The 131,810-nt window shown below is 40.7% G+C and overlaps 4 protein-coding genes across 6 annotated transcripts in view; 2 read left to right on the top strand and 2 right to left on the bottom strand.

Annotated features, from left to right (window-relative positions):
* The window catches only part of LOC127652369 (adenylate cyclase type 9), a 57,941-nt gene extending 45,882 nt beyond the window's left edge, over nt 1–12,059 (top strand). Inside the window, 7 exon segments of the mRNA XM_052138476.1 lie at nt 1,309–1,419; nt 1,422–1,543; nt 3,508–3,610; nt 5,810–6,018; nt 6,232–6,391; nt 8,330–8,472; nt 9,802–12,059. Of these exon segments, the coding sequence (XP_051994436.1) occupies nt 1,309–1,419; nt 1,422–1,543; nt 3,508–3,610; nt 5,810–6,018; nt 6,232–6,391; nt 8,330–8,472; nt 9,802–11,023 (2,070 nt within the window). The 3' untranslated portion in view covers nt 11,024–12,059.
* A 6,593-nt stretch (nt 12,060–18,652) lies between these two features.
* Nucleotides 18,653–92,341, top strand: LOC127652793 (CREB-binding protein-like). Of its 3 annotated transcripts, XM_052139176.1 has the most exons (32): nt 18,653–19,447; nt 43,411–44,054; nt 52,929–53,090; nt 53,355–53,598; nt 53,914–54,027; nt 62,027–62,254; nt 62,666–62,756; nt 63,639–63,776; nt 63,873–63,990; nt 64,362–64,530; nt 64,637–64,699; nt 67,056–67,180; nt 67,930–68,112; nt 68,414–68,737; nt 71,963–72,136; nt 72,677–72,854; nt 72,946–73,064; nt 77,295–77,534; nt 80,342–80,430; nt 81,076–81,156; nt 81,259–81,315; nt 85,201–85,278; nt 85,371–85,438; nt 85,521–85,671; nt 85,954–86,100; nt 86,188–86,301; nt 86,454–86,619; nt 86,742–86,909; nt 86,992–87,153; nt 87,264–87,545; nt 88,807–91,009; nt 91,460–92,341. In XM_052139176.1, the coding sequence occupies exons 1-32, from the start codon at nt 19,360–19,362 to the stop codon at nt 91,471–91,473; spliced, it is 7,182 nt and encodes a 2,393-aa protein (XP_051995136.1). In that variant the 5' UTR covers nt 18,653–19,359; the 3' UTR covers nt 91,474–92,341. The 3 variants fall into 3 exon arrangements, with proteins under 3 accessions (XP_051995136.1, XP_051995135.1, XP_051995134.1); XM_052139175.1 differs by having other exon boundaries at nt 68,417–68,737; nt 88,807–92,340; XM_052139174.1 differs by having other exon boundaries at nt 88,807–92,340.
* Nucleotides 92,342–95,100: 2,759 nt separating this feature from the next.
* Nucleotides 95,101–107,406, bottom strand: trap1 (TNF receptor-associated protein 1). Its single transcript, XM_052139178.1, has 18 exons — nt 107,231–107,406; nt 105,381–105,548; nt 105,212–105,294; nt 104,943–105,083; nt 104,762–104,833; nt 104,513–104,673; nt 103,588–103,697; nt 103,432–103,505; nt 103,129–103,284; nt 102,878–102,998; nt 102,697–102,766; nt 102,468–102,615; nt 101,577–101,762; nt 99,900–100,038; nt 98,536–98,621; nt 98,278–98,423; nt 96,895–96,967; nt 95,101–96,774 (listed from the first exon to the last, which is right to left on the bottom strand). The coding sequence occupies exons 1-18, from the start codon at nt 107,349–107,351 to the stop codon at nt 96,673–96,675; spliced, it is 2,157 nt and encodes a 718-aa protein (XP_051995138.1). The 5' UTR covers nt 107,352–107,406; the 3' UTR covers nt 95,101–96,672.
* Nucleotides 107,407–110,998: 3,592 nt separating this feature from the next.
* On the bottom strand, nt 110,999–115,254 carry LOC127652798 (tetraspanin-10). Its single transcript, XM_052139193.1, has 3 exons — nt 115,005–115,254; nt 112,889–113,508; nt 110,999–111,881 (listed from the first exon to the last, which is right to left on the bottom strand). The coding sequence occupies exons 1-3, from the start codon at nt 115,095–115,097 to the stop codon at nt 111,563–111,565; spliced, it is 1,032 nt and encodes a 343-aa protein (XP_051995153.1). The 5' UTR covers nt 115,098–115,254; the 3' UTR covers nt 110,999–111,562.
* Between the last annotated feature and the right edge of the window lie 16,556 nt (nt 115,255–131,810).

The following is a 131,810-nucleotide window of genomic DNA, read 5'->3' as shown; positions in this document are numbered from 1 at the left end:
ACTACAGGCCAACGGGAACCCCCACTCCAAGAATGGCCCACATTCGCCCTTTGGGGGCGCTACAGGCCACGCCTGTATTCTCAAAAATTCTCATTCTCTCTATTCTATATTTTCTATATTCTCAAAAATTCTCATTTTCTGTTCAAAAATATTCTAATTTGTTACATTGATACTACAGGCCAACGGGTACCCCCACACCAAGAATGGCCCACATTCGCCCTTAGGGGGCGCTACAGGCCATGCCAAACGTTCTCATTTTCTGTTCAAAAATATTCTAATTTGTTACATTGATACAACAAGCCAATGGGAACCCCCACACCAAGAATGGCCCACATTCGCCCTTAGGGGGCGCTACAGGCCACACCCAAATGTCCCATATTTAAAGTGATGGCAATTCCACACCATTTGTCCAATTCTTCTGAAAATTGGTGTATATGCCTCATTTCTCATGGGGAACAAAAAAGTCTCAAGGATCCATAAGGTCCGGCATGATGGATTTTCCTGTACAATGAAAATTTTTCATTCAGGATTCAGACAGAAAGGCATGTTTTTTTAGGCTTCCTCCATTGGGAGGGTTTAACCCCATCCCTCTGCAGATCAATTTTTAAATTATTTTTCTTATTATTATAAAAAATATATATATTATGGGCAGCGATAAGCTAAAACGAGCTGCTGCATTATGCAGATGGACAATAAAACGGTAAAACAATAAAACCCCTCCCCGCTCAACAAGTTTTGGGCCAGTTGCCATGTAAAATCCCGGGCCGATTTAGTAAATATTATATCGCCCTCTTGTGGTCTCCCAACGCTACTATGCCAGACTGTTCAACAGAGGCGAACTGAGTGAATTGGAAAGCATGCAAATTAGGCTTCTAATTTAAATGTCAGCTCATTTTAATACATCGATGCATCAAAAATATATAGATATTTTACGACATCCCTAATGATGATGTATAGTAAAGATAACAAAGAATCATAAAAACTATTTACTTATAAGCTGGAACATAAATTTTTAATGTATGAATTTTTGAATGTAGAATTTACTTAATATTTTCAAGTGTATGCTTTAACTAATGTATTCAATGTAATACATGTCACTGTATATTTCTAATTTCTTTCTTTTAAATTTTGAATTTTGGTTCAAATGTGACGGAACATTTATGTCGTATTGTGGCTTATGTACCTATAAATTAACAAATGAACTCACATAATGGCTCCTGTTGACTTTTTTTTTTTAATTCCCTCACATTAGCAATGCTGTGCTGCAATTCTTATGTCCTTTGTATCTTCCGTCTGAATCTTCCTCAGGGGCCCCCATGCCGGAGTCCCAAGGCCCTTAATGGCTTGTTAAGCCCCCACCTGGAGCAGCCGTTGACCCACAGTCAGACGTCACTGTGCGAGATGCTCCAGGAGAAGAAATGGGGCGGAGGGGCGGAGTCAGTGGAGGGGGAACTATGGACCATTCTGCCCTCATCCCGCTGCGTTCCAAAAACTTCCGTGAGAGGAGCGATGCTCACTTCGTGGACGTAATAAAGGAGGACAGGTAAGACAGGGCAGCAGTTTTGAGGTCATCTAAGGAGAGCGTCTGCTGGGACGGAAATGTCATATAAGATTGAACGTTGTTGTTTAACGGAGATTGTCCTTGTCCCTCTGGGATACTCGATGCACTGTGATGTCTCCCCTCCTGGACAGTCCATTTCTCTCGTCTTACTTCCTTAACTCAAAGGAGCGAATTCACAAAATAATTGCACCACTTTTTATACACACTGGGCCATCAAATTGATTTCAACTAGTAAATAATTACTGATAGATGTAACTGCATTCTCACTGGTAAAATTTACAATTATCCGTAGTTAATTCCTGTTCAAAACGCAATTAGAGATAACTATAATATTTCAGTAACACTTTACAATAAGGTTCCATTGTTAGCATTAATTAACAACAGTAGTTAAAATGACCCAGGGGGTCTGGGTATCTCAGCGAGTATTGACGCTGACTACCACACCTGGAGTCGCAAGTTGACTCCAGCCAGGTCTCCTAAGCAACCAAATTGGCCCGGTTGCTAGGGAGGGTAAAGTCACATGGGGTAACCTTCTCGTGGTGGTGATTAGTGGTTCTCTCAATGGGGCGTGTGGTGAGGTGTGTGTGGATCGTGTAGAGTAGCATGAGCCTCCACATGCTGCGAGACTCCGCGGTGTCATACACAACAAGTCACGTGATAAGATGCGCGGATTGACTTTTCCTGCACCATCCGGATTGAGGTGAGTAACCGCGCCACCACGAGGACTTGCTAAGTAGAGAGAATTGGGCATGCCGAATTGGGAGAAAAAGGGGATAAAATTATTATAATTTTTTTTACTCATTTTATAGCATTTATTGATCTTGGTTAATGTTAATTTAGACATGTAAATGTTATAATCAAAAGTTGTATATGTTAAAATCTGACTGTCCCAGAGAATTTGCGATTTCTCTCCAACTCTTCTCTTTCTCCATCCGGATGTGGGACAGTTCAGAGGAAACATCAAATATGCACTGGTGCTCGTGCCAATGTTCCACTAATTTATCTGCAAAAACCTGCATCTTATTCGCTAACCACTTGCCGTTTTGTGGTCCGTTCTGCATAACACGGCGGCTCGTTTTAGCGTATCGCGGCCTAATCGGCCTGTTTCGCAGCCGACCCACTGGTGCGTTCACATACAATGTGAATCGAGCGTTTCGCACTGCGCGATTACACGCAATGTCAATGCAAAGACGCGAATAGAAGGCGGCGCGAATGTAGCAAATGGCACGAAGCGAAAACACGAAATCGCTCCATTCGCGTGTTCGCTCGAGTTTAAATTTTTCAACTATATACGCATGACGCATTATCGTGAAAGCCTGTCAGCATTAAGATTGTCCGAATGTCACTAACGTAGTAGCAGAACAAATCTGGATAATTGGATAATATCGTGCACCCAAACATGACGGCGTTTGTTTTTCCGACGTATCTGGGACTTCCACAACCGATACAGAGCTGCTGTCGGTGTGAAATCGGCCGTGGTTGATGGTGGAAAGAGAAGATGTCGTATAAGCCCCTCCTCCTGTCTCGCTCGAGCTGTATGTGATCACCTCCAGCGGTCAAATTGTATTTGCGTTGTATTATAATGGGCCGCGATACGCTAAAATGAGCTGGCGCATTATGCAGAACGGGCCACAAAACGGCGCCGCGATACGCACTTCCCAGTCCAGCCCTGTAGCTTATCTAGCCGTTACCTGCGTTATGCTTCCCTAAGCATATCTGATGGCGAAATGTGTCGCCCGCCACAAACCGACGCCATTGGTCGAGCCAGTGTTGCTGTGTCAAGCTGATCTGGATCCTCAAACAAACAGTTTTCAGGGAAATCAATCGTTAAATCGATTACGTCCAGCTGTCTCTGCATATTAAGCTGGGACAAAGTCACTGTATTTAAATGTGTTCTTAGTGAATCCCCCTCATTGTAATAGTGTGTTTGTGCTTTGATTTTGCAGTCTGATGAAAGATTACTTTTTCAAACCACCCATCAACAAGCTGAGCCACACGTTCATAGACAAATCTCTCGAGTCGGCTTACAAGACCAGCTACCAGGAGGAGGTAAGTCACTCTTTCCATTTATCTGTCGCTTTTCATTTCTCGTCACACCCTTGCCAGCTGTTACGATGATTATAACTGGGTATAACTAAGCCAGTGTCCACAATTGAGCAGTTTCATGTGCAAAAGCTTTACTCGCTGGTCAGTGGAAGACTGCGGCAAAGGAATTGCAATGCAGGGCAAGATGAGGACACATTTGTTATGCTGTCTGTGCTGCCCTCTTCTGGACTCTCTTTAAAATGCAGAAATACATGCATCGCATCAGAATCCAAAATTAACGATTTGCCACAGCTGCCAATGGTGGGTGAATTGGGAAAACTTACCAACCAGGAATATTCCTTACTGGCAATGAAACTGTATTTTGCACAATGTTTAGTAAAGATATACAGTTTGTCCATATAATAATGGAATTACTCATCCATTTTCCCCCCCTTGCTTAGTTGTGAATAACAGTGATTAGGCAATCGTTGTTTTTTCAGTTTAGACATTTAGATTTTGTTCCTCATATATTCATTTTGGTTGCTCGATGTGAGGAATATCCCAAATATGCCACCACATGGAGATCTAGCGCCTCTAAGGATGTATTTTTAGATGCATTTAGGCATCCTAGATAGTAACGTAAAACTGTTTGTCTTTGTATGTCTTTAATGCGAATGGCTTTGTTGCTTTCATCTGCGATGTTCAGATTATCACCCTTACAATTCAATTCAACCATTTTTACAGTTCATTCTAATCAAGTTACCGGCCAGTTTTTACACCGCCCAAAAAATACGTTAAAAATGTTAATTCTTACACAATATTTTTGTCTTGTTTTCCAGTAAAAATACCTCCAGTAAGCAGGGCTGGACTTGGAAGAGAAACCGGCCTGGGATTTTACATAGCAACTGGCCCAAAAGTTGAGCTGGGGGGTGTTCGCTGTCATTTTCTGCTTCGTTTTGTGGTCTGTTCTGCATATCGCGGCAGCTCATTTTAGCTTATCGTGGCCCATTCGGTCTGTTTCGCGGCCGACCCACCGGCCCGCTCGGTTCTCCCGATGGCTAATCCGCCCCTGATCGGCCCCAAAGTGCGTCGGCCCACCGGGAAAATTCCCGGTATGCCAGACTACCAGTCCAGCCCTGGCAGTAAGACACGATACATTTACTTGAGAATCAAAACATCATATAATACCTGATCCAAGTTACATTTTTCTTGCCCCATTACCAAATAGTTTATTTTTTAACTTGTTTTAAGCATGAATATCACTCAATTTTGTTTGGTTTCTCTGAAACAATACTTAATATTTTATTGCATTTGGCTTTTCAAATAAATGTATCTTGTTTTAAAGCTGTTTCGATATTTATACCTAAAAACAAGACAAAAATGTTAAGAAAGAAAATTATTTTTTGTAGCGGACATGGATTTGGTGCTTGGCGAGTGTTAAAGGGACAGTTCACCCAAAAATGAAATTCTCTCATCATTTACTCGCCCTCATGCCATCCCAGATGTGTGACTTTCTTTCATCTGCTGAACACAAATTAAGATTTTTAGAAGAATATTTCAGCTCTGTAGGTCCATAAAATGCATGTGAATGGTGACCAGAACTTTGAAGGTACAAAAAGCACATAAATGCAGCATAAAAGTAATCCATACGACTCCAGTGGTTTAATCCATGTCTTCAGAAGTGATATGATAGATGTGGGTGAGAAACAGATCAATATTTAAGTTCTTTTTTTTACTATAAATTCTCCTCCCTTCCCAGTAGGGGGCGATATGCACAAAGAATGTGAATTGCCAAAAACAAAAGTAGAAGCATGTGAAAGTGAAAGTGGAGATTTATATTTTAAAAAAGGACTTAAATATTGATCTATTTCTCATCCACACTTATCATATCGCTTCAGAAGACATGGATTAAACTACTGGAGTCGTAAGGCTTACCTTTAGGCTGTCTTTATGTGCTTTTTGGAGCTTCAAAGTTCTAATCACCATTAATTTGCAAACTTGAAATAATCCTGTGAAAATCTTCATACAAGTCATACACATCTGGGATGGGATGTGGGTGAGTGAATTATGAGATAATTAGCATTTTTGTGTGAACTACCCCTTTCATTTAGTACCCTCCATAGCTTGCCTTACATGGCATTTTCTTAGCAACATTCGTTCAATTAGAGGTCTAATTTAATTTCAGTACAAATCCCTCTCTTTTTTCTTTCTGTCCATTCTCAGGTGGAGACACAGGCTCCTGTCCAGACCTTTGCCAGTCCCACATTCAGCTCTTTTCTGGACATGCTGCTGTGTTGTTGTGTGCTTCTGGCTCTCTCTTTGGCTTGCTTCCTGCGACCGCTGGTTACCCATCAGCCGCTGCCCACACCGGCCCTCATAGTGGCGGCAGTGGCGGCCGTGCTTGAGTGTTTGGCCCTATTGCTGGCTATCCGGTGAGTGTAAAGTTTAAAGGAATAGTTTTACACAGCCTCATGCTGTTCCAAGCTCATACAGTTTATTTTCTGCTAACCATTCTCTACTTAAAGTGTCAGGACAGTAGCACCATAATATATTGCAGAAAATACAATTAACATTTAACATAATTTTTTGTATATTTTGCATTGTTTTTCAAATGCACTTACTGTAGCTATTGTTGTACTATGCAGAAGAGCATTTTACTTAGGCGCGGTTCTGAACTGCACCAGAACTCTCCTTTGGGCGATCTCCGGCTGGATTCCCCGTCACATGATTGGAGCCGTGCTGGTGTCTTTACCTGCTGTGGCGGTGTTCTCACATATCACCTGTAATATGCATCAATCCATACAGGTATCAAGAAAGACCAAAATTAACATGTCAGGAGAACTATGAACAGCTGTTACCTTACAATAAATCTCTGTAGTGATACAGAGGTTTGGTATTTTAATTAGAGGACTGCAAGGGCATTAAGTTGAAGCTCGAAGCTCATGTGACCCAACCCGACCGGTACCATCCGTGGTCTAAGGGGAAGCTAAGGGGGCATTACCCCCAAGTTGGGTGGCAAAATGTCCCTGGGGGATCCTGCCAGTCATAGGAAAAGAGAACCTACTGCCCACCATAAAGGTTAAAATGACCGCATTTATGACTGGCGCGATCCCCCTGCAATATTTGTTATATATATACATACTGGCAGCCAAAAGTTTGGAATAATGTTCAGATTTTGCTCTTATGGAAATAAATTGGTACTTATATTCACCAAAGTGGCATTCAACTGATCACAATGTATATTCAGAACATTAATAACATGAAAAAATACTGTTTATCAAAAAATCCTCCACGTGCAGCGATGACATCTTTGCAATGACAGCTTGTCCAGATACTCAGGTGACCTTTCACCCCACACTTCCTGTAGCACTTGACCTTTCACCCCACACTTCCTGTAGCACTTGCCATAGATGTGTCTGTCTTGTCGGGCACTTCTCATGCACCTTACAGTCTAGCTGATCCCACAAAAGCTCAATGGGGTTCAGATCCGTAACACTCTTTTCCAATTATCTGTTGTCCAATGTCTGTGTTTCTTTGCCCACTCGAACCTTTTCTTTTTGTTTTTCTGTTTCAAAAGTGTCTTTCTTTACAATTCTCCCCATAAGTCCTCCTGAGTCTTCTCTTTATGGTGTTGAGCGGGTAGAATTCAATGAAGCTGTCAGCGGAGGACATGTGAGGCGTCTATTTCTCAAACTAGAGACTCTGATGTACTTATCCTCTTGTTTAGTTGCACATCTGGTCTTGTGATATGGTCAAAAATGACTTTTTTCCAAATAGTGATGCTGTTTTTTACATCAGTAATGTCCCGACTATACTGTGTGATCAGTTGAATGCCAATTTGGTGAATTAAAGTACCAATTTCCTTCCATCCATCCATCCATCCATCGTCAACCGCTTATCCTGTGTACAGGGTCGCGGGGCCAATTTCCTTCCGAAACAGCAAAATCTGTACGTTATTCCAAACTTTTGGCCACCAGTGTGTATAAATGATTATAAAAATATTTATTTTGCTGTGGGACTTGTCAGGCAGCACACCTCTTATTTTGATACATACCATGGTACCAAATGAATGTACCAAAGTATGTATGTGTTACTCAAATGTACTTAAAAGTATACCAAGGTACAACCATAGTATTAGTCCAGAAATCAAGGTATTACAGTGGTGCATGTATGGAATAAAAATATGTTCATAATCAATAGCGATAACATGGTATTTTTGCAGAGTAAGATTAGATACAGTACAGTGCCTATTAAATCGACTTACCCCTTTCCCTCTCGATTATTCTTGCCAGTCATTTTTGTGTTACGTGCATCACAAAGGGAGATCTTAAGCAGAATGAAAGCCTCAGTCACCATTCACTTTCACTGCATTGAAAGAGTCAATGAAATTGAATGGTGACTGAGACTTTCACTCAGCCTATCATCACCTTTTGTGTTACTTGGAAGAAAGTAAGTCATACAGACTTGAAACAACAAGAGGGCGACTAAGTGATGACAAAAATGTAAATGTATGCATGAAATCCCTGTAATAGTCTCTAGGTGTGCACAGAAGTCAGCAAGATTCACATCCATTAGGCCTATCAACAGCAGTTATAAATGTGACTATTGGACTACAAATATGCCTTGATAGATGCAATTGGATGCTACCCTCAGGATGCTAATAGTTGCAAGCATTCGCATATTTCTGCAAACTACAATCCTACACGTACTCTTCTGCTAACATGAGCATGTTTAATTCCCCAGTTCACCATGTTCACCTGCTGTGCTGTCATAATCACCATCATCCAGTACTGCAATTTCTGTCAGCTCAGTTTCTGGATGCGTTCAAGCTTGGCGACGCTAGCAGGACTCACTTTCCTTAGCGTGCTGTGGAGCCCCCCCTGCAGGTTCAAACATTCACACATTTCACACTGTACTTTATAATCTGTTAATAATGGTGTCATTTCTTGCCTAATGCTTGCCTCTCGTTTTTTACGTAGCACTTGGGAACGTTTGTTTTTGAGGTACGTTTAAGACTTTTAAGGTGCTTTCTTCTGTACCTTTTTTATTGTTTTGATTTTGGATCACATTTTGGATTGATTGGTCATTAGCTGGTCCAAGACGGTAGACCATTTTGGACCGGTACTTCTCAGGCATGCTTGAGCGCTTTAGCCTTTCAAAGTATACTCTTTTGACCCTGAGCACATGCACACTATGACCACTTTGTGATGACGACCCTTACAAAAAACCAAGAGTTCTGGCAAACTAGCTGCAACTTGCCTCAAATGTGCCATTCCTGATTTTATGAGCTTGTGATTTGCCATAAATGTTTGACTGCTGGGGCAGTGGTGGCACAGTGGTTGAGGCTCAGGGTTACTGACCAGAAGGTCGGGGGTTCAAGCCCCAGCACCACCAAGATGCCACTGTTGGGCCCTTGAGCAAGGCACTTAACTCCAGGTTGCTCCGGGGGGATTGTCCCTGTAATAAGTGCACTGTAAGTCGCTTGGATAAAAGCGTCTGCCAAATGCATAAATGTAAATGTAAGTTTGTAGCTCTTCACCGCTAGTGGGGAACCTGCAGCAAACCTTTGGCAACAAGGGACAATTTGCCGCAAGTTTCCATGTGAAAAGGATCAGTTGCGAATTTGAGGCAAATTTGGCGAACTCTCGTTTTTTTTAAGGGAAAATTTTCGCCACAGTAGCGGGACACAGAGTACCATTGTATACTTTGGTCTTTAATTTGCTTAAGCTGCTTTTTGGGACTAGTGGCCAATCAACCAGCTAATGACCAGCTTGGACCAGTTTAGACAAGCTATAAACCAGCTACCATGTTCTACAACACAGATTATCTTAAAGCTGAAGTGTATAATTTCTGCGCCACTAATACCGCCGAAAAATGTACATTGTTCTCAAACAGTTTTCTGAATTCACCCCCATCTTCTGTCAATCAAACAATCAGACTCACCCCAACTCCCAGCAATGGCAATGTCCGGCTAGACGGGCCACAGTTTTTCATTGCGCCACAGAGACACAGTGTTTACAGTTTTTGAAAAGGTTAATCTACAAATGGCGTGCTTATAGTTGTCTCTGCCTATTAAGCTGGGATAGGAGAAAGAAGTTTTACCAATGAAAAAGTTACACACTTCAGGTTTAAGCTAGATTTTCCAACAGTTTTAAAAAGCATTGCCATTCTCACTTAGCACTGCTAGCTTTGTCAAATCTCTTCCTCTCAACCAGATCCAGTGACGTCAACAGCAGTGATATTGACATCCAAACCTCTGGTAAAGATGTGGCCCGACCCCAGGACCTGCTCGGCCCAGAGGCGTTGGTGGCCTTTTTCCTGTTGATTCTACTCGTCTGGTTCCTCAACCGCGAGTTTGAGGTCAGCTACCGGCTACACTACCATGGAAACAAGGAAGCAGACCAACACCGCATTAAGATCCAAAATATGCGCGACCAGGCAGACTGGCTCTTGCGAAATATTATTCCCATCCACGTGGCCGAGCAGCTAAAGGTGACCCAGAGCTACTCGAAGAACCACGACAATGTGGGAGTCATCTTTGCTAGCATCGTCAACTTCGGCGAGTTCTATGAAGAGAGCTACGAAGGCGGCAAAGAGTGCTACCGCGTCCTAAATGAACTTATCGGGGACTTCGACGAACTCTTGCGCAAATCGGACTTCTCCAACATTGAGAAGATCAAGACGATTGGCGCCACTTACATGGCGGCATCAGGCCTCAATACGCAACAGTGCAGCGACCAAGCGCACCCTCACGCCCACCTGCGAGCGCTGTTCGAATTTTCCTTGGAAATGATGCGCGTGGTTGACGACTTCAATAAAAACATGTTGGGCTTCAAGTTCAAGTTACGGATCGGGTTCAACAATGGGCCTCTTACTGCCGGAGTTATCGGCACCACCAAGCTACTCTATGACATATGGGGCGACACGGTCAACATTGCAAGTCGGATGGACACTACAGGCGTTGAGTGTCGCGTTCAAGTTAGCGAGGAAAGCCATTGCATTCTCAGCGGAATGGACTACGAGTTCAACTACCGTGGTACCGTCAACGTGAAGGGTAAAGGGCAAATGAAGACCTACCTTTACCCGAAGAGCGCAGACAGCGGTCCCGTGCCGCAGTACCAGCTATCGGTCTCCCCAGAAATACGAGCGCAGGTGGACGGTAGCATCGGCCGCTCTCCCACCGATGAGATCGCCAATATGGTGCCTACCACCAATGCCAGTAGAGTTGGTCCATCGTTTTCTGTGAGCTCAGGTCTTACTGGACAAGGATACGTTGGGAGAGACTTCACTGAGAAGGTATCTAGCAGTGACCGTACATCCAAGACCCAGCGATCCGCATCTGCCGTTGGTCTGACTTGTATACCAGAGACCAGCTTGAGTGGAAGTCCAGCTGCATTTGGTAGACCACAAGACCCAAGTATGACCAGAAAACCATGAATCAAAGGCCATGACAGAGGATGAAGACGTGGAGTATATTGGTGAACTGACAAAACTTTGACTCTAAACAAACCAACAATGTTGTACTTGTTGGTCGTCCCTGCTTAGAAAAACAGCTTAAACAAGCCTAAGCAGGTTTTCTGGTTTTCACTGGTTTAAGATGGTTTCCCAGCCTGGGAAAGCTGGTCTTCAACTAGTTTAGCCGGTCGGCCAGCTGGTCTCCAAACCTGACCAGCTGAAAAATGCCCAAACGCCCTTTAAAACCAGCAAATAGACAAACCTGGGAAACCAGCTAAGACCAGCAAGCCACCTTGGGCTAGTTTAAGATGTTTTTTTATCAGTGTTAACCCTTTACAAGGGGTTTGCAACCCTTACCTTTGAGTTTTTAAGGATAGGCATGTTTAGGGATGCACATATGTTAGCATAGATTTGCATCTGTGTATGTCAAGTAGAGAAGTTTCCCGAGTTTAAGCATTTAAGCACATAATCTTACAAGCGTATTGCAGCACAAACAGACCTATAGTACCGTTCTTAAAGGGACAGATCACACAAAAATGAATCTTCTTTCATCATTGAATCACCGATGTGTTGTTTCAAACATGAATGAATTTCTTTCACATGGAACACAAAAAGAGATGAATGCCTCAGTCACCATTCACTTGTATGGAAAAAAGAAGGAAATCATACAGATTTTGGAACAGCATGATGATGATGAGTAAATGACGACAGAATTTTCTTTTTTTTTTTTGGGTGAACTGTCTCTTTAAACAGGCCACAATTATTTCCACTAATTTCATTTGAAATATTATTTCGCCTCTAGCTCTTACTCTTTGTGAATTACTTTCTTTGTAATGAAGTGCCTTTAGGACGATAACAATATATTAGGCATTTTCAATCAATCAAATCTTGAATAGATTCAAGCATGTAAATTGGGCGTTAGAAAAAAAGCTTTAGTTTTTGTGGAATTGTTTGATATACAGTGAGGAAAATAAGTATTTGAACACCCTGCTATTTTGCAAGTTCTCCCACTTGGAAATCATGGAGGGGTCTGAAATTGTCATCGTAGGTGCATGTCCACTGTGAGAGACATAATCTAAAAAAAAAAATCCAGAAATCACAATATATGATTTTTTAACTATTTATTTGTATGATACAGCTGCAAATAAGTATTTGAACACCTGAGAAAATCAATGTTAATATTTGGTACAGTAGCCTTTGTTTGCAATTACAGAGGTCAAACGTTTCCTGTAGTTTTTCACCAGGTTTGCACACACTGCAGGAGGGATTTTGGCCCACTCCTCCACACAGATCTTCTCTAGATCAGTCAGGTTTCTGGGCTGTCGCTGAGAAACACAGAGTTTGTGCTCCCTCCAAAGATTCTCTATTGGGTTTAGGTCTGGAGACTGGCTAGGCCACGCCAGAACCTTGATATGCTTCTTACAGAGCCACTCCTTGGTTATCCTGGCTGTGTGCTTCGGGTCATTGTCATGTTGGAAGACCCAGCCTCGACCCATCTTCAATGCTCTAACTGAGGGAAGGAGGTTGTTCCCCAAAATCTCGCAATACATGGCCCCGGTCATCCTCTCCTTAATACAGTGCAGTCAGCCCTGTCCCATGTGCAGAAAAACACCCCCAAAGCATGATGCTACCACCCCCATGCTTCACAGTAGGGATGGTGTTCTTGGGATGGTACTCATCATTCTTCTTCCTCCAAACACGGTTAGTGGAATTATGACCAAAAAGTTCTATTTTGGTCTCATCTGACCACATGACTTTCTCCCATGACTCCTCTGGATCATCCAAATGGTCATTGGCAAACTTAAGACGGGCCTTGACATGTGCTGGTTTAAGCAGGGGAACCTTCCGTGCCATGCATGATTTCAAACCATGACGTCTTAGTGTATTACCAACAGTAACCTTGGAAACGGTGGTCCCAGCTCTTTTCAGGTCATTGACCAGCTCCTCCCGTGTAGTTCTGGGCTGATTTCTCACCTTTCTTAGGATCATTGAGACCCCACGAGGTGAGATCTTGCATGGAGCCCCAGTCCGAGGGAGATTGACAGTCATGTTTAGCTTCTTCCATTTTCTAATGATTGCTCCAACAGTGGACCTTTTTTCACCAAGCTGCTTGGCAATTTCCCGTAGCCCTTTCCAGCCTTGTGGAGGTGTACAATTTTGTCTCTAGTGTCTTTGGACAGCTCTTTGGTCTTGGTCATGTTAGTAGTTGGATTCTTACTGATTGTATGGGGTGGACAGGTGTCTTTATGCAGCTATCGACCTCAAACAGGTGCATCTAATTTAGGATAATAAATGGAGTGGAGGTGGACATTTTAAAGGCAGACTAACAGGTCTTTGAGGGTCAGAATTCTAGCTGATAGACAGGTGTTCAAATACTTATTTGCAGCTGTATCATACAAATAAATAGATAAAAAATCATACATTGTGATTTCTGGATTTTTTTTTTTAGATTATGTCTCTCACAGTGGACATGCACCTACGATGACATTTTCAGACCCCTCCATGATTTCTAAGTGGGAGAACTTGCAAAATAGCAGGGTGTTCAAATACTTATTTTCCTCACTGTATTTTCGAATATTTGTAGATATTTTTTGAGTTCTCAGTTTCGATCAGTATTCTGAGGCTGCTTTGAACATTTGACAAAGCAAATCTCTGTGTTGCAATGAGTATATATTGCAATTTTTAAAAGAGCGGTGCATGGCGAAAAGTAACTGTGAAGTAGTATTAGCTAAATGGAATAAATGTAGCGCAAGCTATGGGCTAAATTCACTTACAATTCAGAATATAAAAAAAAAAAGTGTCCTCCTAATGTGTGATTTTTTTGGCTATTCGTTGTGCAATAGATTGTTTAGAGGGCTGACAAAACCTAAATGACCAACATTGCAGATTTTGCAGAATTGCAAACAAAAATTAGGTTGTACATAACGTGTGAACGTTGCCTTAATCATACCGTAAGATCATACCGATGCTTCACACTTAGTCTCTATGTTTGAACGTCACAGTAGCGAATGCACGGATGCATTTTAGTCCTTTAAGACTGTTTAAAGATATGTTTAAAGGGAGTCAACATTAACGCAAGCAGGTTGAAGTCAACATTCACTGTTAGATGTTCCTCTTATTGGGCACAATTTATCGCTCCAGGCTATTCTCAAAAAAGTCTTTGTAATCTTTGCAATATAAATGAAAGCAACTTTCTTGTCTGCCGTCTGTAAAATGGTTTGGGAACACACGGTTTCACGTTGACTTAACTTTGATCATCGTTGCCTTTCATGGCTGCTCTGACATCATGGCGGGAAAAAAAGTGCATTGCATTTGTTATATTGTGAAGAAAGAAACTTTATGGGAAAAGATTGGGCATTTTTGTGAAATCATTTAGCCAATTAAGTCACCACAGTTGCAGAACAGTGGCATGATGACTGGCATGAACACCGGCAAAAACGTGACATGAATTTGCTGTGCCAGTTAAATGTTAACAAAACTTAGCGTGAATATTAGAATAGATTAGACAATAGCTGTGACTCTGCCTGCTTGTCTGTATAATAGTAAAGGGTAAATAATCGTATGGGATATTAGAAAAAGGTTTCATAAAATTAGATTTGAATATTTTTAACGTTGAGTCGTCGCTGTGTAAGTAACTTTGCACTGATATTGCATCCATTATTACATGACTGTCACTCCTATAGAATTTTGCCTTTCGATAACAAGTTTCGATATCTTGTTCCCCTTAACCTTTGGCTGTATAATAGGCAACATGTCTTAATTTAAAAGGGTTGTGTGCTTAAAGGGATAGTGCCCCCCAAAAGGAAAATTCTCTCCTCATTTACTCACCCTCATCCCGATGTGTGACTTACTTTCTTCTGCTGAACACAAATTAAGATTTTTAGAAGCATATATCAGCTCTGTAGGTCCATACAATGCAAGTCAATGGTGGCAGAACTTTGAAGCTCAAAAAAGCACATAAAGGCAGCATAAAAGTAATCCATACGACTCCAGTGGGTTAATCCGTGTCTTCAGAAGTGATATGATAGGTGTAGGTGAGAAAGAGATCAATATTTAAGTCCTTTTTATTAGACATTCTCATCCCCGCGTTCTTCTTTTGATTCGCATTATTCATGCATATCACCACCTACTGGTGGGAAGGAGAATTTATAGTCACCCACAACTATCATACCACTTCTGAAGACATGGATTTAACCGCTGGAGTCGTATGGATTGCTTTTATGCTGCCTCTATGTGCTTTTTGGAGCTTCAAATTTGTATGGACCTACAGAGCTGTGGTACTACTCCAAAAATATAAGAAGAATTTGTTTTTATACACATCTGGGATGGCATGAGGGTGAATAATGATGAGAGCATTTTTTATTTTTTGGTGAACTGTCCCTTTAAGGTTTTCTGTTGTTGTGTTTCATATGTTCGTTCAGACAGAAGTGGACAGACTAGTGTGATCGTGTGAAACATATACATTTTTTGACATGTTTGTGTGGATTTGCAATCTGCCAAGAACACATACAATAAGGGAATTGTTTTAAAAATGTGATTGATTTGTCAGTATTTCTCATTGTATGTATTAGTGCCTTTTATTCGTTTAAAATGCATCTTAATGGTTAAATGACATTATACAGTATATTCACTAAATACTTATGTAAGATAAAGTCATCAGATTTTTCAGCGCTGTGCCTTTGCTTAATAGGAATTTGCTTGACATGTCCATTCCCACTTTATATTCATTTTGAATGTGAAATAATGCAGTTTTCATCGAAAAATACAGGATGAAAATGGTCATTTTACTCCCAAGATGCCCTTCTTCTGTGCCGATTTTGATACTTGATGTGTTTTTTTGATACCAGGTATAATATTCCATTTATTTAAATATGATTTATATATTATAGGGGATAACTTTTGGACAATAATAAAAGTGCCCTTGTTGCCTAGAGAGAATATGAGCACACAACCCTTAGGGGCTCCTCTGTTTTAGAGAAGTAGAGCAATATGAAACGTAATAAAATGAAATACGCATTATTATTCAGCCTCTGAATTGCTGCTTTAGAGCTTAAACTTTGGATTTTTGCTTGAGAAAGAACATTTATGTTTAATTTAGTAATTTATACAAACTATACTCCACATGAACTTTCCGTTCCATTTCTGCTGCTTGAGACTTTGACGGGACAGTTCACCCAAAAATGAAAATTCTCTCATCATTTATTCGCCCTCATGCCATCCCAGATGTGTGTGACTTTCTGTCTTCAGCAGAACACAAATGAAGATTTTTAGAAGAATATTTCAGCTCTGTAAGTCCATACAATGCAAGTGAATGGTGACCAGAACTTTGAAGCTCCAAAAAGCACATAAATGCAGCATAAAAGTAATTAATACAACTCCAGTGGTTACATCCAAGTCTTCAGAAGTGATATGATAAGTGAGATCAAGTATGAGTGAGAAAAAGTTCAATATTTGTCTTTTTGTTTTTACTATAAATCTCCACTTTCAAACAGCCCTCCTAAGAGTTCTTCTACTTTTGTTTTTGGCGATTCATATTCTTCTTGCATATCACCAGCTAATGGGCATGGAAGAGGATTTACAGTAAAAAAAAATAACTTAAATATTGACCTGTTTCTCACCCACACTTATCATGAGACAACATGGATGTAACCACTGGAGTCGTATGGATTGCTTTTATGCTGCATTTATGTGCTTTTTGGAGCTTCAAAGTTCTACAAATCACTTGCATTGTGAGGACCTACAGAGCTGAAATATTCTTCTCAAAATCTTAATTTGTGTTCAGCAGAAGAAAGAAAGTCATAAACATCTAGGATGGCATGAGGGCGAGTAAATGATGAGAGTATTTCAATTTTTGGGTGAACTGTCCCTTTAAGTACAGAAATGGTATTTAGGGCAAATGAAAGGGCTGAGCTAATGCATGACAACAGAAGAGCCACATTTGAAAGTTGTTTTGTTTGTTTTATTGCTTTGTCCCATGATTCAGATCAATTTGATTTTACATATATGTGCACGCTAACTTGTGTCTTTAATTGAAGTGACACTGGGACTTCTTGCCAAAGAGTGTATTTATTCAAGAATGTATGATTTCGACTTGGTTTCTTTGGAGACACCTTAATTGGTCATTTATAAACCATGTCCATTTGTATAAAGGTACCTCTTAAGTTTGTACATATGCATTGCCCTGTGTCAGCATATAATGTTTTGTATTATTTATACCGATGCATGTGCCATACTGTTACATCAAAGCCAATGGAAGAAAAGGGAAAGCTTATAATACAGTGTTGAAGTCTACCGTCTCTGTCTGTTGATTTGTAATGAATCCGAATGTCTTTTTCCACGAACATTACCGTGCATGCACACTACATTTGAAACGAATAACTTGAATGTGTTTTCATGCTATATTCATCACATGGTGTACTTTTGTTACACTTCTGGACACACACAGTCAATTTGCTTAAATTACCATTACAAAAAGTATCATGTGACCACTAAAATACTAAAGTTATTACTATCATTACTATAGTAATGGGCCAGTTGACATGTAATTTCAATCAGTGCCAATCATGTCATGCATTGTCTATTTTAAACAGATATTTTTGATCATTCATATAGAATTATCATGCATGCAGTTTATATGACCTCATAATAATGAGAGATGTGGAATATTTGTGTTTTTAATCATTAATTTGCCACACCCTTGGACTATGCACTGCAAGCGAACTTCTAAAAGCGAATTAAAAATGGAGAAAATAAATTGTGATTTGTATAGACACCTTCCTTTATACATTTATAATTCATATGCATATTATTTATCTTATATCCACAGTGTTGTGTGTAAAGCATTACTAAGTAATTAATTACTATAATGAAATTACTTGTTCATTGAAAAAAGTCAAGATAGGGATTACTCATTTAATTACAGTTACTTCTGATGTAATTGCGGTAAATACTCTATTGACTTTCTAGTCGATTATAAATAAAACAATAGTGAATTTAAAATCGGAATTTAACTTCTAATGTTAAAATGTATGTTTTCTAATTTAACGCTGTCCCCTTAAATTCTTTGGCCAGCTCATGAATAATTAATTTGAATTTAAATGATTTATTTGAAGGAATTAAAAGAACAGTTTCATGTCTATCCTTGTATTTTCCATCTGGAAATAATAAGTAATGCAATTACTTTTCAGACAGAGAAATGAGTACAGTAATATATTTACACAGTAGACGATGCAATTAGTAGTTAGTAATTAATTACTTTTTAGAGTAACTTACCCAACACTGAATATTAAAATCAAAAGTCTTCTACAAACAGTGAATTCAGAATATATCATTCTACTTTCTTTTTATGACAGAGGTGCCTAATGCTAATTAATTACGGTTTTATTATAGTAATAATATTTGGGGTAACTTATTTTTCAATTGTGGTTATTGTATATTTTGTAAAGGTATTCTCAAAATTAAACACATTTTCTCCCATGTAAGCCGCGCCCCCTAGCGGCTGTTGTGGGTACAAACGTGTGACGTACGCGTTTGCGTAAGGGGCGTGGCTGCGCGGCCCCTCCCCCTTCACAGTCTGGCTGGAAAAGAAAAAAACTTTTTGTATCGAAGGAATCAACAGCCGCCATCTTGTCGCGGACCAGCGTCAGGGTTTCAGGAGAGCATTATTTTATTTTTTACGCTCCCGGATCCGTCGGAACCGGCCCAAATATCTTCCCTGCGACGAAATCGATCAGCTTCGGGGAAAATCGAGGATCCTTGAGGCGATTATTGGCGGAATGGAGCCATTTTTGTGGTCGGCTGGAAAACCCCAGTATATCTGATTTCCCCCTTCAGCGCGAGCGGCGCTCCTGTGCCACTCGCAAATATTAAAATAGAATTATTTCCTCACGTTTTCAATTTGTATTTACGGACTTCGTTTGTTAATCGATTCGGGCTAGGCATGGAGCTTGGAGGTATTTATTTTTATTCGCAGAAAAAAGCCTCTTTGAAGAGACACACGCGAGCCACTTGAAGGAATCGGAGGCATCGATGTTTTTTCCTCGTCGTTTTTCCTCGGTTTTAACGATGATATAATTTATTTTCGGGGGGTTTGGGGCGATCATTAAGGTTAATTATGCGGGTTTTGGGTGTTGGATTATCATGTGGTGGAGCGGGGCGCTGTCGAGTCGCGTTTGAGCCCCATCTGTTAATTAGTGGCCCCTGATCGCTGAATAATAATAATAGAAAACCCGATTTATTTCGCTTTGTACCCCTCTCCTGGGCTCTGGGAAGACGCATATTTTGCTTTTATTTAATTTTTTGTGAAGTAAGGCAACAGGATGGCGGATAATCTACTGGAAATGGGCCCCCCGAACCCCAAGCGGCCCAAACTGAACTCACCTGCTCTGTCCTCCTCCGACACTCCAGGTAAGATGCTCACCTGTCCCATATGAAACCGTTCAGATCGGGTCCTTATAAACCTTACCATCAGAAATCAATAAGACCAGGTCTCTCGGTCTCATCTGCCCTATAAGACATGTGTAGGTCTCCCCTTTCCCATCAAAAAAACCTTCCAGATCCAGATAAGACCTTCACCTGTCAGATCAAAACCCGGGCCACGTGAGAGACTCACCTGTCTTTCAAAAACCTGGCAGACCAGGTACAGATTAGAGGTATACTGATATATCGGTTTTAACAATTATTTGGTGCCGATACTTGCTTTTTGTAACTATCGATTATCAGGGAAATCTATGCATATAGTTGCCAATATTTTATTTATTTATTTTTATCCCTTATCAATAAATCTGATCTGGTGGCGGATATACATGCAAAACATCTTGTGAAAACAGAAGCTTTAAAATCTATATTTGGTAAATACTTGCATATTGAGCATTATAACTGATCCAAGTCTGTATAATTTCAAAATAAGAGTCCTTGGTGTGTTTCCAGCTTGTTTATAGGTAAAGGTTTGGTTGCTTAATAAACTGCTTTTGGGATTTTATTCATTTGTCTAGAACCCGATTTTAAAAATATATCGGTCGATTAATCGGTATCGGCCACCTTAGTTATCTGTTTTACAAAATTCCACTATCGGTCGACCTCCTTTATAATGGCAAATGAGCTTATATTTCAATATGTGCACATTGAATAATGAATCATTTAATTTAACTCCTTTAAACGCAGCTCTTAGTCGTACAGTGGTTTTATAATAATAATTAAACGCTGTGTGCGATGTCTCCCATTCCTTTGAGAACTTCTAGTCACTTTAGATCGAGATTACTCTGGTTTTGTTTTGGTAGGTCATGATACTGACAAGTAATCTGTGATGTTTATTTTAATGAGATCCTCTTATTGTCACTTAGTTATTCCTAAAATGCTCTATTTAGGGTGTATACATATGCTAGGACTGCCAATGATCAATACAGTCGTTCTTGAAGAAAATACGTTTTCTTTCATTCCCCAGTATTGCGTGCAAGTTTTCGTGCACCATCTGTTGAGGTTTTTAATCATCTGAATTTCAGTTCGAATGCACTTGCCTATCTGTATTCTGTACTGTAATGCTTATGAGGATTGATTAATTGCATATGTTCTCATGATGAGGATACAGACATGTATAACGTCTCTGTCACCCTTATGTTGTTCCAAACCTGTATGACTTTCTTCTGTGGAAAAACTAAGGAAAGTTTGGCAGAATGTTTACCTCAGTTGCCATTCACATTTATTGTATGGGGAAAAAAGATGCATTGAAAGTAAATGGTGACTGAGACTGCCACCCTAAATAACCCTTGTGCATAGTAACACCCTGTCTACCACGCAAAACACGCATGGTAGACAGGGTCATGACTATCGGTAGACCGAGATATCGGTTTTGACAGATTAATTGGTGCTGATAGTTGCTTTTTGGAACTATCGGTTATCTACAAAAAATCTGCTGTTAGTTTTATTCTTCATCAATGAACCTCATCTTGTGAAATATATATATATATATATATATATATATATACACACTGATCAGCCACAACATTAAAACCACTGATTGGTGAAGTGAATAACATTGATTATCTCATTACAATGGCACCTGTCAAGGGGTGGGATATATTAGGCAGCAACAGACATTTCTTGAAATTCATGTGTTGAAAGCAGGAAAAATGGGCAAGCGTAAGGATCCGAGTGACTTTGACAAGGGCCAATTTGTGATGTCTAGACAACTGGGTCAGAGCATTTCCAAAACAGCAGGTCTTGTGGGGTGTTCCTGGTATGCATTGGTTAGTACCTACCAAAAGTGGTCCAAGGAAGGACAACCGGTGAACCGGCGACAGAGTTATGGGCGCACATTGATGCGTGTGGGGAGCGACGGCTAGCCCGTCTGGTCCGATCCCAGAGAGGAGCTACTGTAGCACAAACTGCTGAAAAATGTCATGCTGTGCATGACCCCTGTCCACTGCCGAAAGCACCTACAATGGGTACATGAGCGTCAGAACTGGACTATGGAGCAATGGAAGAAGGTGTCGTGGTCTGATGAATCATGTTTTCTTGTAGATCATGTGGTGGCCGGGTGCGTGTGTGTCGTTTAACAGGGGAAGAGATGGCAGCAGGATGCACCAAGGGAAGAATGCAGGCCGGCAGGAGGCAGTGTGATGCTCTGGGCAATGTTCTGCTGCGAAACCTTGGGTCCTGGCAATCATGTGGATGTTAATTTGACACGCAACATACCAAAAGATTGTTGCAGACCACTTACACCCCTTCATGGCAGTGGTATTCCCTGATGGCAGTGGGCTGTTTCAGCAGGATAATGTGCCCTGCCACACTGCAAAAATTGTTCAGGAATGGTTTGAGGAACATGACAAAGATCTCAATCAAATTGAGCATTTATGGGATGTGCTGGACCAACAAGTCCGATCCATGGCGGCTCCACCTTGCAACTTACAGGACTTAAAGGATCTGCTGCAGATGTCTTGGTGCCAGATACTACAGGACACCTTCAGAGGTCTTGTGGAGTCCATGCCTCGATGGGTCAGAGCTGTTTTGGTGGCACGATATTAGGCAGGTGGTTTTAATGTTGTGGCTGATCGGTGTGTGTGTCTATGTGTGTAGTGTGTGTGTGTATATATACATCTACTCGTACTGTATTTACAAACTCTTAATCTGGTAAATAATTTCAAATAGAGCATTGTAAATAGGGCTGGGCAATATGGCAAAAAATATCACAATATTCTTTTTCATATCATTCGATATCGATATTTATTACGATATTCAATCACATTTACAATTTTTTTGGAATTTCCATAAAAAGAGAAACAAAATCCTAAATGGTCTTTACAAAACTGCATTGAGGGCCCAGACACAGCCAATGCAGTGGTGTCTGAGGGATAGGGTTGGGCGATGTCCCCTAAATTGGCAGTTGACGATGTTGACAGTAAAACATCGCGATGGACGATGATATCGTTGGGGGGTGTATTATATAAAAAATTATAATTTCGTTATTTTACTAACCCAACTAAATGACTCGTCGGCGCTTTATCAGTAGGTTGCACGACACGTGAACCATTTTTTTTTTTTTAGCTTTCACTTAAGAAGAGTTGTGCACTTTTTATTTTAATATATCTCTTTACATAAATACTATTTTCCACTTAAAAACTATAATTTCGTTATTTTACTCGCTGATGAGCAAAAGGTCGAGGCAGAAATGACCATGTACCTGCAGGAAATGGCCATTGATGGGGAAGAGGACCCGCCGACTTGGTGAAAATGAACGACAAAAGGTTTCCGTTCATGGCAAAATTAGCACGGAAATATCTGCGCATATGTGCTACCAGTACTCCATCAGAGCGGGTCTTCAGCACAGCGGGTAGTGTAGTTACTCCAATCCGCAGCTTATTAAAACCAGATAAAGTGAATATGTTGGTATTTCTGACCAGAAACATCGAAATTTAAACATGGTCTATGGTGAAAGATATTAGACTTCTTTACGCATTTTTCGCCATCCGTTGCAGAGCTATTCGATTTTGCATATTATTTTAAACGTTCGTTTGTGTAGTTCATATGACCACTTTACAATATTTCAATAACATAATTTATTTTGTAGCCTGTGCTGAAGTTAGTTGTGCTGCTAATTATAAGTGAAATGTTAATGCCGAGTTTCGGTCTTGAGTGTTGTTCCTGTTTTCTTGTTCTTCTATGTTTTAATAAATGTGTGTTATTCATATTCACCTTGTTTCTTTCATTTGATTTGACATTATGGATTTATGGCCAAGGACATTTTTCTTTAAAAGTATTAACCAGACAAAAGTTATTTGGCGTTCGCTGGTCTGGGTTTATCTTAAACTGCCGCTTCAGTGTATACAAGAGCTATGTGACAATGAGCAAGATTTTCTGAGACACTACAACTACTAATAATTCATTAATAAAGGCTATTTTCTTGTAGCCTACAACATAAAATATTTTAATCTAAATGTACAGTGTAAGACATGTAAAAAAAGACAAGAAGCTAACAATGTCAAGATCAATATTTGTGTAGCCTGCCTGACACGGTATTTTCACAGACTAACACGTCACGTCTCTGGCATATACTACAGTATTTAAAATAGCATATATGCATTAGTTATATTCTCAATTTAATTTACAGAGCAATCCCTGCAAAGTTTTTAGGTTAACTATAGAAGAGACTAGGATTAGTGAGTCACACTAGCAAGACTCGCAAAAGGGGGCGTGGCATCACGATGGTGGCTCTACATCGTGATGTTGGTCAGCCATCACGATGGACTATGATATCGTCCATCGGCACAACCCTACTGAGGGATCTTCTATGAAAATACTACAATATTTTATAGAGTTTATCAATTGAGTGCAGTTGGATATGAATGTTCTAAGATGATGTGTTCATTCTGAATTATAATGAAGGTGTGTTTGTGTGTATGTATGTGTATATATATATATATATATATATATATATATATATATATATATATATATATATACACACCACAGTTATTTCCGGTCCTCGAATCTGATTGGACGAGAGACGTTCCATGAGCACTGATGGTCTGACACCATCAGCACTCGGACGCTTCACTGTATGTATCACTCCGCTTGTGTTCGTGCTTTTCTAAACTAAAGTATAAGCATTGTGCAGATGTGTTAGGAGCTACTGTCTTTATTTTTGAAATTGCATATGTTAGCCTGCAGGTGCTGGCAAAGGATCATTTTTGTGTGTAATATGAGCCAGTTTGGTGACGTAAAGTGAACCCGTTAGTCATTGTTTACATAGAACAGCGCTATGTGAGTTTCCACATTGATACATACTGTTTAAAATGGTGGAGGACATCGTTGTTTCTATAGTGAATGACATTTGCGCACCGGCTACCCCGAAATAGAGAGGAATAACCTGCTTGGACGTCTATATTCCACTCTGATTGCATCTCTGATTGGGTGTGGCAACAAGTGATCGCACACGCTCTCTCTCACACACACACACATCCATCTGTCTTGTTTATCCAATGACTTGTTAGAAACTGCACAAGCAGTGATAATATTTCTGAAGTGAACATTTTGAATTACTAACAGAGGTTTGGACGGATCATTTGTTTTGAACCAGCAACGGCAGATTCTGATCGGTCGCATAATAAAGTAAATGTATATATATATTTTTTCCCGTTAAAATTATTTTCATATTATTTTACATACAGATATCCAAGTATGGGGGCATAGAAGCCCTTGAGACTGAGGAATGATACTGTATGGGGGTTTATGGGTATCTCCAGAGAGAAACTTTTGAAAATGTAAAAGTCTGAATGGACCATTTTTCTATTTTCATTAAAGTGAGAGAGACTAGGCTACAAACTAGTAATTGTTTTGTCTTTCATCCTTGTCAGAGATAATGAAATCTGAATAATTTCACAAAATTACAACTGAAATCTTATTTGTTTATAATTAAAGTCTTGATATATGCTGATTAATAAAACTACATTTAGAAAGAAAAAAATGTTATGGTCTAAAGGCGCTCTGGAAACACACACCTCATGTTTACGCACATGTGGGGGGAAAGAGGAAGCGGTGCGGACCGGGACAGGGCATCATTGAAGCATGTTTCGGTGCTAGAGAAAAATGTTCAAGAATACAGCGCAGAAAGATCAGATATGATGTAACCGGCGCTGTTGTTTTGTCGTGCTGCTCACTAGAGACGATGAGAGGGTGTAACCGTAGTCATGATGTCTTGCAGTCAAGATGGAATCAATCTGTGGTTCGCGGTGGTGGGATCTGGAATGCGGTGACCTGCGTAACGGGGGCAATAGCAACTTCATACAGTCTGAGGCTGCGTTTCCACTGACGCGGAAGAAATCCGCACAAAGCCAATCGCAACGCTAGGGAACCGCTTGCCCCACGCGGCTGTCAATTTTACAATCCACCTCACGCGCTCTGCTTCCATTGGAAGGAATTGAAAGCGCTCGCTCACATTCGCTCAGCACGCGCCAGTGAAACATACGATAAGAAAGCCAAACTAGCGTTTTTAGCAACACGCATGTCTAGATGTAGAACACTTTTAAATAAAGTCAAAAGTAAAATGAGGGGGTAAAATGCTTCAATAGACAGTTCACATGGTGTTACACTTGCACTGATTCCTACTACTCCAGATTCAAGCTTCGTAATAACAGCGAAATACAACATTGTTTTTTTATTCAGTACAGATGTGTGTACAGTTGCAATATTCACAGATAGCTGCGGTATTCGGCTGAACGCGATGGTGCTTATAAGAGAGCAATATGCAATGGCCGTAGACATCAACCAACTTTAAGGGGCTGTTCACACCGAACTCATTTGCAACCATCCATTTGCTTTTCTATTTAAACACAGGCTAGACGTCTGTTTACCTTTGTTTTTGTTTATAATTTGCGACATGAAGATATTAATTTGCTTTCTCACATCCCTAGCTTTATATATGCAACTTAGCTGGCTAACAAATGTGTAAACGTGACCATCTGGATATAAACTAATGCAAATAGATGGTAATAGATGATAACAATCGTGACATTTAAACATTTGGGTAGGACTTGCATGTAGGGCCGCAACGACGCGTCGACGTCATCGATTACGTCGACTATGAAAATACGTCGACACGAATGAAATGCGTCGACGCGTCACATTCATTATTTACGTTTAAATATCGAGTAATGGCGGCTTCTGCTCCAGCTCATGGTGAAAATGACAACCACGATCATCCAAAGTATGGGAATACTTTAAACTACAGCCGAACAGAAAGGTGCTTTGTTCACTATGCAAAGCGGAAATGTCATACCATGGCAGCACAACTGCTATGAACGAGCATCTTAAAAGGAAACATCCTGTGACTCTGCGAACTCAAAGCGACGAGCCAGCTGGGTAAGTAGTAGGCTTTATTACAGTGAGTTTTTGGAGTTGTTGTTGCGGTCATACCTACTTTTTTCAGCTATTACAGCTTGTGTGCTAGTTAATAGTGTTAATTGCTAACGGTGCAGATGTAATTTATTGGCCCATTCGGCGACAATAAAATGGACTTTCATTTATAACTTCAACTTAAATCTGTCAACGAAGCCTTCAGTGCATTTAAATTGCCCGTTTTTAAAAGTTGTGTATGCACATGTAGACTAGAGACATGCACTCCGCGGGACCCAACGCAACAGAGTGCGGCGCGGGATCTGATGGCCGAGTGCGGCGTGGCGGTAATGCACTCGTGTGTGTGCTGGTTCTGGGAGAATAAAACGATTCGCGGGACTCCCACAAAATAGAAATCTATAAATTGAACATCTCAAAACAAATAATTTGTCATTCATCTGTTGCACAAAAGCAACAAGAACAACTAAAACAAAATAGATAGACCCCGGCCTGTAAATCGTTCTATGTATACATGTTTGCAGCGTTTAAAAATGTAGCCAATCACAGACATATGTGTTCATTTTCTGAACGCTAATGGCCAATCAGAAGCATTTAAGATGGAATCTCCTCACCGCTCAAAATGGACTTTTTGTTCAGTGCTGAATTCTGCATACTGGCAAATCGATATAATGAAAGATTCATTGTGCAGTCAGTTTCATTGATAATAACAGAGATGTCCGCTTTTTAGGAATTATTAAGGGAGAAATCCGTCCCGCGCATGTCTCTAATGTAGACTTTAAAAACAAACAATAACGTTATATTTACATATTAACAGTAGCCTGTAGTGTATTTATTTATTTATTTATTTATTGTTTATTTGAATAGGGACAGATACAAAAAAAATGTCAGAAAATGAATTAATAAAAGTTTGAAATACTAATGTAGAAGTTGTACTTATTATTTATTGGAAAGTTTGCCAATGGATAAATCGGCTAATCCCAAAAATATGCATTAGATTAATCGGAAAAATAATCGTTAGATTAGTCGACTAATCGAAGAAATAATCGATAGATTAATCAACATCAAAAATAATCGTTAGATGCAGCCCTACTTGCATGTATTTTTGCTTCACACTGCAAACCTTCAATGTTCAAGCCAAATCTATGCCCTTGATGATGGATGAAGCTGGGAATATTACCGCTGTTGTTAACCTGTCACGTTCATTTGGAGCGTGCCAAACACGTGCAGCTGATCAGATCGGGAGCGGTATTAAGACAAGCACTAGAATTTCTTTTTCTCTTCCTTATTCAACTTTTGGTGTTTTTAACAATGTATCTAACCGTAGCGTTTGCAATATTTTGATAAAAAAAAAATCTTGTTAAATGCAAACTCCCGATTAATTGGAAAAATCTGAAAAACCGCCCAGCCCTAATACCAGTATGTTATATTGTGATAACGATATTATTTTAATTAATTGTTCAGCCCTAAAATGTTTTCCCCTTTGAGCTGCAGCAGTTGTGGGCATTGTTCCGCTTATACTACATTCTGCCTAGAGCTGAGTCTCTGTTCAGTAAATAATATTCTCAGTTAGTGCCGCCACCCACTGAGCTGGAGCGTGGAGCGTCACAAAGTCTTTCAGCATAAACTGGATTGCCAACTGACAATAAACATCTCAAGGACACTTTCTTGCATGTGAAAGCGCTATAGATTGAATAAACGTTTAACTATATAGTTCAAAATTAAACTGCAATGGTGTTGATGTCGGAGTTGTTGTTGTTCAGTTGATAACTGTTTGGCATTGTCAGTGCTGGCTTGTTCAGTACGCAACAATATTAAATTAGCCGAATGGCTAGCTGCTAGATAGCAGCTACCAAGCCTCATCTGACTCCATTACCGGTTTCCACAACAGCAGGGCTGCCTGCTAACAGGTGTTGAACATCCTAACAGACAGATTTCATGACTGTGATTCAATTAGTTGTTTTGTGTATAACTTTGCCGAGCTGCTTGCGTCTTTAACGGCACAAGCCTGATCCAATCGTCTACATGTATAACATAGAAAATTACTACAGTTTATCATCGATAAAAAGTATTTATCGCCCAGCCCTAACATTAACCTGTTGATACGCAATCCCCCGCACGCGGTAGTGACATCACTCTGCTTACCTTTAATATAGAATTGACCATCTATAAATGTAATTAATGTTAACAAATTCTACATCTTTTCAAAGGTCTAAGGGTTCAACATTGATATCCGATCTCTGTTTCACGATAGCAATCCTCCAGAAACAGCAATTTAGTTATTTGTGTCAGGAGTACAAATGAAAACATGCAATATCAAAACGGGACTTCATACCTTTATTATGAAAACACGATCGTCAGATGAATCCAGTTCATCACACTTGGGTCAGTCGTCCATGACAAGCGTTCATTGAAAAACATCCAATAGCACTTTTTGTCCATAAAAGTGATAAATCTGAGAAATATTGATATATTCTCCATTGTTTACATGAGCTCTCGCCTGAAAGAATTACCCTTCGTCATCGTTCTTCAACAAACTGCAATCTGAACAGCATTCATGTTGTAAAACTGTATAAGATCTTATATATTAGAGTCTCATAAACAAAACCAGCCTGTCTCCAAAGTCTATTTTTAAAAATGGGGCGTAGTTTTATTCATAATAGCCGAGCAGTGCCGTCAGATTTAGTGTCGTCTTGAAAGGCGGAGCCTTAATTTTACTCTGTACGCTTCCAGGGATTTTACAGAGAAAAAAGCTGCAGGAACCTCATTTTTTGTGAGGTCATCTTCAAATTTGAAACGTCACTTCTTTAGACTCGTGGCTTTGAGAACATTGTATTTCTGGGTTGTCTTGGCACTTTTATTATTGTTTTGTAAAATTGATTATGAAAACATGATATTTCCATTACTATAAACTTCAGCTTCTCTAACGTTTGAAAAATAACAACTTGTATTAATTCTGAAACTTGGGAAATAAAGCCCAAAGTGTCTTCATTGAAAAGATACTACAACTGTGTACGTACTCCAAAGGGTCCCGTAAATACAACCATTTAAGCTCAGGTATGTCATTTTCATGGTTTGTGCTCAAAGGGGTGCGTATCAACAGGTTAACTACAATATTTATCAGAAGTGCGGCATTGCAAACTATAGCAAACGTAATCATCATGAAATCTTATTTACACAAGTTAAATGGCAATTACATTCAAATGAGCATTAATTTACACAGAATCACATCCCAGTCGGCGTAGTCTACAATTAGGGCTGCAACTAACGATTATGTTGATAATCGCTTAATCTAACGATTATTGCAGCGATTAATCATCAGCTCTTAACTGATTATTCAGCTTGTGCCCCAACTTAAAAGGTAGTATTAAACGTGCTTACAAACAATAAAGAGGGAAATGTGTAAAGTAAAAGTAAAGTACATCGTTTTAAAGGAGTTTTAGATATTTTTATTGGAAAACAAGCCAAAACAAATCATAAACGTATTTTGCTGCTGTGTGTAATGGGGCCAATTTTTTTCACTAAGAAATGCTCAGTGACATATTATGATTCAATAAGTCTTGAGTCATCACGTTATAATCTAGCTGCATTAAGCATGCGGTCGAGAGACGAGCTTCCCCACGACAGAAGTGTACATCAGCTGGTGCAGTTTCAATCTCTCCCCCTTAGATCGGGACATCCGCACAGAGAAATGCCAGTTTCGGAGTTTATAGTTAATTACATGACCTGCTTCCTTATTATTTTAATTTTAATAAAGCTTTAACGCATTAAAACTGCATTTAAGATGTAACACCTGGGTGTTATTCCACAACGAGAGTGCTTCTGTATTAACTTATTTGGTATTTTTGTTAAATTCCCTTGTACTTTGATCATAAGCTGAAGCTGTTTGGAAAGTTTAGAGTACATCTGGACTGTGAGATGTTTTCTTCCTCTCATCAGTCAGAACTGCAGTGCTGCTCTCGTGTGTCATCATTAGAGTTTAATGTGATCCCATGTTACGTTAAATGATATCAAACGACTATTCGACAATGACAATTTTGGTCTATAACATCAACTAATCGTTTCAGCCCCATCTACAATACACTTTTGAAATGAGTATTTTTATGTTTACGTATTGGCTCCATTGACTTCCATTGTAAGTGCCTCACTTTAAGATTAAGATTCAACTTTATTGTCATTGTGCAGAGTACAGAGCCAATGAAATGCAGTTGTTTTCGCATATCCCAACTAAGCTGGGGTCAAAGCTCAGGGTCAGCCATGAAACAGCGCCCCTGGAGCTGATAGGGTCAAGGGCCTTGCTCAAGGGCCCAACATTGGTATCTTGACGGTGCTGGGGCTTGAACCCCCAACCTTTCGGTCAGTAACCCAGAGCCTTAACCACTGAGTTACCACTGGCCCCAGATTTGTGCTTTTTCCAAAATATTTTTTTTTTGGCAATGAAGACATAAACACACACTGCAGCTGCATGTGGCTCTCTCTCTCGACCTGCTGCATCCGGCTCAGCTTTACCCTATCATTGGCTGATTGGCCTGATTGGGGCAGGCCGTGTGAACTCACGCAACATTATACCACAAATGTTGTTGATTGAGCTTAACTTTTATTGAACTCCGAATATTCCTTTAATGCAATAAATCGACAGCCCTAGTAAAAATATGTTCAAAAATGTACGGTCAGGCTGCCATCTTGCCTAATAAAAAAATGTGCTTGTCATTTAATTAGTCCTGTTTTAAAAAGCTAAATATACCACCAGGCTTTTTTGCTTAATTACATTTTATTGAAACGTTCAGAGGAGAACCCCAGACTGGCAGGTTAGGCTAAATTATGTTTGGGTTATTCAGTGGACTGTCCTAACGCAAGTCAGTTTCTCACAAAGCTGCATGAGTCAACTGCTTGTTTTGTTTTGCAGAATGTTGTTGTGTTTTGTTGAAGTGCATAACTTAAGACTTGCACCAGGAAATTCCACAGCTCAGCATGTAAGAACTATTTCCTGCCTCTCTAATACTTCCCATGTTTTTTGATTAACATGCAATTTTTATGCTGAGATTGAAAAAACAACTACATATTTACATTTTCTGAAGGTAGGTTGCGGCAATGCTTGAGGGTTTGTGGGTGGTTTCCAAGGACGTTGGTAAAGTGTCTTGATTGGTTTTAGTGAGTTGCCATGCCATATGTATGACTAAAATATTTTAGCTCTGTAGGTCCATTCAATCCAACTGAACAGGTACCAACAATTTGAAGCTCCAAAAGCACATAAAAGCAACATAAGTCATCCATAAGACTCCAGTAGTTAAATCTGTATCTTCAGAAGCGACTGGATTGGATGATTGGAGTGGATGAGAAACTGATAAATATTTAAGTCCTTTACTATAAATCTCCACTTTCACCTCCGCATTCTTTTGTTTTTGGCGTTTCGCATTCTTTGTGCATAACGCTACTTACTGGGCAGGGAGTAGAAATAATATACATGGATATGTATATATTAGAGCTGTTAATGCATGCGAGTAATCGAAAATATTTAAAACATTGTTTTAAACATATTTTCCCAATTGGCGGTTTTGTTTCTTGAGGGCGCTGAGATCGCCTGCTTGCATGTGAAGCGACTGAGACATGTAAAGGACCAGTCACGGTTCGTTTTGTTGTTACGTGTGATCGTGTTACTACAATAATAGACCTGTGTGCAACATAGTGTCGTTTAAACAGTCCGCCTATTACAACCATGGCACACGCGTTTGAGCTCAATGTTAAAGTGCCCGCCGGTTTCATTCTCCCCATCTCTCCTCAACAGTTCCCTGTAACTTTGAACTGTCTTGTCTAATGATAAAAAGGCAAATATCAATAAAATGAATATCATGACCTCAATCCATCAATCGGATGATTGACCAAATCATAAAAAATTTAAACTTTAAAGAGAATATAGAGACCATAAGAGACCCAAGCAAAAGCAGCAGAAGAGAGAGCAATGATTGCTTAATCTTTTGTGCTTGGACAACAACCATCCAGCTAACTAACCGGGGCGTTGAATTCGGTCAGTCTGGCTTGAGATGAACCGAATCGCCGGTGTGCTCTGCAGCTGATTTCGGTAACAAGTTATATTTGCCAAGTTTGTTAGCTTTCCTAACACACTTCTCATTTTATTTTATTAGATCGCTGCTATATCTGTACTGGATAGGATTCTTAATTGAGGCATAAAACATAATATTACATGCCAATTCTATAAAAAAATAATATATGCCAATTATATAAAAAAAAAAATCAAATTATAACCATCTGCTACACCAATGTTAATAACAATACTTAGCAAGAGTTAGCAAGTTTAGACATAATGTAATTATGTAACCTGTCGTCTTGGGTGTAGTATCATCTCTGGCAATCTTGTTAAGCAATCTAATAACGGTGGATCACATTTCTTTTTATGTTTCATTATTTCCTCCAAAAAAAAAAAAGGCAGGAGAACTGTAGGCTACACGAACACTTAAGTGCCATGTTTGTTTATGTTTGAGGTAGTCATGTAAAACTACCACGTTGCCATGTAACCTGTTTCGTCACCGTTCAGCTCTCAGGACAGTTGAACGGCATGGCCGATTTACAATAGGATTGCCAGATTGCCCCAGGCGTGAACAAGCTGAGAACAGGCTTGGCACAAGGATCATCACCATTTCGGTGGAAAAGCTTCAAATGCTAGGTCTGGAGGCCTGTTCTTACAGTTTATACAGCTCCGTGTGTGTTCTCAACACTGGTTGGAATAGGGCAGAACCTTTGTGATGTGTCCGGGGTCATTACACTGATGCACACTGTAGGCATGTGACCTGTCACGATAATTGCTGAAGCTTTTATCACTGCACCATTAATCGAAAATATAATTGCGATTACAATTACGGCTGCCACGATTATGTAATCACATATGTATTACAGCGTTCGATTAAAGTCTGCTCCTGTTGCATCAATGGTTTCTATTTACAACGTGTTTTTGCAGCGGTTGTGTATTCTAACCAATCACTAACATGTCCTTTGAGCAATGAAAAGGCAATGGCCAATCAGAGCCGCTTATATTAGTCCTCCGTCCCATCTGTAATGACAACTGATCTTAATGCGCAAGTTTTAAACCGTCTGAATGCCCAGATGCTTGCATGATGTTCAAATGAGCAACACGACAACACTAAAACGCTCCCGTTCTAATCAAGGCACAGACATGGTGTAAATAATTCATTAATTATGCTGATTAGACAGCTTTGTTTTTAATGAGAGCATTCGCGAGAGTGCGCAACATTGTGCGGAGCGTTACTGAGCTCGCGTCGACATGCAGGTCTCAAACATTGTAAACCAGCAGTGAGTGACAGCATTCATTGTAAGTGGAGAGTTTATCGATCTAAAGGCACCATTGGCCCCGTCTAGCCACCTAAGGGCTTACTGAACGCAGTAACTTGGTCGATTTAAATGGGCTTTTAATAAGTTTGAATATTGAATATGCCATATTATTTACTGTACATGGACTAATAATTTAAGCAGTAATTTAGCAATAATTACATTTATTCTATACCGTAGATATCCATTTAAAATAATTTGTATATGCCTTACCTTAACAAACATAATTACAATATAAAATACAATATCATTCTTAAAAGATGTTTAAAAGAAACTGGAGTGCAGCTCGTATCCACCATTGAAATCTACTCTGAAGAACCACACGGTTGCTTTGTGACATCACAGTGATTTAATATTTTAATCGACATTAATAATCACGATTACAATATCAAGGGAAATAATCGACCATTATGATTTTTGATATAATCGTGCAGCCCTACCATAGATACATAGCCAAATATAACATAAAATGTATGTCTTGGTATTTTAATGGCCATTAAACCACGGGACCACTAATCATTATAAATCAGTACAGACCTCTTCTTGTTGAGGCTGATGTAAGGCTAAACTAATTTTATCGAGTCAGCTACTATGTGACTACAATATATGCATGTTTTTATCTGGATTGCAAACCAGTTGCTAATAGATACACTGGTGACCAAAAGTTTGGAATAACATACAGATTTTGCTCTTATGGGGAATTTTTATTTAATTCACCAAAGTGGCATTCAACTGATCACAATGTACAGTAATGACATTAATAATGTGAAAAATTACTATGACAATTTGAAGAAAAAAAAATCAGAACTTCTTAAACTACTTTAAAGAGTTCTCGTAAAAAAATCCTCCACATGCAGCGATGACAGCTTTGCTGATCCTTGTTATTCTAGCTGTCAGTTTGTCCAGATACTCGGGTGACATTTCACCCCACACTTCCTGTAGCACTTGTTTACATACACTAATTTAACTGTGCCTTTAAGCAGCTTGGAAAATTCATGAAAACAATGTCAAACCTATTCGATTCTGATATGAGTTGTACTAAATTGAAGGTGTACTTTTGGATGTGTTTTAAGGCCTACCTTCAAACTCAGTGCCTCTTTGCTTGACATCATGTCATGTTCTGACATGAACTCAGAAAAATTATTGTTGACCTTCACAAGTCTGGTTCATCCTTGTGAGCAATTTCCAAACGCCTGAAGGCATCATGTTCATCTGTACAAACAATAGTACGCAAGTATAAACACCATGGGACCACACAGCCATCATACCTCTCAGGAAGGAGACGCATTCTGTCTACTAGAGATGGACGTAGTTTGGTGTGAAAAGTGCTAATTAATCCCAGAACAACAGCAAAGGACCTTATGAAGATGCTGGAGGAAACAGGTAGACAAGTATCTATATCCACAGTTAAACAAGTCCTATATCATCATAACCTGAAAGGCTGCTCAGCAAGGAAGAAGCCACTGCTGCAAAACCACCATAAAAAAGCCAGACTACAGTTTGCAAGTGCACATGGGGACAAAGATCTTACTTTTGGAGAAATGTCATCTGGTCTAATGAAACAAAACTGAACTGTTTGGCCATAATGTCCATCGTTATGTTTGGAGGAAAAAGATGAGGCTTGCAAGCCGAAGAACACCAACTCAACCGTGAAGCAGGTGCAGCATCATGTTGTGGGGGTGCTTTGCTGCAGCAGGGACTGGTGCACTTCACAAAATAGATGGCATCATGAGGAAGGGAAAATGATGTGGATATTTTGAAGCAACATCTCAAGACATCAGCCATGAAGTTAAAGCTGGGTCGCAAATGGGTCTTCCAAATGGACAATGACCCAAGCATACCTCAAGTTGTAGAAAAATGACTTAAGGACAACAAAGTCAAGGTACTAGAGTGACCATCACAAAGCCCTGTCCTCATCCGATAGAAAATGTGTGGGCAGAACTGAAAAAGCATGTGTGAGCAAGGAGGCCTATAATCCTGACTCCGTTACACCAGTTCTGTCTGGAGGAATGGGACAACTTATTGTGAGAAGCTTGTGGAAGGCTACCCAAAATGCTTGATGCAAGTTAAACAATTTAAAGGCAATGCTACCAAATACTAACCAAGTGTATGTAAACTTCTGACCAACTGGGAATGTTGCCCTCACCATTCACTTTAATGCAGCTTTTTACCCAAGGATTTAATTAATGCCTCACATCTCCTTTTTTGTTCCACTTTGGAAAGTTTTACAGGTTTGGAACAACATGAAGGTGAATACGTGATTACCGAATGTTCATTTTGGGAAAGCTTGCGTTGCACCTGTTCTTTTTGTGCCACGTTTACTATAATGTGGACTGTTGGTGTGTTTAGTGTGTGAAAGCGCCAGCACATGCACGTGTCTTCTAGTATGCGTACTAATTTGTGGGTTGTCAAGTCTCTTATTTATTTATTTTTTCTTCGCTGTGTAGTTTTCGCAGACCATTCCAGTGGGTGTGTTGTGTGCCAGCTGGGTGTTGCTGCACTTGTTATTGTTAGCTTGTGCCTGCCGTAGCTGCACTTTTATTCCAGCCGTGTTTGCGTTAGTGTACATGCAAACACAGCCAAGTGTATAAACGCTGCCCTCCACCAGCTTCAGGCAGGGGGCTTGCTGCATGGTTTAATGTCTCGGCTGAAGCGTAACTGATTCGGGGGCGGATGCTGAGGGGAGCACATCCCAGATCTCAAAGAGACAAGGAGCAGTTCGTCTCCCTCATGTGAGATCTAACACACTCCAAACGACTGATGCTTGGTTTTACGAACAGCACAATGCTTACAAGAAAACCTAAAAATGCTGTGTAGAAATGGTGGACTAAAAATCACAACAACATCCAACAGTTGACTTTGTCAAGTGTTATGATGTCAATATTTTCTGTGTTACGTAAGTTAACTATTTTGTCTTGGCTTACTGGGGAATTCAGTTCCTTCTGTTTTGATGCTTTATAGGTGCCTGTTTTGTTGAACTTTTTGTAACTTATTGCAGTTTTATACAGGCGCAGCATTATAAAAGTTTACAGCAAGAGTTTTATGGAGAAACTTCTAACCATATACACACACACCTGATATCTTTCCTGTTCTTCCACCCAAAAATCTATTTCTTAACAACTGTATGATTTGAGATATAGTAATATATCTCAATCGTGCCCCTTAAACTTTTAAACCCTCACGCTTTTATTTTGACATTCTGAACTCTCCAGGAATTCCTGTAAGTGTGTCTGTCTGTAGTGAAGTTCACTGTAGTTTAATTCACAACTTATTCAAATTCTGGTAAAATGCACCTGTGGTGCCGTTCTAAATGCATATTATAAGTGAACCGAACTATTGAGCATCTACATCTGAGATGTTGTTCGTGAGTAGTGCTCATATATTGAGCACCGCTAAAAATAGACGTGTGTGTGTGTGTGTAAACAGAGCAGCGCCATTCACTGATGCGCTGGAGCTGCGCATGCATTTGATATATTTACTTAATAAACACAGCCTTTGTGATTCACAGAGCTATCACAGGTCTTCAAGTGGCTTTGAATAAAATGCACGAGTCATATGAACTACTTTAATTGTGTGTTTAAATAAAAAATAAATAGCTAAATAAATGTCAGTAGTACTGTTTAGTATCAGTCAAATGCTGACCATTTAAATACTGTCAGTCAATTGAAGGCAGGTTGTAACACAAGAAGCACCTGCCGAGTAAAGAGAGAAACAGTGGCAGCGTTTCTGTTATACAAGTTCAGGGTAAACCTTCAATGGTGGAAAAACATACTTTTAAATGTTACATTTTGTAAATGCAACGACTGGAATTGTTCGGTTGAAGGGGGTACCAAACTGTGAATCTTGATCAAAACAGTTTGGTGAATGCGTTTACACATTAGCTTCCACTCAGCTGACAAGCAAGGAAAGTAGCTACGTGGTTAGCTAGTTAGCTATAAGCTCTTTGGCACTGATAGTAAAAGATGGGCTTTATTTACTTTCTAGCATTGTCTTTTTATGAACAGCGTAGCGTGAAATCAACACTCAACAAACACAATCCACCACTGCACCATTTGTCTGCTGAGCTGTAAAAAGATGTTCTGATGTTTACCTTTCAATCTACTACATTGCTGACTACACTGACAAACTATAGCTGGCTAACAGCAATCAGATGTGATAAACATGAGTGACATGGTTGTCAGGGACAGGGTTACGTTACTTTACGTTATATTGAAAAGGGAAAATGGAGTCATTGTTTATTAACTTTCCAGTATGGATTTCATAAACTAGTTAGCAACTTACCGTGAAGACACCGCTTATCTCTGCCCTGTCTGCAGAACCTCCATCAGCTCAGCTCTGTAAACAATGGCAGCACGCTCTGCTGGACAAACTACATTAAGACACCAATTCTAGAGCTTCGCTCGTTGCATTATATGTTCTGAAAAAGTTTTTATATCTGCGCATATCGGTAAACATATACGGCGATACGATATATCTGTGAAAGGCTAATATCGGCCAACCTATAAATCTGTCGGGTGCTAGTGCTCATGTTTTAGCACAAAAAATTACTGTTTAGATTCATCTGTGAAGATGTCATTTAAGCACTTTAATTGATAAAATAATTTAATTTGAACTCTTAACGAATTCATTTGATTAGGCATATTTTTTTATAAAAAATATTTTAAACATGTAATTCAGAAATAATTAAATGGAAAAGAATTAGGAAAGATATATTTAATTGGGTCCTTTTTTTATATCTTACAAACTTAAACGTTTGCATTTTCTTTGAAGTAATAAAGGTTGCTGATGTATTGAATATCTAATTTTGCTCATTGAAACTTGTCATCAAAGTGGTGATTTGTCAAAAAATGGTTTTCTATGAGAGACAAATGTGTCTTCCTGAAGGGGGCGCCTCCGGTAATGAATCCATAAAGCTGCATTCTTCATTGATCAGCATTCAAATCTTAGGATATTTTTGTCATACTGCAGAAATATGTACTAGTGCCCGATAGGGCTGAAACGATCAGTCGACGTTATCGACAACGTCGCCAAAAATGTTCACTGTCGAATAGTCTTTTGATGTCATTTAACGTAATATGAGATCACATTAAACTCTAATGATGACGCGTGAGAGCAGCGCTGCAGCTCGCGTCTGACTGATGAGAGAAGAATTACACAGATCACAGTCCAGATGCAATCTAAACTTTCCAAACTTCAGGTGATGTAGATCCCAAAGTTTGAGGGAATTATACAAAAAAAACAAATAAGTAAATACAGAAGCCCACACGTTGTGGAATAAGTGGTCAGAGCTCTTTAAAGGAAACACCCCGTTGTTACATCTGTCTCGGGGACGCTCATCCCTCGAGCGTGCATGCTTAATGCAGCTAGATTATAACGCAGTGGCCCTTGACTTATTGAGTCATAATATATGTCACTGCATTTCTTATCGTGATGAAAACTGGCAAGATGCAGCTTTATTAATAAGAGTGAGTTTGTTTTTGTAAGTTAAAGATGGATTGAAGTGAACAAAAATGTGAGAGTGGTGTAGTCTTCAACAATATGTTTAAACATATCTAAAACTAAGTACAATTACTTTAACAGCTATACTGGAGAAGGAAAAAATGTTATCTGAGAATGTTGAATATAATATTAAAAATACAAATATTTTAAAATATCTAAAAATCCTTAAAAAAAAATAAATAAATAAAGGATGCGTTCACCTGAGAAGCAGCATATAAGAGATATTTAGACTTGCTTTTAGTGAATAGATCTTAAATATAAGTATATTTTGTCTTTACTGCACTCGTAGAAGTATAAACAAGTGAAAGAAATACACATGTATACAAAATACACATATTTAAGATACATCCTCTTAAAGCAAGTCTAAATATCTTATGTTGCTTCTCAAGTAAAGTATTTTTAGACTATTTAAACAAACACTTTTTTCAGTGAATTTCTTTACTGAATTAAACTTAATAAAAAGTATTATTTTTTCCTTTTAATTCAGTGAATGTCATTTAGAGGTATTTTAAAAAGATGTTTGTCCACTTTATTGTTTGTAAGCACGTTTAATGCAACCTTTTAAGTGGGGCACACTTAATCAAGAGCTAATGATTAATCGTTGCAATAATCCCCTGAATAATCGTTCTAATAATAGTTTGATTAATCGAATCAAAATAATCGTTAGTTGCAGCCCGGCCGACATTAGCTTTCACAGATATATTGTATCGGTGTATGTGTTTTTCATTACTATGCAAACAATTTATGGAAAATGTTGACTTTATTGAGACAAAATCAAATATGCTATATATTAGGGATATATAAACTTATATGATGGATGAAATAGACCATGGAAATTGTACCACTCAATCCGTCAGATTTGTAGCGCAACTATTGTGTGTTACCTGTAAAGCTGGCACTTGCAGGGCTCCACAATAAGGACTTCCCAATGGCCCATGGCCCGATCGGCCGACTCTGCTTGCTTTTTTGGGGTTTTCCACTGTGGATAGTACCTGGTACCATCCACTGTGGATAGTACCTGGTACCTGGTACTTTTTTTAGTACCACCTCGGTCGAGGTTCCAATCGAGCCAAGCCGATACCAAATGGATGCTATCTAAACCGGCGAGCAATGGGAGGGAGAGTGCCCTGGACGCAGCCATGATGGAGGATGGTACATCCTGTTACGTTTGTTACGTTAACTCTATACTCCGCTTGAAAGCTTCACTTTATTTAGTTGACCAGCTACTGGAAAGCTTCTAAAACAACCAGACCAATTTAACTGTTACACTTGTGTAAAATCACCATGCAACAACTGCTTTTTGCAGCACAATGAGCTAGTAGCTAACATTTAGCTTTTGTGTTATTGTTTTGGTCAGTTTGTGTCAATGTCACTGCAGTAGAGGCGGCGTATTTAATGATGATCAGCCTATAATCCCATCCACATTGATGCGGCACTAAACTGCAGTGGAAATGCAAGCTCAGAAAAGTAGAGTGAGTAGAGTCGAACTGTAACGAGCTCTGGAAATGCCATTAGCAGCAGCTATTACCAATGTGTAGAAAATAGAAGGAAAAAAGCCCACTTCATGTATATCATTGCGGGATTGCGCGTCTTAGGCAACATTAAGTATCCCTGCACATTCTGTGTTCACAGTGCATGAAATCCCAACATTTTCTCGTTTTTACATGTTGGTGAAAAGCAGTAATCCACACATTGGAACACAAAAAATCAACAGTTGCTTAGGACTGAAAATCCATGTCTCTCCGTGCATATTTCTCATCATCATCTCTCTCCGTGCAACATAGTCTGTTTAACATGCATGTGCTCTCGTAAAGTGATAGAGTGCTAGTTTTATTCCCACTGTAAAAAAATATGCAAATGTTCTCTCATTTATTCGCCTTTAGAGATGAAGCACAGAATGGAACGTAATAAACTTTGTAAATCACGAGCTGCTCAGTATCTAAAATATAAGTATACATTTAATTAGGTTAGTTTCCAAACGTAATCATCAATGCAACATTTTAATGGTGTTTGATATGAAAAGAAGCAAGAACACTATGGCTATTATTATCAGAGCTGTTTAGCTGCAGGGTGAAGTTGAATATTCAAAACAGTCTACATAATATCATCCTCATGAAACACCAATTACATTTATCATTTCTGGACCGTACAGGTGTTTTTGTGCTTTGTGCATCAGGCTGTGTTGGACTTTAGATTGTCTGTTTAGATTTCTTGTTATATACACGTTCTTAATTCACAGATTTGGCCTAATATCTTTCTACACATCACAACCGATTTGGAAGTCTCTTCTCAGGGATTCAGATGTTTATTACATTCAGCCAATAATCACATCTTTAACTCGGTGATTAAATCTTTGATCCTGTGTGTGAAAACAATACACATGGCCAAAAGTTGCATGACTAAATGGGTGACCGAAAACCCATCATCTGCACAGCAGAGCTGTTTGCTTAAACACATGTGGAAATGGTAGACTCGACTTGGACTCAATTGTTTAAAGACTCAGACTCAACTTGGACTCAGTTGTTTAAAGACTTGGACTTGACTCGGACTCGACTTGGACTCAATTGTTTAAAGACTCAGACTTGACGCGACTTGGACTCAGACTTGAAGCGACTTGGACTCAATTGTTTAAAGACTCGGACTTGACTTGGACTCAATTGTTTAAAGACTCAGACTTGACTCGGACTTGACTTTGACTCAATTGTTTAAAGACTCAGACTCGACTTGGACTCAATTGTTTAAAGACTTGGACTTGACTCGGACTCGACTTGGACTCAATTGTTTAAAGACTCAGACTTGACGCGACTTGGACTCAGACTTGACGCGACTTGGACTCAATTGTTTAAAGACTCGGACTTGACTCGTACTTGACTTTGACTCAATTGTTTAAAGACTCGGACTTGACTCGACTTGGACTCAATTGTTTAAAGACTCAGACTTGACTCGTACTTGACTGACTCAATTGTTTAAAGACTCAGACTTGACTCGGACTTGACTTGGACTCAATTGTTTAAAGACTCAGACTTGACTCGGACTTGACTTTGACTCAATTGTTTAAAGACTCGGACTTGACTTTGACTCAATTGTTTAAAGACTCGGACTCGACTCTGACTCAATTGTTTAAAGACTCAGACTTGACTCGGACTCGACTAATGTGGACTCAAACCCAACACTGACCTATAAATGCACTTAATAAACAATAAAACATAATTTGCTAAAGTGAATAGAAACAAATAACATAGTATTTATGTGTAGCTTATTAATGTATTAATAATGTAGGAACAATAATTTTTAAATGAGCAATTAACTATAAATTAATTCTTTACAAATACTTTATACTGTGTAGTTATTATAAAGTGTTGCCAACATTACAACCCAGTCAAATGCCTAACAGAACAAAGTTCTCTTAACATGTAGAATATTACAAACAACACTTTTAACACATTATACTATATATGCAGGAACATCGATGACTTTGAAGGTAAGTAACGATAACCATATTATTAATCATCAGAAATATATATATACTATTGTTCATTGGTAATTATGGTCAGTTTATATTATCATTTCTCATTTTAATGTATACTTGAAAAATTAACATTAATCAAGATTAATAAATGCTGTAAAAGTATTGTTCATTGCTATTTCATATTAGATATTGCATTAACTAACGTTCCAGTATAAAACCTTATTGTAAAATTGTATCCACAATTTGAACACTATATACTTCATACCATTGGTCAGCTCGCCACTGCTGGCACAGGCCTGCAACAATGTAAAGAGGATGTTATTTCCTGTCCCTGATACACCACTATCCTCTCTTTACTTATAAACACACTCATGCTGGTTTTAGTCAAGTCTCTTAACAAGTCTCCTTTGGAAATATTTTCTCACAACAACAATAAAGCCCTGCTCACACCGTGTGATCGCACTCTGTACGACCGGAAGTAAGCATTCACACCCTCAGGTGAAAGCTAACACACGCCATCTTGTGCCACTAGCCAATAGATCTTATTTTTCAGCCTTGAGTTTTAGTTAGAGACTCTCCCCGTTGAGAATAATTAAAAATATTGGTCAATTTATCCACCAAATGGTGCGTTTTGGTTAATAATTGGATGAGGAACTGTACTAATTTATACTACCTACTTTTTCTCTCTTTTTAGACTTTGTGTCCCTGTTTGACTTGGAAAACGACCTTCCAGATGAGCTGATACCCAACGGAGACCTGGGGCTTATGTCCATGTCCTCTAACGGGGATGGAGGGGTCGGGGGCCGGATGGGAGGCACCGTCCCAGACGCTGCTGCCAAACACAAGCAGCTGTCTCAGCTCCTGCAGGCAGGGAGTGGTCCTGGTCTAGCAGGAAACCTCAGCCCTCAACCTGGAATGAATCAACTGGGTGTTTTGGGAAAGAGTCAGATGGGCCAGGGCTCACCCGGTCACCAGACTCAGCCTCCGAAGTCTGTTGGCACCCCTACCGGTCAGGGCAACAATAGTCCGGGGATGGGTCTCAATGCTGGTTTTAACCAGGCCATGCTAAACAACAACCAGGGTCATGGACTCATGGGGCAGAACATGGCTCCACAGGGACCTATGATGAATGGCGTGATGGGGCCAGCCGGAAGAGGAAGGCCAGCTCCAGGAATGCAGTACCAGGGTCAGGCCATGCAGGGGACGCCAGTCGGAGGTGGTGCTGGCCCGGGGGGCAGTGTTTCTGGCAGTGTACTAGCGGAGACGCTCACCCAGGGTGCACCACAAATGGGGGCACACAACACAATCAACCCACAGCAAGCGGGAAATATGAACAAGGTAAGACGTCATTGCTGTTCTTCAGGGACCAGTTGCAACACACCAAATTCTTTTTAGCAAGTCAGTCCTCTCTGCACCATCTTTGGAATGCTATCTGGCTATATCTGGCTGCTTTTCCCACGTAAACAAGCGACATATAAGTTCAGCTCCTATCTACTTGAATTGGGAAAAACCAAAATCTCCAAAACTGAAATGTTTAAAAAAAACAAAACAACAGTGAGTGGCAATGGCCAAATTCATCATTCTGATGGACATGTGTGTACATAGACCAACAATTTAAAAACATTTCAGATAGAATGCGAGGACACTTTTTTTTGGTTCAGCAACATAAAGCAAGCAAACATATATTCAACTAAGTAAATTGTTTCAGTTTCAACCAGCACAGTTAATGTGTAGTTTCAGTTTCAGCCTATAATTTCCCCTGCAAATTGTACAATAAGGAAACATGCTGTCATTCAGAAAACTTCATGTTACATGGATTTAAGTGTCAGACAGGAAGGTTTACTGCTTGTAGCATGATATTCAGATTCGCTGGTTTGCTAAAGCAGTTAAGAACAAGCCTTAAAGCTGAAGTGTGTGATAGCGTCGCCAAACAAATTGCAAAAATGATTATTTTTAAACTGCTTTCCCCAATACTCTCCTATCTTCTATTGGCCAAAAAAAAAGATAGTTCCCTGGTTGAGCTGATGTTGCTTGCTGTGCAAGTCTGGTCGGGATTCTCAAACAAACCATAAAGTCTGATACTGACTGAACTGCCCATGCTTGAGCTTTCTGTTACAGAAAGAAATGTAGTTGTGGCCATCGCACATGCCTGATTGTTGTGGTTTTACAGGAAACCAATCGGAAACCATTCTGCTACTCACACTGTACCTTTCTCACAAGTGTGCACTCATCAAACACTTGTTGGGTTCATATCGAGAAATCCGTCGATCTGTCAAGTCTCCTTACATTGCTGCCAAAGAAATATTTTGAATAACTTTGCTGAGGCTGCAAGAGCATTTACAGGTTTCTATATCAGCAATATTTGCTCAAAGGTGAATAGATGTGCTGTTGGCTTTGTGGTGTGTGTTTGCATTGCACACAGATTATGAGAGTCACAAGTGCAGCTGAAGTGTGTGAGATCGGTCCACATCATTGTGTCAGTGTCTGTGCTCGCTCTAGAGGTAAAGTGTGTTCTGCCAGTACTCTCTGATCTCTATTTTCCCGTTCTTGCCCCAATCCATATTCTTAAGAGTTGTTCAGTTCAAACCATGGAAAACTACCCTTTTCCTCCCCTTAACTAGCTGCTCTCTCTTTCTGGGTGTTTTCCAATGACTTCTATTACATCTTTTGTTGAGGTCGAACAATAGTGGATTTTGCTGATAGCTAAGGTGGTGGATACGGCCAATAACAAATTAATTGGCATATAGTTAAAACACTTTTTTTTTTATCCATTTCTTACTGTTAAGGGCACAGACACAAGAGGCTGCAAGAGTCCAAAATGAGTCAAATCCCACATGCTTGTTTGTTGTGCAATCAAAATCCCAAGAATTACCAAAAACAAGTTACGTTTTGGTGCCTTACTTGGGAATTTCACATACACTGATCAGCCACAATATTAAAATCACAGACAGCTGAAGTGAGTAACAGCAATTATGTCATTATAATGGCACCTGTCAAGGGGTGGGATATATTAGGCAGCAAGTGAACATTCAGTTCTCGAATTTCATGTGTTGAAAGCAGGAAAAATGGGCAAGTGTAAGGATCTGAGTGATTTTGACAAGGGCCAGATTGTGATGTCTAGACGACTGGGTCAGAGCATCTCCAAAACAGCAGGTCTTGTGGGGTGTTCCCGGTAAGCAGTGGTTAGTAACTTCCAAAAGTGGTCCAAGAAAGGAAAACCAGTAAACCAGCGACAGGGTCATGGACGCCCAAGGCTCATTGATGTGCGTGGGTAGCGAAGGCTAGCACGTCTGTTTCAATCCTACAGAGGAGCTACTGTAGCACAAACTGCTGAAGAACTTAAAGATGTCAGAACACACAGTGCATCACAGCTTACTGCATATGGTGCTGCGGAGCCACAGAGTGCCCATGATGATCCCTATCCACTGCCAAAAGCGCCTACAATGGGCACGTGAGTGTCAGAACTGGACAGTGGAGCAGTTGAAGATGGTGGCCTGGTCTGATGAATCACGTATTATTTTAGATCATGTGGACGACCGGGTGCGTGTGTGTTGTTTACCTGTGGAAGAGATGGCAGCAGGATGCACTATGGGAAGAAGGCAGGTTGGTGGAGGCAGTGTGATGCTCTGGGCAATGTTCTAGTGGGAAACCGTGGGTCCTGGCATTCATGTAGATGTTAATTTGACACATACCGTACCACCTACCTAAAGATTGTTGCAGACCATGTACACCCCTTCATGCCAACAGTATTCACTGATGGCCTCTTTCAGCAGGATAATGTGCCCTGCCACACTGCAAACAATTTAAGGAATGGCTTGAGGAACATGACAGTGTTAGAGGTGTTGACTTGGCCTTCAAATTCCCCTGATCTCAATCTGATTGAGCATTTATGGGATGTGCTGGTCCAACAAGTCCGATCCATGGAGGCTTGAAGGATCTGCTGCTAATGTCTTGGTGCCAGACACTACAGGACACCTTCAAAGGTCTTGTGGAGTCCATGCCTAGACGGGTCAGAGCTGTTTTGGTGGCACGAGGGGGACCAACATGATATTAGGAAGGTGGTTTTAATGTTGTGGCTGATCGGTGTATAAAGAGGCCCAAAATTCACTGGGGACTCTTATTTTGAAATGTATGTGCTTTCAGCTCACACAAACACACAAGGGGAAAAAAAACATGCACTTAAAATCATCTACAATGTATTACAATAGGAACACTCAAGAAAATATTGCTATATATTTTAAAGGGCTAATAAATACTGTATCAGCACCAATTTATTAACAGTAAATGTGGATAGAAAACTATTGTCAAATATTGGTGTCGATTTTTCCGTTAACCGATACTATAATTGGTAAAACTGATATATCGGTTGACCTCTAATCTTTTGTGCTTTAAATTGGACTAATTTAGAGAAGCAACTTAAAGGGTTTATCAACCCATTTAAGGTACCACTACAACCATAGATGTAGGGATGTCCTGATGCTGGTATTGGAATCAGGTCCGATACTGTGCTCGTGTACTTGTACTCCTGCTCACAAAAATGCTCCGATATCAAAAACCGATACCATCTGAGGTAAGAATGTCCTTACGTAATCATTTATCGCACAAATTAAAATTATGTTATGTCCTAGTGTGAATATTAAACCCTATAGGCAGCAAATTAATGAGGTAAATATATAGTTTGCTTGTGCTGTGTGCTTCAAATGTGAGTGCCTTTTGAGTGTGTTGAGCCGTTGTTGAGCTGACAAAGACACAAAGTGCTCGCACCTTTTAGAGCTCATTGACTCATCATCTTGAGCGTGCGTCTGTGTTTGTAGCAGATGTCAACAAGCAGAGCGCAAATTCACTTTGGGGCACGAGGCACATACAGACTACATATTTAATGAAATAGCAGCCTTTTTTAGTTTAATAATCACATTGGGTCATGTAGCGACTTTCTCTGGAAGTGAGAAGCTACCGTCAAAACACACAGAAACGGAAAAGTGTTTCAAAATAAAAGCTCAATTTAAATGGGGGGGCAGGGGGTACAACAGAAATATATTACTAGTGTATAGTTATGTAATATTCACTGTAATACTACAACTAAAAATAATAATAAATCAATATTAATTGTATAATGTACAAGCATTATCTCACATCTGTCATGCTCAGTTATACAGCACTTTAACAAAAATAACTATGTTGTATTTTTGGATTGTGCTGTGAGGTTCTGTTTAAAAGCAATTTATTTAATTCCTTTATTTTAAAACCACTTTGGTTATAAAATTGAAATAAACTGTTAATATGGAATTCAGAAAAAAATAAAATAAAATGGTTTTGGCGAGTACAGAAAAGAAAGTATCGGTACTTGTTCTCAATAAATGGTGTTGAGACATCCCTACATAGATGTAATGCTTTTGTAACAAATTAAGCAAATTAATTTCAAGACAATTACTGTCAGACACAAGTACTTAATTGATGGTATATTAGGGTTGTGCCGATAGTCGATGATCTCCGGGATCGACGATGGTCAGAGTGATCGCCAAGAGCTGATGCCTTTGACGATGTCAAGACGTTATTTGGCTTGTTTTCTCAATGTATTACGTTGTTATTATTATTATTATTAGGCTATTATTATCATTTATCAAATTAATATTACAAATAATTTGTCCCACGGCACACAGACACATGCTTGAAGAAACACTTTATTATATAATTAAGAACAGACGACAGAAAAACGAAATTACCCCATAGTACCAGCTAGCATCCAACCAGCGGTAATACCGGTGTTCGTCCGTTTGAACGTGGCAGTCTCGCAGGCAACAATCTGACTATGGAGAAAATCACCCTATCCTGTGGTGTATGTGGACCTTTGTCGGATCTCCCGGTATGAGTGTTATAGTTGAAATGTTTTTAAGTTGAACAGTTCAGTTTTCCCATTTCAAAATTTCCTTCTAGCAATTTGTATTCATAAGAAACAAAGAAACACGAATGTGTTGCATGTGAACACCTCTTAGTAATGAGGATGGGCCTGTCACTATTATTAAATAATTGTATGATTGCGATCATTTGATCTAACCAGGAATATTTAATAGAGATTTATTGTGCACATCATATTCCAATCACACTGTACAATCCACACAAGGGAATCTTAAGCGAATATAGGAATGCCATGAATGGCGTGTTTTGTGCCTCATTTCTCATTATCGCATTAAGCACTCAAATGAACTCCGAGCGTCTCACTGAGTTGCACCGCAGACCATTTTTGATGTTTAATAGTTTTGATGGACATTTCTATCATTTATTGCTATAAAGAGCATGTGTTTTTTTTTCACCAATGTTATGACGTGACCAGATGAACATGGATGAGATTTATAATTTTGTGTTATGCCTGGTTAAAGTGAGTGAGAGAGGTGCACTGCTCAGGACAGGGAGTTCCTCATTCTGGATGTTCAGCAGCGGAGTGAACGGCGCTAATGGCTGCAGGCGTGCATTAGCGCTGGTGAATTGGGGGATGGGCGCTCGAGTGCTGAAGGAGCTCTGATCTGATCCTCTGGAGCAGAACCATGCTGTGAAAAGCACCACTACCTTCTGCATTACTGGCCACTAATCTTAAATATCACCTGTTATAATGCGTTCATCCACCCTCTCAGCTGAATAAATGTTGGTTAAAGGAATATTCCAGGTTCAATACAATTTGTTCAACTGACAGCATTTGTGGCATAATATTGATTACCACTAAAATGTATTTAGACTTGTCTCTCCTTTTCTTAAAAATAAAATATCTAATGGCAGTTACAGTGAGGTGCTTACAGTGGAAGTGAATGGAGCCAATCCATAAGCTAACATTTTCTGTGTAAAAATACTTATTCTTATCCCAGCTTAATATGCAGAGGCATCTACAAGTAAGCCATTTGCAGGTTAATTTTAGGTTTAATTGCAATTTTGGCAACCGTAAACTCTGTTGTCTTTGTGACGCGATAAAATTGTATCTGTTCGTTTTGAGCGACATATTCTTACAGACACAATCCCATTGACACAACCCATGTCGTGAGTTGGGGGCCTGACTATCCGCTTGAATGACTAATGGAAGACAAGGGGTGTATTCAGAAAGCTGTTTTGAAAAAGGTTTATTTTTGTAATTCCGTTCATTGGCGCTAGTGGCACAGAAATTACATCAGCTTTAAAATACTCACTCACTGTTCAAAAGTATTGCCACAAGATGTAAACAATATGCATGTTGACATGTGTGATAAAATTGCTTTGGTCCTTCTCTGTGTAAAGTTATATACAATTGTACAACTTTGTTGCCATGACAACGTAATCCTGTAAACCGTAAAATGACAATTTAAACTACAATTTAATCAACTTTACTGCTCAAATAATACAAAAGTTTTAACAGAAGAATCAGCTTCTTTTATAAAATGATATGCTTCACATTGCTGCCTCTCAAACCCTCTAAACATTGGCCCCATTCATTTTCATTGTAAGTGCCTTACTGGAACCCCGCATTTTGTGATTCAGTCACAGACATGGTATAAAGCCACAGGTAATCACCTCTCATTGATATTCAGTACAATAGCACGATAAACCACAGTTCTATAGTGGCAACAGTCTCGTTCCGGAAGTAAAAATTCCATTCAATTTTCTTTCCATAGGGGAACACTTTTTAAACAATAATTTAAACCTTTTAAGACAAGCCTACCATGAGCTAAGTGGTTGTTAATCAATGGGTAATGCTTCTGCTGAGGCCATCGGACCCAGTTATTTAAACATATTTTTTCAAAAGCATGTTTAATAGTGAACTTTCATGTGAAGAACTACTCTACCCGTGATCCAGAAGAGAAACAATCCACCATTTACAGAATTGTGGCAAAGTGCATCAAAACAGCTCTGCAGCAACCACCCACTCCATGACACACCGTGAATGACTCAATCGAGTCAGTACCCATTCACTCAAACTATTTACAGTTGAAGTCTACATACACTTAGGTTGAAGTCATTAAAACTAATTTTTTAAACCACTCCACAGATTTCATATGAACTATACTATATTTTTGGCAAGTCGTTTATCTACTTTATCCACTACACAAGTAATTTTTACAACAATTGTTCACAGACAGATTGTTTCACTTTTAATTGATTATATCACAATTCCAGTGGGTCAGAATGTTATATTCACTAAGTTAACTGTGCCTTTAAGCAGCTTGTAAAATTCCAGAAAATTATGTTTAGCCTTTAGACATAGCCAATTGGAGTCAATTGGAGGTGTACCTGTGGATGTATTTTAAGGCCTACCTTCAAACTCAGTGCCTCTTTACTTGACATCATGGGAAAATCAATAGAAATCAGCCAAGACCTCAGAAAAAAGTCTGGTTCATCCTTGGGAGCAATTTCCAAATGCCTGAAGTTACAACTTTCATCTGTACAAACAATAGTACTCAAGTATAAACAACATGAGACCACACAGCCATCATACCTCTCAGGAAGGAGACGCATTCTGTCTACTAGAGATGAACGTAGTTTGGTGTGAAAAGTGCAAATCAATCCCAGAACAACAGCAAAGGACCTTGTGAAGATGCTGGAGGAAACAGGTGGACGAGTATCTATATCCACAGTAAAACAAGTCCTATATCGACATAACCTGAAAGGCTGCTCAGCAAGGAAGAAGCCACTGCTGCAAAACCACCATAAAAAAGCCAGACTACAGTTTGCAAGTGCACATGGGGACAAAGATCTTACTTTTGGAGAAATGTCCTCTTGTCTGATGAAACAAAAACTGAACTGTTTGGCCATAATGACCATCGTTATGTTTGGAGGAAAAGGATGAGGCTTACGAGCCGAAGAACACCATCCCAACCGTGAAGCAGGGGGTTGTCAGCATCATGTTGTGGGGGTGCTTTGCTGCAGGAGGGACTGGTGCACTTCTCAAAATAGATGGCATCATGAGGAAGGGAAAATGATGTGGATATTTTGAAGCAACATCTCAAGACATCAGCCATGAAGTTAAAGCTGGGTCGCAAATGGGTCTTCCAAATGGGCAATGACCCCAAGCATACCTCAAGTTGTGGAAAAATGACTTAAGGACAACAAAGTCAAGGTACTAGAGTGACCATCACAAAGCCCTGTCCTCAAATGTGTGGGCAGAACTGAAAAAGCGTGTGCGAGCAAGGAGGCCTATAATCCTGACTCCGTTACACCAGTTCTGTCTGGAGGAATGGGACAAAATTCCAGCAACTTATTGTGAGAAGCTTGTGGAAGGATACCCAAAACATTTGACCCAAGTTAAACAATATAAAGGCAGTGCTACCAAAAACTAACAAAGTGTATGTGAACGTCTGACCAACTGGGAATGTGATGAAAGATATAAAAGCTGAAATAAATAAATCTCTCTACTACTGTTCTGACATTTCACACTCTTAAAATAAAGTAGTGATCCCAACTGACCAAAGACAGGTAATGTTTTCTACGATTAAATGTCAAGAACTGTGAAAAATTGAGTGAATGTATTTGGCTACGGTGTATGTAAACTTCTGACTTCAACTGTATGTATTAGTAAATTCTTAATACGTTTATTGGTTCTATACTTGTAATTAACAACTCAATATTTTTGTTATAAATTTTACATTACATAATCTGCAATGCTTCATGGGATTGTAGTTCTTTCCCTTGTAAAAGACATACACAGTCGTTAACCTTTTTTCTTCAGATTCTCGAATACTTTTTTGTTTCAGATTTATAGGTTTTGTAATGTTGTGAAGGATTTGTTGAAATCCCTATGGAAAAAGTGAATGGGAAAAATACATCCAGAACTGGGACGGCTGAAAAAGTGGACAGGCACTGTCAATTTTCAGTTGCTTAACGTCATAGTTTTCTAATGTATAAGGTACTAGGGAGCATTTTTCGAAAGTCTCCATTTTCAGAGAAAAATGGCATTCCAGTGTGGATGAGAGGCATTAATGTAGATAAATCATGTCAGTGTGGGAGTGGCCTTAAATGTTGCCAGTTATTTTGTAAATGTTTGCTCTTTCAAGTAAAATAGTTATAAATGAAAGCATGATCAATTGTTGCATGTCACCAAGAAAGGCTACAGACACGGACAAGCTGAATGATACAAACATTGAAGCGTCCCAGAGCTTTTATATCAGAAATATCTGCACTCTTTGAATGGTTAGATTAGAGGACTGAACTTGTAAATGGTAGACACATGGTGATGGTGCTTTATTTTCTCCATAGATGGGTCTTGCGACCGCTAACGGCCCGTTCGGACAGCAGTACGCACAGGGCTCGGTTCAACAGATGACCAGTGCCGGGCTAAACGCGCAGCTCCAGAACAAGGCAGCTCTTTCCAACAGCCTGCAGCCAACCCTGAAGGGTGCTTCCAGTGTGCCAAATCTGGTGAGTAATCGTCCACAGCTGTCTCTAGTTTAGTCCTGAACACCTCAGGGCTTCTGTCTGCAGGACATATCTATTTAGAGAATGTTTATTCTTTTGGAGAGCTAATTGGCATTTGCCTGCAGTATAATATGACACACATTGAAACCACTAATTCTATTGTGTTCATGGATTATACGTTTAAAAGCATTGTATTACTTTATATCATAATACCTCTGTAAAACAGCAGTACAGGATCTTCTATCTAATCTAAACTCTTTCTTCCAGCTGCAACAGCAGGTGCCCTCCGTGGGCATGGTCCCGGGACAGGGGGTGTCGGCGGGACCCACGGCCGACCCAGAGAAGCGCAAACTGATCCAGCAGCAGCTGGTCCTGCTGCTTCATGCCCACAAGTGCCAGAGGCGCGAGCAGGCTAACGGCGAGATGCGCGCTTGCTCCCTGCCCCACTGCCGCACCATGAAGAATGTCCTCAATCACATGACCCACTGCCAGGCTGGTAAATCCTGCCAAGGTGAGCAAGAAAACAAGACATTTGTGTTGATCTATAACAGGACTGCAACACTTTCCCCATGTGCTGAATTTATATAGCAATCATTGTCTGTCATATGCACCATTCTGAGTTTGACGTTAGAGCAACTGCATGTTTCCTGTCGCTTAAGGGTTAAATCTGTTTGTGTGCTCATTAGTCATTAATGTTTTTTGAGGCATAAGTTAGTTTCTTGATGTTTACAACAGACTTCCCAGTATCTAAGTGTGTGATTCTGCTCAGTTGGGTCATTTATTTAGAGTATAATGAAGGTTGTATGCTTTCTGTCTGTTTTTGCAGTGGCTCACTGCGCTTCATCTAGACAGATCATCTCGCACTGGAAGAACTGCACCCGGCATGACTGTCCCGTCTGTCTGCCGCTGAAGAACGCCAGCGACAAGAGAAACCAGCAGCGTATGTCACCATACCTTTAATAGTAAACACATTACGTTAGACAACCTCAATGATCACTTTGCTGAATTTACTTCTACCAGAGAGGATTTTGCAAAACATGCAATGTAATCCACTCTGTAATCTGAGGTATTTCCTTTTGAAAAGAGATATTCGTTGTCAAATTTATGGGGTTCCTTTTATCTGAACTGGTAGAGCATGGCGACAGCAAAGCCAAGATCATGGGTTTGATTCTCAGGAAACATACGGCATACATGCATACTGATCAATACAAATGTATAGATTGAAGTCACTTTGGATAAAAGTGTCTGTCAAATGCATAAATGTAGATGTAAAATAGTGTTTGACAAGGCTTGAGAATTGATTGGATTGGGGGCGTTCCATGCCTGCCAGAATGGAGTCTGGTGATTGGAGGGAAAATGTTGCTAAAGTAGGAGGGATTTGTGATGTCAGCCGAAATAAAAGTAATTACAGAGGAAGAGCAAATTCATTTTCAAAACAATTAATTGGCTTTTAATTTGGGATGCACCATTGTATTGGCCACCAATATTTATTGACCAATTATTTATCTACTTAAAACCATCAACATAAAGGTCATATGCATGTAAATGCTCATATGTGAAAAAATAATGGCTTATTTGAATTTTTTTGTATTAAGTTTGTAATATTTGTGTGTGTGTGTAACAAACCAAAATAAATGAAATCCAGAAAATGTCAAGAATGTTGAACAGGGCAGTTCCAGCATTATAGTTGTGAAATTTGCAGTAAAGATGTGAAATGTAACTTCTCATTGAGAGTAGGCTACTCATTACCAGTTTATCAAATCATTTGTGCGTACAGTCCTAAACCCCTGCAGATAAAGTCCAGACATCAGGACATTTTCAAAATCCAGTTTAGATCGGGAAAAGAACCGGTGTTACAGATGTTTTCTGGAGGCCGTACGCTTTGTAAACACTGTGAACTGAAATGCACAATGTAGAGGTCATTGCTACAGAATGTAGAAGAGTTGACACTTCTCAGAACATGTTATATTTGATATTTATTCTTTGTCGTTTACATGTTCATGATGGAAAACCGATGACAGTTGTGAAAGAGGCACTTGCATGACTAAGGACAAACATGCAAAACATTGATATGATGACAAAATAAAGTAAATTGAAACATCTCGGTATCAACCCGTAGGTTTTTGTTAGTATCGGTATCTGCCAAAATTTTGAATATATGCCATATCATTTTTGGTTTTGGGGAATTGGATTATGTAAATTAAACTGTTAAAAAAAACATTAATGTTAACTTTGATATAATTGGGACAAATAATATAACAAATTCTGCAAATGTAAGACCATGGAAGAGTTCTTTATAGCATGAGTATTTATGTATGTAAATGTATAAGCACAGAGGCCTATACCATGAAGCTGGTTTAGGTGACTAGCCAGGTAAGTTTGCATCAACCTTGGGTTTTATGTACCATGAAGGTGGGTCAGAAGGTGTTCATTGCCATTGTAACTTACGCTCCTCGCTCTAGGTTTTGTTCTGGGTAAGCGATGGCTAACAGATACTGAACAATCAGCTTTAAGTAAAGTGACATCGCCGATGCAATGAACCCACTCCCCCGTGTCTTTTAAAAGAACGTAGAAATCCACAAAACCGAAATACGTGGTAATATATATTTTTTAAAATATTCATTTTTGGCAGGTCCGGTCTTTTATTTAATTTTAAGACACTATTTGTTTTTCATTTACCTACTGTAGCCATAAAATATTTAATATATATAATATATATTAGTGTTGCACAATTAATCATATCGCGATGTCAGCCTGTGCGATTATATGACGGCAAAATGCTGCAATTATATTAAATAAATAAGTGCATGTGTGGACGTAAATGGTAAATGGTCTGCACTTCTATAGCGCCTTTCTAACCTTATCGTATTCAATGCGCTTGACACCCTGACACATTCACCCATTCGCACACATTCATACACCAATGGCGGCTAGACTGCCATTGGGAGCAACTTGGGGTTCAGTGTCTTGCCCAAGGACACTTCGGCATGTGGAGTCATGTGGGCCGGGATTCAAACCGCCGACCCACTCTACCAACTGAGCCACAGCCGCCCCCAACGTGACAGCCCATTCTCTCTGAGAGCTGTTTACCCATTTTCTACACCACTAATAAAGATGACCAGTCTGTCTCAGTTTAGGGAGTGGCACGTGTGGTCATGTCATGTGAGTTTGCGGTGTTCAGCGTGGAAATCAGGTGAAGCTGGACGCCGAGCAGACCGACACTGAACTGGTGGCCAGAAAAAATAACACTGATCATAGCTTGGCGATATATCTTTATTTCATCCATAATTCAAGTTCATATAATACGGGAGCGTGCCATGTAAATAAACACAAACTCCAAAACTGTCATTCTCTGTGCGGTCAGAGCCGCTTCAACCAGTCGCGGAAGAGACACAATCTGAGCGGGAGTCGAGACCGGGAGAGATTTAAAGTTCTGCCAGCTGATGCGCACTCGAACACGGAGACGCTCGTCTCTCACCCCCACTGTCTGCAGCGCAACGTGTAGCATCATTGATGAGATCATCATGATAAGATCAATCTTATGTGAACAATAACACTAAAATGACAACAATAATAAAATGTGTGTGTGTGTGTGTGTGTGTGTGTATACACTCACCTAAAGGATTATTAGGAACACCATACTAATACTGTGTTTGACCCCCTTTCGCTTTCAGAACTGCCTTAATTCTACGTGGCATTGATTCAACAAGGTGCTGAAAGCATTCTTTAGAAATGTTGGCCCATATTGATAGGATAGCATCTTGCAGTTGATGGAGATTTGTGGGATGCACATCCAGGGCACGAAGCTCCCGTTCCACCACATCCCAAAGATGCTCTATTGGGTTGAGATCTGGTGACTGTGGGGGCCATTTTAGTACAGTGAACTCATTGTCATGTTCAAGAAACCAATTTGAAATGATTCGAGCTTTGTGACATGGTGCATTATCCTGCTGGAAGTAGCCATCAGAGGATGGGTACATGGTGGCCATAAAGGGATGGACATGGTCAGAAACAATGCTCAGGTAGGCCGTGGCATTTAAACAATGCCCAATTGGCACTAAGGGGCCTAAAGTGTGCCAAGAAAACATCCCCCACACCATTACACCACCACCACCAGCCTGCACAGTGGTAACAAGGCATGATGGATCCATGTTCTCATTCTGTTTACGCCAAATTCTGACTCTACCATCTGAATGTCTCAACAGAAATCGAGACTCATCAGACCAGGCAACATTTTTCCAGTCTTCAACTGTCCCATTTTGGTGAGCTCTTGCAAATTGTAGCCTCTTTTTCCTATTTGTAATGTAGATGAGTGGTACCCGGTGGGGTCTTCTGCTGTTGTAGCCCATCCGCCTCAAGGTTGTGCGTGTTGTGGCTTCACAAATGCTTTGCTGCATACCTCGGTTGTAACGAGTGGTTATTTCAGGCAAAGTTGCTCTTCTATCAGCTTGAATCAGTCGGCCCATTCTCCTCTGACCTCTAGCATCAACAAGGCATTTTCAGCCCACAGGACTGCCGCATACTGGATGTTTTCCCTTTTCACACCATTCTTTGTAAACCCTAGAAATGGTTGTGCGTGAAAATCCCAGTAACTGAGCAGATTGTGAAATACTCAGACCGGCCCGTCTGGCACCAACAACCATGCCACGCTCAAAATTGCTTAAATCACCTTTCTTTCCCATTCTGACATTCAGTTTGGAGTTCAGGAGATTGTCTTGACCAGGACCACACCCCTAAATGCATTGAAGCAACTGCCATGTGATTGGTTGATTAGATAATTGCATTAATGAGAAAATGAACAGGTGTTCCTAATAATCCTTTAGGTGAGTGTGTGTGTGTATATATATATATATATATATATATATATATATATATATATATATATATATATATATATATATATATATATATATATATATATATATATATATATATTAGTTTTGGTTAGACAAGATTGACAAATGCTTATCAATAATACTCTTATGGCTAAAATGTTTACAGTGTTCAGTGGCTAAAATACCAATATGACTAAATGTTACTAAAATGTGACTAAAATGTGAACAGTTCTCATTGACTAAAACTACATTAAAAGCCCAGTAAACAAAGCACAATTACAGATGTGTTTGCGAGTGTCATGCCATATGACAAGTCTTCACAGAGATATAAAGAGACATGATGCACCGTTAGCAAAGTGGGATTTCAGAAAATGATCCACACACTGGACAAGAGGTACCAGCGATGAGTAGAACTTTTTAGAAAGAGGATTTGGAAATACCAGTTGGTCATTTAAAAAAAACACAAGAGCAACAACAGTTTTAGTGGTTTGAGTGAACCACACTTTTATATCCAGTTTCCTCTTCAAGAGAGTTTATAGAAAGTCCATGTTACATGATTAAATGTTCCTGTTTGTTTGGACAATCTTATTTTCGTGAAACTGTATGTTCTTATTTATGTTTATTTTTTGTTGCTTTTTCTCCTTGAAATAATGAAACATAATGGTCGCCAGTGGTGTGTAAGGAGTGGTGGTGGCGTAGTGGACTAAAGCACCTAACTGGTAATCAGAAGGTTGCTGGTTCGATCCCCACAGTCACCACCATTGCGTCCTTGAGCAAGACACTTAATCCAGGTTGCTCCGGGGGGATTGTCCCTGTAATAAGTGCTCTGTAAGTCGCTTTGTAAATGTTTAAGGAGAGTCTAGACAGCACTGTTTCTTTACAATTAATATTATTATTAAAATATTAGGATCACGGGAGCTCTACCATCTTCTCTCACATTGGCTGTCGCTCCCGAAAGTCGCTCTTCGTTTGTGTAAAGTTCAACATTTCTCAACTTTGTCGCATTGCTGGACACGCCCACATTGTGTTGTGGAAGTTGCCAGCTCTCATTGAAAATGAATGAGATGAGTTAGTTTTGTCACTGCGTGCCGCTGGCAGTGTGAATGCAGCTTCACTTTGCACTGGATTGTCATTATTAGCCTATATTACATTATATTAGGGATGTCGAATTAACATGTTTATTTAGTGCGATTAATCATATAAAAAATGTGCTAAAAACATTCATGCAATTAATCATGTCCCCTGATGCGTATGTGAATTCCATAATAAAAGGACTGATTTTAGTACCATACAAGCTGCAAATGGGCGGAGAGGTCTTCCAATGTTCATTACGTACGTGAAGCAGTTGTCAGCAAGCAACAGTCCTAAAAATGTGGCGTTTATAATGATGAATACCAGTGAGATTGTCCAAACGTGTCCGCCTGAGCCATGCACATGTTCATAGAGCGACAATTAAAAATAGCATAGACGGTGTTCTGTGAGAACTGGACATGTTGACAAACTCGATGCAAAACAGTTTGCTGTCAACTGTTGGCTTGTTCAATGATACGAGAATAAAACGAACAGTATATTGAGTTCTTAAGCCAGTTTTTGCAGTCAGTTTTCCAAACGCTCACTTGATATATTTGATCACATTCAGAATTAGTTTCCAGCTGTCCTCTTGAGCTCTCGCATCAGCCGTGGTGTTTCTTCTTGCTGTTTAAATGTTCAGTGATCCCTTGTGCTGTGTAAATCATGTTTTAATTCTTTATGATTTCATGGTGATCTCTTGTGCAGTGTGAATGCATTTACATTTTTCATATTTTTATCACAATATCTCATTGTGCTGTTTAAATATTTAAATTGTTCATGTTTTTAAAGCGAGCGGCCTTCAGTGGAGAGGTAAATCCCACTGACTTTCAAGAGATGAATCGCGCTCTCTCCATGTTTCACGCGATTGGCTGCTAGCAGCAAACTTCAATCATTCATGTGAACGTGTGCGTGAGCTAATCTTAAACTCAGGAGCAAAGCTGATGGGCAGCGTCATGGTGCTAATGTAGCCTGATAGGATTGGTTTGGTTTTGTCAACTCGAAACCAATCCTGTAACCCTGATTTTGTTCAACTAGCTTCAGGTTTGATGTTGCACAGTTAAAATTAATAGACTTTTATATTATATTTAAATTACATCGTCAGTTTTCATTTAACCTGTTGATACGCAATATAAAAACATGTTGAGCACAAAATATTTCCATTACTATAAACTTCAGCTTCTCTAACGTTAAAAGATAACAACATATATTAATTCTGAAACTTGTGAAATAAAGCCCAAAGTGTCTTCTTTCAAAAGATACTACAACTGTGTCCGTACTCCAAAGGGTCCCGTAAATACAACCATTTAAGCTCAAAAAAGGGGTGCGTATCAACAGGTTCATTTAAACAATTGCAAAAACATTCTGGGAACAGAAGACTATGGAAAAGTTTTTTCTTTGTAGGATAACTTCTGCCATAGGTTTAATGCTGTATGGTTGCGTCTAATAGTCGAAGCATCAGTCTGTGAGTCTGTGATGATTTCATATGAGTGCTGCCACCTGTCGTCTTTGCTGCGCTCTGAATGTGAAGGCATGAGAATGTGTAGAGCTGTAATCTGACACTACGAGGGAGGGACTCCACCCCTAGGTTTACAGAGGAGGCGAGGCTCAGAGAAGTTCTGGTCTCTGATTGGACAGTTGATCACTGACTCGTTTAAATCCCCCTGTAGTGGCAACAGAAGCACGTTCTCTGAGTCTTGTCTTGCAGTTCTGCTCTCTGCCAACACTGAAAGCGCTCTGCGTGCAATAATGTGACTTTTACACTTGAAATGCCCATGCTTCCATTTGAAGTGGTATTACTACAACGAATGTGGTAATAATTATTTATTAAATTATTTAATGACATGAAATAGTAGAATATAAGTATATAATAATGATAAAATAAGAATGATAGGAAATAAATTACTGGCAATTTCCTTTTTAGATATTTTAAATGTACATGAATCATTTTGCAGATGCTTTTATCTTTTATTTCGCAATACATTTTGCATAAATGTGTAGCATTTGCATTCAACTTCCATAATGTGAAGTATTTATAAGTGAAATGGAGTATTCATTGATTTGACTGTTTATCAGGATTTGATTTGGATTATAAAAAGGTACCGTATGCTATAATATTATTGGTTCACTCACTTTCCTAGCGTTTGTCCCGCGTAGGTGCAAGGTCCGCTTCGTGATCGTCCACATATACATATTTGATTTGGCCAATTTTCTTCCTGACACAACCCCGTGGCTGGGGGACTCTCAGGCCAAGTCCACACCAATACGTTTTCTTTTTCTCTCCATTTTGGCCTTCTGTCCACACTGAGACCGCATTTTTAGTCATGTGATCTATCCAACCAAAACAATCAAGATGGCGGCCTGTGTTATAGCGGCGCTGTTGTGCCTGATACTCACTTTGATAGCATTGTTAAAAAAATAAATGTCACTTTTTACAACCTTCACATTGCGTTCCTTCAAAGGCGAAGGGAAGTTTACTCGAAATTGGTGTCCGGCGACGGAACACGAGGACAATTGCGTTTCAGACCGTACATGCAGCGGGATTTTTCTGCATGCGCAGTGACACGATATAAGCGTTTTCATACGTTTCAGTGTGGACGAGCAACTTTTGGAAAACGCTTGAAAACGTTAGTGTGGACGGAGAGCGGTTTGAAACGAAAACACACCGTTTTCAAATGGATCCAGATTAATGTAGACGTAGCCTAACTCACACACATACGGGGTAATTTAGAGTCCAATTCATGTGGGGGAAAAGGGAGCACTTGGAGGAAACCCACACAAACACGGGGAGAACATGCAAACTCCACACAGAAAGGTCCTTAGTTGAGCCGGGACTCGAAACCAGGACCTTCTTGCTGTGAGACGACAGTGCTAACCACTGAGCCACCTTTAATATTATGCACTCATGAATTGTACACCGTACAACCATGAACATTTGTTAGGAAAGTAGACCATTTTCTCGTTTCATGTTTTCAGGAATATTTTTGTGGGTACTTTTGATGCTTTGTATTAATACTTTTTTAATTTTATCTGCAGCAATGCTGAGCTCCCCTAACACTGGCATGCAGGCTCCTTTGGGCCCTGTTGGCACCAGTCAACCCGCGGCGCCCGCCATCAGCAGCAGCACCACCCATATAGACCCCAGCTCCATGCAGAGGGCATATGCAGCACTGGGCCTCCCGTATGTGACCCAGCGGGACACACAGGTTGCCGGGCAGCAGCCCACACAGACCCAGCAGCAGCTGCGCTCAATGAACGCATTAGGTAGCAATTTTCATTTACAAGGAAATCTATAATGTTACTTCTGATGCTTAATATTAGAGGAAAGTGCAATATTTATTTGAACAGTTCAATCTTCCCCATTCATTAACATTAAGAGTTATTCTATAACCTCATCTTGCATCAAACTGAATATTATAAAATAAATGATTCCAATTTGAAATCTGACTTAACCACGGAGTAGTAAAATCACTGTTACGCATGATTTTCCTTTCCATTATTAAATTTGGTAGATACAAGTCATAAGGCTTAAATGAGATAAACCATAACAGATCAAGAAAATAAAAGAAAATGGTCAACAGGGAGGCAACACTCATTGTAACTTCATGCTTGATTGCTCATCATATGTGTCATATTCGTGTGTAACCCCTGTCTGGTTTCCCATGACATCTTCAGGCACTAACCAGATGAACATGGGCGGTAACGGTCTGGGCGATCAGACGAATCTTCACACTGATTCCTCTCTCCCCTCATCCCTCAACAGCAAGTGAGTCTCTTCACCTTCCACCCTTCACCTTTTAACCTCTGAGTGGGAAAGAGTGGGAAGCGTTCATCTGTAGAGTACAGCAACGCTGCCTAAAACAGGGTCATTGTGGGATGATTTTATTAGTTTTTAGCTGTAAGGGGTGGAGGTCACAAGAGAATGTGATAAATGTAGAGATGATAAGGAAAAATCTTTTACAAATCTAGTTTAAACAAGCATGTGCCATGTTCTTAGACATGCAATATTTGTATTTATGGTTGTTTCATTTATTATTTTTACGTTTGTAAAATGGGGTTACCATAAATGGTAAATGGTCTGCACTTATTTAGCGTTTTTTTTTTAACCTTAGAGGGTATCAAAGCGCTTTTCACTGTGTCCCAATCACCCATTCATGCACACATTCACACATACCAATGATGGCAGAGCTGCCATGCAAGGCGCTATCCTGCCATTGGGAGCAACTTGGGGTTCAGTATCTTGCCCAAGGAAACTTCAGCATGTGGAGTCGTGTTTACTTATTTTGACACAGTCATGAGTGTTTTATGGTTTTCTTCTCACATGACAACAAAATGGCTTCCTGCATGTTGGTAACACCGCAATGACTTTGATTTGATGGTCAAAATTAGTAAAAAAAATATTAATAATATTTTAAAAGGAACTATCTGCACTATCAGTTAATTCAAATAATTGATCAATTAAAGTCCCCAAAATATGTTTGAGTTGATTTAATTTAGTATATAAAATGTTTTTATTTAAATTAATAGATACAGACTAAAGATGTGCATCATGTCATTGAGCCTAGACAAAAAAATTGGAAAGATGTAGAAAAATGACACTTTCTGGCATTTGATTTTCACATATGAATGCATAATCCTTCTCACACAGTCCGATGATGTCAGACGGGGCGAGTATGGGGGGCACGGGGAACCTGCCCACAGCGGCGCCGCTGTCCATGCCTGGCATGAAGAAGCCCTGGCACGAGCATGTCACTCAGGACCTGAGGAACCATCTTGTGCACAAGCTGTGAGTCAGACAGAAAGCCATATCTTGTCAAAATAAGAGCTGTCGTTGTTTTTAGAGCCGTTCTCATAGTCCATTTCCTCTCAAACACCTCCACAGAGTTCAAGCCATATTCCCCACACCAGACCCTGCAGCACTGAAGGACAGACGCATGGAGAACCTGGTCGCTTACGCCCGTAAGGTTGAAGGGGACATGTACGAGTCTGCCAACAGCAGGGTAAACCACCTTAACTTTAATGCTACATTTTAGAATCCTTTATTTTGGTCACACATTATACACACAGTTTGTTGCATATATACAGTGAAATGTATTAGTTTTCACTGGTCAGAGTGCAGGGTCAGCCATGATACGGCGCCCCTGGAGCAGATAGGGTTAAGGGCCTTGCTCAAGGGCCCAACAGTGGCATCTTGGTGGTGCTGGTGCTTGAACCCCCGACCTTCTGGTCAGTAACCCTGAGCCTCAACCACTGAGCCACCACTGCTCCTCCCAAAAATATTGATTTTATTAGGGCTGAACTATCCCTTTAATTTTAATAAAAAGGGCCAGGTGGTCCATGTTTCACATATCTCTAAACGTCTTGTATGCAGGATGAGTATTACCACTTCCTGGCTGAGAAGATCTATAAGATCCAGAAGGAGTTGGAGGAGAAGAGGAAGTCCAGGCTGTCAAAGCCGCCCATGGGCGCTCAGGTTCCTCAGCAGCCTGGCCTTCCACAGCCCAACACTATGGGACCCACACAAGCCATTCGGCCACCAAGTTAGTTTCTCCAACCTGTGACCTTCTGGTTTTCTGGGATGTTAATATTTTCATAAACCATGCAGATCTCGTTCAAACTGCTGAAAATATCCCCTTATTTCGACAGATGGACCTGTCCCCATGCCCAGTGTGCCAAATTCATTGATGGCCCGCATGCAAGTCCCCCAAGGTATTGTCTTTTCATGTTTACACTACTGTATCTTTGAATTATGTTCGTGTTTTGCTCAGTTCTGGACCTCTTTAACCTCTGGGGTCGACGGATGCGCTGGCGTGCCCTGCTGGATTTTTTCATAATTACAGCAGTATTCTGTAATTTTGGGGCATACACATAAGTGTAAGACATCATTAGAGACTATAAAGGGTCTACTTTTATTTGTGTACACTCACAATAACAACAAAACCTTGTGCTTTTGTAAAATAAAGAAAATAAAAAGGGTGAGCTGTAAGTAGTCTCTGGGTTCGCGAGCATGTATCTGAAACAGCGTCACAAAAATGAACTGAAACTCCACGAATACTTATCTTACAAAAATGAAACGTATGTCTAAAGAGAGCTTAAAATGTCTAATTTTAAATAAAACAATTCAATTTTAAAACAAATATTCTCCTGCAATGTAATATGTATGAAACAAAGCAATGTACAGTTTTTACTGGCTCAGCGAATTATCTCTAATGTGATCCCACCCACCAGCAGAGTGTGCCATCCAAACGCTAATGTGCTGAGATGATCAAATCAAATGGTGAACGCCCCTGACTGTGCCTTAAAAACAAAGTTAATTCACTTTTCTGCGCATTTGAAAGACCGCACGATACACAAGTGAGAAAACTCCTGGATAGTGACGAAGAGTTAACATTTTCCTCAGAAGAAGAGCGGGACGTTTGTATTTTGAAGAGAGACTTGATCCAGCCGAGGATACAATTTCGGACGAGTAAGTCAATTAGTTTTCATTAGTTGACAATGCTATTTTATATAAACATGTACATATTTTGCAAGTGGGACTGTTTCCAGACTTGCCAGCCAGGATCCAGAGTATTGAAATTTGAAATGTGACCTAATAAGCAAGTTTTAGTTACATTTAAATGCTGTTTCGGCTAAGGCAGGTATTTAAATGGTATGCTGTATGATATAAATATGATATTAAAATAATATGAATGTTTAGATTATATTTTATCTAGTGTTTATGCTGCCTCATTATCATCAACAAAGCTTGTGATTGCAAATATGTGTTAGGGTTAAATTAGTAAAATGCACTTTAAATATGCCCATATTAGAAAATCAGCATATTATAATGATTTCTGAAGGATCATGTGACACTGAAGACTGCAGTAATGATGCTTAAAATTCAGCTTTGATCACAAATTGTATTTTACAATATATTTAAATAGAAAAATGTTCTTTTAAATTGGTGAGCAGAAGAGACTTCTTTTAAACAGTAGTGTAGGTCTAAAATTAAGTGAAGTCTAGTAAATGTACTATGTAAAGAAAATGTATAGTCAGATTACTTCTTTTAACTTAAAACTTGATTTTGATCATTAAGTCTCCTCACATTCATTCTCTTTCTTTCACATTCCTCAGTGATAGGCCCAGGGGAGGGGACTTTGTCTCCTCAGGTGTGAATTACAATCAATATTCATGATAGTTCACGCCTCCTCGCATATGACCTTTCTAACACTAAAAGTGTCTTACAAAAGTTCAATTACTATATTGTTTTGTATTAATAAGTGATCAGGATAGTTTTCACATCATTTTGTAGCAAAAACTCTAGGCTACAAGATTCAGTTCTCAAAAGTCTTGTGAACAAATGTGTTATATGGCCTTATTTCAATGACTTAAAAATGTTGTATTTTCAAAAAAACATGCATAAACGTTATTTTCTCAAAAATTCAAACATCCACACACATGTTGCTCACATATTATTGTAGCCCAGTTTGTGTTGAATACAGTGTTATCAGACTGTATCCATTAATGTGTTTTTAAGCAACTGAAATAGGCACAAATGTCAAGGCACGTCAAAACACCCTCAGACCCCAGAGGGTTAAGGATACCTTTTGCAACACATTTGTATTTCTTCATTTGACGTATTTTCAATTAAATATATTCAATGTGAAATTTTGTAGTGGCTTGACATAAGTTTTCTATCTGGATTTGATTGGATCATGAAAACTAGGCTATGATATGATTGGTTAATATTACTTTATCCCACCCTCATGGCCTTGATTACATTGGAAGTGAATCGAAGTTATTACTTTTTGATCAAAGACAAAATAACATTCACTGAATCGTACATAAAAGGGCAGGAACATGTATTAAGATCATTTTCAATTTTGATATCTCATGTTGACTTCGTGTGCAGAGGATTAATCACAGTTTGTTTGCCAATTTAATTTGAGCTCCATGTATTTTTATTTATTTATTTATTTATTTATTTTGGAAAATAAAAGACAAGGCATTCTGGAAATGCAGGAGTTACTCCAAAACGTCCTGTTAAATGGAAAAGCTCAATTTGTGTTTCCATCTTTCCCTGCAGGGATGGGTCAGTTCAACCCTGTGACGATGCAGAACGTGCAGATGAACCAGTTGCCGGTGGGTGCTCCGAGAGCGCCGTCCCCGATGACCCACCCCAATCAGATGGGCATGGGCACCGCTTCAGCAGTGAGCATCACTCTATAGTGCTGTTCCTTAACATAGTGAGCTGCCTTGCTGTCTACTGCTCTCCGAGGGGCTGTTTACACAAAAAAAAATTCCATCCACCTGTTTTCCATCGCAGTTTTTTTAGTTGGCATGCGCTAGACGGACATCTTTAACCATTGCGCCTGGTGTCGCAGGAGTGCTGCATTTTATAGACATCTGTGTTGTGCTCTATTCATTGCGCTGTGTCTAGCTTTTTCAGGCACAATAACGCCCCTAAGGCAGCATCTTAACCCAAATGGAACCTTGTAAGTGACTGGTCTTGAGCGCTACATATTCTGCAACTCTCCACGACCACAATAATTGCACTTCTCATGCAAAGAGCTCTGGAGACTTGACTCCAAATTGATTTTGATAGTATTGGCATGTTGCTAAACTAACAATGTGATATTCTAATTAGCATAAATGTATATATCACACACAACTATTGGATAAATAGTCAAATTGTAATGCTATAAGATTTTATCACTACATTTTAGGATGTACAAAAGAAGGTATCTTAGAAGGCAGCATAATTATGCTGCATAATTATGCTGCCAACCTGTTGGTATGGCATTCGTGTTGGGAGAATGCTGTCTATGTAGGCAGCTTGCTAGGTTTTGGAACAACTAATGAGTGCAGTGAATATGTATCTTAGCACTTTCTTAATCGCATTGCATCAAAATTGGAGTTGCTATGTTTTTCTAATGTACTTCTATGGCTTGTTTCTGCAGATGAGTATGTCTCCCTCCAGGATGCCACAAGGTCAAGGCATGATGGTAGCCCATGCTAACAACATGGTGGGCCAGACAGCCAATCAGAACCAGTTCATGAACCAGACGCTGTTCCCAACCTCAGGAGGAAGCATGAATGTGAATGTAAACATGGCACAGCAGTCAGGACAATGTGTTGCTCAGGTGAGGAATTCAAATACGGTATGTTTCTCTACAGGTGTATTTGCTCTGCTTAGGGGTGTCCATTTTCTATTAAAAAACTATTGCAAAGGAAAAAATGTATTCTGCAAGCTTATTTTCGGGCCATTAAGATTTTTGGCGTTGAGACATTATCACCATAATAATTAAGATATCTTTCACATTTTACATGTGAAAATCCAGCAAAAACAAGTGTCAGATATGTGTAAAGCTTGTTGTATGAGTACATAGTTTTGAGTGTTTGTGCTTTATCTCAGCTAGTATACCCTCCATATCTCCTCTGCAGCAGCAGCCAAACGCTAACCTGACCCTGAATGCTGTGGGCTCCCTGGGCCCCAAGTCTGCTCTGTGCTCCACCCCTCCTCCACCCTCTGCCTCCACCCCATCAGCTGGTAACCTACAGTCACTCCAGGCCCAGCCCTCCACACCGGCCTCTGTGGGAGGCCAGGCTACGCCCACCCACAACCCCAGCAGCTTGCCCCGCCCTCCCTCTGTCCTGGGCTCTTCCCCCGCCCCCTCCCAGCCGCTTACGCCTCTGCAGTCCCAGCTCGAACCCCCCCTGCAGATGCAGCAGCCCACCTCTGTGCAAGCCCAGCAGCCCAGCACTCCGGTGAGGATGGACATGAAAATACAGCCTCCATTTAAACAAATGTGACTTTCTTCCTATAGATTGACCGATAATCGGTTTGACCGATATTTTGTACAGATATTCACACTTTTCTATCTAATTGGTGATCAGGTTTTTAATACTGGGTCTACCGATAAATGCTATTATTATTCTTTTTAGTAGTATGACAATAATAGTAATTCTTAATATTTGTAATGTGACTTTCAGTTAAAGTAATTATTAAGATTCATAACAGAGGTGGGGGACTCGAGTTACTTGACTCGAGTCGCACATTTCAGGACTTGCGACTTGCTTGATTAAAATAAGATATAGACTTGACTTTGACTTGAAAGCAAATGACTTGAGACTCGACTTGAAGTGGAGAAGCATGACAAAGGCAATTTTAATCTGTTTTTAGAAAAACGTATAAACAAAGGAAAATCTTCACTCCAGTTGATATTTGCAATTCATCATGTTAAAAGAAATGGGTTGCCTAAAAGTCAGTATACAATATTTTGACGTAAAAAAAGAACAAATCGTTTAAGTGAACTCACCAGTTAAAATTCAATCCAATCGATAAATATATTTCCGTATTCACAAAATCTCGACAACTGACCGAGATGGAGAAAATGCCCATCACAGTGATGCGAGTGTTGAGCTGACGCCAGTCAGAGGACTGGCAAAAAGTTGCAAAAAAAAGTTGTTTAAAGTATGTTTGCACTGTCACGTCACTTTTGAATGTAGTGTCTCGTAATGACTTCCAAGGTTTTTTCATTTTTAATAACTTATAAACAGTAATGAAATTGTTTTCAAGAATAATAATTGTGGCATTAATTAATTCATATGTAAAAATGTACTGTAAGCCACGACGGAACCGCCAGCACCACTGATCAGCACCAGCGCAGTTAACGCTGCACAAGCTGAAAACCCGCCAAACGTAACAGACGATCGACCTCCAAAAATAATCTGTTTGGCTATAAGGACTTCGAATTGGACCGTGTCAATAAAAAAAGATTTGCCAGATGCACAACCGCAAATTTCATCCGACATTTCAAGAACCACAAGGAAAGGTAAGTAAATAATTTGGTTATGATAGATTTCACTAATATCTAGAAAGATTAATATGCTAATTTTTATTTTATTTTTAATTTAGGGTTGTCAGTAAATCAAAATAATTATTCACGATTAATCTCATGTTTTGTAATTTTAACGCTATTAATAACACATTTGAAATTAGCCTTTTTACTCGTTCCTTTTAATGATGGAAAACAACATAAAGAGTTTTAATGACACTGTGTTGTTTATTAGCGGCGTTTCACTCGAGGATATTTAATACTTTTTAGCTTTTATGAAATTACGTTTATATGTCCTGTCAAGTGTGTGTTCAGCCATGGAGGGATTAATATGCGGCCCCATCATTCACAACTTAGTGTCAAAGTCTTTGCAAACCTTATTTTCTGTAAATGCAACCAATTTTAGACACAACAATAGATTGGATTTTCCTTGCGATTTTGAACATTTTGTTTAAGTAACTGAATTGTATTTATTTTATTTGATATTTTATTTTCAGATATTAATGTAGCACAGATATGTATATAATTCATATACATGTATGTATATATATGTATGCAAGTCATCTTTTTCAAATGTTAACTTTTATTTCTGTTTGGTACCGTGACTTGAATCAACTTCACTTGATACTTGACTTGCTTGATTTGTCTGCACTGCGACTTGAGACTTGACTCGGACTTGAATGGTTGACACTTGACTTGACTCGTTGAGACTTGACTCGTTGAGACTTGACTCGGACCTGACGGTTGAGACTTGACTCGGACCTGACGGTTGAGACTTGACTCGGACCTGACGGTTGAGACTTGACTCGGACCTGACGGTTGAGACTTGACTCGTTGAGACTTGACTCTGACTTGATGGTTGAGACTTGAATTGTTGAGACTTGACTCTGACTTGAATGGTTGAGACTTGACTCGGACTTGACGGTTGAGACTTGACTCGGACTTGACGGTTGAAACTTGACTCAGACTTGACTCGTTGAGACTTGACTCGTTGAGACTTGACTCGTTGAGACTTGACTCGGACTTGATGGTTGAGACTTGACTCGGACTTGACTTGTTGAGACTTGACTCGGACTTGATGGTTGAGACTTGAATTGTTGAGACTTGAATTGTTGAGACTTGAATTGTTGAGACTTGACTCGTTGAGACTTGACTCGTTGAGACTTGACTCGTTGAGACTTGACTCTTTGGGACTTGACTCGTTGAGACTTGACTCGGACTTGACAGTTGAGACTTGACTTGGACTTGACTCGTTGGGACTTGACTCGTTGGGACTTGACTCGTTGAGACTTGTTGAGACTTGACTCGGACTTGATGGTTGAGACTTGACTCGGACTTGAATGGTTGAGACTTGACTCGGACTTGAATGGTTGAGACTTGACTCGGACTTGAATGGTTGAGACTTGACTCGGACTTGAATGGTTGAGACTTGACTCGGACTTGAATGGTTGAGACTTGACTCGGACTTGAATGGTTGAGACTTGACTCGGACTTGAATGGTTGAGACTTGACTCGGACTTGAATGGTTGAGACTTGACTCGGACTTGCTTGTGACTTCAACGTGTGTGACTTGCCCCCACCTCTGATTCATAATGTGACTTTCTTGTAAAGATTGACTGATAAGTGATTTGACTGACATTTGGTGTATATATTCACACTTCTACTTCGTTATCAGATTTTTACAGTTGGGTCTACCAATAAATGTTATTATTATTACTGTTATGACAATAATAGTAACAATAGTATGTGTGTCTTTCTGGTAGCGATTAACTGCTAATCGGTTTGACTGATATTTTGTTCCGATCTTCACACTTTTCTACCTAATTGGTGATCAGGTGCATGTGTTTGTGAGGTACTTAATATTGAGTCTACCGATAAAGGCTATTGTTATTAGTACTAGTAGCATTATGACAATAATGATAATATAAAAAATAAAAAAAAATTGTCTTGTAAAAATTGACCTATAATTGGTTTGATCAATATATTGTACAGAGATTCACAATTTTTACTTAAACATTCTTAAACATGGGGTCTACCAAATTTGATTTTATTGTTATTGTGCGAAAAAAATATGCATATTAGTTATCAGACACTTAAAAATAGTCTTGTATCAGTCGTAAAAAACAATGTTGTTCCTGTGTTTTCAACCCATTAGCTCTCTCAGATGGCTGCTAGCATTGATAACAGAGTTCCCACGCCTGCATCTGTGGCCGAGACCCACTCCCAGCAAGCTTTGCCTGACTACCCTGGTGCTGAGCCAAAATCTGAGCATCAAGAAGACGAGCAGGAATTTGAGTCCGGGAAAAAACAGCTTAATATAAAAATGGAGGTCAGTACTGAAATGTAACATGGTAAATTTGAAAAATGTACTTTTCCTGGTCTTATTATGACAGGTTCACAATGTTCACAAAGTTTGTTTTCTTTTGTTCTCTGAAATCTTTTATCAAACTGTTATAGCTTTGCCTTTAAAACAACATAATTTTTTTAATGATGTCACCTAGGTCACATGGGCTATTGGTTATTCAAGACAATTAGCTGTTTAGGCTTCTTTTGAAAGTTATTCAGCCTTTCTGATCTCTTGCTTATAGTTAGGGCTATAGTTTAATCATCAAAATTGGGTGCCAATGGTGTTTCAGGATGTGCCTCCTATTCATGATGAAATTGCTGGTAAATAAAATCGAGTTCAGCTGTACATTTTGTTCTCTTAGAATATTTAATTTTACTCAGAAACATGCCGCATTACTGAAGGAAAATGGGTTTCGATTGCTATTTCACTTTGAATTCAAATGCATCTAAAACAGTTTTTAGAACATTAACGATATATAGTTTGATTCTTTCTTGAGTGTTGCCATTTTTGATGATGTTACAGGATGAAGATGACAAACCTCCAGAAGTGAAGGAGCAGCCAGAAGCTGTAGAACCTAAACTGGAACCGATGGAGATGGAGGAAAAGAAACCAGAGACAAAGACTGAGCCAAAAGAGGAGGAAGTATCCGGCACAAACAGCACGACGCCAGCTGGTCAATCCACCCAGTCAAAAAAGAAAAGTAAAATCTTTGTTCTGAAAGTGTTTAAACCACTTCTTTCAATGTACTATGTTACTTGATAGTCATATAACATCATGATGATCTGTTACAGTATTTAAACCAGAGGAGCTCAGACAGGCGTTGATGCCCACCTTAGAAGCTCTGTATCGGCAAGACCCAGAGTCCCTGCCCTTCCGCCAGCCAGTGGACCCCACTCTACTGGGCATCCCGGTAAATCACTTTTATATGTTCTGTCTTTGTTGTTCAGAGACCAACAAAATAGTATCAGGTCATTACTTTTATGCAGTACTTATCAACTAAACCTATATCAAATGAATGCATGAATGAAATAAAGGGTGCACCAGACTTTCATAAATATTTTCTGGTCAAGCTCAGGAACAAATTATTGGCCTGCATCAAGAAATGCAGTCGGAATAAAACCTTGAATGATCGAGATGAGAGATCACTAGAAAGCTTGAGGTCACATCGTAAAAAATCAACAGTAGAACTCACGACTATGTTTAATAGTGAAAGTAAGAGCATTTCCACATGCACAATGTGATAAGAACTTACAGGATTGGGACTAAACAGCTGTGTGGCCACAAGAAAGCCAATCGGAAAAAAACAACTTCAATATGATAGGGAGCCTAAAGATTGGACTGTGGACAATGGAAAAAGGTCATGTGATCTGATAAGTCCAGATTTACCCTATTCCAAAGCCATGGGCACGTCAATGTAAGAAGGGAAGCGCATGAAGCGATGCACCAATCATGCATAGTGTCCACTGTACAAGACTCTGGAGGCAGTGTTATGATCTGGGGTTGCTTCAATTGGTCAGGTCGAGGCTCAGCAACGTTATGCAGCAATTAAATGAAGTCAGCTGACTACCTGAATATACTGAATGACCTGGTTATCCCTTCAATGGACGACAGTGACAAGATTTATCACTGGACCTCTGGACCTCAGACTGGGGCGAAGGTTCATCTTCCAACAGGACAACGACCCTAAGCACAAATCCAAGATAACAAAGGAGTGGCTACGGGACAACTCTGTGAATGTCCTTGAGTGGCTCAGCCAGAGCCCAGACTTGAACCAGATTGAACATCTATGGAGAGATCTGAAAATGGCTGTGCACGACGCTCTCCATCCAACCTGATGGAGCTTGAGAGGTCCCCCAAAGAAGAATGGGAGAAACTGCCCCAAAATAGGTGTGCCAAGCTTGTAGCATCATACACAAAAAGACTTGAGGCTGTAATTGGTGCCAAAGGTGCTTCAACAAAGTATTGAGCAAAGGCTGTGAATACTTACAGTATCTCACAAAAGTGAGTACACCCCTCACTTTTTTGTAAATAATTGATTATATCTTTTCATGTGACAACACTGAAGAAATGACACTTTGTTACAGTGTAAAGTAGTGAGTGTACAGCTTGTATAACAGTGTAAATTTGCTGTCCCCTCAAAATACCTCAACACAGCCATTAATGTCTAAACCGCTGGCAACAAAAGTGAGTACACCCCTAAGTGAAAATTTCCAAATTGGGCCCAATTAGCCATTTTCCCTCCCCGGTGTCATGTGACTCGTTAGTGTTACAAGGTCTCAGGTGTGAATGGGGAGCAGGTGTGTTAAATTTGGTGTCATAGCTCTCACACTCCCTCATACTGGTCACTGGAAGTTCAACATGGCACTTCATGGCAAAGAACTCTCGGAGGATCTGAAAAAAATTATTGTTGCTCTACATAAAGATGGCCTAGGCTGTTAGAAGATTGCCAAGACCCTGACACTGAGCTGCAGCACGGTGGCCAAGACCATACAGTGGTTTAACAGGACAGGTTCCACTCAGAACAGGCCTTGCCATGGTCGACCAAAGAAGTTGAGTGCACGTGCTCAGCGTCATATCCAGAGGCTGTCTTTGGGAAATAGACGTATGAGTGCTGCCAGCATTGCTGCAGAGGTTGAAGGGGTGGGGGGGTCAGCTTGTCAGTGCTCAGACCATTAGCCGCACACTGCATCAAATTGGTCTGCATGGCTGGGGTCCCAGAAAGAAGCCTCTTCTAAAGATGATGCACAAGAAAGCCTGCAAACAGTTTGCTAAAGACAAGCAGACTAAGGACATGGATTACTGGAACCATGTCCTGTGGTCTGATGAGACCAAGATAAACTTATTTGGTTCAGATGGTGTCAAGCAGGTGTGGTGGAAACCAGGTGAGGAGGACAAAGACAAGGTTGTCTTGCCTACAGTCAAGCATGGTGGTGGGAGGGTCATGGTCTGGGGCTGCATGAGTGCTGCCGGCACTGGGGAGCTACAGTTCATTGAGGGAACCACGAATGCCAACATGTACTGAGACATACTGAAGCAGAGCATGATCCCCTCCCTTCGGAGACTGAATTTTGAGGAAAATAATGAATTTAATCCATTTTGGAATAAGGCTATAACATAACAAAATGTGGAAAAAGTGAAGCGCTGTGAATACTTTCCGGATGCACTGTATATAAAGTTTAAGTCAGAAGTTTACAAAGCCCTTAGCCAAATACATTTAAACTCTTCTAAATTTCTGACATTTAATCGTAGAAAACATTCCCTGTCTTAGGTCAGTTAGGATCGCTACTTTAAGAATGTGAAATGACAGAATAATAGTAGAGCGAATTATTAATTTCAGATTTTACTTCATCACATTCCCAGTGGGTCAGAAGTTTACATGCACTTTGTTAGTATTTGGTAGCCTTACCTTTAAAATGTTTAACTTGGGTCAAACATTTTGGGTAGCCTTCCACAAGCATCTAACAGTAAGTTGCTGTAATTTTTGCCCATTCGTCCAGACAGAACTGGTGTAATGGAGTCAGGTTTGTAGGCCACACACTTTTTTAGTTCTGGATTGAGGTTAAGCCATTCTTCCACAAATTTGGAGGTATGCTTGGGGTCATTGTCCATTTGGAAGACCCATTTGCAACCAAGGTTTAACTTCCTGGCTGATATCTTTATCTGTTGCTTCAATATATCCACATCATTTTCCTCTCATGATGCCATCTAATCCTGCAGCAAAGCACCACCACAACATGATGCTGCCACCCCATGCTTCACTTCGCCTTGCAAGCCTCACTGTTTTTCCTCAAAACATAACGATGGTCATTATGGCCAAACAGTTCAGTTTTGTTTAATTAGACCAGATGAAATTTCTCCAAAAAGATCTTTGTCCCCATGTGCACTTGCAAACTGTAGTCTGGCTTTTTTTATGGTGGTTTTGGAGCGGTGGCTTCTTCCTTGCTGAGCTGCCTTTCAGATTATGTTGATATATAGGACTTGTTTTACTGTGGATATAGATACTTGTATACCTGTTTCCTCCAGCATCTTCACAAGGTCATTTGCTGTTGTTCTGGGATTAATTAGCTCTTTTCGCACCAAACTACGTTCTTCTAGTAGACAGAATGTGTCTCCTTCCTGAGAGGTATGATGGCTGCGTGGTCCCATGGTGGTTATACTTGCATACTATCTTTTGTACAGATGAACATGATACCTTCAGGCATTTGTAAATTGCTCCCAAAGATGGACCAGACTTGTGGAGGTCCATTTTTTTTTTCTGAGGTCTTGGCTGATATATTTTTTATTTTCCCATGATGTCAAGTAAAGAGGCACTGAGTTTGAAGGTAGGCCTTAAAATACATCCACAGGTACACCTTCAGTTCAGTACACCTCCCATCAGAAGCTAATTAGCTAATTGTCTAAAGGCTTGACATCATTTTCAGGAATTCTCCAAGCTGCTGAAAGACACAGTTAACTTAGTGTATGTAAACTGCTGACCCACTGGAATTGAGATATAGTCAATTAAAAGTGAAACAATCTGTCTGTAAAATGTTTTTGGAAAAATGACTTGTCACGCACAAAGTAGATGTCCTAAACGACTTGCTAAAACTATTGTTTGCTAAATGAAATCTGTGGAGTGGTAAAAAATGTGTTTTAATGGCTTTCAACCTAAGTATATGTAAACTTCTGACGTCAACTGTATATCATCAGATGAGGAATGAAAAAAAACTATCGGCATAAATTTAGCAGATAACTGACCGTTCCAAAAAGCAACGATTAATCGGTAAAATAATACATCAGTCTACCTCTGTACAGTTTGCAGACACGTTTATCCAAAGTGACTTCAATTGCATTCAGTGTATACATTTTATCAGCTTGTGTGTTCCCTGGGAATCGAACCAATGATCTATATGTTACATCCGCTCAGACTAAAGGACTGAAATTATTTTAAATTCACTCTTATGTTCACTTAATTGTGATAAAAGAAAACTATTATAATTTCCAGTTGTAAAGGTTGTTAAATATTTTATCTAATATATGAACACATACAAAGGATTGGCCCTATATTTTTGGGGAGGGTATATTTACAAGTAGTCTAAAAAGTATGATATAAGCTCCCATGTATTTCATAATTTTGCTTGTTTTATGTTGTTTTTTTTAGGATTACTTTGACATTGTGAAGAACCCCATTGACCTGTCTACCATCAAGAGGAAGCTGGACACTGGTCAGTACCAGGAGCCCTGGCAGTATGTGGACGACATCTGGCTCATGTTTAACAATGCCTGGCTCTACAACCGTAAAACATCTCGTGTGTACAAGTACTGCTCGAAGCTGGCTGAGGTGTTTGAGCAGGAGATCGACCCTGTCATGCAGGGTCTGGGATACTGCTGTGGACGCAAGGTAAGAAGTGCTGTCTGAAATAAAATCATCATGACAATAAACACAGAAATGAAAAATCAAACAAACTCAATCTCATACTAATTAACCAAATGACACTATTTCAGGATGTGTAGAGTGCAGTTTGCGTTAAATCCACTGTGCAGATCACTTATGATGTGCATGCTCGCTCAGTGTTCACTTTTTCACATTTGTGAAATTACAGGTTTATGCATATATGATCCTTTTTGAAAGAGCACAAAAAACAGCTCTGACTCTACATTCAAGGCCAAGGACAGTGTGAATGCAAAGAGAACTGGGTTATTTTTCTTTTGGTTCACTTAGGGTGTTTTCACACTTTGATCCTTTTTAAATGAACCAAACTCAGACCCCTTTAAATGGGCCAAGAAGTGAACCGAGGGAAAAAAGGAACCAGTTCTCTTTGCATTCACATTATCCGTGACCTCTGAATTGGGCTCGGATCTATAAACAATAGTAAAATATTTGTATTGTAATCTCTTATCTGTCCTGCACAATTCACAATGCAGTCTGGTTAAACCCTTGAGTCTTCATTTGCACAGAACACTTAAAGATTTTTGAGTTTGAATAGTTTTCATCAGCAATTTACACTGTTATCTCCGTAGAAACCGAATTAGCAGCTCGTCGCGTCTCCAGATATTAGGCCTGCAACTAACGGTTATTTTGATGATCGATTAATCGAACGATTATTCAGCGATTATTGCAATGATTAATCATCAGCTCTTACCCGATTATTCTGCTTGTGCCCCAGTTTAAAAGGTTGTATTAAACGTGCTTGCTAACAATAAAGTGGACAAAATCATCTTTTAAAAATACCTCTAAATGACAAATGGAAAAATACTTTTTATTAAGTTTAATTCAGTAATTCACTGCAATAAAAGCCCTATTGTAATCAAGAGTCTTTATCTTGTTTTCCATTTCAAAATCCTTTAAACAAGATTGAGAACAAAACATTTACTTGAGAAGCAACATATGAGATAATTAGACTTGCTTTCAGAGAATGGATCAAGTGTATTTTGTATATAAGTGTATTTTTTCACTTGTTCATACTTCTGCCAGTGCAGAACAAGATACATTTACATTAAAAGCATCATATAAGACAGTTTAGATTTGCTTAAAGAGAATATATACCTTGTGTATATATAAGTAGGCTATTTTAAAATATTTAAATATTAAATATTGTATTCAACGTTCTCCAATAACATGTTTTTCTTCTGCAGTATAGCTCCTCCAGTTATTGTAAACATGCTTAAAAAGACTGATCAAAAACATATTTTATTGCCGTGTGTAATGGGCTAAGACTACTCTGTCACTTTTATCCAACTCACTAAAAAACAAACTCTCTCTTAATAGATCTGTGTATTGCGATATGCTTCACAATAACACACACAGTGATCAGCCCGTGTGCATCAGCCGGGTGCAGTTTCGATCTCTCCCCCTTCACATGACTCCGAAGCGGCACTGACTGCACAGGGAAATGCCATTTTTGAAGTTTATGACCCACTTCCTTTTATTTGAACTTTAATAAAGGATGCATTAAAGATATAACGGCAGGTTGTTTGCTTTTTAGATGCTCCGACATGCATGTTTTACTTAAGTGGAATGCCAGATCTGACTCTGCTTTATTTCACGATGACTTCTGTATGTATTTAGTTTTTGACTGTCTAAAGTTTGGAGTATGTCTGGACTGTGAGCTGTTTTCTGCCTCTCATCAATCAGGCGCGAGCTGCAGTGCTGCTCTCGCACACGTCAGTTTCGTATGATCTCATATAACGTAGGTTAAATGAGATCAAACGACTACATTTTTGTCAACAGTTTTGTATTGTCGATAACGTCGACTAATCCTTTCAGCCCTACCAGAGACCGTTTTTACCATAGGAAAGAGCGTAACGGTCAACTGGCGTGTTACGACAGGAAGTCAAAGTGTGCATATATACAATACAAATGAATGGGGACAGCCGTAAATGTCCAAAATTGTCCTACCTTTCGCAAAATCGTCCGTGTCTTCTCTTCCAAAACAGCAATTTTACCGTAGGTCCCTCCAAAATGATTGTTTAGTGCAATACATGTTGAATATTAGCGAACTGGCGGTCAATTAATTTAATTATTAGTTGTTTATTCAGCGTAATAAAGCATCTCCTCCATAGACATCCATTCAAAAAGAACGGCCTCTTGTCTTCTCGCCAGTTTATTAGCCTTATGCTATTCAAGGCCAAGCTTTCTGACATCTCTGCACGTCATCATTACTGGTGTACGGTAGGTAACCTGTCAGGGTCAAACATGTTTGGAATTGCACAAAAGGGAGAATCAAGTGAGCCTGCAGCGCTTTGTTTTAACAATGCACGTTATTAGCGAACCGAACCACAGGCTGCAAGCGAACCATACTCGGACCACCTCCAGAGATGGTCTCCAGTTCAGTTCACTTTTAATGAATCCTGCGCTCAGACCTCTAAAATGGACCGTGTGAAAACACCCTTAAAGAGCAAAAAGGCCCTAAACATGCACAAAAAAGGTTTTATTGTTTTTCTATGTAAACATGTTCTAGACAGATGTCTTCGATTGTTGCACCAAATTTCACTGTTTTATTTTTCATCTCACACAGGAGTGCCACGTCTTTTAGATGCTTTTCTTTGTGTAGCGTCTAGCTAATGTAGCGCAAGCACGTGTTTGGTCTGATCAGCCCCTTAGTCATTGAAAAAGAAAGCATTTGTGAATATAAAATATGTTTATAAGCAATTGTGCTTTAAAGAAATGCTCCTTTTCATTTTGTTTCCCCATCTCTTACTCTGAAGTTCGAGTTTTCACCTCAGACACTTTGCTGCTATGGCAAACAGCTCTGCACTATCTCCAGAGATGGCACATACTTCAGCTACCAAAACAGGTAATGAACGGCATGATCAGTGGTGTGAGAAACGGGGAGGTAAGAGTTACAAAATTGGACTGAAATAAGACTCATTATCTAAAGCACTATGTAGGTTTCTCTTGCCTGACCACTTGTTGTTCACATGCAAGTCATAGAATCAAACTTACAGGTTAAGCATAATACTTCAGAGATACATTTTGCAGGGTTTGAACACACAACCTTTGAGTTACCAGCCCAAAAATACTCCTGCCGCTAGTATTTAAATCATTAAGGTTTTGTTAATGATCATAAAATAGTATGACTGTAAGAACTGTGACGACAGTGCATGCATTTCATCTCAATCACATTGCACTCGTGTACTGTCTAGTGCCTTTTTTTATTTCTACAAAAGATTCAAGATCGTTCCATACCAAAGGAAAGTGTCTACACTCTGCATGACATAACATCATGTCAGTATCCATCATTGGTCTTCATGTGAAAGTGTAGCACGTTCATTTGTGAGTTTGAATGCTAGCCTTTGCTCTGCTCGTCCTGTCTGCTGTGTGTTGTGTTTGTACTCGACTCGATCTATGCTCTTGTGCTGTGATGCTCTCCGTGTGCCAGTTTGCCTGTTCTCTTGTGTGCTGCGTCCAGTTCACCCAAATATGGCCTTGTTGCCGACAGGTATCACTTCTGCGAGAAGTGCTTCAACGAGATCCAGGGCAACAGCGTCACCCTGGGAGACGACCCGGCGCAGCCGCAGACGTACGTATCTCCCTCTTCAGTTACGTTAAAAGACTCCGTGAAGAATGAGTTGTACATATGTACATTTCTGGAGTTAATTGAATGTTGTGTGTCTCTCTCCAGTATGATATCTAAAGAGCAGTTTGAGAAGAAGAAAAACGACATGTTGGACCCTGAGCCGTAAGTGTCATTAAATATTTGTGGGTATGCTATGAATGGAATACTACCATACTGCTGATACTTATACTGCAATATAACATGCACTGTACTTTCTGCATGCATTGATTACACAGACTACCCATTGTATTTGCCAAAATGTGCAGTATTACCAGAATGTACTAGGAATGAGTACAAGTATTCGATTAATTGAGTACTCATTCAGCTTTAAATATTTGACTAGTAAAAACAAAATTTCAAATTTTTCAAAATTTGACTTTGCCTGCCATGGGCAACAGTAAAAATGCTTCTTTCACCTCAATCTTGCCATTATAATCTTGCATGTTGTTGTTAATGGAATAGTTGACCCAAAAATTTTAATTCTGTGGTTATTATTTTGACGTTTTTGGATCTACAGCTATGGCCAAAAGTATTGGCAGTTTTCCGCTTCAGTCGTTGTGGTGTTGATTCACATTGTTTCTAGATTATTGTGCAGAGTGATCAGATGCATTATAAATAATTCAAAAAGCTTCATTGGCCAAAAAAAAAGAACTATCACAAAAACCAAAAAAGTTTTTGGGCCCTGGCACAAAATGACCAGCTAACATAATTTCACTAATCATATCAGCAGCACATGGGAAAGTGTGAACGAGAACTACTCAATCATTCTGATTGGATTATAGGAGCAGACTGATTGCTATAAAAGGAGGGAAGAAGTGCTTCCAATCATTGTGTTCTTGTTAGCAATGTTTACCTCTAAATAAAGACGTGCAGCCATCATCACTTTGCATGGACTCAGCTATGGAATCGTTTCACCACCAGTGCAGAGCTCAATATTGGCAGCAGGTTGTTGTGAGTGCATCTGCACACACAATGAGGCGAAGACCTTTGGTCAGCCCGGTGTCAAGAAGGGCAGCAAAGAAGCCACTTCTCTCCAAGAAAAACATCAAGGACAGACTGAAATTCTGCAGGAAGTAGAAGGATTGGACAGCAGAAGACTGGTGCAGTTATTTTCTCTGATGAAGCCCCCTTCTGACTGTTTGGGACATCTGGATAATCGATAGTCCGGAGAAGAAAAGGTGAACGCTACCATGAGTCCTGTGTCATGCCAACAGTGAAGCATCCTGAGACCATCCATGTGTGGGGTTGCTTTTCATCACAGGGAGTGGGCTCGCTCACAATCCTGCACAAAAACACTGCCATAAATAAAGAATGGTATCAAAACGTCCTGCAAGAGCAACTTCTCCCAACGATCCAGGAGCAATTTGGTGGTGATCCGTGCATTTTCCAGCATGATGGAGCACCATGTCACAAGGCAAGAGTGATACTGAAGCGACTCGGAGATCATTACATTGAGATTTTGGATCCGTGGATCCATCGAGTATGGATCTTAATCCCATAGAGAACCTGTGGTCAATCCTTAAAAGGCGAGTGGACAAATGCACAGCATGACATTTCTTGAGTGCACTTGGTTTTTTTTTTCACTCGGAAAACGGATTATTCCAGGATTTTTCAGAAACGTCATGTAAATGAGAATGGCAATTTCGCCATTTAAGGGAAAGTGGTTTAACGCACCTAGGGTTCTCCCAGAAAACGTTTATGTGTTCATATAAACACACAAGTGCCGTTCTTATAGGTTTTTAAACAGTGTTAATGTGCGTTAACAGACCGGATAACAAACATCATAGGATGAAGCCCAACAAGTCAACACAGTGGAAAGAATTCAACATTTCTGGGAATGCATTGAGAAAATCACATGCACTAAATGGATATAATTGATATACACGCCAATGTAAAATATAGAAAGTCCCTTACGTGCTCTTGCATTAGGGGTAGGGCTGGGATAAACGATTATTTTTTAAACGATTAATCTAGCGATTATTTTTTCCGATGCATCGATTAATCTAACGATTCATTTTTCCAGTCCGAGTCAATTTCGATTAATCGACTTGTCAACACCGGTAATACCGGTTTCATCGGGGGTGGGGGTGTATAAAATGTAAAAAAAAAAAAAAAACATTTGCCAGGAGTTTGATTGACAGGCGATCTGATCAATCAATCATAATACGCCATTTTTGTCCGACAAAGTAGTCAGGAGAGAGAAGATTAGCGTCGGTGGATTTGAATTTGAATCATGGAATTAATGGAATTTGTAGGCTACTGTACTGACATCTTTCCGTGGTTAAAACAACAGTCCTTCTGATGTAGGCTACATTCATGTTTAGCCTATTTGATGCTATAAATTAACCAAGGAAAAGATGATCGGTTCATGAGCCCTAGTGCTGGTGTATTGCCGTGGTGCTAGAATGGAAAGCCATCTCCATTTTGCAAAGACGACCTATCACATAATTTTTTCCTTTTAAGTTAAAGAATTCCCACACTTTAGATGAACGAGTGTGTGCCGCCTTGCACTTCTGGTAGTCTGAGGAGCCACTCCTTTTGCTTCTACTCTCCGGCGCCGCCATCTTTGTTTTGGTCTGACGAATCGACGCGCATATTTTGCGTCGACGTCATCGATTACGTCGACGCGTCGTCCCAGCCCTAATTAGGGGGAATCCCCACTGTTGAAGCACAATACCGCAAAGTAAAAAAGTTACGTAAATAAACACAGCAACAACTTTGGACTACCTGGAAAGAAAGCGAAGCAACAGAGAATTAAATAGCGAAGTCTTCCTTTGATCCCATGTTTATCATTTACACAAGCTTTGTGGGGAAATTACATTGCTGTGGAGAAAGCTGCTCACTGACGAAGCCGCATATATACTGGAGTAAAGATTACACCTCTTATAAAGTGCACGTAAATGGGAACGCCACTTTCTCACAATAAGCAGATTTCTCGCAATGTGCCGCTCTCTGGTGTCCATGTTAAAGTCATTTTTTACAAAAAAGTGGAATAAAAATGCAAAATAACCATTATTATTCCTGAGATATAACTCCCACGCTCATGGAAAACCTGAAAATAAAGAAAATTTGGATTTCCAGGTCTGAAAAAGTGATGGAAATTTGACCCAAAAAAAAAGACTTGGTCATTTTCTAAAGTGTATATAATTTTGTTCTAGTTTTGCACAGCTCTAAAATATTTGATAGGTTAAAAATGACACTTTGTGCATTCATTTTCTTTTAAAAATCCTTATTTTTGTAGTCCTCTGTGAAATTCCTTTTTATTCTGCGGGACACCCTTGAAATCAGTCCAGAATCAGTTTTAGGGAATTTTAGTACAAATGTATCTTCAATATCTTAAGTTTTTTTTTGTTGTTGTTGTTGTTATTTTTATAATTTAACAAGAGCTTTGCCTTGAAAATCTATAGAAGATCCATTTCGCCATATAAACTGGATTGCTTCAAAAGCAAACCAACAGAAATCATTATCCAGTAATGGTCTGCACTTATATAGCGCCTTTTTAACCTTAGCGGTATTCAAAGTGCTTTACACTGTGACTCATTCACACACCAATGGGGGCAGAGCTGCCATGCAAGGCACTAGCCTGCCATTGGGAGCAACTTGGGGTTCAGTGTCTTGCCCAAGGACACTTCGGCATGTGGAGTCATGTGGGCCAACCCTGCGATTAGTGGCCGACCCGCTCTACCACCTGAGCCACAGCCGCTCCGTTATGGAAAAGTCATGCAAATTGGTTTAAGAAGTGATGAACCTTGATAACTGCATGCCACTCACTGAACATAAACATGCAGCATAGTGAGGTCATTTGATAGTGTAGCATGTTTGAAACATTTCTTTGCATACTGTTTCACAAACGATTTGTAAAATAATTGTATGCAGTAATACAGTGTACGCTGCAGTTTGCAGTTAAGCAGTGCACTAGTATTCAGTTCCCAACATAACCAAAGTTGCATGAATGAATATGATAATGCAAGTCAAAATTGTGAGTTTAACACCTACTTTCCTCAACAGTTTTGTTGAATGTAAAGACTGTGGCCGTAAGATGCATCAGATCTGTGTGCTGCATTATGATGTCATCTGGCCATCAGGGTAAGTGTTAAATCCTTCTAATTGCCTGCAGTTCACGATGAAATCGCACAAACGATTTGCTTCCTACAGCTGCAGTTTTTCTGTCCCAACAGTTTCATCTGTGGCAACTGTCTGAAGAAGACTGGCAAAACAAGAAAGGAGAACAAGTTTTCTGCTAAAAGTGAGTACTTGTGTACCCGATTGCCTCTTTGTTGCTGTTTATTGCCAAGTGAAGTAAACCCTGTTTGTGCGTTCCTCATCAGGGTTACAGACCACCAGGCTGGGCTCGTACATTGAAGACCGGGTGAACAAGTTCTTGAAAAGGCAGAGTCACCCTGAGGCTGGAGAGGTGTTTGTACGGGTGGTCGCTAGCTCGGAGAAGACTGTAGAGGTCAAACCTGGGATGAAATCCAGGTACAGTCATTCATGAAAATGAATTATTGCAGTATTTGAATGATGTGAAGACCCATTGAATGATTTCTTGTACTGAAATTCATTAGAATATGTGTTATAGAAATTGAATTGTTCATTTTGTCACTTACACGTTCGTCACTTGATGTGTTGACAAGTGAAACGGAAGAACATTGTACTTCTTTGAAAGAACGTGCACTGATGAATCATGCACAATAAGACCAGCAATGTGTATTTTTTGGATGCCATGTACCAGAGTTGAAAGATGCTGATTTTGCGTTGCAGGTTTGTTGACTCGGGAGAGATGTCAGAAAGCTTTCGCTACAGAACCAAAGCACTTTTTGCATTTGAGGAGATTGATGGAGTGGATGTGTGTTTCTTCGGAATGCATGTTCAGGAATATGGATCCGAATGTCCTTTTCCTAACACCAGGTAGAATTGTGCAAATACTGATCAGTCAGTAAATCAAGTCTTGAACAGGCTAAAGACTGATTCCCTGTCTTGCGTTTTTCTTTCCAGACGGGTATACATATCATATCTCGACAGTATTCACTTCTTCAAGCCTCGTTTGCTAAGAACTGCAGTTTACCATGAAATTCTCATTGGTTATCTGGAGTATGTTAAGAAACTTGGGTAAGTTTTGAACCACTGAGCACACTTGAAATTATCTGTACTTTCACTTATATGCTTTACAATAAACAACATTTGTAGTTTTATTCACTATGGATCTCTAATTGTATTCTCTATACACTAATGGATGTGATTTTTTTTCTTCCCATATGCAGGTATACAACAGGCCATATTTGGGCCTGCCCACCCAGTGAAGGGGACGACTACATCTTCCACTGTCATCCTCTTGATCAGAAGATTCCCAAGCCCAAGAGACTCCAAGAGTGGTACCGCAAAATGCTGGACAAGGCCTTTGCCGAACGAATCATTCATGACTATAAGGTATGTTTATTAATGGCTTTAAACATGTTTTCACTCGTATCAGAGTTTAGGTAGGTTCTCAATATTTTTAACATCAGACTGTTACAATTATGACACACACTGACTCGCTGTGTTCTATGCAGGACATATTTAAGCAGGCCACAGAGGACCGACTGACAAGTGCCAATGAGCTACCCTATTTTGAGGGTGATTTTTGGCCCAATGTTTTAGAGGAGAGCATCAAGGAGCTGGAACAGGAAGAGGAGGAAAGGAAGAAAGAGGAGAATACTGCCTCCGTTGAGACAACAGAGGTAAGTCGGGGAGCAAAGCGATTTGAAGGAGTATGTAGAGTAGTGCTAAGCCTTTTATTAAAAATATCTTGGTTTTCCACAGGGAACTCAAGTAGACAGCAAGAACGCCAAAAAGAAGAACAATAAAAAAACCAACAAAAACAAAAGCAGCATGAGCCGCGCCAACAAAAAGAAGCCTGGGATGCCGAATGTAGCTAATGATCTCTCCCAGAAGCTTTACGCAACGATGGAGAAGCACAAAGAGGTCGGGCCATTTTGTTGAAAACATTTTCACCCAGAATGCCATTTATATTACTCGGAATTTAAGACCGTTTTAAATGCTGACCAGATTACCTCTTGCTTCCTCAAATCCAGGTCTTCTTCGTGATCCACCTGCATGCCGGTCCAGTGGTCAACACCCTCCATTCTATCATGGACCCTGACCCATTTCTCACCTGTGATCTGATGGATGGACGTGATGCTTTCCTGACACTAGCCAGGGACAAGCACTGGGAGTTCAGTTCCCTACGCCGCTGCAAATGGAGCACAATGTGCATGCTGGTGGAGCTACACAATCAAGGCCAAGACCGATTCGTCTACACCTGCAATGAGTGCAAGCACCATGTCGAGACACGCTGGCATTGCACCGTCTGCGAGGTTAGTCCCTTCTTTATTGATTTGACAGAATAACTTGTCATTGTTTACCAATTTGTATGTAAATCTTTCATATTTTTTTTAAATAGTCATTAGACATGGTAATTCCTTATAGTAGACACTATGTCAGTGCTATTCAATTCTATACTTCAAGAGCCACTTTCCTGCTGAGTTTAGTTCCAACTCTAATTAAACACACCTGAACCATAGACTGTTAAAAAAAGATGGACGACGCCTCTTCGCTCTTTTCCATTGAAGCCGTCAGTGTCCCGATATGGCACTGACATCTTGGGACTTGAGTCTGCGCAGTTGCTATTTCGGGACCAGACCTGCGCAGTAGTGAGCAGGAAGTAAAGCCGTGAAATCAAGGCCCCGCCCTCACTCCCGCTGAATCAGTCGCAAGCACACGCCCCTGCACTTTTGACTTATGACGGTGTGAAATAATTAATTATAGAGCTTTAGATATTACATTTAAAGCTCCAATCTCCTCAGTCCTCCGAAGATCCCGAAAAAATGTCAGTTGGTGCTTCAGTGACTACTACGCTCAGAGAACCTGTCAATCACAGCTGTCAATCATGATGTCACAGCACTGTTAGCATCAAATAACTAAAAACAAACTTATTTTGAAAACAAACACTTGAAATGACATCAACGTGATAGAAACGACAGTAAATGACAGAAACTATCTTTGGAAAAAAGATATGTGAAGTGTAATTTAATTGTTTAGTTGGTCTCACGTCCCGTTGAATAACATGGGGAGGCGGGGTTTATGACCTACACTAGGACCAGTCACCGGGGGGCGATTGAGATGTTTTGGCTTCACTTTTGAGGGCTTGAGCGGCACATTTGACCTGAACCAACTAATCAAGGTCTTTGGGATTACTTGAAAACAACAGGTGTGTTAGAGCACGATTTAAACTCTGCAGTAAAGGGGCTGTCCAGGTGTAGAAATGAAGACAAATATATTTGCACAATGCTACCTTGTATTAGGAAAAGGACATTCAGGTCCATATTCCTGAACATGCATTCCGACGAGGTTAAAGATCAGAGCTGGCCACTAGAAGGTTGCTGGTTTAAACCTCTCAAGGGTTGAACCTTGTGTTTAGACCATGGAGCTGAACCTGTAGCTTAAAATGCAGCGCCTTTCAAAGTGAAGTAGCATAAACGTTCCAATGGCCAAGGTCATGTAGTTTTAAATTAATAATATATTTGATTATTCCACAAAAAAACAAAAACATTAATTCTGCTTCTGATCTTATTCCAGGACTTTGATCTATGCATTAACTGCTACAACTCCAAGGGCCACGAGCACAAAATGGTGAAGTGGGGTTTGGGCTTGGACGACGACAGCAACAACCCGGGTGGCGAGGCCAACAAGAGCCCGCAGGAGAGTCGACGCCTCAGCATCCAGCGCTGCATCCAGTCACTGGTGCACGCCTGCCAGTGCCGCAATGCAAACTGCTCACTGCCATCCTGCCAGAAGATGAAGCGGGTGGTGCAGCACACCAAGGGCTGCAAGCGCAAGACCAACGGAGGCTGCCCCGTCTGCAAGCAGCTCATTGCATTGTGCTGCTACCACGCCAAGCACTGCCAGGAGAACAAGTGCCCCGTGCCCTTCTGTCTCAATATCAAGCAAAAGTTGCGGCAGCAGCAGATTCAGCAGCGCCTGCAGCAGGCGCAGATGATGCGACGCCGCATGGCACTCATGCAGTGCAGAGGAATGCCTCAGAATCTGCCCTCCCCAACTAGCTCAGGAGGTCCCGGGACACCCAACTCTCAGCAGCTGCAGCAACCTCATACACCCCAAACCGCTCAGTCATTAGCCAACCAGCCACAGCAGACGCATCAGAATGTGGGGGGCATGGTGCAACCTTTCCCCAGCCAACCCCCTACACCAGGGTCCCAGGGTAAGTCAGGGCCGCAGTCCTCACCTCTGCCCCAGCAGCAGTCTCCCCTGCCCATGCCCCCTCAACAACAGCCACAGCCCTCACCACAGCAACACCCACAGCAGGCTGCAATGAAGGTTGCAAGACAAATAGATATGATGACCAAAGTTAAGCAGCAGCAACAACAACAACAACAACAACAACAACAACAACAACCGCCTCCACAGCAAGATTACAGAATGAATATGAATGGCATGCCGATGAATCAACAGCGCATGATGGATCCCATGCAGATAATGGGCCCACGTGGTCCTCAAGTGGTTCAGAGCATGCAGCCAAGCCAGTGGAGACCTAGCATGCAAGGGCAAATGCAGAATCCGCAGGCACCTCCAACACAGCAAGTGCCCCCACCGCAGATGGCGATGGCACCTCAGCAGCCTCAGGTAACGCAGACGCCCCAACAACCCCAGATGATGCAGCGCTCCATGATGCAGCAGCCACGGCAGATGCAAGGCGTCATACCTCCGCAGCAGGTGCCTCCACAAGTCCCAACGCCAGGCATGCAGCAAAGAGGGTTGGCCAACAGCATCGCCCCAGGGGCACTGCAGGACCTGCTGCGCACTTTAAAGTCGCCAAGTTCCCCGCAGCAGCAACAGCAGGTCCTCAATATCCTCAAGTCAAACCCCCATCTCATGGCGGCATTCATCAAACAGCGGACAGCGAAATACCAGGCCAGCCAGCCGCAGCAACCGCAACAGAACCCGCAGCCAATGCTTGCAGGTCAGCCGGGAATGCAGAACATGGCCACCATGCAGGCCGGGGCTGTGCAGCGACCTGGCATGCCTCTTCAGCAACCTCAGCCCGCTACTACCCAGGCCATGGCTAACCTTGGACCCCAGGGACAAATGATGAACGCCGCACACAATGGAAACCAGCAGATGTACCGCAGGCAGCTCATGCGACAGATGCAACAGCAGCAGCAGCAGCAACCTGGCATGCCTCCAGGACAAGTGAGATTCCCGCAACCTCAAGGGGCGGCAAGTTACTCTCAAATCCGTATGCAGCAACAGATGGCTATGCAGGGAGGCACTGTCCCCATGGGACAGATGAGCCAAACTGGCATGAGCTTGGAAGCCCAGCAGACTTTGCTACAGCAGCGCATGCTGCAGCAGCAGCAGCAACAACAACAGCAACAGCAGCAAATGCTAAAGCAGCAGATGGGCTCACCAGCACAAGCAGCTTCCATGAGCCCACAACCCCACATGCTTGCAGGACAGCCGCAGGGTGCTCACCTGTCCGGACCGGCCATGGCTAATGTGTTGGGCAGCCAAGTGAGGTCACCTGCTCCTGTGCAATCGCCCCGCCCCCCTTCCCAACAGCCGCCACATTCCAGCCTGTCCCCGCGAATGCAGCCTCAACCCTCCCCGCAGCACGTTGCCATGCACTCTGGCTCCTCACACCCCGGCCTGGCAGGGCCCATGTCGGGCCCCATGGACCAGGCACACCTGTGCACACCCGAACAGAGTGCAATGCTTCCACAGCTGAACACGCCGAACCGTGGAGGGCTGCCCAACGACTTAAGTATGGTTGGCGACACCACGGGAGACACATTAGAAAAGTTTGTAGAGGGATTGTAGCATTATGAGACATTCTATGAGGATAAAGGTGTATTCTACACAAGTTGTACTGAGAGACGTTGACCTAAAGATGACTGAATAATGGACTGTAAAAGGTTTACACAACTAATGGACTGCTTTTTCTTCCTTGTTGGAAGGATTGAAATTACTGTTTAAAGAGCAGAAACACAAAGGGTTTTTTTCTGGGAGGGGTGTTCAGTCCTGAAACTCAGTCCTGGTTCTAAGCGTTACGTTTTTAATTATTTTTGTTGTTTGTTTGTTTTCTGGGGAGGGGGTGTTATTTTGAGCAATGGACTTTTTAATGGAATTTATCAAGGCAAAATATTTGATTTTATTATATAAAACTTTCATTTTGTATGTTCGCAAACTGATGCATTTTTTTGTGTGTGTTTAGGGACTGTAAGATAATTGATGTGGAATTTGGATCTGGAGAAATCCTCATTCCGATCTGATACGTATTCACATTTGCCAGGCTTGGAAAAGGACATGCAGCCTTTTTCCTCTCCCAACTGTGGAGTTTGTACAGAGGACCTGTATTCATTTGTACAGAAAGGAGCTTGGCTACTACACACACACACATACACGCGCACACACACACACACACACACACACACACACGAGCAAATTGTGAAAAATGCTCTTTATTTTTCAAGGTGCCGAAATGCATTTAATTTATTGGCCTGGATTTAGTAGTTGTCGCTTAAAGTTGGACAAATGTTCCTCTTGTTTTCTCTGTTTGATCTCTGAAACATCAATGATGTCTCCTCCCCCTCGCGTATGAGGGCGGAGCTTCGTCTGACTGCTGATTTGTTCAAAGAGTTCTTCAGTTTTTTCTCCTCCATGAAACTTGAATTGAAGGTGAACAATTCTTTAATTTAAATCATGCAGCTTGATGACATACTGTAAATAAAAGGAAAAAAGATTGAGATCGCTGTATAAACTGGTTAAGAACTCATTTCGTACTTATATACCATATTGTTAAATAAACTGTGTGCAACAGACAATGTCTCTTGTGACTTGATGCGTGTTGTCAGAGCTCTGATTTCTGACGGTAGGATGTAAATTGAAACTAGGGTCGGGCAAAATCCTCATTAAATCGATTTACCAGTAGAAATGTGTCAACCGGATGGAATTGAAGTGTTGTTACTATAGCGATTATGCAGAATGCACATGTTGTTGCTATAGCGATTATGCAGAATGCACATGTTGTTGCTATAGCGATTATGCAGAATGCACATGTTGTTGCTATAGCGATTATGCAGAATGCACATGTTGTTGCTATAGCGATTATGCAGAATGCACATGTTGTTGCTATAGCGATTATGCAGAATGCACATTCCGATTGAAGGTTCCGTTACAAATAACTTATTATGCATCATTAGTTACATTTGCATTATTTTTGCATTTAATTTTGCCTTTTTTACTTAAGAGTTTTAGGCTTCATATTTTTGCCTTAAATGCTTAGTAGAGTAATAACGCATTAAAAATATGTGATAGATTAAGTTTTATTAATAAAGGACAATATTCCATTACTTTAGACATTTTTTTAAATCAACATTTTTCCAATTACTTCTAGGAAAAAAATGTAATAAATGAATTCTGCTTCTGATCTTATTCCAGGAATTTGATCTGGGCATGAACTGCTTCAGCTCCGAGGGCCGTGAGTGTGTTTGAAGCAGATAATGTGATATTTTAGTGTTACATTTGTAAACACAGGAATAAAAGGCAAACGCAATAGCATGTGGATGTGACTGCCGATACTTTACAGACTTTCTATGAACGTCTTTTGACATCGCTTCACCGGAGTCGGCAAGTGACATGAAGCCACGGACAAAGATTAGTTACGTTGATATCAACTACTGCGATTGTTTCATTATTATACAGTACTGTGCAAAAGATGTTTCACAAGAGCATTTGTCTTAAGATGGTTATTTATATCTTCAGCTTTAGTGTGTCAAACATTCCCAAACATTACTTGAGCAAATATAAAAGATTAGAATAGAAGAACAGGGAGTCCTGCAACAGACGTCATGTTCCCCACAAGCGATTGAGACAGCCGAAATATACAGAAGAACTGCATGTGATGAATTCTCCAAGAGTTTTGGGACATCCTATCAGCCAACAACCAAGAGGAACTGTGTCCAGATGTATCTGGAGAATTGGGGCTGTTTTAAAGGCAAAGGTGGTCACACTGAATATTGATTTAGTTTTTTTATGTTTACTGGACTCTTGACATTAAGTGCCTAAAACTTTTGCACCATACCGTCTGTGCAATCTTTAAGAACTTGTATTCATATTTAGAGACTGCAATTTAACAGTCGTGGGACTATTTAAATGTGCAAAACTTGGAAGTAGTCAAGTGAAGTCTGTTTCTATTTAATAGCACTTTTCACAACATAAACCGATTCAAAGCAGCTTTACAGAAAGGGATGCTGTAATGTCTTGAATATTTGTCTTTAGGCCCCCAGTGAGGAACCCAAAACTCCTTAAGATGATGTTTTAGGAGAGAAGAAATCCGTTTCCCTTTGATAGCTCATATAATACATGAGTTTTAACAGAAACATGTATGTAAGTGCTTTTATACAATTTTAAGCTTCACATTTCTGTCTTTTAAACCCTCCAAAAATGGGCCCCATTGACTTGCATTGTAAGTGCCTCACTGTAACGTCGATGTTTGCTTTTTTATATATATCTATATATATCATATATATATAATGCCTGTATAGTTATTATACTGCTGTGGAATTGCACATAGATGCAGTGTCCTCTGTTTATTTGGCCGATGCAAGCTTTAGTTGGCGGTTTACTGAGAATGATGCCAAAAACAAAAAATCATCCAGTGAGTGGAAACACCTTGTTGTGAGCGGTCAACAGAGAATGGCCAGACTGGTTTGAACTGACAAAGTCTACGGTAACTCGGATAACCACTCTGTACAATTGTGCTGAGAAGAATATCATCTCTGAATGCTGTTCTGAGATGCGGGTTGGCGCTGTTGTGGCAGGAGGGGGACCTACACAATATTAGGCAGGTGGTTTTAATGTTGTGGCTGATCGGTGTAAATACAGTATGTGTGTATGTATATGTATATATATATATCATTTATACACACACACAGAGATGTGGAAGACCAGATGTGCAACTAAACAAGAGGATAAGTACATCAGAGTCTCTAGTTTGAGAAATAGACGCCTCAAATGTCCTCCGCTGACAGCTTCATTGAATTCTACCCGCTCAACACCAGTTTCATGTACAACAGTAAAGAGAAGACTCAGGAGGACTTAGAATTGCAAAGAAAGACACTTTTGAAACAGAAAAACAAAAAGAAAAGGTTCGAGTGGGCAAAGAAACACAGACATTGTACAACAGATAATTGGAAAAGAGTGTTACGGATCTTAACCCCATTGAACTTTTGTGGGATCAGCTAGACTGTAAGGTGCGTGAGAAGTGCCCGACAAGACAGTCACATCTATGGCAAGTGCTACAGGAAGTGTGGGGTGAAAGGTCAAGTGCTACAGGAAGTGTGGGGTGAAAGTTCAAGTGCTACAGGAAATGTGGGGTCAAAGGTCACCTGAGTATCTGGACAAACTGACCGCTAGAATAACAAGGATTACACGTTATTAATGTTCTGAATATACATTGTGATCAGTTGAATGCCACTTTGGTGAATTAAAGAACCAATTGCTTTGCTATAAGAGCAAAATCTGGACATTATTTCAAACTTTTGTCCACCAGTATAAATATGTATATAACTAAATTCTAAAGAGTTTTGGGTAACAATACCCTTATACACCTTCATGCAAGCGCTTAACTATTTGCCCCTACCTGAGTGAGAACATAAAGTTAACATTACAGCAGATTCCTCAGATTATTTAACTGTAAAGTTACATAAAAGATCTGTATGATTGACTGTGTATCAAGTGCAGTTCCCCTTCACATCAAAGAGGGCAGCACGTCAACACTGACGTCACTGCGCCTCCTGGTGTCCGAAAGATGCAACTGCAGTTTCGTGCTCTTGCTGCGCACTTCATCTCTGAACACATTTCATTTTATTTCACTGGTTGGATACATTTATTTAAGATGGATTATCTAACAAAACTCACTTTCGTACAAAGCACAGAACAAACAGTTAAGAGCTAATCCAAGTACATCAGATAATGCATGAAATAAACAATAAGATATCAGAATACAGGACGTCAAAAATGTTTTCATGTTTATCCGAGACTTATGACTCCAATCTGAATTTACACCAAATGTTAAGAAAAGCGGTTTCTCAGTGCACTTCAAATTGTAAATGATGAACCGTTGATTTCAAAGTCAATTAATGGTACAAGAAATATGAACAAAGATGTGACAATTCAGGGGACATTTCACTGACATCATCTTTCGTCTCGCTAAATAATGGGATCTTCAAAGCAATTCTCAGTTTCTGGCAAGTTCAGGCCAGTGTTATTATAGTGCCATATATTATTATCAAAGGACATTTAAGCTTGATCCAAACTGTATCCATATGAAGTGCCTTAAATTATTATAAATCCTTACTAAGCTAAACTTTGGGATGTTCCCCTAAATAAGAAAATTCTCTCATTTCCTCACCCTTGTGCCATCCCAGATGTGTTTGACTTTCCTTCTACTGAACACAAATGAGGATTTTTAAAAGAATATTTCAGCTCTGTAGGTCTGTACAATGCAACTCAATGGTGACCAGAACTTTGAAGCTCCAAAAAGCACATAAAGGCAGCATAAAAGTACTCCACACGACTCTAGTGGTTTAATCCAAGTCTTCAGAAGTGACATGATAGGTGTGGGTGAAAAACAGATCAATACAAGTCATTTTACAGTTAATCTTGACATCAGCCATCTCTTTGGCAATCATGATTATATTTCCCAGCATCGTTTAGCACTCGGCGAACTCCACCAGTAAGTGTAATCGCGCTTGAAATCACGATTGTTCCTGTAGATTGCAATTTCAACATGTGTTACATTTTGGTCTGTTCTCACCCAAAACATATTAGATCACTTTAGAAGACATTAAACCACTTAGAGTACTTTTATGCTGCTTTAAAGTTTTGGACCCCATTGACTTACATTGTATGGACCTACAGAGCTGAGATATTCTTCTAAACATCTTTATTTGTGTTTGCAGAAGAAGGAAAGTCACACATATGGAGTGGCATCACAGGGTGAGTAAATGACAAAAAGACTGTTCAACCATCCCTTTATCTTTTTGAGGTTTTCAACTGATGATTTTACTTTGGGATGTGCGGCAGAGCTCATTTCATGACCACTGGTTAGAAAAGCAACGGGGGAACAAAAGACAGAATTTTTTTTAGTTTTCGTTAACTATAATAACACTGGTTCAGGTGTCACAAACGGCCGAATTTCTCTCTAATCCCTGTCCAGAGTCGCATACAGATTGACCACAGATGAAGAAATGGCAAACAAGTGTCTCTTATCAGCGGTGAAGAGCGACTTAAGTCACACCTGCACACAGATTCTCAAGTCTTCATACAAACAGATCAACAGTGGCATCTGCAGCAATGGTGAGTGAACGCCTCCACACACAGCACAGTCTAACGATGGCAATAATAGAGTCCAGTGGGGCGAGTTCAGTGTTTCTCCAGCGCTTGAGTAAGAAGCTGGTTCAGACGGGAGATCATCGGACGAGGGTCTTCGTTGAGGCCGGCGGTGATCATGGCGTTATCGTAAATCTGAAAGGTAAAAAAAGAGCTAAATGAGTTACACTATCAGCGAGATGTTCCCATTCGTATAATGTAGAAATGTTGTGAATTATGACCAGAGTGCAACTGGTGAGTAAACCGACACTTTACCTGGTCGAGCAGCATCTGTGAGAGCTCAGGGTTCGAGTCCTTCAGTGCGTGAAGCTTCTTGATGAGGTCATGTCTGCAAAACAATTGTTTGGTGTTAAAAGAACAGCACGTTCTCTTCCAGAGCTTATATCCAGGTTACAGTGAGGCACTTACAATGCAAGTCAATGGGGCCAATTTTAGGAGGGTCTATAAGCAGAAATGTGAAGCTTAAAATTGTATAAAAGCACTCACATTAATTCTTGTTAAAACGCGCGTATTTTTAAGGAGTTGTAGTGGCGTAGTGGGCTAAAGCACATAACTGGTAATCAGAAGGTTGCTGGTTCGATCCCCACAGCCACCACCATTGTGTCTTTGAGCAAGGCACTTAACTCCAGGTTGCTCCGAGGGGATTGTCCCTGTAATAAGTGCACGTCACTTTGGATAAAAGCGTCTGACAAATGCATAAATGTAAACGTAAATATGAGCTGTCATTTTTGCAGGATTTAACGGCGTTGCATCGTCATGGCAACGAAGTGGTAAAATTGGCTATAAAACGACACAGAAAAGATTAGCGAGCGATTTTACCACACTAAAATCATTTTAACACGCATGTCGTTTATGTCTTGTGGCTGTACTTTTGAAACGGTGAATATTTTTAACGTTTACTGGTTGGCACCCATTGACCTCCATTGTAAGTGCCTGGTTGAAACCCAGATTAAATTTTTTTTTTTATGAAAATGAGGGCTGAGTCCAATAAACTTTTGTGGTAATCAACATTATGCCACAAATGCAGCTCAACTTACGTAATGAACCCTGAATGTTCCTTTAATTAAAATCTGTATTTTTGTGGGACGTGTCAGAATGGTCAGATCAGATTTCAAGTCGTGTTTTCGGCATATGTAATGTCATACAAAGTGCGCAATACCGTCTCTAACACAACTCACTCTTTTCTCATATCAAAACTGTTTGACAGGGCTGGACTGGTAATCTGGCATAACGGGCCTTTTCCCGGTGGGCCGATGCACTTTGGGGCCGTTCAGGGGTGGACTAGCCATCCGGAGAACCGAGTGTGCCGGTGGGTCGGCCGCGAAACGGCCCGAGATAAGCTAAAACGAGCCGCTGCGTTATGCAGAACGGACCACAAAACGGCGCGATGACAATGAACACCCCCCACCACTCAAACACTTTTGGGCCAGTTGCTAAGTAAAATCCCAGTCCGGCCCTGACTATGCAGTAGGTATGTCAAAAGTGCCAGTACATCAGTACCAGGTTGATGCAAAAACAAAAAACTTGCAACCATGCCAGTCTTTCAGTAGTTTCAGTAATATCAAGTCCCGCCTTAATTTGCCACCAGGTTCCTGTTTGACTGGCACACGGCTGCGGACGCTCATTTGTCTTTCATACCCGGTGTTGATCTCCAGTGTGGGCTGCAGTAACTGTGCTCTCTCCTCTGAGCTGCGGGCGAGCTGCTGTGTGCGCAGGATGTGTCGAGCGGCTCCCATCTCTAGCACGGTGATCATGGCCGGATGCGTGTCCAGACGTGGGGTCACCTGACGTGGCAAAGGTAACAATTATGTCTGGATGCATTACATGAGTGCTGTAACACATAAACAAACAGCAATGTCTCTCACAGGTTGAGTTTATCGGTGTAAACGTGTCTACCTTGATGTTGGCGACTCTCTGTCCGAGTGAGTTCTTCATCCAGGCCAGCAGATCTTCTGCCTGCTGTTCAGTCAACCGCTCTGATGCTACACAAAACAGTTACATCAACCATGATGAATATCTACACAAAGCTTGGAGTTAAGACCAAAAGTAGTATCGTAAAAATAGACATTTTAAAATGTTTGTACTGTATATAGTAGACCATCACTAATTCATACTATGCAAACATATTATGTTGGGCAATTCCGCGGAAATGTCAACCACATCATGGACAAATAAAAGTTACCAAAGGAACAAAACCCCCTTTAAAGTTCTTCTGTGGTGTCATGGATATGGATATATTTCCATCAATAACACTAAAGACGCTGATTTACACCCCTGGAGTCGTGAGTTTGAATCTCAGGGCGTGCTGACTGAGTGACTCCAGCCAGGTCTCCCAAGCAACCAATTGGCCCAGTTGCTGGAGAGTGTAGAGTCACATGGGGTAACCTCCTCGTGGTCGCTATAATGTGGTTCTCGCTCTCGGTGGGGCACGTGGCGAGTTGTGCGTGGGTGCCACAGAGAATAGCGTGAAGCCTCCACATGCGCCATGTCTCAGCAGTAACGCGCTCAACAAGCCGCGTGATAAGATGCGCGTGTTGACGGTCTCAGATGTGGAGGCAACTGAGATTCGTCCTCCACCACCCGGATTGAGGCGAGTCACTACGTCACCACAGGGACTTGGAGCGCATTGGGAATTGCAAATTGGGGAGGGAAAAAACCGCTAGAGGGCGCCGCTTGCTTACACAATGCATAATGGTTATCTGACTGAAGCGCTGATTGCGGTCCATTTTTAAACGCAGCCTCGCACAAAACCATAATGTGATTTCAATCTTAACTAGATCAATCTCGCAGCGTTAATGGATACTATAACAGAGTCTCAGAAGTCAAAGTTTGTTAAAAGTGTTAAATAGTTTTATCACACTTAATGTCTTGTGTCTATACTTTTAAAACAGTGAGCATATTATCGCTTACAAGCTGGCCTCATTGACTTCCATTGTAAGTGCCTCACTGGAAAAGGAGGGGCAAGTCGAAATAAATTTTTGTCGTAATTAACATGATGCCACAAATGTTGTCGATTGAGCTTAACTCGTATTGATCCCATAATATTCCTTTACATGTTCTGCTCGTCACACCAAGCATAAAATCGTCTGAATTTGGATCAATTTTGTCTAAAGTTCCTTTCAAAACTATGAAGTAAAATGTGGGTCAAGAATAAACAACCTCGACTTTCATGTAGAGGCCCAGCTACATATCTCAAACAATAATCTTCCTAGATAATAGTTGCATTTTAACATATTTATGCAACTACGGCTCTTTGTCACCTGGTTTTGCATCTTGGAATTTCTCCTCTTTGTAATGATCTACAACGATGTCCGTCTCGGCTGAAATGAGTTTCTTCTTGTCGAACTCTCTGAGGTGAAGCAGTGTGAGTTCATCGAACTGCTCGAAGCAGAACAGAACCTGCAAATACAGATAGAAAGTCAGAAACGAGAGCAGCGGTGCATAAAACCGTCTGATATTTGTCCGTTTAACAGAAGTGTAAGAGCCACTTTGTTTTATAGAATATTTGACTAAATATTAAAAATCTTGGTTGGAGGTTGGCTGGAGAATTGGAGCAGTGGGGGCAGTATTGCACTCGCTCTATCGCAGCGTCATCACAAAAAGAGAGCTGAGCCGGAAGGCAAAGCTCTCGATCTACCGGTCAATTTTTGTTCCTACCCTCACCTATGGTCATGAAGGCTGGGTCATGACCGCAAGAACTAGGTCGCGAGTACAAGCAGCCGAAATGGGCTTCCTCAGAAGGGAGGCGGGCTTCTCCCTTATAGATATGGTGAGGAGCTCAGTCATCCGTGAGGAGCTCGGAGTAGAGCCGCTGCTCCTTTGCGTCGAAAGGAGTCAGTTGAGGTGGTTTGGGCATCTGGTAAGGATGCCCCCTGGCCGCCTCCCTAGGGAGGTGTTTCAGGCACGTCCAGCTGGGAGGAGGCCTCGGGGAAGACCCAGGACTAGGTGGAGAGATTACATCTCCACACTGGCCTGGGAACGCCTCGGGGTCCCCCAGTCAGAGCTGGTTAATGTGCCTCGGGATGGGGAAGTTTGGGGCCCCCTGCTGGAGCTGCTGCCCCTACGACCCGACTTCGGATAAGCGGTTGAAGATGGATGGACATGGTCAGCTTTATTTGTGCTGAACAGTTTAAGAAAAGTCTGACACGCATACATTTTGTTCCTCATGACAATATTTCCTTTACGATCTAATAATATTATAATATGTATAATGCATCATAATGTACTGAATCTTGACATACAGCATGTACTGCATTTTGATTCATCTTGGTGATTTGAGTCTTCTGAATCGGTTCACCAAAAAGATTCATTCAGATTCGTTCATTGACCATGTCTGCAAATGACAACTTGGGAGTCAGTAGATGGCGCAAAATTACCATCTTTTAAAAGTGCATGTCACCAAACATACTGAAACCAATAATATGCTGCCTCACAGCCGCACTTACGTTTACAATTATGCATTTGGCAGACGCTTTTATCCAAAGCGACTTACAGTGCACTTATTACAGGGACAATCCCCCCGGAGCAACCTGGAGTTAAGTGCATTGCTCAAGGACACAATGGTGGTGGCTGTGGGGATCGAACCAGCAACCTTCTGATTACCAGTTATGTGCTTTAGCCCACTACGCCGCCACCACCACTCCACTTGAATGCTATTGGCTTATGCTATAGTCAATCTTTACAGGCATGAAAAGCAGTAGCGCTCATTGGCTTGGAAAGGGAGAGACGTCAGTGAACAAGAAATATGAGTCAATAACGATTCCTTCACTTAAACGATTCGTTCATGAACGAAGCATCACTAATTGCAATGTGTACTGTATCCTGAATTTCTTGGTTGACCAGTACTTTTAAAAACACATCTGGTCAATATCAATTAAATTGGTTTTGTTTGTTCAGTTATAGTTTGGTAATTGTGGACACATTTGGTCTAGTCTCACCTCCATATCTTTCTGCTTCATGGCCTCAAAGTACGGCGAGTGTTCGGCCAGGTGGCGGTTCGGTGCACACAGATAGTAAATGTTCCTGGTTCCCGCCTTCATACGAGAGGCGTAGTCCATCAGACTGGTCTGCTGACCCACAGGAAGTGCTGACGACTCGAAACGCAACAGCTTGGCAATGTCCTCCTGTGACATCATAATGCAGCCAGTTAAAAACAAACAAAAGGAAAAATGAAAATTCTTGGACGTGAAACGTCCGGAGAAACGGAGCTGAAAACCAACATGCAAACTTTCATTGATTATATTAATCTTATATTTTAATTTAATACACTAACTTCCTTCAATTTGTGTGACTTATCCCACCATAGGGTCATTTTTGAATGGTTTTCAATACAGGACAAAAAGGTTCGAAGACCAAAAGGAGGGTTAACATATAGACCCCAAAAATGTATTAAATATTGCTTAAAGTGACTACAATGCAATGCAACCATTTTTTTTTATCTCCTATTCTCCCAATTTGGAATGCCCAATTCCCACTACTTACTAGGCCCTCATGGTGGTGCGGTTACTCGCCTCAATCCGGGTGGCGGAGGACGAGTCTCAGTTGCCTCCGCTTCTGAGACCGTCGATCCGCGCATCTTATCATGTGACTCGTTGTGCATGACACCGCGGAGACTCACAGCATGTGGAGGCTCATGCTACTCTCCACGATCCACATACAACTCACCACACGCCCCATTGAGAGCGAGAACCACTAATCATGACCATGAGGAGGTTACCCCATGTGACTCTACCCTCCCTAGCAACCGGGCCAATTTGGTCTCCGTTCATATTTTGAGTCAAGATGAAAACGAAAATAACATTTTACGGCAATTCGAGCTAAGACTGCACCTTGACGCTCTGCTCCGCGGTGGTCACGATGCCCTCGCGCATAAACAGCCCGTAGTCGTCAAAGAAGCGAGCGTATTTTTCTGGATCTTTCTTACCCTGGTCCAGCAAGTACCGAATGACACGCTGCTGTAAGACGTCCCTCAGTTTCCTGAGAGAAAGACACCTTACTACTCTTCACTTCAAACATGAAATTAAAGGCATAACGTGATATTTTAGGCCGTGTCTGTACCTGATCAGGGCACTTTCCTGCAGCAGTTCTCTGCTGAGGTTTAAAGGAATATCTTCACTGTCAACAACACCTGTAAACACAAACACATGGCTTGTTCCCTTTTTTTTTAACAGCTAACAGGCTTTTGTTTCATCAGAGCCACTGAAGGTTTTTGTCATGGAGACACAAATGGTCAGCTGACCTCTCAGGAAGCGCAGCCACTTGGGCAGGATGTCTGCGGACTTGGTTTGGATCAGAACCTTCCTGCTGTACAGAGCAACACTGGATCCCATCTCACGACTCACGTCAAACATAGAGGGCTTCTGTTGTCACACACACACATTCAAATTAAAGACTATTAACCATAAAAACACTCATCAATGAGAAATCACTCTTTTAGAGATCTTTTTCACTATTGTAAACATGCTGATTGCACTGTGTCTGTTTTCTCACCATCTCTGGCACATAGAAGATGCTGCGGATATTGAGCGGAGCATCTGCGCGGTAGTGCAGCGTGTAGCGTGGTTTATCGTGAGCTTGAGCCACGTAACGATAAAACTCCTCGTGCTGCCACTCGCTGATGTCTTTCGGATCCATCATCCACAGAGCCTGCAGAGAGAGAGAGAGAGCGACAGACAGAGAGAGGGAGAGCGACAGAGAGAGGGCGAGCGAGCGACAGAGAGAGAGAGAGAGCGAGATGGGTCAGGACTGATGATCAGAGCTCCAGAGAGGTACATTTCAATAGACTTTACATACCTGTAGGGTGTTTAGTCTTCGTCCGTTCAGAAAAATGGGAAAACTGACGAAGTTGCTGTATTTAGTCACAACCTCTGAAGAAAACAGATCAGAGTCACTTTATTTTTTCCCTTCTCATGTTTGATGTGAGTGTAGGTGGTTTGCAGTGTCCTGTACCTTTGACGCGGTCTTCAGAGGAAAACTCTTTGCAGTCGTCCTTGAGGTGGAGCACGATCTTCGCCCCCTGACGAACTCCGGTAGCTTCTGCGATCTCAAACAATCCAGAACTGCACAGACGTATAACTCAATGAGTCAAACACGAAAATGTGATTTATTATAAGATATATCAGTCTAAGAAACTGCTGAATAATCACAAAATAATTTAGCCACAAATGTACTTTTATTCTTATTTGACATTATACTGTATATCTCTGAGTGTAAATAAGGTGGCTCAGAAAAACTGATTTTGTTTTGTTCCCAATTATGTCAACTGTATCTGAGAAAACGTTTGTGCTTATATGACAAAGCAATCAAAAATTACAGCATTAAAAAACTAATTGATCCTAGTGTCCAAAAATGTCTCCATGTGTCCAAAAGCCTCTCCGAACAAATAAAACAATAATTGTACATAAGAACTAATCACACATGCAAACACAACAATGACTAAAGGTTTGCATAGCATGCAGACACGATTATAGTGATGAGATTTCACAGAATGAGTTTCATTCTGTGTCATTTGAGTCATCATTGAGTCTGTGTCATGTATTTGGCGCCATCTCCTGGTGGCCGTATGTAACATTGTGCTTCATGTGGATTATCTAATGATCTATACATCTGATTATCTTGTGTGTGGACTCGTTTGAAAGATAATCGCCGCCTCTAAGTAATGACAGTGATATTTAAAGTTTAGTTCATTTTACATTAAGTTATAAGCAAAAACACGGCATATAAGCAACAATAACATAATTGTCAAAAGCATACAGTTAGCTATTACTCTTTATATTTTTGTCTGTGAGTAAAATGAATATATTATCTTTATAGATTATGTTTTGTTTTTTTCTTAAAACAATATGAAACTTGGTCCTAAAACTGCTATGCTTACCCGTCTGAGGACCACTTGTATCCAGGAGCTCCTGGTTCAGCAGACTGAGAATAAACATCCACTTTATCAGCCACCATGAAGGCGGAGTAGAAGCCCACACCAAACTGCCCAATGATGGAGCTGCTGGCCTCTGCTTGATTCTGAAGAGCATCCAGAAACGCCTAAAAGTGGAAGGAACTTCAGATAAAACGGTCCAAATGCTTAAACCCCATTGGTTGAATCAGTTATGGCCGAAATACGAAAACGCACCTTAGAGCCGGATCGAGCGATGGTACCCAGATTAGCAACCAGCTCCTCTTTGTTCATCCCAACACCTGTATCCTAAAAACACAAGGATGAAAACACAGATTCTACATCAGCAACAGACTGCACTTCCGATTTAATGAAACAAAACACCCTTGATTTTGTTGGGAATATTGGTGCAGGATACCTGAATGGTGAAGGTGCCTTTGGCTGCATCAGTCTGAAGATGAATCTCCATCGGTGCCGTTTCTCCACCTGCGGTCATCAGCTTGTGCCGTAGCTTCTCCAGAGCGTCACTGCCGTTCGAGATGAGCTCCCTGATGAACACCTGACAGGGCAAAGGTATACCACTTACAATGAACTCAAACACTGACAAAGAACATTAACCTAAACGTTGACTAAAACCAGGGTCAAATGGTGTTGAATGCATCCATTTACTCCTGTTCAACTCCTCACCTCTTTCTCCGAGTACAGCGATCTGGCCACAATATCAAGCAGTTTCTTCGTCTCCGCTTGGAACTCGTGTTTGGAGAAGGATCCTTATTCAAGGAAAGAAACAAAGAGTTTCATCACCCTTAAAATGCACACACTCGAGCAGATTTGATGTTGTTGAATGTTTTCCAACCTTGAACGTTCTCGGTGTCGTTGATGATGCTGTGGAGGGTCTCCTCCTCTACAGTCTCCGCCTGTTGGGTACTGTAACTGCGATGAGCCACGCTGGCACCAGTAAAGGTCGAGCTACAGACTCTGGTGGGTCTGATGTGATACAACTGATGCCTGCCATTAGTATCAACTGTCAAAGAAACAGACAATCAAATTCATAAACAAGTGCCCCTTCAGATTTTTGAGTCAAGTGGGTTTTTTCTGTAATGCAGCTTATATATAGGGCCAGAAGGGTGGCATGGGGTGGCAGCTGCCACCCTAAAAATGTTCTTTTCCACTCCGCTTGCTTCCCCAACTCGGACCCCGCTCGCATCCTGGAGACGATGCACAATGGCTTAACCCGTCTGTGACGCACATGGTCCATAACAATGTACCGCCTGTGTCTGGGAGTCTGCCAACCCCTTTACTAGATGCCACCCACTTACACTCAAGCGGAAATGCATCATCACGGTCTCTGAAAAGGGTCTATATTGTCTACACAATCTACAGTCTACAACTGTACTCCTAGATTATTTATATTTTGTTTTGTGAGCCAGATTTGCCACCTCAATAAACAAATGCATTCATGAATTAAATAAGTGCATTATTTTTGCGATTCTTTTTATACCACAGTTTGCAAATTGACCAATATAAATTGATAAGTATTGGAATATTAGTGTCAGAAATTAACTTTTCATAAATGGGCAATAATTGCCCTCTGGATTTGATTTTCTGGGGTACATCTTTATGAGGACACTTACATCTAAACATATATAAATAAAAACATTTATAAATTGATCAATTGTCACACATTATACATACATTTCTGCATATACATGGTGAAATTATTTATTTTTCACATATCCCAGCTAAGCTGGGGTCAGAGTGCAGGGTCAGCCATGATACGGTGCCCCTGGAGCAGATAGGTTCAAGGGCCTTGCTCAAGGGCCCAACAGGGGTGTCTTGGTGGTGTTGGGGCTTGAACCCCTGACCTTCTGGTCAGTAACCCAGAGCCTTAACCGCTGAGCCACCACTGAATATTTCAATTTAATCAGTTCATAAGTACTCAATCTGAATATGTAACCTCCTACTCCTAAAATTAACCTTTGTGCGACCTTCGGGACATTTTTGTCTTTTTAAATGCCAACGGCATAAATTGCCATAGGTGTGTATTTTTGGGGGGAATTTTGATATTTTTTCCCTCAGTTCCTATAATAAATATATAATACACTGTGTACACAAAATAGTTACACTCAGGACCTTCAGGACAAAAATGTCCCCATTGAAACGGCAATATTTGATCCCAGTGCCATTGAAGCATAAAATCATGAATGCTTTCATTCAGGAGCGCTGGCTTCAAAATGTAAATTTGTAATATTTTCCACCAGATGGCGCCATTTTTATAATGTTTAGCCTATGGAGCAAATACAAGCTTTTCCCCTATTCTCTGTTTGCTGTATTATAGAGACCTGCAGGACAACTGAATAAATGATGCAGCTAAAATTGCGTGGGTGTGTTTATATGGATGTCAGAGTGTGTTTTGAGTTTTTGTTTTTTTAATCTGACACTGCACAAAAAATAATAATGCATCAAAATCAATGTTATTGCTAATCATTTTTGTCCCGAGCCCCCTTAATTTCTGACCCTGAAACTGGTTATTTCAAAATGAGTTACAGACAATATATTACTTTACATATATTATGCATCTTTGCAATGAGATACACAATGACATGTCAAATACCAAACGCCTTCCCAAAAATTATTAAAACAGTTTCCCACAAATTCGACCACCCTTATGTTACAATATTTCATCATGTTCTTTCAAACATATACCTCCACTGAACGTCGCGGGTACTATTCTGTTTCTTATCCCTCTGTTGGATGAAAACAGCCTGGCATTGGCCCGTTGAGAGAGATTCAAAGAGTGTTTGAGTAAAGTTACTGATCGGATCATTTCTGCTGCTGTAGTTTGACCTATAGAGTCGGGAAACTGCGGCGTGACAGGCGTACAGCGAGCTGAAGGACCCCAGAGTGCGCTCACTGATGACGTCACCAAGCAGCTAGATATACGCCTGTGTATAAAACCCCAAATGAAGAAGGGTACATCTACAGACATTGTTCCAAAACGCCTTTAAAGATATAGGGAGCCCCTAACCGTACCCTTTCCCTAAACTTAATCATTTTGGAGTTGGCGCAATCCCGTTTTGTGATAACTCCGCCCCTTTTGGATTAGTCAACTCCCATTTGAAGTAACCCCGCCCTCTTTTGGAGATTGCTGAGCACATCTGCTGATCACAGGGATGTAAATGCAATGGGAAGATTTGAAGTCAAAAGCAGAATGACAATGTATTAGAAATTATTTATTTCCCTGTAATTTGTCATATATTTCTCATGATATTCTACAGTATCCTGAAATAAACAGATCTGAATCTTTGCAGATAATGTAGACCTTAATATATAAATTGGCTATTTAATGATCTTAAATCTTCAGTTTTCCCTTGTGAAGCTTTAATACTGCTATTGGATCATTTGTAACAAATGCACTTCCGCTCATGGTTAAGGTTAGGAATAGGGTTAGGTAAGGGACTCCCTATATCTTTAATGGCAATTTGGAGCTCATATCCCTTTTTGGAGCAATGCCTGCAGCTGCAGAATTCCCTTCTCTAACAAGTTACTAAATAAGGACTACAACTACCTCAAGCATGTGAGTGAACAAGCCAGAGGAAATGGAAAACCATCCTTATTTAGCAACTTGTTTGAAGCCTACTTTAATAAACAAAACACATGGGCTTTAAAATTCCCGTCTGGGGTATGATTGTGTGTCATTTATGTTTTTAGAACAAAATCTCCAAGTTGCTTTGAGTTATGTTTACCACAGACCTTATTTTACTCCTATATCTGCAATCAGTCAGACTGCTAGATGGCGCAATTGGCCAATCGTAATCGAGTCTCTTGAACTGAAGGTCAGATTTTCCTGTTTCCACTGAAGCACACAAGATGCTTTTTGGAACATTCCCAAATCATGATGGATAACATGACCATCAGGTTTTGTTTATGCATGCTGAAAATCCATTTTTCAATTGAAGTTTTCTCTCTAATTTATATGCTGAGAATGTCATTTTAAAATAAAATAATGCAAGATAGCATTATAGAACAGCAAACAGCGCCGGATGAAGATGCGTTCTTGCACTGAAACACAGCTTGTGTATGCAGAGTTTACTACTTTTAACTTGACACAGCATCCTAAAAACACAGCCTTTTTCCTGCAATGCTCCGAAACCGTCTATACATTGCCGTGTTCTTTAAAAAGACTTTATTGTAAATCTTCCTTGGACAGATCGACAAATTCAATTGCAAAATGGATTGATGTGAACTGTAACACAATCACAGGCTTAAGTAAAATGATATGCATGGAAATAAAGAGTATGTTGCTTTCTGAAGGTACTTTTTGTATTGCCTAATCAATGCTTCAACTCGTCTGCCACAGTAATGTGATGTATTTTAATTATCTGAACTATTATGTTTATAATAGTCAAATCCGTGTCCAGGAACCTGCTATTGGCTTCCTCAAGTTACAGAGCAAATCCAAACTCTATGGAGGCCTTAAAGCCTAAAGCGAGCGGCAAGGTTGCCACACAGGCCACGGTGCCTAGCAGTCCCCGCAAGGGCCCGTCCAATTCAAGGAAGTTCAAGAGCAAACCCCCCCAAGAGGTTTGGCTTTTATATTGCTATTGGATGGGTTTAGTATTGCTCAAATAGATTACACTTTTTTAATCTTAGCGGTATTCAAAGCACTTTACACTGTGTCTCATTCACACATTCACACACCAATGATGGCAGAGCTGCTATGCAAGGTGCTAGCCTGCCATTGGGAGCAACTTGGGGTTCAGTGTCTTGCCCAAGGACACTTCGGCATGGGGAGTCGTGCGGGCCAGGAATCGAACTGCCAACCCTGTGATTAGTGGCCGACCCGCTCTACCACCTGTGCCACAGTCGCCCCTTAAATCGTTTATGCTTCATAAATTGTTTTAAAGTGTTTTCAAACATATGAATATTAGTATGGACGTGGCCTGAGATGATATGCATGTGAGTGTGTAATTATATTGTTGTCTCTTATAGACTTTAATGTGATCTGCCCATGGGAGGCTTTTAGTCACCTGCATGAGCTCGCCCAGTACGACATCAATGAGGTCACTTCCTCTTTCCACGCCTCCCACTACACACATCGACATCGACAGAGAACCATCAGCAACCAATGGATGACAACGTTACAATTTCCTCAAGTTGTACAAACTGTAGCAGCAGTTGAACTGCAGAAACTTTTTTTATGATGGATGTTTATGTTTTCATTTTGTCAAGCTGACATGTTGTGTCTTGTACAAAGTTTGTTTGGGTGCTGTGAGGTCTCAGCGTCTGCTCATGGAGCGAGTGCTGGGAGAAGCTCTCTGCGAGAGTTTGGGCTGGTTTATTGGCCTTATAATGCTGGAAAACCCGTACAAGATTGAGTCGATACAAGAGACCCTGTCGGACTCAATCCCCAGCAGAACAGAAAGGGTTGGAACATAAAATAAAGCTAGATGATTTTCATATATTTTGAACAGACTGCTGAGTGGTTCTCTAACTTTGGTCAAACCTATATTGAGACATACTGTATATTATGTACAGTCTAAAGGCCAAAACATACACGCTTTTCTATTTCTCACGTAATTGCGTTAAAAATTGTGTCTTATCGGGGCCTGGGTAGCTCAGCGAATAATGGTGCTGACTACCAGCCCTGGAGTCTTGAGTTTGAAGACTCAAACTGAGTGACTCCAGCCAGGTCTCCTAAGCAACCAAATTGGCCCGGTTGCTAGGGAGGGTAGAGTCACATGGGGTAACCTCCTTGTGGTCGCTATTAGTGGTTCTCGCTCTCAATGGGGCGTGTGGTGAGTTGTGCGTGGATCCACATGCTGAGAGTCTCCGCGGTGTCATGCACAACGAGTCACATGATAAAATGCGCGGATTAACGGTCTCAGAAGCAGAGGCAACTGAGACTTGTCCTCCGCCACCCGGATCGAGGTGAGTAACCGCACCACCACGAGGACCTACTAAGTAGTGGGAACTGGGAATTCCAAATTGGGAGAAAAGGTGATAATAAAAATAATAATAATTTGTCAGATCGCAAGTACGAGTTGCATTCTCAATGTTGCCACAAGGGGCGCTATAGTGAGATTAGTGTGAAGTGTCCGCTTCCACGATGAGTTTTCTCTTTCAAGTCAATGACTGTCATGGTGGAGCAACAGTTTGAAGAGAATATTGCTGAGCAAGTAAGTTAAAGTCAATATATTTATAGCAACATACCTGAATATTAACACATCCAGTTTAATGGCACATACGTTTGAAGGTAACTCTATCACCCCCTTGAGCACTGAGGATTGTTATCGCCACAGTAATGCACAGTAGCGCATGTTTAAGCATGTTCAACCCGACTGCATGTTGGCAATGTTGTGGCCAAGTGACCGCATCTGCGTTCTCGTACTTGCGTATGTTTAGGCCTTCAGAGGTCAATGCAAGTATGCGTTGCATTCTCAACGTTACCACAAGGGGCAATATAGGGGATATTATTGTGATCGGTCAATGTCTGTAGTGAGTTTTCTCTTTCAAGTCAATTATTGGAGCAACAGTATTGGAGCAAGTTTGTTAAAGTCAGTATATTTATAGCAATTTACCTGAATAATATAAAATCCAGTTTTTTAGGTAAATCTATCACCCCCTTGATGCGCATTTAAGCATATTCAACTGGATTGGCCGAGCGCTTAAATATGCATGTGTTTAAATCAATTACAGTCCCAAAAAGTATCTGGACACCATATGCAAACAAATTATGTTAGATCTTTTTTAGGACTTTACTTTTCTGAGTTACTTTTGCATTGATTTTTAGTGGAAGTATGAAGTTAGTTCCCACAAGCTATGGTGAATTACATTGAGCTATTGTTTACAATAACAGGCAGAAACCTTGTATTGCTTTCAAGATTTGTACTGTACATGCCATGGTAAAACTAGACTTTCTAAAGTATAAACAATAGTTTAAAATCTCAAGATCCAATGCAAATGAAGTCCAGGATGTTTGAGAACCACTATGGCACAATATTGTGTTATTGAAAACATTCAGTGATACTGCAGTCATTATGAATATACATCATGTTGCGCTCTGTTCCAGTGTATTTTCTGCAGCAGACGTGCCGTTATGACCAAAGTGAGGATCTGGACTCCCAGCAGAACTATAGCTACTGTGCCAATGACTTCACCATGGTGCTCTATCCAGCGCGAGATGCTGCCCAAACAGCCGCCCAGGAAGATGACACTCTGGGCGGAGAACTCGTCCAGCTGTAGGGCACCTACTCCACACTGGGAGTTCCATACGGTCCCGTTCTCCAGAGGATCTACACAACAGGAGGGTGGCACACCACAGGCCTGGACCCCAGGAGCTGAACAGTTGAAATATCTGTGACAGAGAAAGGGATATCGGAAAGGTTCATTAATGGATGTGCCATGTAATCATGCTTTTGCACGCAGTTTAGGTTTAAAGGGATAGCTCACCTAAAATTTTTAAATCTGTCATCATTTATTTTCTTTCTTCCGCTGACCACAAAAGGAGATGTTAGGCTGAATGACAGCCTCAGTCATTAAATGCTATATAGTTGCTAAGGTGTTGTTAGGGCTTGGCTATGGGTGTTCTGTGTGGATGCTTACTGGAACCAATTAAAATATATTCTGGTTCCTCTTTCATCATGATATAAACATTATACATGTTAACATGATTTGAGGATGATAACATTCCTTACTTATCTTATATGTGTAAAGTTATATCCAATATCTTTACTTTGTTGTCATGACAACGAAATATTATAACCCTGTAATGATATAACTTCCCACAGATAAGGTTACCACCCTAAAATCATTTTAACATGCATAATGCTTATGCCTTGTGCCTATGCGTTTATGGACTGGCCCTTGAAACGAGGGGCGAGTCGAAATACATTTTGGTTGTTATAAACATCATGCCACAAATGGCTCCGATACAATATATTTATATGTATTTTATTCCATGATTTGAGGTGTATATACAGTTTATATACAGGTGCATATAGTTTTGAAAAAAACTGTACATTCCACACAAATTGGAGAAATAATTTTAACATCGAAAAATTACACACTTCCCCCTTAAATTCTATTGAGTAGCAAATTGTTTGGTTCATATGGGCTAAACTCAATTGGGAAATGAAATGTCATATCCTGAAACTCTTGAAAGATCAAGAAAAACCACTAATTTGCTCAGAACTTATAGTTGGAAAGCAGCGAATGCTCGAGGGGGTTCTCGATTTCAAATGAATTTATATAATCTGCATACTTAACAGGAACTTTGGACTAATGCAGCCTTGGAAACGAAACAAAATGACTAAAGATGTCAGCCCCTCTCTCGATTTCCACTCATTTTGCTTGTGCACTCACACATTGATTTCCCAATCTCTGTATGTATCTGCCCCACAGCATTGTAGACCGGTCTGGATCTCATCAGTGATGAACCTCAGGTCCAGATCGTCCTGGTACCGCACCACAGCAGCCAGCATGCCTGAGCGCAAATACTCCACGATCTGGCCTTGCAAGCTGTACACCATGATCGCTGCCAGTATCTGAGCCACCACTAGGAGCAGCACAGCAGTTGAGAAGATCCGGAGAAGACACAGATTCTCCCGCAACACCCCTACGCAACCTGTCAAACTCAGTAGAGCGACGGTAATACCAAGGAATGTGAAGAGGAGCATGGGGTCCGTCCCAATACCGCTGATCTTCTCCTGAGCAAATGATTCTTTATTGATCAGACCCCAGAGTCCGACTACTAGTGTAACCAGACCAAGAACAGTAAAGAGCAGGTTGCTTGTAATGAGGAGATACTTCAACAGATAGTCGCTCCAACTGGACGAACCGGGTCCATGTGAGCTGAAGATGTTCCATGATGTTCCTTTGGTTGGACCTACATGGTTGGAGGAATTCGAGCTGGTTTGACTTCCCGAACTGTCGTCAGTTCCCCGATACAAGACGGATGAGTTACCCCCTGCTTTCACGTCTCCCTTGATGGAAGAAGATGGAGAAAGTTCATGAATTTGGATGGCTGTGGATTAGCCTGATCACTTTATGTGCATTTACCAATACGCTGATAATAATGAAAATTCAGCTAGTTCAAAAATATCCATACAACACAAGAAAACTGTTTAAATGAGACTTAAAATCAATAGATTATGCTCTGCTTTTGACGTCAAAATGTAAACAATCATGTGCATGACACTTAATCACACTGGATAAGCAAGTAAGACCAGCAAACATGCAACGTGAAATCCGGTTAGTGGGCAAAGGTCTATGTGTGCCATTCAGTAAATGCTTAAACCGTTCATAACCTTACCCAACCTGATCTCATGAGAAGTTGTACGAATTTGTACAAGTTGGCTAAATGGTATGAAATCGTACTAGATGTACAAATACCCGGTTGTGTACATGCTTATTCATTTTATGCCCTAACCCATATCTAAACCTATCCATACAGAAGAGTCTGTCAAGTTTTAGAAGGACCTGATTGGCTGTTGCAAAAGTCCCTCTTTGTGAATTCACATAGCAGTTGTGCCATTTTGCATGCGCTATTTCAGTGCAAAAACCTTGTTCGCTAAGCTAGTTGACCCTAATTCGCTAGTCTTTTTCGCTAAGAACCTGCAAACCAGTTTAACCAGACTCTATCTGTGCTAGTATAGCGATGCATCATGCATATTTAAATGCACATCTTTTTGACATTTATTTCAGTGTAAATAAGCTACATTTTATGTAAATTGAGTTTATTATTGATATTGCCTTATTCACAAGAGTCAGCACTGGCGCAATTAATAGTGCACTATTACTGCCTAAGCAGATGGTTAATGCTATTTAGTTTAAAAAGAGACATTTGTGCACATTTTATAGCTATAATGGCCGAAATAATTTATAAAATGATGTAAAATGTATAGAGTGTTATAATGGGATATACCCAGAATTTTGGATATATCTAGGTAATAACGCACGGTAATGACGGTATTAATGCACGTTAATAACTGTGTGGTCGAGTGCATTTTAGGCATTTTAAACACATTTTAAAGCATGCCAGATAGCAGTAGTCTGCTGCATTTTCCACAACCAACACTGATTCGGCATGCACAGATAGAAAATTGCAGCCTCCAAATTGCGTTCAGCGCTCATTTTCAGGCATGCTTGCACTGTTACTTGCTTTTTATATTCCATTAGTGTATCAGGTGCTAAAACAATGCAAACTTAATTTATGTGAATTCCCCCATTCTTTTTCCATAATGTCAAAAGCATCACGTTTGTTGACAAGGTTCTGCAACACTAGCGACACCAAACTAAAAGCTAAATTCAAACAGAATCCAGAAAACTCCCCCTGGTTGTACAAATGGATAGTCACACCCCAAAACTCACACCATTGGTCAAGCCAATGGTATTCTAAAATTACAATCTCAACCGAGAGAAATGTAGCCACTATGAAAAGATCAATCTAAGAAAATAAATAATTAAGAAATCACATTACCTTTGATATGAGAGGCCTTTTTTCTCCATTCTGGAAATTATTCCTCCGATCCCAGAAAAAGAGAAATCTCCTAAAAGACGAAAGATGCCCCATGTCTCCCAAATAACGGGAGATGACTCTGTATGTACTCCAGACTGCTCTGGTGTTGGTCAGTTGAGAAGACAGAACAAGGGAGTGATACACAGAGCGAGTGGGCCGTGGCAAGGCATACCAGCATCATGTGAGAGTCACAGTACTGAGGATTAGAGGGTCAGTGTTTGAACTCTTTCTGCTGTGCGTCTACTCACCCTGAAGACAGATCGAGTGCAGCTCCCACAAAGGCTAAAGCAATGGCAAGACGCTGGTTAACTGCTTCACAACTGTCAACCAAACACAATAAACACATCCTGCGCAGTTTACTAAAGCTGAAAACATATGTTTTAAAATGGGTCATTAATGTTATCATATCCTGATTACAACACAACACGATTCAGTCGTGGACAGTTGTTCTATATGTTTGAAATGAGTTTTCTTAACTTAAAAGGACGTGTCAATGTAACTCTAATAAATCTCGTTTTAATTTCTTCATGTACTACCTAGTGAAAGTGAATGTTAGCATGCTTAATACATGCTGGTTGGAAGCATTCATGTAGTCCCATCTCAAATGGATTAAGTAAACTTCCATTTTCATTTAAATGGAAAGAACACAATCAAAATGTTCTGCAATTGTGTCACTTCTGTTCACTTTAAAGGAGATTAAACTATTATGCCCCTTTTTATAAGATGTAATATAAGTCTCAGGGGTCCCCAGAATGTGTCTGTGAAGTTTCAGCTCAAAATACCCCACGGATCATTTATTACACCATGTTTTAAATGCCTCTTTTTGGGTGGAATTAAAAATGCGCTGTTTTCGTGTGTGTCTCTTTAAATGCAAATGAGCTGCTGCTCCCCGCCCCCGACATAGCTCTGGTCTCTGTGAATACAATCAGAGGCAATGCTAACTTTAGCTGCGTTAGCCGTGGAATCAGCTAACAAGCACATTCAGAAAGGCGATTTGCAAACATTCACAAAATATAAATCTGGTGTAAAATGATTTGCACAAACAAACACAAATTTTTGTATGTTTTGGGGCATATTGGGGCAACTTCACTGTGCCTTCAGTGGCGCTGATGCCAGGAGTACATGAAGACACTTATGTTCACTTTTACAGCAACAGCAGACACTTAAGAGACATTATTCTTCCCACTGTAGCTGCTCCAGCACCGACTGTGTGTAGATCACTCAGGGGAGGAGCTATGATAATAGGATGGAGTCCGTCAACAGTGGTGGGCGTGGCCTGATCTAACGTGACTTTACTTTAGAGCCGAAACAAAAACAGTTCATTTTGACACATTGTTTTTGATGAATAGAAATATAAGAAAGAGGAGTGGGTGAACTTTTAACGTTGTAGAGTGGTCGTGTACACACACTGCTGACTCACATTTATGTACAAACACCATGTGTGGCAGGGCGGAGGGCGGGGCCGGGTTGTGATTATACACACCCGGTCCCTTATCAGGCTAATTAAGCCTCTGAGAGGGATAAAGGCCGATGACAGATGGTGGTGCGACGAGAGAGAGATAGTTTACGGACATGTCCGTCGTGTGTGTTTATGTAGTCTTTTAAGTTTATCATTAAAACTATTATTTATATTGTCAAGCCAGTTCTCGCCTCCATTCCATTGATCCCTTTACACCATGTAAAAGTGAATTTGCATCAGTGGGGATTTCTTTAAGACTGCAAGGGAAGCTCAGCTTCCCCTATAATGTCAAAAAAATAATGGTCAAATATGTACTATTGTGTAAACAATTTATTGACTAAAAATGCGTTAGAACACGTTCATCTCGAAGACGAGTTCATTCAGAATCAGCTACATTACATATAGCAGGTCGGCTGACTCGATTTACTTCTCATACATTCCCGTAGTGTCAGTGCATTTCCCTGTTGAAGCCGAGCGTCCATTGACTTCAATGGGGCTGCTCTGAACAGTTTTTTCAGTGCTCCGAAAATAGACGGTCATTGGATAAATGCTGCGATTATGTCCCGCCCACGGACGCTCAGCGTCTCTGGGGGTGAATGAGGAGTGGGCTGGCCTGGACTCCGGGCTTCCGCGTGATGATTGGAGGATCTGTCGAAAGACTGCATCTCCTTTTGATTGACAGCTGAATCTGTACTATAAGAAGTCACTGAAGCTATTTCGCGCTCAGTCCCATCGCGGATTTCTCAAGTGTAGTCGAAAGACAAACTGCTGCAACCTATTTCTTTATATTTGTTTGGCGAAATTGCTAGTCAATTTGCATAATACATTTCACACAATTATACACCACATTCATTGTTTCAGTTTTACCAAGTTTAATATATATTTTGTTTTAGAGCGTTCGTTCGTTCGTTCGTTCATTCATTCATTCATTCATACAGTAGGCTAGGCTAGCGTCGTACGGGTGAAACTGCGCACGATGGCAGACGGTGCTAATATTGTCGACCTGATTTTGGCGAAGCCATTTGAAAGTCTTCCTTACGAGGAAAAAATTTGAATTAAACAGCAGGGCAGATCAACACCTAAGATTGATTTAGTGCAAAAAATAGGGTAAATAAGTTTATAATGTAGGCCGAAAATGAGCTTCCCCTCTTTGAAAGACCAGCAGCCGCCACTGATTTGCATAATAGGTCCCCTTTATGTAAACTGAACAAGCAACAAAACCCCGTTTTCGGCCACTATTCACCTCTCAGCACAAAATTATAATGGCTCAGTAGAAAAGCTGTTAGTCTGGTATTTTTATGGAAATCTTTTACTTTCTCAACATTTTTATGTTGATAAATGAATTCCACCTGTTAAATATGGCAACCTGTTGAACATTGTGTGCCAATCTGAACACGTCTCTGCTTTTAAAGCCATCCGCTCTGTCATAAAATAGTCTCTAATTGAAGCACAAATGTTACCAAAACATTTTTGAAAAGACTGTTTTTTAGATTAAAAGGTGATTTGAGCAAGGCGAAACCAGCTGCCACATCCTCTTACGTCCATCTAGAATGAAAAACAAAGGTTTTGTGCTACTTGAAACTGGTTATCGTCATCACTTATAGGAATGAATGACTCATGATAGGACGTGCTGTGATTACAGCCTCGCATATAACCAAAAGCTATTTAGTGCTCCATCATTACAACCTTGTTACAGTAAGTTGGTAATTAGGTAGTGCCACTGAGGTTCAGTGTGCATTGTAATGGTGCGTTCACATACAACGCGAAGCTAGTGTTTCACGCGGCGCAATTACATACAAAGTCAATGCAAAGATGCGAACAGATGCCGAGTGGCGCAAATGAAGCGAGTGGCGCGACTCGAACATGCAAAATCGCTTAATTCGTGTATTAGCGCGAGGTTACATTTTTCAACTCGAGCTAAAAATCCGCATTACATGTTGTCGCGAATGCCTATCAGCATTGAGATTGTCCAGATGTCACTGACGTACTGACGTAGTACCAGAAGAAATCTGGAAAAATGGATGAAAAAAATAGTTGTAGCGGTACCCGGAATTGTACGACACAACGTCATACATGTACAGAGACCGGACGAAAAAAGACATCGCTTGGAGGAAAGTTAGCGAGGAAGTTGGACTAAGTTCTGAAAATATGCACGTCTACTTGATTCCAGCTATTGGTTGTACTTTACTATGAACCAAGTCGTAGAAGCCCCTCCTCCTGTCCTTTTCCGGAAGAGAAATGGGAATACTCGCGGGTTCGGGTTACCCGTGCGAACGCGAGTTTAAACACACATTTATAATGCGAGGTGAAAATGTATTTTTCACACCATAATACATCACACAATCCAAAAAAATGCTCCATGTTCCTAAATATCCCATTTTGAGGGAATCTTGTAAACTGACACTACAGATAAATGTAACCGTAGAATTGCACAAGAGTTCAAAAATCAGCGAGTGGGCCAGATATTTCTTTCTGGCATCCACAGGTCATTGTGGCGTCATTTTTTCCAGAGGTCCACGCTGGCTTGCTGTGCAGATTGCTATTGGCCCAGCCTATGCACTAGATCAGAGCATACGGCTGAAGCTATCTTAGTCGTATGGGACCAGATCCCAGATATAGGATCCAGAGTTTCAACTCAGTCAGAGGTGGAATATTAACCAGACTCCTGATGCGCTAGCAAGGCCTGAGCTCAGCTTAGCATTCTCTATTTTCACCCCAATCGTTCTTGTGCTTGGACAGTGTTTGGCACTTGCTAGACAACAGATTTGATGTAAACTGCAGATTCTCTGTTCTCTAGAGTTTAAGAATATTAGCATTTCAAGACATTGTGAAAGATGTTCCGGCGCTAATCAAAAAATGGGGATATCCCTTTAAATGGAATAAACATGAATCTTTTGCTTCCTTCCTATTCCCATCTGTGTTTCTTCTGTGGATTTACTGTCATACATCAGCTTTCCTGCTAGTGGAAGTTGCATCCCCGAGACGTGCAGATGCTTTTATTTGAGTAATGCCCCTACTGACAAAACGAGCGTCAACAAACAGCTAAAACAAGCCTGAGATAGTTAGTTGGTCTCCCAGTTTGGCTGGTTTTAGAGAACACTTTTTTGTATATGTGTGTGTCTTTTTTTAGCTGTCCTCCCGGTTAAACCAGGTGGGCTCCAACTTGGCCAGGAGACAAGCTTAAACCAGCTAAGACCAGCAAACCATCTTAGGTTGGTTTAAGTTGTTGTTTTCAGCAGGGGCATGCACAGAGACTAGTTGTCTCCTGTCCGAATTTATTTTATTGTTTGGCGGGGAAACCTGTAAGCACCATTTCACTTTAGTTCAGACTCTTTCTTATTTGTTATTGTAGAGGGAGTTGTGGTTTCGGTTATGCCAGCAGTATCTGTTCTGCATCATAAAACTAATGCTTTTTTCTGGTCCATATGTAGCAAAGTACATACATTTGTCCATAATACATCATCTCTCCCAGCCAAAACGACTTAATCAGGTCTCCAGTTATGAGGCGTATGAGGACACGTAAAATGTCTGCATATTTCTCCATTGTCTAGCCATAGTGATACCTTCCAATAAAAAGGAGACAGTATTAATGTATTTAAAGATTATTAGTAGGTCTTTCCAAGGCAAGCTTCACTACTTTTATTGCTCATACATATTATTTTCCCAGCCAAAAACGGCACAGATGATGATAAAATGTGTGACAAAAATATCAGACTTGCATTGAAGAGGGGAATCATACCATATCTAGTTAAGACCACCCTAGCAACCACCCAGCACACCCTTGCAACTGCACAGCAATCACGATATAAACAACCAAAGTCCCTTTCAAGGCAAGTCAGCCACTTGGCGGTCATTTTGGATCGCTTATATTCAATGTACACCAGCGGCTTAAAATACATCTTCTATCTACTTGAATGGGGAAAGTTGACTGAAAGGTGATTGGCTCTTGGACTTCCTTTCTACATCGGCCATATTGGGAGTTCTAGTTTCCCCCATTTCTTTTAATACCAGTGCTCCATCTCAGGCTAAAAAGTCTCTGAAACCACCCAGAACACCCTAGCAACCACATAGCAACACACTTACTACCACCCAGAACACCCTAGCAACCACATAGCAATACACTAACTACCACCCAGAACACCCTAGCAACCACATAGAAACACACTAATTACCACCCAGAACACCCTAGCAACCACATAGCAACACACTAACTACCACCCAGAACACCATAGCAACACACTAACTACCACCCATAACACCCTAGCAACCACATAGCAACACACTAACTACGACCCAGAACACCCTAGCAACCACATAGCAACACACAAACTACCACCCAGAACACCCTAGCAACAACATAGCAACACACTATCTACCACCCAGAACACCCTAGCAACCACATAGCAACACACTAACTACCACCCAGAACACCCTAGCAACCACATAGCAACACACTAACTACCACCCAGAACACCCTAGCAACCACATATTAACACACTAACGAACACCCTAGCAACCACATAGCAACACACTAACTACCACCCAGAACACCCTAGCAACCACATAGCAACACACTAAATACCACCCAGAACACCCTAGCAACCACATAGCAACACACTAACTACCACCCAGAACACCCTAGCAACAACATAGCAACACACTAACTACCACCCAGAACACCCTAGCAACCACATAGCAACACACTAACTACCACCCAGAACACCCTAGCAACCACATAGCAACACACTAACTACCACCCAGAACACCCTAGCAACCACATAGCAACACACTAACTACCACCCATAACACCCTAGCAACCACATAGCAACACACTAACTACGACCCAGAACACCCTAGCAACCACATAGCAACACACAAACTACCACCCAGAACACCCTAGCAACCACATAGCAACACACTATCTACCACCCAGAACTCCCTAGCAACCACATAGCAACACACTAACTACCACCCAGAACACCCTAGCAACCACATAGCAACACACTAACTACCACCCAGAACACCCTAGCAACCACATAGCAACACACTAACGAACACCCTAGCAACCACATAGCAACACACTAACTACCACCCAGAACACCCTAGCAACCACATAGCAACACACTAAATACCACCCAGAACACCCTAGCAACCACATAGAAACACACTAACTACCACCCAGAACACCCTAACAACCACATAGCAACACACTAACTACCACCCAGAACACCCTAGCAACAACATAGCAACACACTAACTACCACCCAGAACACCCTAGCAACCACATAGCAACACACTAACTACCACCCAGAACACCCTAGCAACCACATAGCAACACACTAACTACCACCCAAAACACCCAAGCAACTGCAAAGCAACATGCCTAAAAATCACTCAGAACACATTGACAACCGCATTGCCCTGGTATCCCCCACATCATCCAAACATCATAACGGTAAGTTTTGCAAAAACAACAACAACATCAACAAAAAATCTGTAGTTTGTGAGTAAATCCTCAAGTCTGTTTGGATCTTTGACAGTTTGTCATGCCTTAAGGTCCTCACAAATACTAAAGATTCACAATATTTGATTGATTCTTGGATTGCAGCCCATGGTCTGTTACTTTAAAATAAAACACATTTTGTCATGCTGATGCATGTGTATTTTTACTAAAATGGAAAGAAGCAAAGCCAGGCTGTTGTTTATTTCAAAAAGCTGAATTACGCAATCTTTTCATGACTCTGGGGAATCGTCTTGGCCAGAAAGGTTTCTACCCTCTCAGAACATGAAGTTTATGTAATGAAAGCTCAAAAGGCCAATTAGGAACATTCACATTCTCACACAAACTCACAAAATATGATGCAAAGCTTGTTCAGAATCTATTTTAGCTTCTCGGTTGAAAACAGTTAAGTAATGTCACATGCATTCACTGCAGCTCAGGGGGAAAAGAGCACTCCCATTATGTGAGAACCACAAGGCAAATACGTACAAGAATAAAATCTGCCAATGGGGTAAGCGAAACAAACTTGTATTCCCTTTGAATTAGGTTTATTTTGCTCTTGTTTTAAGTCTAAGGTTCACTAAATATGATGAGATTTCTCCCAAAACAAGACTTAAAATCTTATGGCAGTTTGCTTGACAAGTGAATAAATCCAGTTTTATGACTGTTTAGATAATTGTACAGGAAAACAAGATAAAAATACTTGTTTTTGCAAATCCTTGTCGATCAATAGCGGATTGTTTTACTACTTTCTAGAGTTCTTTATTTAATTATAACCAGACAGTGCTTGTCCATGAAAGAGTCGCTGCCACAATGCTACTCTATAGTGGTTGGTTGCAAAGGTTGCTATAGTGATTTTAGAATTTGGCTAGGGTGTTCTGGATGGTTGCTAGGGTGTTGCTAGGTGGCTACCTAATGACCCAAGTCAAAGGAGTATACCAAAGCGCCCTGATGTGTTTGGGGTCCCTCCATTATCTCATCTGCCAGGTGAAAATCACAAATCTGACTGGTTAGAAAAATAAAGACACAAGCCACATGAATTGAGGCATCAAGTTCATTACACAAAAGGTCAGGGATGAGTTACACGTCAGCGTATAATACTTAGGGTTAAAAGTTTGTTCAAATCCACAACTGAAAGTATGAGCAGTAGTAGCTAATAGTGATACTTGCATTTTCAAGCACCACTATCAACTGTTTTGTGTTGGATTGGACAGTTTATTCATAAATAAAACTATGCAAAAGCACCGTATTTTATGATTAAGTGGACAAACCCTCAAGAAGGATAACCAAAATGAAAGAAACTAAATCCACCATGATCCTTACAAAGTGTTCATCTGCTACCTTGAAGCACGTTGTCCTCCCATGCATACTTTTTCTCAAGGCCGTATTATGATGTAATATTTCATCCTTCCCTTTTAGAGCAATTCAGAGATTGTCTGTTGCTGTCTACTTCATCTCTGACTCATCATTAGATCCAGATGTTGAGCAGAAGGTTACAGGGTGGGGCAGGAATTTTGTGACATCAAACACTTCTCCACTGCAGTCGATCCCGGCACAGGAAATGATGCGGTTGTTGTAACTGTGATAACGGCTCGCCCCCCTCTTCAAGCGGAGTAAAGGGAGGTCTTTGGAGGTTTGTTTGGCAAGTGTCTGGCCAGAGCAGAGGTCTCGAGAAGCTGTGCTGCCTGCTGTTGTTGCTTATACGAGGCACATTGCCAGTACAGCTGGAGTTGCACGGTACATCAAGCTTGAATTGCTCGGAATTAACGTATGGGTCTGGGGCATGATTCTTTAACACACTTAGGGTTAAGGGTATAAAACAATCCTCAAAGCCTAAATTTGAGCAATAATATACTCACCGAGCACTTTAATAGGAACACTATGGTTCTAATAAAGTGCCTGACGTGGTCTTCTGCTTTTGTAGTCCACTGGCCTCAAGGTTCAACGTGTTGTGCCTTCTGAGTTGCTATTCTGCTCACTATAATTGTACAGAGTGGTTATCCGAGTTACCATAGATTTTCTGTCAGATTGAACCAGTCTGGCCATTCCGGCTAGAAACAGGGGCAGTGGTGGCTCAGTGGTTGAGGCTCAGGGTTACTGACCAGAAGGTCGGGGGTTCAGACCCCAGCACCACCAAGATGCCACCGTTGGGCCCTTGAGCAAGGCCCTTAACTCCAGGTTGCTCCTGGGGGATTGTCCCTGTAATAAGTGCACTGTAAGTTGCTTTGGATAAAAGCGTCTGCCAAATGCATAAATGTAAACTGCCGCTCACCGAGATGTTTGATGTTTTTGGCACCATTCTGAGTAAACTCTAGAGGCTAGAAATACTCCAACCAGCTCGTCAGGCACCAACGATCATGCCACGGTCCAAATCGCTGAGATCACATTTTCCCCCATTCTCCTGACACGTAACTGCACGATTTCATGCACTGCACTGCTGCCACATGATTGGCTGATTAGATAATTGCATGAATAAGTAGGTGTACAGGTGTACCTAATAAAGTGCTCAGTGACTGTAGAACAACGGTGATGCTAACCTTAGCAAGCACCAATAAGCTGTAATGTTATGCATCAGTATTGTTCTCTCTCCCCCTCCTTGTGCTCTGTGTTAATCTCTGGTGAGGGGGAGGGAACAGGTTGAGGGAAGGCTTTGGTATAATGGTATATTGATATAAGAGAGAAACCACAGTTATGTTCCATCAGTTTAACCACAAAGAGGGATTATTTCAAGCACAGGACAGCCCTGACCACAGGAACAAACTCTCAGCACAGGTATTTACCTTGAACTACCACACAAATATTCTCTGATATGGATCAAACCATGTAATGGCCTTTTACAATTCCACTCAGGTCTTGTTAGGAGCTTTTGTGGACTCTGTGCATGCATTTTCTGCAGCTGTTTACTATTTACCTTGCATGCTCTTTCAGTAAGTGTGCAGACAACAACTCTATGTCTATGACTTTCAAAGGAGCACACAATCTGTTTACCAGAGTCAATGAAGCCCAACATCAGATTTTTCTTTAACTGATTCCAGCTTTGAAGGGTCGAAACAATGTGTGAAGCATATGTCAGGTCTCATGAACTCATATAAAAGCCAGAGAGAAATGTCAGAGAGAGTGTCGTCTGTTCTACTCTGACTGGACGCCGTAGCACAACAACCAATTTGAATGACATCATTGTTGTTCTCCTGAGGAAGATGAAGACGATGAGCGCTCTGACCCTGCTGTCTCTGGTGTGTCTGTGTGCTGCACAGAAGAAATGGAAACAGGACACGTCTGAGTGGGACCACAGAGGTAAAAACGCTTCATCTTTAGTGGTTTTCATCAGTGGACTCTGGTTATAAAAGATAAGTTATTGGAACTTTCCAGCAATTGGGTACGAAACAAGGTTTCCAAAAAAAAATTCTTCTTTTTCAAATTTTGTCAATGAAAAACTCCTTAAACTTGTTGGAAAATGTGGTTAGTCCTTCTCTCACATAAGCAGATATTAGGCACAATGTTAGCCTCAGTCACCATTCACTTTCTTGGCTTGATAAACACGAGATTCGGTGAAAGAGAATGGCGACTAAGGTCGTCAGTCCCTAATATCTCCATTTGAGTTCCAAGAAAATAAGAAGACAGATTTGTTATTTTTAGGTGAACTATCCCTTTAGGTTATCACTCAGTGGGTGCCGGCTAATGTTTTGGTTTGTACTTATTGATAAACTTATATTTCCCATATATGAAAGAAAAAAAGATACTTTTGCTTTATTATGTTGGATCATTTTTCTTACAAATTTCATAACATTTTTGGTAACAGTACTTTATTAGAATTTGTGCCTTTATTACTTATTACAGTAATGGGATTCCAAACTGTACCCTACTAAGTGCCTATTGTTATTAGGCAAACAATGCAGATTAAAATGGGACCCTCTAGATAGTTAGAGAAAGTAAAAAAAACAATGCATATGTGAGAAATCCTACTTTTTATGTTTATTTGCCTGCCGGTGCCGATAGTTGCTAGAATTTCAATTTCCAGAACTTAATTGCTGGAAGCCGTCTTGGCAATGACTTAATCTAGAGCTAGAGAAAGATGTAAGAATTCATATAGAAAAAAACTATTTCAAAGACATGCATTTGACAGCTAAAGGTTGCTAGCCTCCTATAAATTAATATCTTTTTGCACATATTGTCAACATGTGATAAAAATATGATAAACATAACGAGATATAAGGTCGCTAGGAGTGGTGGTGGTGATGGTGTAGTGGGCTAAAGCACATAACTGGTAATCAGAAGGTTGCTGGTTCGATCCCCACAGTCACCACCATTGTGTCCTTGAGTAAGGCACTTAACTCCAGGTTGCTCCTGGGGGGATTGTCCCTGTAATAAGTACACTGTAAGTCGCTTTGGATAAAAGCATCTGCCAAATGCATAAATGTAAATGTAGTCAGACAGATAAATAGATAGTCAGATAACGTCTATGGGATTTTTCAGATTTTTCATTGTCCACTGTGCTTCGTCAAGCCAACATAATTATAAACATGATGTTGACTTTGCATGATTTTACTTATAACCAAAAGCTCAATATGAAGTTTGTTCACTTGTCACAGAAAAACCAGCTGGCAAGAGGTGTTCAAATCTGACACAAGTACTGGACAACTGGAAATATGCCATCATGTACCAGGTGAAGGATATGCTGGTCAACGATCATGCGTCTGTCTTACCTGAATATGTCAGGTGGGTTGATGTTCTTCAATCTGTTGTTGTAGATTTTGAAAGGGTTCCCTCAGTGGGTTTCATGAAATGTGGAAAAACAGGTTGCTAACCAAGGCTGGACTGTCTGTGATAGTTCGCCCAAGCCACGGACCACCCCATGTTGGGGAGTAAAGGCTGAAACAATCTCTACGCTAGTAGTACATGTACACAGATGCGATCGCTTGGCCACTGCAAGCACAGTCCGTTTGAACATGCTTAACATGTGTTCTTGTGTTACCGTGGCGGGAATAAAACCTCAGTACTCAAGGGAGCGACAGAGTTGCCTTCAAACGTATGTGACATTAAACTAGATGTGTTAATATTCTGGTGAGCTGCTATAATTATACTGACTTAAATTGACTTTCTCAGCCATATTCTCTTCAAACTGTTGCACCGTCAAGACAGTAGTTGACTTAAAAGACAAAACTCACCGTAGAAGTGGACAGTTCACACTAATAGCGCTAAAGCGCCCCTTGTGGCAGCGCTGAGAATGCATTGCATACTTGCGTTGTGTTATAAATCGCTGTCTGACACATTTCAGAATGCAACAACAAGTGAAATCAAGCTTGCAAGATGCCTCTGCGTTCCCGCACTTGCGTGGATTACGCTTCGGCCTTAACGCAAGTACGCATTGCATTCTCAGCGTTGTAGCGAACAGAAGAGAATATTGCTCAGCAATTAAGTTAAGGTCAATATATCTATAGCAACTCACCAGAAAAATAACACATACAGTTTAATTTCACAGACGTTTGTGTGTAACTCTATCGCCCCCTTGAGGACTGAGGTTCATTCCCACCATGATAACACAAGAATGCATGTTCAGCATGTTCAACAGGACCTCCCGTTGGCAATGCGGTGGTCTAGCAATCGCATCTGTGTTCACGTACTTGCCTAGAGTATGTTTGGTCCTTTATGAATTGTGGTCTGACACATTTCGGAAAGCAACAATCTGTGAAATCGTGCTTTCGTAGCAAGATGCATATGTATTTACATACATGTGCAGAGTATGTTTCGCCCTTCACTTTTAAGCCATAACTCTGCTTGTTTTTTCCTTATCTGTTCTCAGTAACAAGCTACTTTTGCTAACGAGAGTATCGATGAAATGTGACAAAACGCTACATTGAGATATATTGCGTACGCAGCTTTGTGGAAGAGCAAGCTGAGGCAATCTCGTTCGTAGTGGTGGAAAGTCTGATTCATTGTTGGAAATCAGTTCGCTCGAACGGTTTGTGTGTCCATCGTTTTTTACCATTTTTTTTTTAAGTTTTTAAAGCCTTTCTGTAGTTAGAACTACTCTGCTGTAGGACTACTTTAAATTATGAGCAGCATATAGCATGGGAAGAAACATTTTCAAACTTCTGTGACCAACACTGGGCACACCATACTGCAGTCCACTCCAGCAGGCCGAGACCATCTGGTCATTTTCTCTTTCCTTTTTTCCCTCATTTTTTGCAGCGACATGAGCAAATGGACAAAATTAGGATCACATGGCAAAAGAGGAAATGATAATGCATTCAAAAATGCTTTGCTTGTAACGGATCACCTAATCTACACAATATGTGGCCTTCTTAGTGCAGGAAAAATTGATCCAAAGCCTAAAATCTGTGTAGCAGCTTCATGGACCATCAATCATGTATGAAACACTTGGTGTGCGTAACTATATCCTCATTTCCACTGAAATTAGAAAAGGCGCTACAAATCAAGTTGCAGTTATTACCTGACTCATTTCTGCGGCATAGGTTTAATGAAATCCAGGTCATCTAATGCAGATATTTCTGAAGAATAACCTTAAAAACAGGATATAGGGTTTTTTCCCTACATGTGAATTTAGCAAACATTGTTATTCTTGAATGATACCTTGTGCATCTTTTTTGTGGGAACTGGCAACATAAATAAATAAATAAAATAAAAATGTACAGTATACGTATATTGATTATTGTGTTATGCACAGGATCCTGTCCCTTTCAGACGCAGTGGGAGATCTCTATAAGCAGTTTGACACTCTTAAGGAGAACCTGGGGAAGTTAACCAGTAAGTTTGACAAAGTTGAAAGCTTTGTGGACGACCACCAATCCGGAAAACTCCCCAAGCCGAAACTGTGGACGCCCCCGAGACTGCCCGCCAACAGAGTCCCACATCAGCTACCACTGAAAAGCACCACTAAAGTCACAAGAAAAGGACTTTTGGGACAGAGATTGAGAGCAAGAAGAGGTCCTGGTTCTTAGCAGAGTCCATTTTGGTCCACTTTATATTAGGTGTCTTTGACTGCCGTGCACTAACATTAAAATACATACAATACAATGTACTTATTGTGTAACTATCGTTCTGCAAAAATTATCATTTCACATTTGCTGCTACTGAGGTTGAGGTACAGGTAGGTTTAGGAGTAGGGGTTAGGGGTTAAGGTTAGGGGTTAAGGTTAGGGGTTAGGAGTTAGGTGTTAAGGTTAGGGGTTAGGGGTTAAGGTTAGGGGTTAAGGTTAGGGGTTAGGAGTTAGGGGTTAAGGTTAGGGGTTAAGGTTAGGGGTTAGGAGTTAGGTGTTAAGGGTTAGGGGTTATGTTTAGGAGTAGTGGTTAGGGTTGGGTTGGTAGTAGTGGTTAGGGTTTAGGGGATAGTGTTGGGAGTAGGGTTTAGGGTTAGGGTTTAGGGATTAGTGTTGGGAGTAGTGGTTGGGGGAGAGGGTTGGGAGTAGTGGTTAGGGTTTAGGGGTTAGTGTTGGGAGTAGTGGTTAGGGTTAGGGTTTAGGGGTTAGTGTTGGGATTAGTGGTTAGGGTTAGGGGAGAGGGTTGGGAGTAGAGGTTAGGGTTAGGAGTTAGTGTTGGGAGTAGTGGTTGGGGGAGAGGGTTGGGAGTAGTGGTTAGGGTTTAGGGGTTAGTGTTGGGAGTAGTGGTTAGGGTTAGGGTTAGGGGTTAGTGTTGGGATTAGTGGTTAGGGTTAGGGGAGAGGGTTGGGAGTAGAGGTTAGGGTTAGGGGTTAGTGTTGGGAGTAGTGGTTAGAGTTAGGGTTTAGGGGTTAGTGTTGGGAGTAGTGGTTAGGGTTAGGGGTTAGTGTTGGGAGTAGTGGTTAGGGGAGAGGGTTGGGAGTAGTGGTTAGGGTTAGGGGTTAGTGGTTAGGGTTAGGGTTAGAGGGCTGGGTTAGGGTTAGGGTTAGGGGTTAGTGTTGGGAGTAGTGGTTGGGGAGAGGGTTGGGAGTAGTGGTTAGGGTTTAGGGGTTAGTGTTGGGAGTAGTGGTTAGGGTTAGGGTTTAGGGGTTAGTGTTGGGAGTAGTGGTTAGGGTTAGGGGAGAGGGTTGGGAGTAGAGGTTAGGGTTAGGGGTTAGTGTTGGGAGTAGTGGTTAGGGTTAGGGGTTAGTGTTGGGAGTAGTGGTTAGGGGAGAGGGTTGGGAGTAGTGGTTAGGGGAGAGGGTTGGGAGTAGTGGTTAGGGGAGAGGGTTGGGAGTAGAGGTTAGGGTTAGGGGTTAGTGTTGGGAGTAGTGGTTAGGGGAGAGGGTTGAGAGTAGAGGTTAGGGTTAGGGGTTAGTGTTGGGATTAGTGGTTAGGGTTAGGGGAGAGGGTTGGGAGTAGAGGTTAGGGTTAGGGGTTAGTGTTGGGAGTAGTGGTTAGGGTTAGGGGAGAGGGTTGGGAGTAGAGGTTAGGGTTAGGGGTTAGTGTTGGGAGTAGTGGTTAGGGGAGAGGGTTGGGATTAGTGGTTAGGGTTAGGGGTTAGTGTTGGGAGTAGTGGTTAGGGTTAGGGTTTAGGGGTTAGTGTTGGGATTAGTGGTTAGGGTTAGGGGAGAGGGTTGGGAGTAGAGGTTAGGGTTAGGGGTTAGTGTTGGGAGTAGTGGTTAGGAGAGGGTTAGGGGTTAGTGGTTGGGAGTAGTGGTTAGGGTTAGAGGTTAGTGTTGGGAGTAGTGGTTAGGGGAGAGGGTTGAGAGTAGAGGTTAGGGTTAGGGGTTAGTGTTGGGAGTAGTGGTTAGGGGAGAGGGTTGGGAGTAGTGATTAGAGTTGGGGTGAGGGTTGGGAGTAGTGGTTAGGGGAGAGGGTTAGTGTTGGGAGTAGAGGTTAGGGTAAGGGGTTAGTGTTGGGAGTAGAGGTTAAGGTTAGGAGTTAGTGTTGGGAGTAGTGGTTAGAGGTGAGGGTTGGGAGTAGTGGTTAGAGTTGGGGTGAGGGTTGGGAGTAGTGGTTAGGGGAGAGGGTTGGGAGTAGTGGTTAGAGTTGGGGTGAGGGTTGGGAGTAGTGGTTAGGGTGAGGGTTAGGAATAGTGGTTAGGGTTGGGATGGTAGTAGTGGTTATTGTTAGGGTTAGGGTTCAGAATAGTGGTTATGGTAAAGGGTTTTGGTTGGGAGTTGTGATTAGGGTTGGGAGTAGGGTTAGGTTACTGGGGATAGGTTTATTGTTCATGCTTATTGTTAGGTAGGTGTTGGCGTAGGTATAGGGGTGAGGTTAATAGTTTAACTACAGATGTTATTAAATGCAACAACATTTATGTTCATAATAAGTACATTGTAGGAAATGCTTAAATTCACAGTTAAAGACACCTAATAAAAAGTGGGTCTTCTATATTTCTAGTAGTTGTCTAAGCTTAATCCTGAGATCGGCTCATCAGGTAATACTACTGGGCATATTCTTGTATTTACAGATATATCTTCACCACAAACAGACTGTTGGGGACATACTGCATATGAAAGGACCAATAGGTTATTTGTATAGTGTGACTGATTATTATGTATGCATTGATAAGATTATTAGATTATTTAGGGACAGTAACAAAAATTTATAGTTCGATAATATCACAAATATGCTTCTGACAATAATTAATAGATTATGTGTAAAAACAAATAGGGTAAATATGCGATAATAATGAGTTGAATAAAGGCTGTTCACAAAATAGTGTCCTAAGGGAATAGTTCACCCACAAATGAAAATTCTGTCATCATTTCCTCATGTTGTTTCAAACCCATTTTACTTAATTTCTTCTGGAACACAAAAGGAGAATTATTTTGATAATTTACTATTTGCAATAAATGGGGCCTGGCGTGTTCAAGCTTCAAAAAAGGACCCAAAAGCATCTATAAAGTCATAAAAGTGGTCAATACG

Source organism: Xyrauchen texanus, chromosome 12, assembly GCF_025860055.1.
Source record: "Xyrauchen texanus isolate HMW12.3.18 chromosome 12, RBS_HiC_50CHRs, whole genome shotgun sequence".
Classification (NCBI taxonomy): domain Eukaryota; kingdom Metazoa; phylum Chordata; class Actinopteri; order Cypriniformes; family Catostomidae; genus Xyrauchen; species Xyrauchen texanus.
Note: the sequence above shows the minus strand (reverse complement) of the source record. Positions and strands in the feature narration are given on the sequence as shown.

Coding starts and splice junctions, on each gene's coding strand:
- LOC127652793 (XM_052139174.1), top strand. CDS start 19,360: ATGGCGGATAATCTACTGGAAATGGGCCCCCCGAACCCCAAGCGGCCC. Junction 19,448..43,410: donor GTCCTCCTCCGACACTCCAG/GTAAGATGCTCA, acceptor CTCTCTTTTTAG/ACTTTGTGTCCCTGTTTGAC. Junction 68,113..68,413: donor CAGGACAATGTGTTGCTCAG/GTGAGGAATTCA, acceptor TCTCCTCTGCAG/CAGCAGCCAAACGCTAACCT.
- trap1 (XM_052139178.1), bottom strand. CDS start 107,351: ATGATCCGATCAGTAACTTTACTCAAACACTCTTTGAATCTCTCTCAA. Junction 105,084..105,211: donor CGCTGTACTCGGAGAAAGAG/GTGAGGAGTTGA, acceptor TTGCCCTGTCAG/GTGTTCATCAGGGAGCTCAT. Junction 103,506..103,587: donor CTCTGAAGACCGCGTCAAAG/GTACAGGACACT, acceptor TGTTTTCTTCAG/AGGTTGTGACTAAATACAGC.
- LOC127652798 (XM_052139193.1), bottom strand. CDS start 115,097: ATGGGGCATCTTTCGTCTTTTAGGAGATTTCTCTTTTTCTGGGATCGG. Junction 113,509..115,004: donor AAAGGCCTCTCATATCAAAG/GTAATGTGATTT, acceptor TCTTCCATCAAG/GGAGACGTGAAAGCAGGGGG. Junction 111,882..112,888: donor AGAGATTGGGAAATCAATGT/GTGAGTGCACAA, acceptor TCTCTGTCACAG/ATATTTCAACTGTTCAGCTC.